The following is a 144,179-nucleotide window of genomic DNA, read 5'->3' as shown; positions in this document are numbered from 1 at the left end:
CCATTGGATATGCTTTGCATTGTCGATCAAGCATAAAACACCGTTTCTGCCTTTGTGTCATGCACAACCATATAAAAACACGGCCGTAGGTGTGTTATTCAAATAAGTACTTATCAGATGGGGGCTCCACATTGCACGCAAGTCCGTTTCAACTATGTTGAGGTACGTGCAAAGTATTGTCACCATCGGATATGCTTTGCATGGTCGATGATGTATTATACACCATTTTTTCCCTAGTGATATGGACATCCGTAAAAAAACACACCATTAGGTGTGTTATCTGACCAAGTACTTATCTGATGGGTGTGCCTCATTGAGAACATTTCAATACCAACTACATTGACATGTACGAAAAGTGTTGTGCCCATCGGATATCCTTTGCATGGTCGATCGAGCATTAAATACTATTTTTGCTCTAGTGTCATGCACATCCGTAAAAAAACACGCTGCTAGGTATGTTATCCGATCAAGCACTTATGGGATGGGCGTGCCACTTTGCATGTAAGTCAATTCCACCTAGTTAAAGGTGTGTGAAAAGTATTGTGCCCATCATTTGCATTGTCGATCAAGCATAAAACACCGTTTTTGCCTTAGTGTCATGCACAACCATGAAAAAACACGGTCCTAGGTGTGTTATTCAAATAAGTACTTATCGAATGGGGGATCCACTTTGAAGGCATGTCCGTTTCAACTACATTGAAGTGTGTGCAAAGTATTGTCACCATCAGATATGATTTACATGGTCGATCATGCATTATACACCGTTTTTTCCCGTAGTGGTATGCACATCCGCAAAAAAACACGCCGTTAGGTATGTTATCTGACCAAGTACTTCTCGGATGGGTGTGCCTCTTTGATAACATTTCAATACCACCTATGTTAAGGTGTATGAAAAGTATTGTGCCCATCGGATATGCTTTGCATGGTCGATCGAGCATTAAATACTATTTTTGCTCTAGTGTCATGCACATCCGTAAAAAAACACGCTGCTAGGTATGTTATCCAATAAAGCACTTATGGGATGGGCATGCCACTTTGCATGTAAGTCCATTCCACCTAGTTGAAGGTGTGTGCAAAGTATTGTGCCCATCGGATATGCTTTGCATTGTCGATCAAGCATAAAACACCGTTTTTGCCTTAGTGTCATGCACAACCATGAAAAAACACGGTCCTAAGTGTGTTAATCAAACAAGTACTTATCGGATGGGGGCTCCAGTTTGCACGCAAGTCCGTTTCAACTACGTTGAGGAGTGTGCAAACTATTGTCACCATCAGATATGCTTTGCATGGTCGATGATGTATTATACACCATTTTTTCCCTAGTGATATGCACATCTGCAAAAAAACACGCCCTTAGGTGTGTTATTTGACAAAGTACTTATCGGATGGGTGTGCTTCGTTGAGAACATTTCAATACCACCTAGGTTGAGGCATACAAAAAGTGTTGTGCCCATCGGATATCCTTTGCATGGTCGATTGAGCAGTAAATACTACTTTTGCTCTAGTGTCATGCAGATCCGTAAAAAAACACTTTGCTAGGTATGTTATCCGATCAAAAACTTATGGGATGGGCGTGCCACTTTGCATGTAAGTCAATTCCACCTAGTTGAAGGTGTGTGCAAATTATTGTGCCCATCGGATATGCTTTGCATTGTCGATCCAGCATAAAACACCATTTTTGCCTGTGTCATGCACAACCATGTAAAAACATGGTCCTAGGTGTGTTATTCAAACAAGTACTTATCGGATGGGGGCTCCACTTTGCACGCATGTCCGTTTCAACTAGCTTGAGGTGTGTGCAAAGTATTGTCACCATCAGATATGCTTTGCATGGTCGATTACGCATTATACAACATTTTTCCCGTAGTGGTATGCACATCCGCAAAAAAACATGTCCTTAGGTATGTTATCTGACCAAGTACTTATCGGATGGGTGTGCCTCTTTGAGAACATTTCAATACCACCTAGGTTAAGGTGTAGGAAAAGTATTGTGCCCATCGGATATGCTTTGCATGGTCGATCGAGCATTAAATACCATTTTTGCCTTAGTGTCATGCACATCCGTAAAAAAACACGCTGCTAGGTGTGTTATCCGATCAAGTACTTATGCGATGGGAATTACACTTTGCATGTAAGTCAATTCCACCTAGTTGAAGGTGTGTGAAAAGTATTGTGCCCATCGGATATGCTTTGCATTGTCGATCAAGCATAAAACACCGTTTCTGCCTTTGTGTCATGCACAACCATATAAAAACACGGCCGTAGGTGTGTTATTCAAATAAGTACTTATTGGATGGGGGCTCCACATTGCACGCAAGTCTGTTAGAACTATGTTGAGGTACGTGCAAAGTATGGTCACCATCTGATATGCTTTGCATGGTCGATCACGCATTATACACCATTTTTTCCCTAGTGATATGGACATCCGCAAAAAAACACGCCATTAGGTGTGTTATCTGACCAAGTACTTATCTGATGGGTGTGCCTCATTGACAACATTTATATACCACCTAGGTTGACATGTACAAAAAGTGCTGTGCCCATCGGATATCCTTTGCATGGTCGATCGAGCATTAAATACTATTTTTGCTCTAGTGTCATGCACATCCGTAAAAAAACACGCTGCTAGGTATGTTATCCGATCAAGGACTTATGGAATGGGCGTGCCACTTTGCATGTAAGGCAATTCCACCTAGTTAAAGGTGTGTGCAAAGTATTGTGCCCATCGGATATGCTTTGCATTGTCGATCAAGCATAAAACACCGTTTTTGCCTTAGTGTCATGCACAACCATGAAAAAACACGATCCTAGGTGTGTTATTCAAACAAGTACTTATCGGATGGGGGCTCCACTTTGCACGCATGTCCGTTTAAAATACATTGAGGTGTGTGCAAAGTATGGTCACCATCTGATATGCTTTGCATGGTCGATCACGCATTATACACCATTTTTTCCCTAGTGATATGGACATCCGCAAAAAAACACGCCATTAGGTGTGTTATCTGACCAAGTACTTATCTGATGGGTGTGCCTCATTGACAACATTCATATACCACCTAGGTTGACATGTACAAAAAGTGTTGTGCCCATCGGATATCCTTTGCATGGTCGATCGAGCATTAAATACTATTTTTGCTCTAGTGTCATGCACATCCGTAAAAAAACACGCTGCTAGCTATGTTATCCGATCAAGGACTTATGGAATGGGCGTGCCACTTTGCATGTAAGGCAATTCCACCTAGTTAAAGGTGTGTGCAAAGTATTGTGCCCATCGGATATGCTTTGCATTGTCGATCAAGCATAAAACACCGTTTTTGCCTTAGTGTCATGCACAACCATGAAAAAACACGGTCCTAGGTGTGTTATTCAAACAAGTACTTATCGGATGGGGGCTCCACTTTGCACGCATGTCCGTTTAAAATACATTGAGGTGTGTGCAAAGTATGGTCACCATCTGATATGCTTTGCATGGTCGATCACGCATTATACACCATTTTTTCCCTAGTGATATGGACATCCGCAAAAAAACACGCCATTAGGTGTGTTATCTGACCAAATACTTATCTGATGGGTGTGCCTCATTGACAAAATTCATATACCACCTAGGTTGACATGTACAAAAAGTGTTGTGCCCATCGGATATCCTTTGCATGGTCGATCGAGCATTAAATACTATTTTTGCTCTAGTGTCATGCACATCCGTAAAAAAACACGCTGCTAGGTATGTTATCCGATCAAGGACTTATGGAATGGGCGTGCCACTTTGCATGTAAGGCAATTCCACCTAGTTAAAGGTGTGTGCAAAGTATTGTGCCCATCGGATATGCTTTGCATTGTCGATCAAGCATAAAACACCGTTTTTGCCTTAGTGTCATGCACAACCATGAAAAAACACGGTCCTAGGTGTGTTATTCAAACAAGTACTTATCGGATGGGGGCTCCACTTTGCACGCATGTCCGTTTAAAATACATTGAGGTGTGTGCAAAGTATTGTCACCATCGGATATGATTTGCATGGTCGATCACGCATTATACACCGTTTTTTCCCGCAGTGGTATGCACATCCGCAAAAAAACACGCCCTTAGGTATGTTATCTGACCAAGTACTTATCGGATGGGTGTGCCTCTTTGATAACATTTCAATACCACTTATGTTGAGGTGTATGAAAAGTATTTTGCGCATCGGATATGCTTTGCATGGTCGATCGAGCATTAAATACTATTTTTGCTCTAGTGTCATGCACATCCGTAAAAAAACACGCTGCTAGGTGTGTTATCCGATCAAGCACTTATGCGATGGGAGTGCCACTTTGCATCTAAGTCAATTCCACCTAGTTGAAGGTGTGTGCAAAGTATTGTGCCCATTAGATATGCTTTGCATTGTCGATCAAGCATAAAACACCGTTTTTGCCTGTGTCATGCACAACCATATAAAAACACGGCCGTAGATGTGTTATTCAAATAAGTACTTATCAGATGGGGGATCCACTTTGCACGCAAGTCCGTTTCAACTACTTTGAGGAGCGTGCAAAGTATTATCACCATCGGATATGCTTTGCATGGTCGATGATGTATTATTTTTTCCCTAGTGATATGCACATCTGCAAAAAAACACGCCCTTAGGTGTGTTATCTGACCAAGTACTTATCAGATGGGTGTGCTTCGTTGAGACCAATACCACCTAGGTTGAGGCATACAAAAAGTGTTGTGCCCATCGGATATCCTTTGCATGGTCGATTGAGCATTAAATACTATTTTTGCTCTAGTGTCATGCAGATCCGTAAAAAAACACTTTGCTAGGTTTGTTATCCGATCAAAAACTTATGGGATGGGCGTGCCACTTTGCATGTAAGTCAATTACACCTATTTGAAGGTGTGTGCAAAGTATTGTGCCCATCGGATATGCTTTGCATTGTCGATCAAGCATAAAACACCGTTTTTGCCTGTGTCATGTACAATCATGTAAAAACATGGTCCTAGGTGTGTTATTCAAACAAGTACTTATCGGATGGGGGCTGCACTTTGCACACATGTCCGTTTCAACTAGGTTGAGGTGTGTGCAAAGTATTGTCACCATCGGATATGCTTTGCATGGTCGATTACGCATTATACAACGTTTTTCCCGTAGTGGTATGCACATCCGCAAAAAAACATGCCCTTAGGTATATTATCTGACCAAGTACTTATCGGATGGGTGTGCCTCTTTGAGAACATTTCAATACCACCTAGGTTAAGGTGTAGGAAAAGCATTGTGCCCATCGGATATGCTTTGCATGGTCGATCGAGCATTAAATACCATTTTTGCCTTAGTGTCATGCACATCCATAAAAAAACACACTACTAGGTGTGTTATCCGATCAAGTACTTATACGATGGGAATTACAGTTTGCATGTAAGTCAATTCAACCTAGTTGAAGGTTTGTGAAAAGTATTGTGCCCATCGGATATGCTTTGCATTGCCGATCAAGCATAAAACACCGTTTCTGCCTTTGTGTCATGCACAACCATATAAAAACACGGCCGTAGGTGTGTTATTCAAATAAGTACTTATCCGATGGGGGCTCCACATTGCACGCAAGTCCGTTTCAACTATGTTGAGGTACGTGCAAAGTATTGTCACCATCTGATATGCTTTGCATGGTCGATCACGCATTATACACCATTTTTTGCCTACTGATATGGACATCCGCAAAAAAACACGCCATTAGGTGTGTTATCTGACCAAGTACTTATCTGATGGGTGTGCCTCATCGAGAACATTTCAATACCACCTAGGTTGACGTGTACGAAAAGTGTTGTGCCCATCGGATATCCTTTGCATGGTCGATCGAGCATTAAATACTATTTTTGCTCTAGTGTCATGCACATCCGTAAAAAAACACGCTACTAGGTATGTTATCCGATCAAGCACTTATGGGATGGGCGTGCCACTTTGCATGTAAGTCAATTCCACCTAGTTAAAGGTGTGTGCAAAGTATTGTGCCCATCGGATATGCTTTGCATTGTCGATCAAGCATAAAACCCCGTTTTTGCCTGTGTCATGCACAACCATGAAAAAACACGGTCCTAGGTGTGTTATTCAAACAAGTACTTATCGGATGGGGGCTCCAGTTTGGACACATGTCCGTTTCAACTACATTGAGGTGTGTGCAAAGTATTGTCACCATCGGATATGATTTGCATGGTCGATCACGCATTATACACCATTTTTTCCCATAGTGGTATGCACATCCGCAAAAAAACACGCCCTTAGGTATGTTATCTGACCAAGTACTTATTGGATGGATGTGCCTCCTTGATAACATTTCAATACACCGAGGTTGAGGCGTATGAAAAGTGTTGTGCCCATCGGATATTCTTTGCATGGTCGATCGAGCATTAAATACTATTTTTGCTCTAGTGTCATGCACATCCGTAAAAAAACACGCTGCTAGGTATGTTATCCAATAAAGCACTTATGGGATGGGCATGCCACTTTGCATGTAAGTCCATTCCACCTAGTTGAAGGTGTGTGCAAAGTATTGTGCCCATCGGATATGCTTTGCATTGTCAATCAAGCATAAAACACCGTTTTTGCCTTAGTGTCATGCACAACCATGAAAAAACACGGTCCTAAGTGTGTTAATCAAACAAGTACTTATCGGATGGGGGCTCCAGTTTGCACGCAAGTCCGTTTCAACTAGGTTGAGATGCGTGCAAAGTATTGTCACCATCGGATATGCTCTGCATGGTCGATTACGCATTATTTTTCCCATAGTGATATGCACATCCGCAAAAAAACATGCCCTTAGGTATGTTATCTGACCAAGTACTTATCAGATGGGTGTGACTCTTTGAGAACATTTCAATATCACCTAGGTTAAGGTGTAGGAAAAGTATTGTGCCCATCGGATATGCTTTGCATGGTCGATCGAGCATTAAATACGATTTTTGCCTTAGTGTCATGCACATTCGTAAAAAAACACACTGCTAGGTGTGTTATCCGATCAAGTACTTATGCGATTGGAATGCCACTTTGCATGTAAGTCAATTCCACCTAGTTGCAGGTGTGTGCAAAGTATTGTTCCCATCGGATATGCTTTGCATGGTCGATCAAGCATAAAACTCCGTTTCTGCCTTTGTGTCATGCACAACCATATAAAAACACAGCCGTAGGTGTGTTATTCAAATAAGTACTTATCGGATGGGGGCTCCACTTTGCACCCAAGTCCGTTTCAACTATGTTGAGGTGCATGCAAAGTATTATCACAATCGGATATGCTTTACATGGTCGATCATGCATTATACACCATTTTTTCCCGAGTGATATGCACATCTGCAAAAAAACATGCCCTTAGGTGTGTTATTTGACCAAGTACTTATCTGATGGGTGTGTTTCTTTGAGAATATTCCAATACCACCTAGGTTGAGGTGTATGAAAAGTGTTGTGCCCATCGGATATCCTTTGCATGATCGATCGAGCAATAAATACTATTTTTACTCTAGTGTTATGCACATCCGTAAAAAAACACGCTGCTAGGTATGTTATCCAATCAAGCACTTATGGGATGGGAGTGCCACTTTGCATGTAAGTCAATTCCACCTAGGTGAAGGTGTGTGCAAAGTATTGTGCCTATTGGATATGCTTTGCATTGTCGATCAAGCATAAAACACCGTTTTTGCCTTAGTGTCATGCACAACCATGAAAAAACACGGTCCTAAGTGTGTTAATTAAACAAGTAGTTATTGGATGGGGACTCCGCTTTGCACGCAAGTCCGTTTCAACTACGTTGAGGTGCACGGAAAGTATTGTCACCGTCGGATATGCTTTGCATGGTCGATCACGCATTGTACACCATTTTTTCCCTAGTGATATGGACATCTAGAAAAAAACACGCCCTTAGGTGTGTTATGTGACCAAGTACTTATTGGATGGGTGTGCCTCTTTGAGAACATTTCAATACCATCTAGGTTGAGGCGTACAAAAAGTGTTGTGCCCATCAGATATCCTTTGCATGGTCGATCGAGCATTAAATACTATTTTTGCTCTAGTGTCATGCACATCCTTAAAAAAACATGCTGCTGGGTATGTTATCCAATCAAGCACTTTTGGGATTTGTGTGACTTCGGATCCAATTTCCTGCGATGATCATCATGTATGTGAGCATATGCTATGCAACCAAATATGCAGAGATTCCCAATGCGTGGCTTGTGTCTAGTGAATGCTTCATAAGGAGTCATAAATCTGTATCGGTTCGGTAGGAAGCTGATTAAGCAAGTAGTTAGCTGTAGCTATTGATTTTGCCCAATACTAATTCGGAAGATGCTTTTCACTAAGCATCGCTCTAGCACTGTCTGCTAAAGTCCCATTTTTCCTTTCAGCTCTTGCATTCTGCTGAGGAGTATCTGCACATGTGAATTGTCTTCGAATGCCATGATTTTTGCAAAAGTTCATGAATGCTGAAGACATGTATTCACCTCCTCTATCTGATCTCATGACCTTGATCTTTCTGCCTATTTGGTTTTCTACCATGGCTTTGAATTCTTGCAATTTGGAAAACACTTCAGATTTCTCTTTCAGAAAGTAGACCCAACAATATCTGCTATAGTCATCGATGAAGGTCAAGTAATAAAGTGAACCATTGATGATGTGGGTCTGGGCATAACCCCATACATCTGTATGTATCAAATCAAGAATACCTCGTGCACGAGAGGTACTTCTGACAAAGTTGGTTCGCTTTTGTTTGCCAAAGCAGCATGCTTCACAAACCTTTCCAAGAAACTGTAGCTTCGGAATCCCAATTGCCATATTCTAATTCTGTATAAGCGTCCTTCCTTGACACCTTTTGCTACTAGCTGACATCTTTTGGATTTGTCTCTGATAGTGCATTTATCACCATCGAAGATGACTTTGTAATTGTGTGCCGTCATTTGACCTACTGACAAAAGGTTCTTGCTGAGCTTTGGAACATAGAGCACATCTTTGACTAATCATTTTGTACCAGTGAAATCGTTCATAGGGATAACACCTGTCCCTTGAATTGGATTTGGTGTATTGTCTGTTGTGTAGATGACATTTTTCTGTCCTTCTAATGGCTTCATTTCTTGAACCATTCCTGATGATTTGTCATATGAGATGATGCACTGATGTCGATGTACCAAGGATTCTGTTCAACTTGGTCGACTTGATAGCTGAAATCCTCTTTGGGATTGAAATTAGTGTCTAGGTACACTGTATCAATTTGATGCAATTCCTCACTTGCAAGATGCATATCATATAGTAGCTTATGCAACCAAGCTACCTCACATGCAACCATTGCTGCACCCCTGTACTCTGCAAGGACAAAACAGCACCTATGGAAAACCTATGAGAGCACATGAACTTTGGTTTGTATGGATAACCAGGAACAATTTCTAGTTTAATCAAATTGTCTTGCATTTTTTATTAACTGGCTGAACAGGATTAGAGGAAAATTATAGAGACGATAAACCAGTTTAGAGCAGAGGTTGCCCTCTTTAATGCTGACCTCTCTGCAAAGTTGCTACACCTTGACTCCTCCAAGCTCCCTTGTGCACTGTCTTCAGTTATGTTTGGCTCATCATGAAGAAGCAAATTTACCTCATATTCGCTAACTCTTGACACCACTTCCAAAAGTGCATTGCTATTGGGGTTGCTTGCAGTTGTCCACAATTCTAATAGCATGTTTTCTTGTCTATTAGTTGTCTTCGCTTTCTTCAAAGAATCACTGATTCCAATGTCACCAAGATCTGAGGTGACCTCACACTCGCTAGCTCTTGACACCACTTCCAAAAATATATTGCCAATGAGGTTGCTTGTAGTTGTCCCCATTTCCAGTGGCATGTTCTCCTACATATTAATTCTCTCTCTCTCCTTCCTTGCATCATTCATTCCAACATCCTTATTGACCTCAAAGTTGCTCTCTCTTCATACCACTTCCAACAATGTATACATTTTGGCTGTCATGATTTAATTTGTAGTATTTGTCCCTCTCTCCTTCCATGCATCAATAATTCCTGTGAAGTATAATTCCAAGAAATGCATTTATTATATACAATGTAATTGTCATGGAATTATCCCTCTAAGAATATGGAGAATGGCACTAGCGCCATTCTCCCTATGAAGTAAAGCAAAATGTCACTTTTGACATAGAGAACTATACAAAGTACTATACCCTATCACCCCATCAATAAGGTTGTCAATGAAGCACTTAAAATGCAACAAAAAATGCATTGCAAATAACCTTTATCTTCTTCTCCACAACCTCATAAAAAGTGGTAGAGAAAATGCACTAGTATCATTAGAGAATGGCTCTAGTGCCACTGTCCAAATTTTGACAGATATGTGCAAATAAATTCAATTCAAACACTTTGGAAAAACAAACATTCTAATGCATTGTGTCCATATCACAAGAAATGAATATCAATTAAAAAGTGGTAGTGCTATATTTTTGAAATGGTTACTACTACTATTTTTGAGGTAGAATTGACATGCCATAGATCCCTTTACAATTCATCCAGAGACATAACAAGAAGAATATTAGCAATATCTTTGATAGCTATAGGAGGCAAGGGTCCCATTGGCTCACCATCATCTTTTGAATCATGTGGTGGTGGCGAAGTAGCACGTGCTTGCAGTGGCTTTTCAATTCCATACCAAAATCTGATCTTTGGATCATTTGTTAAAAGATCAGAACAAATGGACTCGACTTCTACGGCTTGTGCTTTTGTCATCACCAAGGACACCACTCTTCTTTCAGAGGATAATGCATGCCTTGTCACAACTCCTTTGGTGAAGAAGTCAAGTACAAATTGGTCATCCCTGCAAAAACATATGATGCTTTCTTTCATAATGTGTTCCTTGATGGGCTCCTATAATCCTTTGTTTCCTCCTCATCATCACTATCAACCATGATATTATCCTCAAGTATGTTGTAGGGCTTGGCAACTTGCAAGAGATGATAAAATCCGGCATATCCACCATTTGAGCTCAAGAATGTCAAAATGCCAAATGTTTTAGCCAAGCTCATTAGTGCCTCATCTTCTATGTGAATAACATACATGAATCTTTGACTCCAAATTGAACACTCATCAATGGCATTCTTAAGATTGGCCATCTTTGCCATATTAAAAAATGACAAAAGAACAAACTGTGATGGAGACAGTGTGGACTGCATTACACCTTTAATTAACTTCCCAAATGTAGCTTTATTGCAATCAATTGTTTTTACAAATCCTTGTGTAGTGTCAAGAACACACAAGTTGATTGCAAGTCCATTTGGAAAGTGTCGTGACAAAAACTCATCACCTTCAATTTCCATATTGACAAGAGAGACCATCCATGGAAAACACTTTTTTGACTTGACACTGTCATCATTTCTTGTTTCTATTAACCATTCAACATAGCTAATTGCTGCTAGTGGGAATTTAGGCACTGATCTGCCAACCTGTAGCTTTTCCTTTAGCCATGTCTCGCAAATTCCATGAAATATTTGAAAAGCAACGGAAGTAATACCAAAATACCCTACAAAATTATCCTATGTTCCAAAGGTGGGATTCGGATGTCATGAGGTGAATACTTTCATAAGCTCCTCTCTAAGTGCTTTATCTTGCTTCATTCCCAATGCCCTTTGAGCCATGTCGGTAACTTCCTTGTTGTCTTGCTTGGATTTTTTGATGAGTACAATGTCACCCGATTCTATCTCCCCTTGGATCTTTCTCACATTGTCATCATCCAATCCCAACAAGTGTCTCATATATGTTATCGTCAGTTGATGCGAGGTTGATGCCCTCTCTCCTACACTGATCTCAAAATTTGTCTATTTTTCATATATGTTGTCCTCATAGGTCACCATATGGGTGTCTTTGGTGGTGAAGTTGGCACCCATTAACACATTTGCAATCGACACAAAATGCTGAAAAGAATATCATAAATAGTACATACAATAGATGAGATCGAGTCAGACATCCATAGCATCCTTTCAAAATTGATGACAATCTTATTATTCTCACTTAAGAGAGAGTGGCACTAGTGCCATTCTCATGATTCTCTCTATGAAAAATGGCACTAGTACAACTCTCTCTTTTGTGAAATAACTAGATCCAATCTCCAAATAACCTGTAACTTGAATTGAAAAATATACTTAAAAATTTCATGAACAAATAGAGCAATAAAAAGAGAGGAATACTTACATCCCAATTTTGGTGATCTGAATGACCTTTCACAAGTCCTGGGGCCACGGCTTATTTGGTCATCCAAATGTAGTCCATTGGAACCTTAAATGCTGCAAGATGTCAATGTATGGCTGGTTCTTTAGAACTGTTTGAGCCTCCATGTTAGCCATCGATCATATCTTGTAGCTCACACTGACCAGATCATTGACAACAATGCGTGATTTTTTCCTTGTATAGAAGCTCTTCCTTGCAACAACAAACACTTCTCCTTGTGGTGCACTTTCCACAAAAAAATTTTGCTACAAGTATTGAGTGTTGTTGCAAGAATCCAATAATTGCATTCCCGCAATCTTTCTTTTTGTGCCTCATCATTGTGCATTGGAGTGTTTGAGTGCATGTGGAATGGCATGAGATATGCACATGTTGCCGGGTGTTTTGACATAGTAGCAAATTTGTGTACCAATTCATTGACATAGGAAAGAGTCAAGGTTATGTACACATATTGACTTGGTGCTTTATGGCAATTCACAACCGGAACCCACACCTCATACTCAAGAACAAACGGGAAATATTCTGCATAATCCATAAATCCTGACAAGCTAGTATCCTTCTTCTCAAATTTTTCAATTTTCTTTTGGATTGCTTTATAATCAATATTTTATATTGCTTTCTCATGCGGCACTATTCTATCTTCTATTCCAGACACATTTGGCTTGTCCCCGAGAGTGCTTGTATCCCCAGTCATATCTTTGTCGAACACCTTCTCTTTAGCCATTCTAGTGCTAGATAGTGGACTTGACTCTTTCTCCTTAGCCTTCCCTTTGATTTTTTCTTCAATTCTCTTGAGTTTCTTTGATCTCTTATTAGTCATGGCATTATCTTCCTTTAAAGTCTTTAACACTCTAGAAAAGGCATTCAAGATTTGAGTGTTGTTTAAATTCTCATGGTCAATGGTCCATCCCTTGGATTCCATTGAGTCATCCATATTGGATATCATCCTGGCATTGTCATAGCAAGTGGGATCCAAAAGATACACTATAGAACCATCAGGATGAACCTCAAGACAATCTATTTCTTGGACTTTAGCTTCCACTATCTCTTTAACCTCCCCCATATCTTCAAATGAAGTTTCTAGGAGATTAACAAAACAATGGATCTTCTTGAGCCGCTGCAGTTCACTACTGAATATGTCCAAGTACCATCCCTTTCCAGCAGAGATTCCATGAAAAGTTCTCACCTCTAAAACCTTTCTCCTTCCTTTAGCCATTCTTGCATGAGCAATTAGAGAGTTATATTTAAAGAAATATACTACTAATAATTAGAGATAAGAGAGAAAATAAAATCATTTTGGGGGAGATTTGAACTACTAATACTCTCTAGAATATGATTTTGAAATGGCTAATTCATTTGGTTGGTCTGCTTTCACCTTGTTTTTTGGTTGGTCATTGTTGCCAATCTACTTAATGTTGACTGAGATTGGCACAAGTGCCATTCTGTACAAACTCACATGCATGATTCTCTTTGTGACAAACACAAATGAGATTGGCACTAGTGCCATTTTGATAGAGAGTGACATTCTAATCCATGAGAGTTTGTGGATAGTGGCACTATGCCAATGTCTCAAGAATGTTATGCATAAATATTCCACATATGTTTCCATCTTCCCTAATAGCATGGCACTACTGCCAATCTACTTGACACTAACATACATATAGTATGAGAGTGGCACCACTACCATTCTGATAGAGAATTCCACCAATGCCATTCTGATAGAGAGTGCCATCCTGATAGAGAGTGCCATCCTTATAGATAGTGCTATCTTGATAGAGAGTGCCATCTTGATAAAGAGTGCTTTCCTGAAAAAGATTGCCAATGTATCAAAAATATAATGCATAAATGTTGCCACATCTGTTTCCATCCTCCTTGTTAGCATGGCATTACTGCCAATGTACTTAACATTGACATAGACATCGAATGAGAGTGGCAAACTAATCACAATTGTGATTGTGGAGATTGGCACCAGTGACATTCTCCACAAACTCTCATGGATTATGATGGCTCCCAGGGTCCAGTGACAAAATAAGAAGGAGGTACATGAATTGCAAGAGATTGGCACAAGTTGCATTCTGTATAAATTCACATGGAGAATTCTCTACAATCTAACACAAATGAGATTGGCACCAGTGCCATTCTCATCCATGAGAGTTTGTGGATAGTGGCAGTGTGCCAATCTCTCAAAAATGTAATGCATAAATGTCCCACATTTATTTCCATCTTCCCTATCAGCATGTCACTTCTACAATCTACTTGACACTGACATAAACATAGAAAGAGAGTGGCCCCAGTGCCATCTTGATAGAGAGTACTATCCTGATAGAGAGTGCCAATGTCTCAAAAATCTTATGCATTAATGTTCCCACATCTATTTCCATATTCTCTACCATTAGCATGGCACTACTGCCAATCTACTTAACACTGACATAGACATAGAATGAGAGTAGCACCAATGCCATTTTGATAGAGAATGCCATTTTGATAGAGAGTGCCATCTTGATAGACAGTGTCAATGTTCCACATATGTTTCCATCTTCCCTATCTACTGCCAATCTACTTGACGCTAACATAGACATAGAATGAGAGTGGCACCAGTGCCATTCTGATAGAGAGTGCCATCTTGATACAGAGTGTCAATGTTCCAAATCTATTTCCATCTTCCATAGAATGAGAGTGGCAAAATAATTGAGATTGTGGAGAATGGCACCAGTGCCAATCCCCACAAACTCTCATGGATTAGGGTGGCTCCTATGGTCCAAGGTAAATAAATTCCTATTCATCACATTATCAAATCTCAAGGTCTAGTAGTTATGATATAAATCCTAAAACAAAGGACTGGGCTAGTGACAAAATTAGAAGGAGGTACATGAATTGCATGAGATTGGCACAAGTGCCATTCTCTCATGGAGAATTACAATCTAACAAATTGGGAGGAAAATAGGAATATATATATGGACCCCTTAGAGTTAAGGTTAGGGTTTGTGTCCCATAACCCTTATGGTGCAATTCACACACACCATTCTCAACACCCCGTCTTCAATTGCATTGCATAAGAGCAGGGTGATCTACAAAATACAATTTTTGGATTTTTTGAATGTTGCATAACAGCAACAGAAATAAAGATCAGAAAAGATGCACAAGAGTGCAAAAAGAGCACAATGGAGAAGTATGTAGAAAGATGTACAACTTAGCATTCACTCCCCCCTCTTAAGATGCAAAGGCCAAGATGATGTCAAAAGTGTGCAAACTTATCAATCAAGGGAAAGTGGCTTGGTGAAGATGTTTGCGACTTGTTCTTGTGTGGGACAATGTATCAAGTCGATTTCTTCATTAGGAACTTTCTCATGAATGAAGTGATAATGCACTTCAATGTGTTTTGTTCTCGCATGAAACACTGGGTTCTTTGCCAGTTGAATGCTTCTCATATTATCTGAATAGAGCACAGTAGGGTCTCTAGAAAGTATCTCAATCTTTGAAAGAAGCCTTCTGAACAAAATTGCTTCACATGTTGCATTGGTGGATCCTCTATACTCTGCTTTCTGCTTTGGTGGAAGATAATGCCACTGTTGGTTGCTTCTTGCTTTGCCATGACAAAGCTGCAGAGCCAAGACTAAAGCAGTATCCATTGGTGGATCTTCTATCATTTACACTTCCTACCCAATCAGCATCTGTGTAACCATGGAAGTGTAAGTCAGATGACCTAGCATAATGTAGTCCATGATCCCATGTACCATGAAGGTATCTGAGTACTCTCTTTGCTACAAGGACATGAGTTTTCTTGGGATTCTACATGAATTAGCTAAGCACACCAACTTCATAGGATATGTTCGGCCTAGTGATAGTCAAATAGATCAAGCTGCCAATGAGTTGTCTGTACTGTAGAGGATCTGAAGCTGGAGAAGTGTCAAGTGGTGACAACTTGATATTGCATTCCATAGGAGTAGGGAGTGGCTTGCAGTCATGTAGATGAAACTGCTTAAGTATCTTTTGAGTGTACTTTCCCTGAGAAAGTGTGGTCCCTGTGTTATCTCTCCATATTTCTATACCAAGAAAATCATGGAGTTCTTCCATATCATTCATGTGAAACTCTTAGGTAAGCTGACTCTTTGTTTCTGAGATGAGATGTCCATTGGAGCCGGTGATGGTCAAGTCATCAACATAGAGTACTACAAGAAGGATGTCTTCTGTAGTATTTTTTATGTAAAGAGATGGATCTGAATTTGATGGCTAAAAACCAGATGTCAGAAAGTGACAATGAATCCTTGTATTCCATGCACGAGGAGCCGGTTTCAAACCATAAAGTGATTTCTACAACCTACAGACCTTCTTTTCCATCCCAGTAATAGGTGCTTAGTCAAGTGTGGAGGCCGTAAGGGAGCTTAGGCACTGGACTAGAGCTTGCAAGACGTCTCTTTGACTGGAGTTGCTGGCGAGTTCTTTCTCTCCATGAGGGAAATGCAAGTCATTGTAGAGGCTTGCTGAAGTCGGCTTGTTGGAGAAGCTACCAGTCGAACTTTGAGGCATTACTCCACCGAGAGGTCCTCCACGCCATGCCTGTGAACTAGCTACAGATTGATACTGCTTTGAGTGAGGGTCTAAGTGGCTGAGCCTGAGTCTAGCTATAGGTCATTGCTTTGGCTAGAACTCTCTCTATCTTCTAGTTAGGATCACTATCTCAAACATTCAAAATGAGCCGCATAATAAACCTTACAGAGAACTCTCAAGAAGACACAAAATGAACTTTCTTACCCAGTAACTTGAAGAACCAAAAAGAACTCTCTCAAGAATGATAGAAATCTCTCTCTCAAGCAAACAAAAAAACTCTCACATGAAGAAGAAGACCTCTATGAATGGAAATCTCTCTTGAAGGAAACTCTCTTACAATAGCTCTCAAACTCACAAAGTGGAGATGGAGGATGCTCACATGCGGAAGGCTTATTTCCTTGACAACATGCAAGGGCTTTGGAGCACCATAGGCTCTGATACCATGTTAACAGAAATGAGAGAGGGAGAGAGAGGAGTGCACACAAGATACTAATTGTACACTAACTATATTCCAAGGAAAATAGGAATATATACATGGACCCCTTAGGGTTAGGGTTAGGGTTTGTCCCATAACCCTTATGGTGCAATTTACACACACCATTCTCAACAGTGAGGAGAGTCTATGAGGAGATTTGCGATGCTAGCCCTAGTTATGCATGGCCTCCGGATTTAAAGACCGATTGTTTTCATGAAGCCAATGCCATAGTAGGCACTTTCGAGGACATATGCTCTCTCTAATGGTGTAATAGTCAAGTGATGGAAATTTAATTCCACAGAGACTTATGTGTTCTCTAAAATTGTAATAGCCAAGAAATGGAACTACAGTTCCACAAAGACTTTTCAGTTCTCTAATGTAATAGAGAAAGGGTCAAAATATACTTCTCTCTCTCTCTCTCTCTCTATCTATCTATCTATGTGTGTGTGTGTGTGTACTATTAGCCGGAAAAGAAATCAAGACAAGAGGCTAGAGGATAGGTATGGCGATGCTCAAGGGCCATAGAGGAATAGGGAACGTGAGGGGAGGAGCATTAACATGGGTGGGGAAAAGGGATTAAGAGGGGAGGGAAAGAAGAGAGAGACTATGGCACAAGGGGAGAGGGAGAGGGGAAAGAGGAGTATGTACATGGGTGGAGGAGGAATGTAGAGATGGAGACATCAAGGGAAGAGTATCATGCTTTATTTGAAAGGAAGGATGAGGGGGAAATATCAAAGTACTAGCTAGGTGGCTTTACAAGAATGAGCGTGTCCCATCAAGGAATAGCACCCTCCTTTTATAGCCAAGAGAGGGGGTCTCTCCCAATAAATGCATCCTCCCACATGCATGGCATGTGTGGAAGAGTCTCCCATGTGGGCTAGGTAGTTACGCACTCTCAATTGTGTGCGATAACGCTTGGCCACATTTTTCCACATATATCAACTCCCATATCCCAAGTCTATGATACTCCCTTGGTCTTTTCCCAATTTTATAATACATTCAAACATCTAGGAGGACAAGTGGAGGGTTGGCACAAGGAATCTTGCCACCTCATACTACTTTCCCCATTATTTAACTTGCACTCTTGGACTATCTATACACCCCACATGAGCCTATCCTACATGGAGGGAATAATCCAATATAATATCCATCTCCACCTATTTCATATTACTTCTCCCATGGACTTTGGGCCATATCTCACTAAATGCAGCCTAGGTGGAGTGGTGGCACATGGAGGAGCCATGCCACCTTACATTTTATAATATTACTACCATGGATTATGTATATCACACCTTATGGGTCCTCTTACGTGGAAGGGTGGCACATGGTCATGTCTTGCTACCTCAACCTTGGGCCCTATGCACACCATATTTTATAGTACTATTGCCACACATACAAACACACACACATATTAATGCCTTTTTCCTTAGACAAATTTGTCCATAACAATTCCCCCCCAAGGCAGGGAATGCACAGCATTTCCATGCCTGGGTCCATCACACACAAAGAAGGGCTTGAGGTAATGCTTGTTGATCACCTTCTTGCCATATGGCTCATGTAGCTCCCGAACTTATACAGACCCATTGCTATGTTCCTTGATGACTTTGTATGGACCGGTCCACAATGGAAGGAACTTCTTATCCATTTGGTTGTCCAATCTGTTATCAAAGCATAGCACAACATCCCCCTCAGCAAAGTGTCTTTCCCATCCCTTGCGAATCTTAGCATCCGAGCAGGCCTTTTGTCGATTCTTTTGAATCTCTATTCTCTGGAAATATCAAAGACCTACACTCCTCTCCATAATATCTGTAACTCCTGTATCAAAGGTGCCATGTACACATCCATATTTTTTGCCTTGTACTTTCCTGGCACAAGTAGTGCAAGCATGAGGTGTCCCTTTTTTATTGTTAGCCATGGTGGGATATTGTAATTCACCATGACTATGGGCCATGTCGACCAAGATGTTGAGCGTAACCCGAAAGGATTCACGCCGTCCATGGCTAGCCCAAGATGTAAGTTGCGTGGCTCCCTCGCAAAGTCCGGCCACTGATTATCTATGTGCTTCCAAGCTACACAATCTCTGCAGGAATCCTCAATGTGTCATAAGTGGACCGATGAGATGCATGCCATGTCATCAACTCCGCTATGGGTTTGCATCGGAACATGTGTTGTATTCTTGCAATGATGGGAAAGTGTCTCAAGACCTTTACCGGTATCCGTTCACCTTGCAAGTCATCTCTATATCATTGTTCCCCACACTTTGGACAACTAGCCAAATCTCCATGCTCACGATGAAAGAGAATACAATCATTACGGCAAGCATGGATGGTATCATAATCCATACCCACCATTGTTAGCATCTTTTTCGCTTCATCTCTTGATGCGGGCATGGTATTTGGTGCAGGAAACATCTTCTGGAGCAACCTATGACAATTCAAAACATACATAGGCTTCGAACAATGATGATTCGGTATACACTATCCAAATGATGATTCTCAAAACAAACAATATCCAAATAATGAGTCAAATTAATGCAAGAGCTAACCTCATTAAGGCCGAGACACTTGTATCCGACCACCCATACTTTACTTGTAGATTCAAGATTGAGAGACAAGCACGTAGTTTGGACATCCTAGCACCCTCGTACAATTGTGTTGATTGCAACTCTCACATTTTGACCTCAGACTCTGACATCACGTGTACATGGGATTTAGTGCCCCTAAAAATGGAATCCATCATGTCGACCATACCCTCGTCATCATCCGGGAGACTATAGTCTTGCTGAAAGTGAGAAGGTATATGCATACCCTCGTCACCCTCATCCTATTTTAAGATTTCGTGTAAATATAAGATCTTGTATTTCCTGGTATATACAATAAGACTGTGAACTTAAATAGCTTTGACTTACCGATGGTCCATCAACATGTGCAACACCAATGGTGGGTACTAGTTTCGGCTCCTCCCCATACATTCACAAGTGGCGCATGATAATATGACATTGATGTCGTACTTCTTGCTTGCAATGAGTGCAATGATAGTATAACCTCTCCGTAAGCCACTTCGTGCTCCTGGGCATTGGCGCATCATCAGATGAGCTTCCACTCGTCCCTTCCATATACATTTATAAAATCACAACATAAGCATGAAGAAGAGATATTTACAGTTATAAAATAGCATCTATGAGCTTCCCTTTATGCTACAACAAAAAGTGACTTAAACGTTGCTATATAGTGACGTTTTCCTCTGTTCCATCGCTATATAGCAATGTTTTTAATTAAAAACGTTGCTATATAGCGACGGATAAGCGTCGCTATATAGCAACGCTGTGGGTTGAAACCTGAGACTCCCGTTGCACGGCACTTTCTTTATCCCCTTCTCTAATCTCTCAAGTAAGCAAGGCAATCTCTCCTCTCGCCTATTTTCGATGACCTCCCACCTATTTTTGACAACCTCCCACTCTATTCTCCACTCCTCACCCTTCTCCTAGCTCTTGTACTCCCTCTCTACCCTTTTTCCTCTTTGGTTTCTTGAAAGGAAGTTCTTCAAGAGGTGAGTTTGTTTCAACAATGTAGGTTATTTGTTTGTTAGCTTTAGTTTTGTGAGTGCTTTTCCTTGTATTGCTAAACCTGTAAACTAGTTTTCCTGCTTGTTTTCAAAGGATTGAAACAAAAAACGAGATTTCAAGAAAGAAAGAAGACTCACCTCTTTTTTGTATTCTCTTTCTCCTTGTCTCCTCAATCTCCTCCTTTCCTTGTCTCCTCAATCTCCTCCTTTCAAGAAGTTACTTTTGTAATCTCCTCCTTCCTCTAACATCTTATTTGAAAAATGGGTTGTTTCCTCTTTTTTGTAGGGCCAGTCCACAACACCAAGTGGGAAGTACTATTTCAGGTAAGTGCTCCCTCTTTTTTCCATTTATTATTTTCGTTATTTGCATTGGCCTGCAGTGTAGGAACCCTCTCTTCCCCTCAATCTCTTTCCTTCTTCCCTCCTTCAATCTATTTCCTACTCTTTTTCCCTCTTTCCTTTTCGTCTTCTTCTCTCTTTATTTCCCTCTTTTTTCGTCTTTCCTTTCCCTCTTCTTCTCTCTCTCCCCCTTCTCTTAAGCATAAGAAAGTGAGACATATGCTCATGCTTATGCTTATGCATGAGCATAAGAGAAGTAGACATATGCTCATGCATAAGTATGAGCATATGTCTCTTTTTTCCCCCTTCTCTTATTCTCTCTTTCCCCCTTCTCTCTTTCCTTTCCCTCTTTCCTTTCCCTCTTATTCTCTATTTCCCCCTTCTCTCTTTCCCCCTTCTCTCTTTCCTTTCCCTCTTTCCTTTCCCTCTTATTCTCTATTTCCCCCTTCTCTTATGCTCATGCATAAGCATAAGCATGAGCTTATGCTTACGCTTAAGCATAAGCATGAGCATAAGAAAATGAGACATATGCTCATGCTTATGCTTATGCATGAGCATAAGAGAAGTAGACATATGCTCATGCATAAGCATGAGCATATGTATCTTTTTTCCCCCTTCTCTTATTCTCTCTTTCCCCCTCCTCTCCTTCTCTCCCTCTTTCCTCTTTTCCGATCTCTCCTTCTCTTTCCCTCTTCTTCTCTCTTTCCCCCTTCTCTTATGCTCATGCATAAACATAAGCATGAGCATAAGAATGCTTATGCTTATGCATGAGCATAAGAGAAGTAGACATATGCTCATGCATAAGCTCATATGAGCATATGTCTCTTTTTTCCTCTTTTCGCTTTCCCTCTTCTTCTCTCTTTCCTTTCCCTCTTTCCTTTCCCTCTTATTCTCTCTTTCCCCGTTCTCTTATGCTCATGCATAAGCATAAGCATGAGCATAAGAAAAGGAGACATATGCTCATGCTTATGCTTATGCATGAGCATAAGAGAAGTAGACATATGCTCATGCATAAGCACGAGCATATGTCTCTTTTTTCCCCCTTCTCTTATTCTCTCTTTCCCCCTTCTCTCTTTCCTTTCCCTCTTTCCTTTCCCTCTTATTCTCTATTTCCCCCTTCTCTTATGCTCATGCATAAGCATAAGCATGAGCTTATGCTTATGCTTATGCTTAAGCATAAGCATGAGCATAAGAAAATGAGACATATGCTCATGCTTATGCTTATGCATGAGCATAAGAGAAGTAGACATATGCTCATGCATAAGCATGAGCATATGTCTCTTTTCCCCCTTCTCTCTTTCTCTCCCTCTTTCCTCTTTTCCAATCTCTCCATCTCTTTCCCTCTTCTTCTCTCTTTCCCCCTTCTCTTATGCTCATGCATAAACATAAGCATGAGCATAAGAATGCTTATGCTTATGCATGAGCATAAGAGAAGTAGACATATGCTTATGCTTATCCTTCTCTTTCCCTCTTCTTCTCTCTTCCCCCCTTCTCTTATGCTCATGCATAAACATAAGCATGAGCATACTTATGCTTATCCTTCTCTTTCCCTCTTCTTCTCTCTTCCTCTTCTTCTCTTTTTCCCCCTTCTCTCTTTCTCTCTTTCCCCCTTCTCTCTTTCTCTCCCTCTCTTCTCTTCTTCCTCTTCTTCTCTCTTTCTCTCCCTCTTTCCTCTTTTCCAATCTCTCCTTCCTTTCCCTCTTCTTCTCTCTTCCCCCTTCTCTTATGCTTATGTTTAAGCATAAGCATGAGCATGAGCATAAGAAAAGAAGACATACGCTCATGCTTATGCTTATGCATGAGCATAAGAGAAGTAGACATATGCTCATGCATTTGCATGAGCATATGTCTCTTTTTTCCCCCTTCTCTTATTCGCTCTTTACCCCTTCTCTCTTTCTCTCCCTCTTTCCTCTTTTCCAATCTCTCCTTCCTTTCCCTCTTCTTCTCTCTTTCTTCCCCTCTTTTTCCCTCTTTCCTTTCCCTCTTCTTCTCTCTTTGCCCCTTCTCTTATGCTCATGCATAAACATAAGCATGAGCATAAGAATGCTTATGCTTATGCATGAGCATAAGAGATTCCTCTTCTCTTATGCTCTTCTCTCATTTTCCTCTTCTCTTTCCTCTTCTTCAGATTCCTCTTCTTCTCTTCCCTCTCATTTCCCTCTTCTCTTCTCTTCTTCTCTCTTTCCCCCTTCTCTTATGCTCATGCATAAACATAAGCATGAGCATAAGAATGCTTATGCTTATGCATGAGCATAAGAGAAGTAGACATATGCTCATGCATTCACATGAGCATATGTCTCTTTTTTCCCCCTTCTCTTATTCTCTCTTTCCCCCTTCTCTTATTCTCTCTTCTTTCTCTCTTCTTCCTCTTCTTCTCTCTTCTCCTCTCTTCCCCTCTCCTTTCCCTCTTCTTTCTCTCTTCTTTCTCTCTTCTTCCTCTTCTTCCTCTTCTTCCTCTTCCTTTCCCTTTTCTCTCCTCTTCTTTCCCTCTTTCCTTTCCCTCTTCTTCCTCTTCTCCTCCCCCTTCTCTTTTCCCTCTTCTGTCCCTCTTCTTCAGATTCCTCTTCCTCTTCTTCCTCTTCCTCTTCCTCTTCTTCCTCTTCTCTCCCTCTTTGCCTATGCCTATGCCTATGCCTATGCTTATGTTTGTTTTTTTGTTTTTTGTTTTCGTGTTTGTGTCTATGTTAGACATGGGATCACGTCGCTCATCCGACGAGTACAGATAGCCTTGCAGGAGGAGAGCTCACAATCTATATGCTCGAGAGGACTTTGATTCCTCTCAGGCAACTACCCCGAGGACTACCCCTGGTCCGACTCCTCTCGGACCTAGCACTATGACTACCCCTGGTCCGACTCCTCTTCCACATAGCACTGTGACTACCCCTCGGGGAACTCCTTTGCTAGTCGTGCATGGCTTAGTCGGGAGTCCCGATGAGTTTGTAGCATAGATGAGTGATGAGGAGGCAGCCAGATTCTTCTCTCTGCTATCTCAGAGGACCTCAACAATTCCCTCCCCTACACTGATAGCTGGATGTACTGCCCAGCTGTCCCCTCGTGCCCCTTCGACCGATGGGTCATCACTTGCGCATGCCTTTCGTAAGGGAAGGAAGAGTAGGAAGGGTAGCTTATGTTGTGCTGACTCGGGAGATGTAGATGAGTCAGCACACTCACGTTCTTATAGGTCTACACTTGGTCCAAAGACACAGTATCAGTCAGGTCCCTTTCCCTCTCCTACTCCCACTGCTACTCCTTGCTCCGGAAGTGCTCGCGCAGCTTTCACTCCTTCTGACTCTGCTACCATCAGTCCTCCTTACTCATCAAGGGATCTCTCCTATCAAAAGCTAGCTGCCGGAGAGATAATAGAAGATAGAAATGGCAAAGTAGTGATGGCCACCATGAGGCAGTTGATGAGCCATCACTTCAAGAGCAGCATTGCTACCGATTGGCGGTATCAAGATGGCCAAAAGAAGCAGGCGGTCATCGATGAGTTAAAACAAAAATACCTTAACCCCCCAAATTGAGAGTTTAATGAGGATTATATGCGAGAGCACATGGGTTTGGTCTTGAAGCATCGTAGATCAACCTTGCATACTTCCATCACAAAGGGGTTAGCTAAACCGAGCTGGACAGACAAAGCTGATTGGAAGTTCTTCAAGAAGCAAAATAGGGACCATCCCGAATTGTTCGAGGGTCAGAGGAGGGCTGCGAAGAGACGGCTGGACGTCGTAGGTACTTCGCACTTTGGTGCAGGCGGACGGTTGGCATTCGAGGTAACCATGGTAAGTCTACTTCTTCTCATTTAATGTATTGTTCTATTTGTTTTACTACGTATTACATGCACTTTAGCTAACTCTAACTCTCGTAAATTGGATCCACAGTAAGCTGCGATGGGTCATCTTCCTACAGATGCAGAGATGCGACATGCATTTCGAATAGGAACAAAGTCGTGGTTTATTGAGCAAGAGGCAACGGGAGCGATGGTCGATTGGGCTAAGGTGGCTGCTTGCATGGTATAAGTTTACTCCTACTTGTAATCTCACTTTTTAAATTGTTTTATTCTTTGAGTTCCAATCTTATTTTTGATTTATATGGTTCACTCTTAGGGTCAAAGCTCAAGCGTCCCATCATCGGAGGCAAGCGATCAACAGGGCTAGGGATCAGATGCATGTGACAAGGATGAGGGAGAAGACGCAGCTCATGAGGACCAAGGAACAGGCCAACGAGACAAGGACGATTCGGATTCGGATGAGTAGTTGTACTAGTAGTGGTAGTAGCATTTTCTTCGCCCTGTATGTCATTTTGTATATCCGCTCATTTGAGCAATTTTGTATCGCCCTTTCGAAAGGGTAATTTTGTAACAAACAATGTTGTATATGTCCGACATGTATATGTTTTTGTTGCTCGATCATTTCATTTGAGATAGTATACATCTTGGCCTAAAGGAAGATAGACTCCAGTACCCATCGGTAGCCTTCCCTAAGATGCATGTTTGCATGGTTACTCAATCACGATACTCTCCTTGTACTGCTAGCCCAAACTGCACCTCCAAAGTTGTGGCATCAGGGGTCGAGAAATCCTATGTTTCTCTATCCATAGGCAAGCAGATCCGATCATAAGTCAACTCTAGTTTCAAGGTGTTTGGCCCATCCAGCATGTCCACGCAATCACCTTGCTCTAGTTGCCTACATAGTTGCACTGTCTCAGGGTGCACGATAATTCAAGCCCAGTTGATGCTCAAAAAACTCCTTAGCCTTAGCAGGCTTAGCTAGCAATCAATTGTCTCTTCATTGTGACCTTGGACGGGTGTCACAATGTTGGTCAGCACTAGTGCCATGCCCATGAGTGTGGGAGAAGAAGGAGAGGTAGGAAGGAGGTGAGGGGAATGCTAGGGATGTGGAGGTGCAAAAAGCTAAAAATGTGGAGGTGTGAAAGGTAGGAATAAGCAACTGAGAGTGTGAGGAAGAAAATAGGAAAGCAAAAGTGTGAGAAACAAGTCGTGAACAAGGAGTATGAGCTGATGACTGGGCGTACTGGTGGGTAAATGCATGGCGGCTATTGTTGAACTCAAGATCCCATTAGTAGGTATGCACTTGTCACCACAAGGAGTGCATGATCCCACCATTGGATACTATATGCCTACCCCAATCCATGGAATGAGTGCTTCATGCATGACTGGGAATGGGAATTTAATATAGCCTTCATGATGATATCTTTGTAACCAGAATCCATTCACTGGAAATGGTATCACCCGCCCCTGCAAATCCTCCAAATAGAAGGAAGTCGATCCGTAATACTCAAAGATCCAAAAGGGACCCAACCACTGTGTCTTGAGCTTCCCCGGCATGCGGCCCATGCGAATGTTGAAGAGCAAGACCAGTTGCCACTTCTTTAAAAATTTCTTATTTGCTACTACTAGGTCTACTCGTCTCTTCCTTTGAGCTTAAACTATCTAGGTCAAGTAATAGCTCTCCATTATCTCTTCCTCCGACCTCTCTAGGACATGGAGTCAGAATCCATGGACTCCTACAAAAGCAACCTATCCTCAACTACAATGCGGAGGCTTGGCACAACATATTCCATCGGTGTAAAGCCTCCACCCGAGGCAGTCGATAGAGCAAGTGAGGAAAAGCGAGCAGGCCCAAAAAAGCGAGCGATCTTTTTTACAATTTCCTTATCGATGTACTCAACATAGCTTTGTGGAAACCACTATTTGGGAAGATTCTTGAAAATAAAACTTATCTTACTATGTGTAACTATACCAACATTGTGAATTATAGTCTACCTTAACTTCCAATTGGAGCCATACTCACATTATGCAACAATAGTATGTGGGTTTGAAAGAAACCGAATTTCCACTCCAAAGCATAGGATTCCATTACTGATGCAACAATTCTTTTGCATTTGAAATGGGTCTTATTATCACAACTCCTTCAATAATCAAAACAAATGCGTTGCTTGATATGTTTAACTTAGTAACATAAACATCACTTCATCCATATGCGGGGAAAAAAACTGTCTATAGACTTCATAGCATGGGATTGCATCAACACTTATATTGACATTCAAAATGGTTCTTCTTATTAAAAGTGTTATCAACCATGAAAGAAGTGAATGTTTAAAAATAGTTCACCCATATGTTGAAAAATCCAAGTGTCATTTATGACATTCAAAATTGTTCTTGCAACCATCCTGTAGTTCCTAGAGATTTTGCCCGTACTTCCAACCCCTTCCAACCCCTTTCCTTCAACCACTAAGAGGTACCTAATAGTTTTGTACAAAACTTGAGATATCATCACCTCCTAATACAAAATCATTATTACTATTTGTAGAACACTTGAGATATCATCACCTCTTAATACAAGACCATTCTTACTATTTGTAGAACACTTGAGAGATCATCACTCCTTCCCTTTAGCCACTACTAAGAGGTACCTAATACTTTTGTAGAACACTTGAACCATTATTACTATTTGTAGAACACTTGAGATATCATCACCTCCTAATACAAAACCATTCTTACAATTTGTAGAACACTTGAGATATCATCAGCTCTTAATACAAGACCATTCTTAGTATTTGTAGATCACTTTAGATATCATCACCTCTTAATACAAGACCATTCTTACTATTTGAGAGATTAATGGATTGAAGGTTCGAGGCTCATAGGAGACAAAGGAAGAGAGTCAGTTTCAACATGAGGACAATAAAACTAATTGGAATATTTTGACTTATGTATTATACCTTTTTGAAGACTATGAATTTAAGTCAGCTTCAACATTAGCATGATAAAACTAATTAGAATATTTTGACTTATGTATTATATATTTTTGAAGACTATGAATTTTAATGAGGAGAGGCACGCACACTACTTAGTAAATACACTAGTACTACTACTAGCCAAAGACTATTAAGCCTAGTAGCACCAGTGTAATTTTGAGCCTTGTGTCAGCCTTTCGATAATTTTCTTTCATTGTTAGTGCAATAGCAATTATTCCTTCTATCTAAAGAATCTTGCCAAATTTATTCAAAGCGATGATTTTGTAGTCTACAGCCCACTATCCTCTAACTCTCAAACATATATTAAATGTGAGCACCCATTTATCTTGTATCATCAACCCTGGACTATGCTGCGGCTACAGCTCATAGTGAACTACTGCAAGGATTTAAAAAGAACGAAAATGATTAGAATTGATAGGTCATTACTAGAACAAAAACAATCAAAATCAATAGGCTATTCAATGGCTCAAATCTACACCTCATATCTTTGGACTTGCATATCCAAATGGGGTCATGTCATATATCAAATCAAAAGGCAAGATCCAACTTAGATGGTTTTCATGTCCATTTTCTCCATCAACTAAAACTATATTAATCAAATAATGCTGTTTTATCAAATTTTTGTATACCCCCCCCAAAATCAAGACCCCCATTGCAAAGAAAGGTAAGGAACACAAGTGCTTGTTCTTATGCTCATGAGACAACAAAATGCATATATATATATATGTATATGTATATGTACACACACACACACGTATATATGTATGTATGTATGTATGTATATACATACATACATATGTATATATTGATGCATATATTGATGTATACATTCATGCATAGTAGTTTTGATTGATGAAAAAAATAGGCATGAAGACCATCTAAATTGGCTCTTGCCATTCAATTTGATATAGGACATGATCCCATTGGGATTTGTAAGTCCAAAGATATGGGGTCCTATTTTTAGGGCTTGAATTCTTGAAATAGGCAGCGTGCCAATGCGCTACCTATTTCATGCATTTAGGCCTTAAAAGTAAGACCTCATGTGGTCCTACATGGGGTCCTACTTTTGAGGCCTGAATGTATGAAATAGGCAACGTGTTGACACGCTGCCTATTTCAGGCATTCAAGCCCTAAAAGTAGGACCCCATATCTTTGGACTTACAAATCCAAATGGGGTCATGTCATACATCAAATCAAATGGCAAGAGCCAATTTAGATGGTTTTCATGCCTATTTTATCTATTTAATAAAACTATATGCATCAAATAATGTTGTTTATCAATTTTTGGCATACACCCCCCAAAACCAAGACCCCCATTGGAAAGAAAGGTAAGGAACACAAGTGCTTGTTCTTATGCTCGTGAGACATTAAAAAAGAGGCCTAGTATCCCAAAAATGGCAGTGCGTCAATGCACTATCATTTTTGGGCTACCAGGTCTCTTTTTTGTTGTCTCACGAGCATACATATGGGGGTTATTATACAATATAACTAAGCAAGAGTATTGAAGTAGTTCTACAATTTGGATGCATTAAGAGCATTCATATAGCAAGGAAGAATATAATAATTGAATACTTTTTTTTTTTCAATACATATTGCTAGGGAGGCTACCAAAAAGAGGTTCTACCCCTCATGCTATCTCTCGATACAGAATATGCGATTGCTTGATGCTTGGATTGTAGCTGGCAAGGTTGCGTGGGTGAAGCCACTATGTGCCTCAAGTGTTGGAAATTGATGTATGGCTCAAGTGTTAGAATTTGCAAATCATGGCCAAAATCAAGACCCCTTAGAGATTCCATGAGGACTATCATATCCACATTTTTTTCCTTTTAGTACTACACACATGTCACCTCTAGTTGAGGGAAAAACCATTCGTCATCATAGGCAGTAGGTTCATGGGACCCCATCCCATGATCCAAGGCATTATTCAAAGACAAAGTATTTCTGACCATTCCCAAATCGAGTTTGCCAATTCCTAATCTGATTGATTTCATTTACTAGACCTGCAATGCTTGCAAAGCCCTTGCTTAAGCTTGAATAAGTCTCTTGATTTTGGGGCTATAATGGTTGAAAATGGCTTAACGCGCTACCATTTTTGACCATTACACCCCCAAAATCAAGAGGCTCATTCAAGCTTCAGCAAGGGCTTTGCAGGTCTTGTTTTTGGGTGGTAGAAGCACGAAAATGATAGCGCATTAACGTGTTGCCATTCTTATGCTTCCCCTCTCCAAAAACAAGACCCCTAAGCTATTCATTGGAGACACCAAAATGAGGGGAAGGATGACGCGAGGAGTAGAGGAGCTAGTCAATGAGGAGTAGAGGAGCTGGCCAATGAGGGGAAGGACAACATGAGGAGTAGAGGAGCTGGCCAATGAGGGGAAGGACGGTCTTGGAATTGCCAACAGCAAGCATGATGCAAGGAAGTGAGAAGGAAAAGAAGCAAGGAGGTGAGGAAGCAAGGAGGCGAGGAGGCAAGAGGTAGTATTGAAGGGCAACAAGAGGGTGGAGGTGGGTGGAAGGAGTAAGCAGGAAAGGGAGGGATGGAGATTGTTTATAGGCAATTCTTGGATTAATGCTACAAATGCCATTTTTTTGTGTGTGTTTTGTAGCATGAAATTTTTATGGCATTTTTCTCTTAAAAAATACAACATTGTTGTGATTAATTACGCTACAAACAACTCAAGCCGTAAAGCACCATGGATTAGTACAACAATATACATCACGAATGGATGCATACACTCATATACATCACTGATGGATGCATACACTCATACTCACATCAATTTCCAATATTGTATTAGATGGACCCTTAGCATACATGTGTGCATAGAAGACCATTTCCTACATTGATCCCTGATTTCATAGTTAAAATATTCCCTTTCTCACATTCTAACATGTGAAGATTTAATGCACATGCATTATGGGCACATTATATTGCATTTTATGACTAACTTTTTTTACGAATGCATGATACTTGTATATGGTCAAAGAAGGTATATTATCATTTTTGAATGACAACGTTACTCTATGCTCCATTTTATACTATATTAGAAACTATGATCTCACTAGATATTACATAAATATATTGCTTCATTATATCCTATACTAAAAACTATTCTGACCCAAATACATAATGCCAATTGAGATTAGTACTTATGACAAGTGATGAAAACATTCTAATGGTATGAATGAGATCTTGTAAATTTTTGATATATAATATGGGTACTATGTTGATTGAGCTATGACCCTTTTCTAAGGGAATATTTTCAACTTAATTACTGAATACATACTTACAATGGTGACCTGATTTCCATCTATATGTATAATCAAGATTTACTTTGTGTTTAAAAAAAAGCTCCACCCCAAATGCCAACTTGAACGGTGTCAATCTGGTGGCTACTTTGGATGATGTGTAGTATGCCCAGACTATGGAAAGGAGCTTCTCATTCAAATCCATGTGATGACTATTCACCAGTAACCTGGTAATCCACTTGAACTACTTGTTTGAAGACTCCACTTGGCCATTCACTTGTGGGTAGTAAGATGATGATTTTTTGTGAATGACTATGTAGAAAGTTATCATTTCCTTCACCAATTGCAGCGCAAAATGATTCCCTCTATCACTCACCAACTCAATTGAATAGTTGAACTGGTAGAACACATCCTTGTATAAACACTTGGTTGTAGAGCGTGCAGTATTGTCTCATAGTGTCCAAGCTTCCACCCACTTGGTACAATAACTCTGGCTGCCAACACATAGCAATTTTGGGTTTGTGCAGCCGCAAGCTTGAAGGGACCCATGAAGTCCAATCCCCAATTTTGGGAAAGGGCCCAAAGGAAGCATTGGCTACATCAGCATGCGGTCCTGGTCTGAAGGCTTCCCCAACCATTGATATAGATGGCACCACAACGTGAAACAGTGAGCATCCTTTTGTAATGTCATCCACCACAACTTGTGCTGGGATCTTGGTCAATGTACCACCTTGAAATCATACTCCTGGAGTAGTAGCATCCATCTTTCCAGCTGTCAAATGATGTGGGGTCAATGAAGACCACATAGTTAGTATAGATAGAATGATTTAGGTGTTGAAAATCTAGGGCCAAAGGTGTAGGTATGATACTCTGCTCTGTTGATGAAGAGGCCCATAAGAATGACAAGGTATGGCAATCTGTCAAACCTATATGCTCAATTGTCATGAGCTGAAGGTCATCTAATATGTGCATGTCTAAACTTGTTGGCATGGAATGTAGCATCTATCAAAGGCTCAAGGTGGAGCCAACAGTATAAAGGCCTAGAAGCCTAGATTGTCACTGAAAAAACATAGTATGTCCCTAAGGCATACGAGGTGCTGAATGCTGATGGAGGGACTGATCTATAATCCTAGATCCAACCACTAATGTGCCTCGACTATGGACTGTATATAACAGCCATAAGTGCATGATGAAACACTGAGTCTCCCAAGGTTGTGCCATGGGTACTGAACCTGATGATGTCCATTTCTTTTGGATAGGACCACACTGATGCATAAGTATCCTCATGCTGACAAATGATCTACTGATCTAAAGTGGTGGTGATCATTAGAGGGTGGTGTAATATGGCGTGACTGAGCCGATACTAGAATGTCTTGAAGATTGATGTGCTGATTTGTATTAATAATAAAAAATATGTCCCAAGTATGCTCCGTGTCAGAGGTGAAGGCATCAATGATGGATGATGAAATGAAATCACCTAAAGAGCTAGATGCACTGTGGCATATATCTCCACATGCGGCTGGAGATATGAGTGCCTCATATTGATGACTTACCCATTGAAACACTACATGATGATAATTGAACTCTTGTTGAGTATCGATAGCATCTGTGGCAAAAGATGGAGTTGGATCCATGCATGAATGTGATGGTTGTACATCATTAGAATCAAACTATGCTGATGTCTAGATGAGACTGCCTCATGTTGTGAGGACTTACCATCAAGTGCGCCCCATGCTGAGGGCTTACTGAGACGTGTGCCTCATGATGAAGGCTTACCATGCATGATCAAAAACAACGAGCTAATCCATGCTAGCATGTGGAACATCTGCGTCTAATCACTCAAGACAAATGAGGCTTGAGTCGGCATCATACATTGGTACTTATCCTGTGGCCAATAAATGGTCAAAGTAGATTTTGTTTCCACTCATAGATCTTGTTCGAAGTCATGATTAGTGTATCATCAACTATGTGATGTGGATAACTCTATGCTGGAGACAGTTTGGTGCTCTATGCAAGAGGGTTACCTGTGTACTGATGAGAGTGTCTACCCATGAGATCACTATATGAGAGCTGCCACTGTGGGGCTTATGCTAAGTGGTCAAAACCAAGTCAAGTGATAATTGCATGTATGCCAAGGATCAATCCTATAAAATGATGGTGAAAACTGTGTCGAGAGGAGCCAAGAGGCTATGCAATGCTGATGTATGTGTGCAAGAAAACATGCCAAAAAATGGTCAACAATGTGTGACTTTAGATGGGTGGCATGTGTGTGTAAGATGTGCAACAATCCTGAACCCAAGAAGAAGATCACTCTGCCAAGTGTCACACTAAGTGATGAACCACCAAATGCTCAAAGATTGAGCTTGTCAGATAAATGAGTGTGTACACCGATGATAGAACCAAAGGGACTGAGGCTAGTGGGTAATGTGGAAACTTGGCTTGGTGGAGTTGGTGGATCTCCTCTATGGCAATGCTAGAGTATAGCTAGACTACACGTCAAAGTGAAATGTAGCAAATGAATCTTACCTTGATTCATTTTAAGTGCCGGGTACGTTGCAATGGATCAGAAGGTGGTTTCGATGATGTGAATTCAATGATTTTTACCCGTGGAAATGTCAAATGTGAAATCTAAGGTAACAAGTTTGTAGAGCACGAGTTCCAATCAAATTTTCTATTTGGATCGCTGCGAAATTCCTCTGGATCAAAAGATACGGCCCCAAGAAAGATAGGTAAAATTTGATCACAAGAGAGGGCAAAAATGATGATGGTGGCACAGTGATGATGTGGCACTATGGGTCACATGCTGATGAAGAACTAGGCCTGTGGAGAGGCAACTATGTCTAGAAGGGGACTGTGCCACATGGATTGCGGAGGTGGCCAATGGTGACTATGCAACTGATGAGGTGTCACTATTGAGGTGGTCAATGACATGGCACTACGTGCTGACATGGCATGCCTACATGGCATGATGATGTGGCCTAAGTCAGAGAGGTGATGTGGTAGTGACCCAGTGCTGATGTGCCATTGTATACATGGATGCTGATGTGGCAAGCTATTGTGATGATGTGGCATGCGGGTGAGTAGTGATGCTGTGCTAGGGGCCTTCTTGTTGATGTGCCAACTGATGTGGTAATATGCCAGGTGTCAGCTAGATCACCACACCTCAGTGTGTGGTGAGGTTGAGGATAAGAGTGATCCTCCCTCTTTGCCACATGTCACAATTGGAATCAAAAAAGATTCCATCAAAATCTTTAGAGATTATGACTTTGTGTGGAGCAAGGTCATGGTTATCCATTGTGGAGATGGTGTGGGAGTCACTACTCTCGTGAAGTGACTAGCTACAGACGTCGATTGAAGGTATGTTTTGCTATGTGGAGATTGTGTTACCTCATGGTAGACATTGCAAGTTGGACGGAGGTGTTGGCAACTCTTGGTGATGGAAGGCTGAATGTGTCATGAGCTATGTCGAGTCAGTGAAGGAGGTCGGGTGGAGAGTCATTTGAAGGCATTCTACTCAATTGAGAGCGAAGTGGAGCTTGTTTTATAGCAAATTGTAGAGGCCCGATCACTTTGGAGGCATGTTGTGCCTTGGCTATCGCTCGTGGTGCTAGAGGAGGCACAGTTGAGGAGGCTATGGTAGCTCATTGGAGTCGGTGGCTCATCCTTGTCAAGTTGCTATTGGAGTCCGGTGGTTCTGGAGCTTGGTTGCTAATGGCATTGAGTTTGGTTGAGCCATGACTGCTCATTGGAGTTGACATTGCTCATCATCGTGTTGAGAGAAGAGACATCTATGGAAGGGGTGTATGCAGAAGCCCCTTGAGTGCTAAAGTGTGGGCTTGTAGAGCTGTGAGCCCATAAAGCGCTATTGAGAGCCACTTGTTATAGATGTGTAGGAGATGAGTGTGGCACTGTAGCTACTCATTGAAGGAGTTAGGGTGAGTTGACTCAGAGGAGGGTACGCTTGTTGATGCAGTCATTGTGACAAAGCCATTATGGGAAGCTAGGAGGTCATGGTCGGCTTGTTGGTCAAGTGGCCTTTGTAGAAGTCACTGATGCTTGCTAATGAAGTAAGTCAAGCTATTGTTTGAGGAGTCGGCTAGGTCATTTGTTGCACCAAGGATGCCAATAAGGATTTTGGGTGATCAGAGCCCCCCCCAACCTGTATCCAAGAAGCTCCCCTCTCAAAGAGTTCATGACCTTAGTTACACATTGCATGAACATTAGAAGGAGCACTAGAATGCACTATTGCTGAAGAAGCTTCCTCTATTGTCAGTGAAGCTTGGAGCATCACTATGAATGTGATGTTGCCAAAGAAGCTGCTTCTATTTGCTTAGTCACTCCAATAGCAATTTGCTGAGGCTATCACTTAGGAGCTCATGTTTTAGTTGACATGTCTAGAACTTGTAGCTTGCTATAGAAGTCGAGTGTAGTTGGTAGCCTTGCTTTGCTAATAGATTTGTTTCTATTGTTGCTGCCTCACAAGGAAAATGAACCGAGAAGGAGCACCTTAAGAAATGAACCTCAACAACCATAGATATCCTTCTCCCTCACACATAAAATGAGCATAACTAAAGCTCCATAAAGCAGAATTGAAATCTTTTTTATTTGAAATGGAGATGGAGTAGAGCTCTACACGAAGAGCTAAAGAAATGAAGAAGGTGTTTCACAAATGAGCGCTTTGCTAAGAGACCATGCTCAACATCATGTGATTATGTGTGCATAGCACTAACACATATAGAGTGCTATAAAGGAAAGGGTTAGATGCCCTAACCCTAAGCCTAAATGGGTTTGTATATATTCTACATTTTCAATAAAATCTAGTGTACAGTTAGTCATTTGTGGTATGCTCTCTATGGCATAAAAATTGAGAGAGAAATGGGTGACCACAACCTTTGAAACAAGGACCAAAAGGAAGGTGACCTCATGCTATTGTATAGCATAAGAAACACCAAGTGTAAGGTAAAATATCAAGGAATGGGTTCATATCGAGTTATAGAAATAACACCTCAAGGGTCAAGCAAAATTGTGTCCCTCAATGATGTAGAAATTCATGGTTACATTAATGGTAGCAAGCTAAAGCACTACTATAGCCCATTAGCATTGCCAACGTTACAAGCCATACACCAAGAAAAAGAACTTAAAAAGAAGTCACTCGAATGAAGCAGCAAGTGATAGAAGTAGCTAGGGTGTGTTAGGTCAAAGAAAAAATTTTAGGGCTCATAACAAGTTGTAAAGCATCCCTAGAAGGGTTAAACCCCATATAAGATATTAAGATTGGCCACACAAGGGTACACACACATTTTCATTTATGTAGGGAAACCATATGCTCAGCTAATGCCTTCATCGATCCTGGTGCCAGCCACAACTTGATTTCATATGAGATGTGTACCTGACTCTTGAAATTTAAGATAACTGTTGAACCTATGCCTGTCATGGTACGTGCACTAAATGGAAAAACCTCGCCCTCTAGAGGTTGTATTGAAATTCTGTTATCAGTTTAATAACCATTGTGTGGCTAGTAGATTTTATGTTATGTGCCAATAGGTGCTATGAATGAACATGTTATCCTTGGTAGGACATGGTGTTGGGTAGTTAATTGCCAAATTGATTGGCAAAATTGTAGAGCAACTCTAACCAACGATGGTCACACCTCAATCATCAATTGATGAGGGGAAATCTAGTCTAGCATCCCCTATGGTACAAAAGGCCAACAAAAAACCCATGACCCTGACATCCCCAACAATAGCTTCCTCATGTACTACAGTCACGAGTTTGAACACAAATGCAGCCGTAGCTACTAAGGGCAACAAATCTACCACAGCTATAGTAAGTACACATAAAGGTAATAACTTCTACTAGCTCCCGAATGTCACAACCCTGACTTCATCTTCTATGACTATGCAAGGCTAGGGTGAGTATGCAGCTTCCCACCCCTATCCTACCTCCACAAAAGCTCTAGCTGCACAACTAGCAAAAGCCAATTCGAAAAAATTCAAGCCGACAAAAGATCAACAAAAGCACCACTATAGGTTGATACCCAAGCAATTTCTCGAGGCTTAAGGATTTTTACTAGGGTGACAACCTCATATTTGGTGACTAAGGCACACAAGTCTCCTGTTGGTGCCACACAATCCTCTACATCATCTATAGAAAAGGACACAGTTGTACCACAAGAACCTACCTCTAAAAATGAGGTAAACACGCAAGAATCTATTGATGGAACCTCACTGAAAAATAAGGACAAGTTACGACCAAGAGAAACTCCCTTGTACCCTCGTGTGATCATCCAAAAGAATCAACTACACGAACAGTTGTGGCTATTACACAAGAACATGTTCCTAAAATGGGGATAGAAACACAAGAACTTGTTTTGCTCAAAGGGAAGGGTGAGGCTCCCTGGGTTTTGAAGTGCCCTCCATCCAACTCATACTTGACTTCTACTTCAATATCAACAATAAACATAGTAGACGCACAGGAACTTGTTCCTTAAAAGGGAGAAAACCCACAAGAATCTGCCGTCATCTCTACACCACAAACATCAGAAGAAATCACCAATCCCCTTAAAAAAACCTTAGGGATGCAATGGATTCGGCAAGTTATGCTGAGCTTCAAACTATTCTATCATCAATTGAGGAAGGTTTTGGGTTGAAGAAATTTGATACCAACAAAATTGTGATACCATTTATGAATGCTTCAAAAATGGTCTTTACACGTGTATTGAGCAAGTATGCAACCTTAATATAGTCTAGGCACTCTAAGTCTTAAAGGTTCCAGTCTATCGTCTATGCACTTGGTTTAAGAGAGAATAGGGAGTCCACATCATAGAGGTGAAAATAAGATATGGTCAAGTCCACTTCATCTTTCAATGAAAGGGAGTCCTCACCATCCGTTAACACATAATCCATTCCACAAGGTTCAGTCCACCCCAACTAGGTGACTAGGGTCCATGCATCCACCTACTCTATTCACCAAGTCAGTCACTCACTAGCACGCAGACATATTCACATTGTAATACCTTCATTTTTCACTGTCGCATCAGCCACATCACTTCACATGCACTTGCACTCAATTAGGTGAAGTCCATGGCAGTGAGTCAGTTAGCCAGATTCCTCAATGGGGCCCACAAAACTGAGTCACTACTATAAGGATAACAGAGCAATTCATAATGCCAGGACTTACTTAGTCATGCTGCTATACAGCTAATGCAACAACACACAACCCACTACACTAGACTTAACACCACTTAGTCGCTGCTATATTAACACCACTCATTGCTTTAATGCTAATGCACGGACTCCTAATGTAGTGACACGCTATCATGCTAATGCCAATCGCTACTATAATAGTGCTCACCTGCTGATTTGGGTTATCCATAGTACACAAGTTGTGCAGTGTGCACATGTTATCCATAGTACACAAGTTATGTCAGAGTGTATATGCTCTTCATTGGTCATGTTCCACAAGTGGATGAACTTGGTAGTAGGATCAATGGTTCAAGTTTGGAAGAAGGTGTGGAATCCCATCCCCATCACCTCAACTCCCATATATTAGATGCAAGTCACCATATAGTCACACATAGATTTCCCCCATCCTCACATAAATCACTACTAGCGACCAAGCAACTCAGGGGGGTCACTCATCATATCTAACCCTATCACGTGAGTTCAACAGAAGGATATTTTTTATTTCTAAAATTTACACAAATAAATATACATAAGGGACTATTTAAAATACTTTTCAAAAAAATTTACAGATTTGTATAGAAAAGGGGTACATTTTATTAATGAAAATTTTACAGATAAGGGATTTTAGAAATATGCCTTGAACGCACGTGGTATAGAGGGTTTATACATAGTGATCCCCCCGAGCCAAGAAATCTAGCATTTCCAACTCTAGCAAATGAAACAAATAAATGCTTTATACGAAATGGAGGGATCTCAGGGGGTTCACCTCACAAAATTTTAGTATGCCAAGTGCATTCAAAAGGAGGGGTATTTTAATAGAACTTTTGCAAAAAATTTGATAGATTTACAATAACATGAGGGGTTTTCTTATTCAACTTTAGAAAAAAATCCATTTGTTCATAAGTAAAGAGGGATATCTTTATTGGGAAAAAAAAATTAGTTGAGGTACCCCTTGAACACACGTGATACCTAGGGTTTTTTAATAGTGCACCCCTTGAGGGAGGGATCTCAAGTACAAGAACTTGGGTTTATAGGATACAAAATTACTTCCATCGAAAGAGCAATATTCTTCTTTCAGGTTACAAATCAAGATTGTACAACCACTATCATCAACTCTCCTAGACCCGCACCTACCTCAAAGTTACAAGCTCAAATGGGCACTTATTTGAGGTGTCTTGAAATGGTGTCATGAGTAGTCACAAAGTGTAGAGAGTGTGTTGAAATTTGTGATAAAGGAGAAAATATAAGATAAGGTCACGATAGGGCTGAAAATAGGGGGGAGGAAGGGACTAGGGAGTGCACTATTGAAATACCATAGATACAACATGCATTCAAAGGGTATTTAAAAAATTATCTACCTCTAAAGTTTGCATGGATGGAAAGACCACTTTTTCTATATAAACTTATGGTTCTTTTTGAAAATTCAATTGAAATTCTCTAGATGTAAATACATTTTTGTAAATAAACATTAAACTTTTTTATTAAACAACCTCTCCATTTAAGTAAACATGGCATACTCACATAGATCTAGGTGAAGCCCTGGGAGGAAGGAGGCTAGAGAGGATGAAAAATGAACAAGTGTGGACAACTAAAGGAGCACCTAAGAGGGAGGAGTAATAGAGAGAGCAAACAAATAGGGGACGAGGAGTTAGGAGGAGGAGGGAACACATAGGGGGGAAATGGAAGGAGCACAGTGGTAGGAGGATGGAGATGCAGGAGCATGCAAGTTTGGAGAGGAAGGCAAAAGTAGAAGTGAGATGGGAGTCGAGGTGAGTGGAAGGAGGGATGTGCAGCAAGGACTCGAGGAGACAAGGGAGGGAGGAATGGATGGGAGCAACCAAATTTGAATATCAAATTTCAAAATTTGAAAGTCAAAGGGAGGAGTGTATGTTAGATATCTATGTTCCACTCTACACAGTGTAACTAGTGTAACTACACAGGAACCAGCTAACTCTACTTGTAAGCCCCCCATATGAGGAGAAGGCATTTGAGTAGCTTGGTTATTCAGTAGGTCTTGGTTTGGACACTAGATGGGGGCCATGTGTGGCCTGATGGTTGGACGGCTTTAGATAGAGTTGGCACACCGCCAACTAGGCTACATGCAAGTATAAGAAGGCATCCCATGACCAACCACATTGAGGGTAGACGGAGCATTTCTTGGGGCAACCCACTCTCAGGTTTCAGGGCCCGTTTGGAACCCTAGACACTACTACACACAGATCCTATTGCAATGTTTACATATCGATGTTTAGCGCCCGCTTAGCGTTAATCATCGGTATGAAAAGCGGGTTTCGTAAAGCGTCGCTATATAGCGACTCTTGCTAAAAGTTGCTATATAGCGACTATTATAAAGGTCGCTATATAGCGACTTTTAAGTGTCGCTATATAGGGACATTGATATACTATTTTATAGCGACGTTTTCCAGAGAGGTTTTTTTTTTATATAGGCCTTAAAAGTTAGTTTTTTCCAGTGACAAATTTTTTTAAATTTTCATACATGTTTAAGCTCATAGAGAATAAAAAAATGAGAGCATGTACATCAAGCCTTTGAAGCTCATATATTCATGTCCAAGTTTGAGATGAGAAAAATCAATTAAGAGCATTTACATCAACTGTTTCTTGAGCCAAGTCTAAGGTGCCAAACAAGTCTATCTCCAACTCTATACCAAGTTGATCTCCTATATCATCATCATACTCTACAATCGTACGTTCACCTAAAAGTATTTGATCATCTTCTTCAATAAAGTGTGGTGATTCTTGATGATTGTTGTCTTCTTCCTCAATATCATGATCTCCATCTTCCTCCCGTGCGATGTCATTATGCGCATCTTCCTCTTGGCTCATATGGTGATCTACATTTTCTTCGCTAAATTCATCAATTGGATCCGGAATTGGTAGTGGCATCTCCATATCCACATCTCGATCTTCAAAAATTTGCCTACTTCGTGGTGCAACTTGGATCACGTACCACCATCTTGGATAAGAAGGATCCGGATGAAAAACCACCTATATTGAAGATGGGTGCCAAATGTCGTCAATTAAATATATGAAATTATGCTCAAGTACATGTATCAATGGACTTTAAAAACAAAAGCTTTGATTAATTAAATCATTAGTATGCACCTACTCACAGTGCTCGAGAAGAACAAAAGTATCACTTTCATTGGTCCAATGTTTGGTGGAGTCTATTGCAAAGAGACCGCTACTATCTTTTCTCACTGTCGCATGGGGACCGTTGTAAATAGTTCTAAACCATTTTACATCAAGAATGAAAATACTAAATCGCCTGAAATCAACTTCATAGATGTCACGTATGGCTCCACAATAATCCAACTGTAAGGAGAGAAGATTGGTATCTGAAGCACTTGCTCGGCTATCTTGTGTGAAGTTAGCCATGACTCCACAATCATATGTGACTCTCTTTGAATCGATGCGTTCCACACGAAAATGTCGTCCATATGACCATAATGCACTGTACTTTTTGTACTGTAAAAGAGCATCATTAAAACAATGAAGATGCATCTATTTTATAGCATATATTGCCACAAATAATTACTTAATTACGTCAAGAGGTAAGAAACTTACATGCACCATACATCCAGATGATAACTCTCGCTCGTGCTCGTTTATTGTTTCTCCATCACGTTCGACTTTAGGTAGAGCCAGTTGTAGCCAATCAAGTGACATGTGAGTAGGGAGAAGAGCCAGATCCCGTGGATATGGTTGTGATCACCTATACATTACTCTGAATCTCGTCCTTACATTTATTCTTTCTGCTTTGGCCACTTCATATCTCTCAATCCACTTCTGCATCTCAAGGCTATTGAGGATACAAAACTTATTGAATTTCTGCATTTGCTCTTCGCTCATATTTCTTTCAATCCCTTTTCCTTGGGGAACCTCGCCAACGATGCGATCATCGTCCTTGTTATGCCAAGCTTGCGGCATATCAGGATCTATGGATGCAAGAAACTCTGTGATATATACTAATGACTCTTGCACAAGCCATCCCTTTGCCATGCTTGCTTCTGGTCTTGCTCTTTGTCTTACAAATCCCTTTAAATTTTTCATAAACCGCTCGAGAAAAAACATCCATCGACTATGAATGGTACCTGCTATAGCCACCTCATCAACTATGTGCACAAGCAAGTGGACTTGAGTTGTCATAATGCTCGAGGGAAAGTGATTCTCAAGCAAGCATACGGCTTCGATGGATTCCACCCTAACCTTCTCGATGCTCGATATGGAGATCTCTTTTTGAGATATCCACCTATTTCACATGTCCATGTAAGATATTTTCATAATCAGTCTACAAATTAATTAGCTTAAATTGAAGAAAATACATTCAATGCGATTTGATAGTAAGCATACCTCACAATACCACAGATCTTGAATATAGCATTTCTAACATCTTCTTGTAAACACCCTTTTATTGTAATTGGGAGGATGAACTATCAAAGCAACAATAAAGTCATGTCAACAATATAACATAATAATAATTACGCTAACGCATCATGATTATCGGTACACTAATTCTACTTAGAATACCTGTAAGACCTTATGACAATCATGGGACTTGAGCACACCAAGCTTATTGTCCTTTGAAAATGCTCCTTTCAAGCAATGCATGTACCCTGTTGGTGTTTGAAAAGAGGCAATGTCTGCCTTGACCGCTACCTCCTCCCTCGTAGAGAGGATCCACGTTGCTTTTGGGAGGACAACTTTTCCCGAAGCATGCACTTGGGGCCACAAACGAGACATCCTATTCATAGCACGCAAGTCTTCTCGCACTCCTCTCGAGTCCTTGGAACCAACCAAGTGTCCCAAATAGTAGCCCCCACATTCTTGAAGATATGCATGGGATCCAAGAGATGATTGATTTGTAAGTGACCTCAATAAGGAAGCTCGTGAAAGATCGATAGCCTCTTCATACTAGGAGGAGGTTCCTCTCCATTCGCCCTCCAAGCTTGAATCTAGTCACTTGCCTTCAAATATGATGGTGGTGGATCAAGCTGACCTCCACGTGCAAGATGGTCGAGCAGAAGGTATTGAGCATGACCTTCATAAACATTTTTCCTCATATGTTTGGAGTAGCGTGCAAGCGATTTCAGAGCCGGTCCACAAACAGGACAAGCATGGTACCCACTTGTAACAAGTCCTGCACGCGTGCATGAATGTGTTAGTACAAGACATGCGTGCGAAAGAGAGTCAAAAAAGCATAATCCCTCATTATACATGTAAAGACACAACCACGTACCTGCGCACTCTCCATATCCTGGGTAGTCATGCATGGTCCACATCAAGATACCCCTGACCAAAATATCATTGGTATGTCTAGGAGCTCTGGAAATATCAAAGACATGCACTCCTCTCCATAATATCTGTAACTCCTCTATCAAAGGTGCCATGTACACGTCCATGTTTTTTGCCTTGTACTTTCCTAGCACAAGTAGTGCAAGCATGAGGTATCCCATTTTTATTGTTAGCCATGGTGGGATATTGTAATTCACCACGACTATGGGCCATGTCGACCAAGATGTCGAGCGTAACCCAAAAGGATTCACGCCATCCATGGCTAGCCCAAGATATAAGTTGTGTGGCTCCCTTGCAAAGTCCGGCCACTGATTATCTATGTGCTTCCAAGCTGCACAATCTGCGGGAATCCTCAATGTGTCATCAGTGGACCGATGAGATGCATGCCATGTCATCAACTCCGCTATGGATTTGCATCGAAACATGTGTTGTATTCTTGCAATGATGGGAAAGTGTCTCAAGACCTTTACCGGTATCCGCTCACCCTGCAAGTCATCTCTATATCATTGTTCCCCACACTTTGGACAACTAGCCAAATCTCCATGCTCACGACGAAAGAGAATACAATCATTACAACAAGCATGGATGGTATCATAATCCATACCCACCATTGTTAGCATCTTTTTCGCTTCATCTCTTGATGCGAGCATGGTATTTGGTGCAGGCAACATCTTCTGGAGCAACCTATGACAATTCAAAACATACATAGGCTTCGAACAATGATGATTCGGTATACACTATCCAAATGATGATTCTCAAAACAAACAATATCCAAATAATGAGTCAAATTAATGCAAGAGCTAACCTCATTAAGGCCGAGACACTTGTATCCGACCACCCATACTTTACTTATAGATTCAAGATTGAGAGACAAGCACGTAGTTTAGACATCGTAGCACCCTCGTACAATTGTGTTGATTGCAACTCTCACATTTTGACCTCAAACTCTGACATCACGTGTACATGGGATGTAGTGCCCCTAAAAATGGAATCCATCATGTCGACCATACCCTCGTCATCATGCAGGAGACTATAGTCTTGCTGAAAGTGAGAAGGTATATGCATACCCTCGTCACCCTCCTCATCCTGTTTTAAGATTTCATGTAAATATAAGATCTTGTATTTCTTGGTATACAATAAGACTGCGAACTTAAATAGCTTTGACTTACCGATGGTCCATCAACACGTGCAACACCAACAGTGGGTACTGGTTCCAGCTCCTCCCCATACATCCGCAAGTGGTGCATGATAATACAATGTTGATGTCGTACTTCTCGCTTGCAATGAGTGCAATGATAGTATAACCTCTCCGTAAGCCACTTCGTGCTCCCGAGCATTGGCGCATCATCGGATGAGCTTCCACTCATCCCTTCCATCTACACTTATAAAATCACAACATAAGCATGAAGAAGAGATATTAACAGTTATAAAATAGCATCTATGAGCTTTTTTTCATGCTACAAAAAAAAAGTGACTGTAAGCGTCACTATATAGCGACCTTTTTGCTCTATTCCATCACTATATAGCGACGGTTTTAATTAAAAACGTCGCTATATAGCGACAGATAAGCATCGCCATATAGTGACGCTATGGGGTAAAACCCGAAACTCTCGACGCACGGCGCTTTCTTTATCCTCTTCTCTAATCTCTCAGCTAAGCAAGCCAATCTCTCCTCCCACCTATTTTTGATGACCTCCCACCCTCGGGGGGGTCACTATGTATAAACCCTCAATATCACCTGCGTTCAAGGCCTATTTGTAAAATCCCTTATTTGTAAATTTTCCATTAATAAAATGTACCCTTTTTCTATATAAATCTGAAAAATTTTCCCAAAACCAATTTAAAAACTCCCTTATGTAAATCTCTCTCTCTCTCTTTGAGCTAAGCCTTTTTGGGCACCCCCCCCTCCCCATTTTGTAGTTATCAACAAGTCGCTTCTTGGTTTTGTACCTTGTCTCATATTCCCTTGAGGTCTCTTGCAGACGTTAATGAAGCAATTTGCCTTGGCTTTCCACATGCTTGGACTCTTAGGTGAGTTTGTTTCAACAATGTAGGTTGTTTGTTTGTTAGCTTTAGTTTTGTGAGTGCTTCTCCTTGTATTGCTAAACCTGTAAACTAGTTTTCATGCTTGTTTTCAAAGGATTGAAACAAAAAACGATATTTTAAGAAAAAAAGAAGACTCACCTCTTTTTTCTGTATTTCTCTTCCTTCTCTTTCTCCTTGTCTCCTCAATCTCCTCCTTTCAAGAAGTTACTTTTGTAATCTCCTCCTTCCTCTAACATCTTATTTGAAAAAAATGGGTTGTTTTTTCTCTTTTGTAGGGCCAGTCCACAACACCGATCGGGACATACTATTTCAGGTAAGTGCTTCCTCTTTTTTCCATTTATTATTTTTGTTATTTGCATTGGCTTGCAGCTAGCGCCTTAAGTGCTAGCTACAGTGATGGGCGTGGGAACCCTCTCTTCCCCTCAAACTCTTTCCTTCTTCCCTCCTTCAATCTATTTCCTCCTCTTTTTCCCTCTTTCCTTTTCCTCTTCTTCTCTCTTTATTTCCCTCTTTTTCCCTCTTATTCTCTATTTCCCCCTTCTCTTATGCTCATGCATAAGCATAAGCATGAGCTTATGCTTATGCTTATGCTTATGCTTAAGCATAAGCATGAGCATAAGAAAATGAGACATATGCTCATGCTTATGCTTATGCATGAGCATAAGAGAAGTATACATATGCTCATGCATAAGCATGAGCATACGTCTCTTTTTTCCCCCTTCTCTTATTCTCTCTTTCCCCCTTCTCTCTTTCCTTTCCCTCTTATTCTCTATTTCCTCCTTCTCTTATGCTCATGCATAAGCATAAGCATGAGCTTATGCTTATGCTTATGCTTAAGCATAAGCATGAGCATAAGAAAATGAGACATATGCTCATGCTTATGCTTGTGCATGAGCATAAGAGAAGTAGACATATGCTCATGCATAAGCATGAGCATATGTCTCTTTTTTCCCCCTTCTCTTATTCTCTCTTTCCCCCTTCTCGTTTTCCTTTCCCATTTCCTTTCCCTCTTATTCTCTATTTCCCCCTTCTCTTATGCTCATGCATAAGCATAAGCATAAGCATGAGCTTATGCATAAGCATAAGCTCATGCTTATGCTTATGATTATGCTTAAGCATAAGCATGAGCATAAGAAAATCAGACATATGCTCATGCTTATGCTTATGCATGAGCATAAGCGAAAGTAGACATATGCTCATGCATAAGCATGAGCATATGTCTCTTTTTTCCCCCTTCTCTCATTCTCTCTTTCCCCCTTCTCTCTTTCCCCCTTCTCTCTTTCCTTTCCCTCTTTCCTTTTTCTCTTATTCTCTATTTCCCCCTTCTCTTATGCTCATGCGTAAGCATAAGCATGAGCATATGTCTCATTTTCTTATGCTTATGCTTATGCTTAAGCATAAGCATGAGCATAAGAAAATAAGACATATGCTCATGCTTATGCTTATGCATGAGCATAAGCGAAGTAGACATATGCTCATGCATAAGCATGAGCATATGCCTCTTTTTTCCCCCTTCTCTTATTCTCTCTTTCCCCCTTCTCGCTTTCCTTTTCCCTTTCCTTTCCCTCTTATTCTCTATTTTCCCCTTCTCTTATGCTCATGTATAAGCATAAGCATGAGCTTATGATGCTTATGCTTAAGCATAAGCATGCACATAAGAAAATGAGACATATGCTCATGCTTATGCTTATGCATGAGCATAAGCGAAGTAGACATATGCTCATGCATAAGCATGAGCATATGTCTCTTTTTTCCCCCTTCTCTCTTTCCTTTCCCCTTTCCTTTCCCTCTTATTCTCTATTTCCCCCTTCTCTTATGCTCATGCATAAGCATAAGCATGAGCTTATGCTTATGCTTATGCTTAAGCATAAGCATGAGCATAAGAAAATGAGACATATGCTCATGCTTATGCTTATGCATGAGCATAAGCGAAGTAGACATATGCTCATGAAATCGCTTATGCATGAGCATAAGTGAAGTAGACATATGATCATGCATAAGCATGAGCATATGTCTCTTTTTTCCCCCTTCTCTTATTCTCTCTTTCCCCCTTCTCGCTTTCCTTTCCCCTTTCCTTTCCCTCTTATTCTCTATTTCCCCCTTCTCTGATGCTCATGCATAAGCATAAGCATGAGCTTATGCTTATGCTTATGCTTAAGCATAAGCATGAGCATAAGAAAATGAGACATATGCTCATGCTTATGCTTATGCATGAGCATAAGTGAAGTAGACATATGCTCATGCATAAGCATGAGCATATGTCTCTTTTTTCCCCCTTCTCTCTTTCCTTTCCCTCTTTCCTTTCCCTCTTATTCTCTATTTCCCCCTTCTCTTATGCTCTTCTCTCATTTCCCTCTTCTCTTATGCTCTTCTCTTATGTTCTTTTTTCCCCCTTCTCTTCCTCTTATGCTCTTCTCTCATTTCCCTCTGCTCTTATGCTCTCTTCCTCTTCTTCTCTTCCTCTTCTTCTCTCTTTCCCCCTTCTCTTATGTTCATGCATAGACATAAGCATGAGCATAAGAATGCTTACGCTTATGCATGAGCATAAGAGATTCCTCTGCTCTTATGCTCTTCTCTCATTTCCCTCTTCTCTTCCCTCTTCTCTCCTCTTCTTTCCCTCTTTCCTTTCCCTCTTCTTCCTCTTCTCCTCCCCCTTCTCTTTGTTGAGATATCGAGCTCCACTCGCGATATGCCAAGGTGACTGTTGTGCATTTATGTCACCGACTTGTTAGCTGGAGATGCGGTTGGTACACCGCCCACGAATAATAGCTGGATGACAGCTATCCTTATCTACTCTAGTTTGTGGCTCAGTTAGTATGCCACCTTAGTTAGTTGAGTTTGGTTTGAGACCCACATATAGGGTTCTTCTATTTCTTTGTACTAGAGTTCTTTTGGCTTACACAACTAAGAAGAGGAAAACTGTTTTCAGCCTCCACCTTTGTGTGTATTCCCCCATTGTGCATCTGAGAAAGCCGCAAGTGAGACTCCTTCCCTCTCTCCCACTATCTTCACATGGTATCAGAGCCTTGTTCGTGGTAAGGAGCTCAAGAAAGCAAACCAAGTTCGCAGTGTCCTGGTAAGAGGACCAGTGTTGCTTTCCTTTTTCGAGTTTGGGAGCAAATCTCTGTAGGTAGCACAGCCGGAAGTGCAAGAGTGCACTGTCTCAGATTGATACGCCCCTCGCGGTGTGGCAAGAGGGCATTAAAGTGACTTTATTTTTCTGATTCGAGGTCATTTCGGGGCCCGTTTTCAAGGCAGAAGTTCTCTGCAGGCACTCAAAAAAAGGCCCTGTTTGGGCTGTGCGACCACTGTTCTGCAGGTCGGTGAAAAGTTGCCATAGAAATTGCATCGTATGCGTGTGCGCAGAGATATTGGGAGTTGCAGAATCATCCTTATTGCCTGTCGATGCAAAATCGTCACTAGGAAGTGACTGTGTGGTCAAAAACCACTTTCGTCAGGTTTGCAGATTTGCCCTTGTGAGGCAGAAGCTGTGTTTTTTGCAAGTGACAGAATATTTTGCGGTGTTCTATAATGGCATCTGATTCTCTTTCACAGATTGTCACTGAAAATCTTGACAAGAACAACTTCCAAGCATGGAAGTTTAGAATGACGAATTTCCTTATGGGAAAAGGCTATTGGGAGTTCATTACAGGAAATGAAGAAGAACTTGTTCTTCCTAATGTTCCCAATCAATAGGAAATGCAGGCATTTAAAGGATGGCATGAGAGAGCCGGAAAGTTATGTACTGGCTGTCTATCAGTATTTCGGACTCCATGATTATGCATATTCAGGATGCAAGTACGCCAAAGGAGGCATGGGATACTTTGGCAAAAATGTACAGCACAAATACACAAGCCAGGAAAATGCAACTCAAACAGGAGTTGCACAATGTGCAGAGAGAAAATTTGAGCATAAATGACTACCACATGAAAGTGAAGAAAATTGCAGATGCACTTACTTCCATTGGGTCGCCAGTGGAAGATGATGATCTAGTTTCTGTGACCTTGAATGGTCTAGGAAAGGATTATGCACAGTTCCGGACATCCATTGCCGTCCGTGAAAAATTTCCTGATTTTGAGGAGTTGATTGCTCTTCTAATTTTTGAAGAGCAGAGAAATGCTGGTGCATCTTCTTCAGGAGGAACTTCAAAAGAAACTGTCTTCTACTCAAATGTTGGCAGAGGTAGAGGCAGAGGTAGAGGAGGCCGATCTGCAGGCCGTGGTAGAAATTAGATTATGCAGCAAACTCAAGAAAACCAGTCCTATGCAGGAGGACGTGGTAACTCTAGAGGCAGGGGGAACCAAAGAGGCCGTGGTGGATGGCAGAGAGGCCAAAATGCAAATAGCAATGTTGAATGCTACTATTGTGGCAAAATGGGTCATATGGCTAAGGACTGCTATAAAAAGCAGAATGACATTATGAATGGAAAATTGCAGCAAGGCAATTATGCATCTTCTAATAGGCAGGGTGATGACAGAAATGAGCATCTATTTATGGTGCAGCATATGACCAATTCTGTGACAAGTGTAGAAGAACGAAATGATGTGTGGTATGTTGACTCAGGTGCGTCAAACCACATGATAGGTCATGCAAAATGGATGCAAGATGCAAGGAAAATGGAAAAGCCAGGATTTGTGGAGACTGGTGATGATACTGCACATCCTATTGTGCAGATTGGTAAAATTCCTTTGTCTATGCAGGATGGGAAAAAGAAATACCTGTCCGATGTATTTCATGTTTCGAACATCACCAAGAACCTGGTTTCTATTGGTCAAATGGTTGAGCAAGGCTTACAGGTTAGATTTAATCCTCATGGACGCTTTGTTGAGGATATGAAAAATAACGGTCGCTTGATAGCAAAAGGAAAGAAGAAGGGCAGGATGTTTACGTTGGATGCGGACATGCCTGAATTGAGTGCAGCAATGTTTGCACATGGGACCGGTGTAGTTGCAGATATTGATATCTGGCACAAATGCATTGGTCATGTTAATATACAGCGACTTAAATCAATGCAAGCCCAAAATATTGTTGCAGGATTGTCTAAATTCAAGGTTGCAGAAATGCACAAGGTTTGTGAAGCCTGTCAATTTGGGAAACAGTCAAGGAAACCTTTTCCTAGGCATGTTCAAGAGAGTAAAAAGCCATTGGAATTAATCCACTCTGATGTGTGGACTACTAAAGCTGCATCTATTGGAGGCTGTCACTACTTTGTCACATTTATTGATGACTTCAGTAGAAAACTTTGGGTGTATTTTATGAAAAAGAAAAGTGAAGTGTTTGGGCACTTCAAAGCTTTCAAAGCTATGGTTGAAAAAGAAACAGGCCTGCAAATAAAATGCCTAAGGTCAGATGGAGGGGGCAAGTACCTCTCAAATGAGTTTGCAAGGTTCTTGCAGGAGCATGGTATAAAGAAACAATATTCATGCAGTCATACCCCACAGACAAATGGAATTACAGAAAGGAAAAACAGGCATATTGGAGAGGTATCTCGGGCTATGCTAAATGAAAAAGATATACCAGATTATTATTGGGCTGAAGCAATTGCTACAGCAGTTTATATAATGAACAGGACTCCCACTACAACAATACATGGCATGACGCCAGAGGAGATGTATACTGGTAGGAAACTAGATATTTCTCATTTGAAAATTTTTGGTTGCATTGCCTATGTCCATGTGCTAGATGAGTTGAGGTCCAAGTTGGATCCAAAAGCTAAGAAGTGCATCTTTATTGGTTATTCTCTGCAGCAGAAAGGGTATAGATGCTATAACCCTTCTACACGAAAGTTCACAGTGAGCAGAGATGTTGTTTTTGATGAGATGAGCAGCTGGTATAAACCAGTAGATGCACAAAATGGTAATGTTGCATAGAATTCACAGCAACAATCACAAAATATTAGTGGACCTGGAGTGTCCTCTAGCAGTGGTTCACATACTTTGCCATGGACAGGCAGATTGAGATCAGGAGAATCTCCTCAAAGCAATGTAGAGAGTGGTATGTAGGTATCACGAAGAGGAAAAGAGAAGGTAGATCAGCCCATGTTTGATGTGAATGCAGGTCACTCTTATGTGGATAAGGAATCCAGTGGCTCAGAACAGAGCATTGATGATGAGTTGGGTATTCCTTCTATTGTTACACCTGGAGTAAGGAAGACCAGGGATGTTTTGAGAGCACCTAGAAGTGAGCCTATTTTGCGTAGGTCTACCAGGGTTAGGTATCCTGTGGATAGGCTGAAATATGATGGATTTACAGCCATTCACTATGCCTATATGGTCAAAGTGATACAGGAACCAGAACCCACTTCTTTTGAGCAAGCCATGGGAAATGAAAAATGGGAGAAAGCCATGGATGAAGAAATGGATGCCTTGGATGCAAATGCTACATGGGAATGTGAAGATAGTGGGAGAGAGGAAAGGAGTCTCACTTGTGGCTTTCTCACACGCACAATGGGGGAATACACACAAAGGTGGAGGCTGAAAACAGTTTTCCTCTTCTTAGTTGTGAAAGCCAAAAAGAACTCTAGTACAAAGAAATAGAAGAACCCTATATGTGGGTCTCAAACCAAACTCAACTAACTAAGGTGGCCTACTAACTGAGCCACGAACTAGTGTAGATAAGGATAGCTGTCATCCAGCTATTATTCGTGGGCGGTGTACCAACCGCATCTCCAGCTAACAAGTCGGTGACATAAGTACACAACGGTCACCCTGGCATATCGCGAGTGGAGCTCGATATCTCAACACTCCCCCTCGAGCTCAATCCCAATTCCTGCACACCAAGCAGGTCTCTGAATTTGCGTAGCTTCTCTACGCCCAATGCTTTCGTGAATATGTCAGCTACCTGATCCTCTGTGCTAACATAAACTAGATCAATAAGACCTAGTAAAATCTTCTCCCGCACATAGTGATAATGCACCTCAATGTGCTTTGTTCTAGCATGAAAGACTGGGTTATTTGCCAAGTGTATACTGCTCATGTTGTCACAATAAATGACAACTGGCCCATCTGTAGACTGATGCATATCATAGAGTAGCTTATGCAACCAAGCTACCTCACATGCAGCCATTGCTGCACCCCTGTACTCAGCCTCTGTGCTTGACAAGGCAACTGTAGGCTGTTTCTTGCTGCTCCAAGTGACTGCAGCACTCCCAAAAGAGAACACATATCCACTGGTAGATCGTCTATCAGAAATACTACCAGCCCAATCAGCATCAGTGTATCCATGCAACTGTATCTGAACCATAGCCTCATAAAATAGTCCATACTGCAATGTGGACTTCACATACCTGAGTATGCGTCTAGCCGCATCCAAATGTGGTTTCCTTGGAGCCTGCATAAACTGACTTACCAACCCAACAGCATAGCTCAAATCTAGCCTGGTAATAGTCATGTAAATCAAACTTCCTACTATGCATCTGTACATAGTAGGGTCTTCCAGAAGCTCACCTGCATTTGCGCTCAGCTTCACATTCTGCTCCAAAGGAACTGAAATAGGCTTACAGCATGTCATCCCATATTTGGACACCATGTCCAATCCATACTGCCTCTGCAAGAGCTGTATCCCACTTGGTGATCTAATCACCTCAATGCCCAAGAAATAACGCAGCTCTCCCAAATCCTTCATATCAAACTTCGGCCTCAATAGCATTTTCACATGAAGGATATCTTCATCACTATCACCTGTGATGATCAAATCATCAACATAAATGACCAACAGCATAATCCCTTTCTCTGTTTTTCTCACATAGAGTGAGAAATCTGCCTTGGAAATCTGAAAGCCAATAGTGACAAGATATTGTCCTATCTTGTCAGACCATGCTCTAGGTGCTTGGCTTCAAGCCATACAAGGCTTTCTTCAACCTGCAAACAAACTCAGGATGAATAGCATGAACATAACCTGCTGGCTGCTCCATAAAGACCTCTTCTTGCAAATCACCATGCAAGAAGGCATTCTTTACATCCATCTGATTTAAAGACCATCCCTTTGATGCAGCCATAGCAATGGCTGCTCTTACGGTTGCCATCCTTGCAACCGGGCTGAAAGTTTCTTCATAATCAATGCCATATGTCTGTGCATACCCCTTGACAACTAATCTTGCCTTGTATCTATTCACAGAACCATCTGCATTGTCCTTGATCTTATAAACCCACTTACAGCCAATTGCATTCTTGTCTTTAGGCAAAGGCACCAATTCCCATGTAGCATTTGCATCCAAGGCATCCATTTCTTCATCCATGGCTTTCTCCCATTTTTCATTTCCCATGGCTTGCTCAAAAGAAGTGGGTTCTGGTTCTTGTATCACTTTGACCATATAGGCATAGTGAACGGCTGTAAATCCATTATATTTCAGCCTATCCACAGGATACCTGACCATGGTAGACCTGCGCAAAATAGGCTCACTTCCAGGTGCTCTCGAAACATCCCTGGTCTTCCTTACTCCAGGTGTAACAACAGAAGGAATACCCAACTCATCATCAATGCTTTGTTCTGAGCCACTGGATTCACCATCCACACAAGAGTGACCTGCATTCACATCAAACATGGGCTGATCTACCTTCTCTTTTCCTTTTTGTGATACCTGCGTACCACTCTCTGCATTGCTTTGAGGGGATTCTCCTGATCTCAATCTGCCTGTTCATGGTGAAGTATGTGAACCACTGGTAGAGGACACTCCAGGTCCACTGATATTTTGTGATTGCTGCTGTGAGATTTGTGTAGCATTACCATTTTGTGCATCTACATCAATAATTACATTCACTGGTTTATACTAGCTGCTTATCTCATCAAAAACAACATCTCTGCTCACTGTGAACTTATGTGTAGAAGGGTTATAACATCTATACCCTTTCTGCTGCAGAGAATAACCAATAAAGATGCACTTCTCAGCTTTTGGATCCAACTTGGACCTCAACTCATCTGGCACATGGACATAGGCAATGCAACCAAAAATTTTCAAATGAGAAATATCTGGTTTCCTACCAGTATACATCTCCTCTGGCGTCATGCCATGTATTGCTGCAGTGGGAGTCCTGTTCATTATATAAACTGCTGTAGCAACTGCTTCAGCCCAATAATAATCTGGTAGATCTTTTTCATTTAGCATAGCCCGTGATACCTCTCCAATATGCCTGTTTTTCCTTTCTCCAATTCCATTTTGCTGTGGGGTATGACTGCATGAATATTGCTACTTTATACCATGCTCCTGCAAGAACCTTGCAAACTCATTTGAGAGGTACTCTCCCCGTCCATCTGACCTTAGGCATTTTATTTGCAGGCCTGTTTCTTTTTCAACCATAGCTTTGAAAGCTTTGAAGTGCCCAAACACTTCACTTTTCTTTTTCATAAAATACACCCAAAGTTTTCTGCTGAAGTCATCAATAAATGTGACAAAATAGTGACAGCCTCCAATAGATGCAGCTTTTGTAGTCCACACATCAGAGTGGATTAATTCCAATGGCTTTTTACTCTCTTGAACATGCCTAGGAAAAGGTTTCCTTACCTGTTTCCCAAATTGACAGGCTTCACAAACCTTGTGCATTTCTGCAACCTTGAATTTAGGCAATCCTGCAACAATATTTTGGGCTTGCATTGATTTAAGTCGCTGTATATTAACATGACCAATGCGTTTGTGGCAGATATCAATATCTGCAACTACACCGGTCCCATGTGCAAACATTGCTGCACTCAATTCAGGCATGTCTGCATCCAACGTAAACATCTTGCCCTTCTTCTTTCCTTTTGCTATCAAGCGACCGTTATTTTTCATATCCTGAACAAAGCATCCATGAGGATTAAATCTAACCTGCAAGCCCTGCTCAACCATTTGACCAACAAAAACTAGGTTCTTGGTGATGTTCGGGACATGAAATACATCAGACAAGTATTTCTTTTTCCCATCCTGCATAGACAAAGGAATTTTGCCAATCTGCACAATAGGATGTGCAGTATCATCACCAATCTCCACAAATCCTGGTTTTTCCATTTTTCTTGCATCCTGCATCCATTCAGCATGACCTGTCATGTGGTTTGATGCACCCGAGTCAACATACCACACATCATTGCTTTCTTCTGCACTTGTTACAGAAATTGTCATATGCTGCACCATAAACAAATGCTCATTTCTGTCATCACCCTGTCTACTAGAGGATGCATAATTGCCTTGCTGCAATTTTCCATTCATAATGTCATTCTGCTTTTTATAGCAGTCCTTAGCCATATGACCCATTTTGCCACAATAGTAGCATTCAACATTGCTGTTTGCATTTTGGCCTCTCTGCCATCCACCACGGCCTCTTTGGCTCCCCCTGCCTCTAGGATTACCACGTCCTCCTGCATAGGACTGGTTTTCTTGTGTTTGCTGCATATTCTGATTTCTACCACGGCCTACAGATCGGCCTCCTCTACCTCTACCTCTACCTCTGCCAGCATTTGAGTAGAAGACAGTTTCTTTTGAAGTTCCTGCTGAAGAAGATGCACCACCATTTCTCTGCTCTTCGGAAATTAGAAGAGCAATCAACTCCTCAAAATCAGGAAATTTTTCACGGACGGCAATGGATGTCCGGAACTGTGCATAATCCTTTCCTAGACCATTCAAGGTCACAGAGACCAAATCGTCATCATCCACTGGTGACCCAATGGAAGCAAGTGCATCTGCAATTTTCTTCACTTTCATGTGGTAGTCATTTATGCTCATATTTTCTCTCTGCACATTGTGCAGCTCCTGCTTGAGCGCTGCATTTTCCTGGCTTGCGTATTTGTGCTGTACATTTTTGCCAAAGTATCCCATGCCTCCTTTGGTGTACTTGCATCCTGAATACGCACAATCATGGAGTCCGAAATACTGATAGACAGCCAGTACATAACTTTCCTGGCTCTCTCATGCCATCCTTTGAATGCCTGCATTTCCTGTTGATTGGGAACATTAGAAAGAACAGGTTCTTCTTGATTTCTTGTAATGAACTCCCAATAGCCTTTTCCCATCAAGAAATTCATCATTCTAAACTTCCATGCCTGGAAGTTGTTCTTGTCAAGCTTTTCAGCGACAATCTGTGAAAGAGAATCAGATGCCATTACAGAACACTCAAAGTATTCTATCACTGCAAAAAAACACAGCTTTTGCCTCACATGGGCAGATCTGCAAAACTGACGAAAGTGGTATTTCACCACACAGTCACTTCCTAGTGACGATTTTGCATCAACAGGCAACAAGCATGAATCTGCAACTCCCAATATCTCTGCACAAATGCATACGATGCAATTTCTGCGGCAACTTTTCACCGACCCGCAGAACAGTGGTCGCACAACAAAAACAAGGCCTTTTTCTGAGTGCCTGCGGAGAACTTCCGTCTCCAAAACGGGCCCCGAAATGACCTCGAATCAGAAAAATAACGTCACGCCACACCGCAAAGGGCGTCTCAATCTGAGACAGTGCACTCTTGCACTTCTGGCTGTGCTACCTGCAGAGATTTGCTCCCAAACTCGAAATAGGAAAGCAACACTGGTCCTCTTACCAGGACACCACGAACTTGGCTTGCTTTCTTGAGCTCCTTACCACGAACAAGGCTCTGATACCATGTGAAGATAGTGGGAGAGAGGGAAGGAGTCTCACTTGTGGCTTTCTCACATGCACAATGGGGGAATACACACAAAGGTGGAGGCTGAAAACAGTTTTCCTCTTCTTAGTTGTGAAAGCCAAAAAGAACTCTAGTACAAAGAAATAGAAGAACCCTATATGTGGGTCTCAAACCAAACTCAACTAACTAAGGTGGCATACTAACTGAGCCACGAACTAGTGTAGATAAGGATAGCTGTCATCCAGCTATTATTCATGGGCGGTGTACCAACCGCATCTCGAGTTAACAAGTCAGTGACATAAGTACACAACGGTCACCCTGGCATATCGCGAGTGGAGCTCGATATCTCAACAGGGAATTGGTGCCTTTGCCTAAAGAAAAGAATGCAATTGACTGTAAGTGGGTTTATAAGATCAAGCACAATGCAGATGGTTCTATGAATAGATACAAGGCAAGATTAGTTGTCAAGGGGTATGCACAGACATATGGCATTGATTATGAAGAAACTTTCAGTCCGGTTGCAAGGATGGCAACCGTAATAGCAGCCATTGCTATGGCTGCATCAAAGGGATGGTCTTTACATCAGATGGATGTAAAGAATGCCTTCTTGCATGGTGATTTGCAAGAAGAGGTCTTTATGGAGCAGCCAGCAGGTTATGTTCATGCTATTCATCCTGAGTTTGTTTGCAGGTTGAAGAAAGCCTTGTATGGCTTGAAGTAAGCACCTAGAGCATGGTCTGACAAGATAGGACAGTATCTTGTCACTATTGGCTTTCAGATTTCCAAGACAGATTTCTCACTCTATGTGAGAAAAACAGAGAAAGGGATTATGCTGTTGGTCATTTATGTTGATGATTTGATCATCACAGGTGATAGTGATGAAGATATCCTTCATGTGAAAATGCTATTGAGGCAGAAGTTTGAGATGAAGGATTTGGGAGAGCTGCGTTACTTCTTGGGCATTGAGGTGATTAGATCACCAAGTGGGATACAGCTCTTGCAGAGGCAGTATGGATTGGACATGCTGTCCAAATATGGGATGACAGGCTGTAAGCCTATTTCAGTTCCTTTGGAGCAGAATGTGAAGCTGAGCACATATGCAGGTGAGCTTCTGGAAGACCCTACTATGTACAGACGCATAGTAAGAAGTTTGATTTATATGACTATTACCAGGCCAGATCTAAGCTATGATGTTGGATTGGTAAGTCAGTTTATGCAGGCTCCAAGGAAACCACATTTGGATGCGGCTAGATGCATACTCAGGTATGTGAAGTCCACATTGCAGTATGGACTATTTTATGAGGCTGGGGTTCAGATACAGTTGCATGGATACACTGATGCTGATTGGGCTGGTAGTATTTCTGATAGACGATCTTCCAGTGGATATGTGTTCTCTTTTGGGAGTGCTGCAGTCACTTGGAGCAGCCAGAAACAACAGCCTACAGTTGCCTTGTCGAGCACAAAGGCTAAGTACAGGGGTGCAGCAATGGCTGCATGTGAGGTAGCCTAGTTGCATAAGCTACTCTATGATATGCATCAGTCTACAGATGGGCCAGTTGTCATTTATTGTGACAACATGAGCAGTATACACTTGGCAAATAACCCAGTCTATCATGCTAGAACAAAGCACATTGAGGTGCATTATCACTATGTGCGGGAGAAGGTTTTACTAGGTCTTATTGATCTAGTTTATGTCAGCATAGAGGATTAGGTAGCTGACATATTCATGAAGGCATTAGGCGCAGAGAAGCTGCGCAAGTTCAGAGACCTGCTTGGTGTGCAAGAATTGGGATTGAGCTCGAGGGGGAGTGTTGAGATATCGAGCTCCACTCGCGATATGCCAGGGTGACTGTTGTGCATTTATGTCACCGACTTGTTATAGCTGGAGATGCGGTTGGTACACCGCCCATGAATAATAGCTGGATGACAGCTATCCTTATCTACTCTAGTTTGTGGCTCAGTTAGTATGCCACCTTAGTTAGTTGAGTTTGGTTTGAGACCCACATATAGGGTTCTTCTATTTCTTTGTACTAGAGTTCTTTTGGCTTACACAACTAAGAAGAGGAAAATTGTTTTCAGCCTCCACCTTTGTGTGTATTCCCCCATTGTGCATCTGAGAAAGCTGCAAGTGAGACTCCTTCCCTCTCTCCCACTATCTTCACACTCTTTTCCCTCTTCTCTCCCTCTTCTTCAGATTCCTCTTCCTCTTCTTCCTCTTCCTCTTCCTCTTCTTCCTCTTCTTTCCCTGTTTGCCTATGCCTATGCCTATGCTTATGTTTCCTTTTTTGTTTTTTGTTTTTGTGTTTGTATCTATGTTAGACATGGGATCACGTCGCTCATCGGATGAGTACGGACAGCCTCGCAGGAGAAGAGCTCATGATCTTTATGCTCCAGAGAACTTTGATTCTCTCAGGCGACTACCCCGAGGACCCCCGACTCCTCTTGGACCTAGCACTACGACTACCCCTGGTCTGACTCCTCTTCCACGTAGCACTGCGACTACCCCTCGGGGAACTCCTTTGCTAGCCGTGCATGGCTTTGTCGAGAGTCCCGACGAGTTTGTAGCACAGATGAGAGATGAGGAGGCAGCGAGATTCTTCTCTCTGCTATCTCAGAGGACCTCAGCAATTCCCTCCCCTACACCGACGGGTGGACGTACTACCCAGCCGTCCCCTCGTGCCCCTTCGATCGAGGGGTCATCACCTGCGCATGCCTCTCATAAGGGAAGGAAGAGTAGGAAGGGCAGCTTATGTTGTGCTGACTCGGGAGATGTAGACGAGTCAACACACTCACATTCCTACAGTCTCAATCATCTTTTATCTCTCTAATCTTAATATACACTTGGTGTTGAAATCCAACATCTTGATGCATAACTGGACTCCATTAGACGTGGGTAAAACTGGAGAGTTCTCATCCTTTCTCTACTGAGCCGATAGAGACCAACAATCTCTCTAGACTCTCTAACCTCAGAACAGTAGGTGTCGAAATCCAAGGCCTTGATGTATAACTGGTCCTCCCTCAATGAAGATGAAAATAGAGTCGGATTAGAGAGTTCTCATCTTTTTTCTACTAAGCCCATAGTAAGTGATATTTTCTCTCTCTCGCTACCCCTCCGTACCCCCTCACTGCCCCCTCTGCTTCTTTTTTTCTTCCTCTCTCTCAAGCTCCCTCACTGCCCCCTCCACTGCTACCCCCTCTGCCGCCCCTTCCACTGCTACCCCCTTTGCTACCCCTCGTTGCTCCCTCCGCTGCCCCCTCCACTACCCCTCGTTGCTCCTTTCGCTACCCCTCCGTACCCCCTCTGCTACCCCTCACTCCTCCCTTTGCTACCCCTCCGTACCCCCTTGCTACCCCCTCTGCTACCCGTTGCTACCCCCTGCTATCCCCTCGCTACCCCTCTCTCCCCCCCGCTACACCTCTGCTACCCCTCGCTACCCCCTCCACTACCCCCCCGGTACCCCCCTTGCTACCCCTCCATACCCCCTCACTACCCTCCGCTACCCCTCGCTCAACCCACCCCCCCGTTTTTTTTTTTAAAGAAAAAAGAAGGGGTCGGAGTTGTGAACAGGTGTTCTCTGACTTCCTGCAACCCCTTCTTTGCCTACTGCTGCCTCCCCCATAGTGAAGGGAATAGGGGGATGAGGACAGGAGACTAGGCGAGAGACCCTTCGGTCCAAATTTGCATACGTGTGGAGATGGGGAAGGGGAACGGTGACAAGGCGAAAACACAAAAGCAACTCAATCTTGAGGACTTCAACAAATGCAGCAACTAGAGCGGTTTGACAGTGGATAGCACCACAGCCTAGAAGAAAGGGGCCCACCCAAAGCCCATGCTACTCACCACATCCTTGACCTCTATGGTTACCACCACTATTTCACCACCATCATCCGCCTCATCATCTATGCCACCTCTCTTCTTCCCCTCTCCTACATCATCATCACAGGTCTCCTCTCTAGTAGCCTCACCACTGGCCCCACTGGCCACGGCTCCATAGTACTTTCCCCTTGTATCACCTCTACCTCTCAGTCAGCCACCCTTCATCACCTCATCGGCCTAGCTACTCCTACATACCACTCCCCCACATAGATCATGCTGTCCCCACCCTCAGTACAACCTCAGCAGCCCGCCTTCATTCCAACCCCTCTCGAGATCCAGTTCCCACCTAGACTAGGACATTCTAGGCCCCCACTAGATGCTTGGGACTCCCTATTGGCTGAGATACATAGCATCCGGGCCCGTCAAGCAGAGCTGACGCCTCGGGGGGGTCACTATGTATAAACCCTCTATATCACGTGCGTTCAAGGCCTATATTTAAAGTCCCTTATCTGTAAAAAATTTCATTAATAAAATGTACCCCTTTTTTATACAAATCTGTAAATTTTTTCCAAAACTATTTTAAATAGTCCCTTATGTATATTTATTTCTGTAAATTTTAGATATTAAAAAAATCCTTCTGTTGAACTCACGTGATAGGGTTACATATGATGAGTGACCCCCCCGAGGCTGACGCATCATACCCAGGAGCAGCAGGCCCGCATTATACACGAGCAGGGCACCCTTATCTAGGGACTCAGGCACAACATCACACAGCTTTGAGAGGAGCTCCAGACCCTCAGAGTAGCGCCTGGAGGGACCCCAATCACAGAGATGTGAAGAGAGTGGGAGAGAGGTAAGGAGTCTCACTTGCAGCTTTCTTACATACACAATGGGGGAATATGCACAAAAGTGGAGGCTGAAAATAGTTTTCCTCTTCTTAGTTGTGAAAGCCAAAAGAACTCTCTCTTCATACAAAAGGAATAGATGAACCCTATATGTGGGTCTCAAACCAAACTCAGCTAACCTAGGTGGCATACTAACTGAGCCACTAACTAGCTATCATCTAGCTATTATTCATGGGCAGTGTACCAACCGCATCTGCAGCTAACAAGTCGGTGACATAAATGCACAACGGTCACCTTGGCATATCACGAGTGGAGCTCAATATCTCAACACTTACCCTCGAGCTCAATCCCAATTCCTGCACACCAAGTAGGTCTCTGAACTTGCACAGTTTCTCTGCATCCCAATGCCTTCGTGAATATGTCAGCTAACTGATCCTTTGTGCTGACATAAACTAGATCAATAAAACCTACTAGAACCTTCTCCCGCACATAGTGATAATGCACCTCAATGTGCTTTGTTCTAGCATGATAGACTGGGTTATTTGCCAAGTGTATACTGCTCATGTTGTCACAATAAATGACAACTGGCCCATTTGTAGATCGATGCATATCATAAAGCAGCTTATGCAACCAAGTTGCCTCACATGCAACCATTGCTACACCCCTATACTCAGCCTCTATGCTCGACAAGGCAACTGTAGGTTGTTTCTTGCTTCTCCAAGTGACTACAGCACTCCCAAAAGAGACCACATATCCACTAATAGATCGTCTATCAGAAATACTATCAACCCAATCATCATCAGTGTATCCATGCAACTGTATCTGAACCCCAGTCTCATAAAATAGTCCATACTGCAATGTGGACTTCACATACCTCAATATGTGTCTAACCACATCCAAATGCGGTTTCCTTGGAGCCTACGTAAACTGACTTACCAACCCAGCAACATAGCTCAAATCTAGCCTGGTAATGGTCATATAAATCAAACTTCCTACTATGCGTCTGTACATAGTACAGTCTTCCAGAAGCTCACCTGCATCTACGCTCAACTTCACATTCTGCTCCAAAGGAACTGAAAACAGGCTTATAGCCTATCATCCCATATTTGGACAGCATGTCCAATCCATATTACCTCTGCAAGAGCCATATCCCACTTGTGGATCTAATCACCTCAATGCCCAAGAAATAATGCAGCTCTCCCAAATCCTTCATCTCAAACTTCTGCTTCAATAGCATTTTCACATGAAGGATATCTTCATCACTATCACCTGTGATGATCAAATCATCAACATAAATGACAAGCAGCATGACAAGCAGCATAATACCTGTCTCTGTTTTTCTCACATAAAGTGAGAAATCTACCTTGGAAATCTGAAAGCCAATAATGACAAGATACTATCCTATCTTGTCAGACCATGCTCTGGGTGCTTACTTTAAGCCATACAAGGCTTTCTTCAACCTGCAAACAAACTCAGGATGAACAGCATGCACATAACCTGGTGGCTACTCCATATAGACCTCTTCTTGCAAATCACCATGCAAGAAAGCATTATTTACATCCATCTGATGTAAAGACCATCCCTTTGATGCAGCCATAGCAATGACTGCTCTTACGGTTGCCATCCTTGCAACCGGACTGAATCAATGCCATGTGTCTGTGCATACCCCTTGACAACTAATCTTGCCTTGTATCTGATCACAGAACCATCTGCATTGTGCTTCACCTTATAAACCCACTTGCAGCCAATTGCATTCTTGTCTTTAGGCAAAGGCACCAATTCCCATGTAGCATTTCCAAGGCATCCATTTCTTCATCCATGGCTTTCCCCCATTTTTCTTTTCCCACGGCTTGCTCAAAAGAAGTGGGTTCTGGTTCTTGTATCACTTTGACCATATAGGCATAGTGAATGGCTATAAATCCATCATATTTCAGCCTATGCATAGGATACTTAACTCTGGTAGACTTGTGCAAAATAGTCTCACTACCAGGTGCTCTCAAAACATACCTTGTCTTCCTTACTCCAAGTATAACAACAGAAGGAATACCCAACTCATCATCAAGGCTCTGTTCTGAGCCACTGGATTCACCATCCACATAAGAGTGACCTGCATTCACATCAACCATGGGCTGATGTACTTTCTCTTTTCTCTTTCGTGATACTTGCATACCACTATCTGCATTGCTTTGACGAGATTCTCCTCATCTCAATCTACTTGTCCATGATGAAGTATGTGAACCATTGCTAGAGGATACTATAGGTCCACTAATATTTTGTGATTGCTGCTGTGAATTCTGTGCAGCATTACCATTTTGTGCATATACATCATCAATCACATTTATTGGTTTATACCAACAGCTCATCTCATAAAAAACATCTCTGCTCACTGTAAACTTACGAGTAGAAGGGTTATAGCATCTATACCCTTTCTGTTGCAGAGAATAATCAATAAAGATGCACTTCTCAGCTTTTGGATCCAACTTGGATCTCAACTCATCTGGCACATGAACATAGGCAATGCAACCAAAAACTTTCAAATGAGAAATATCTGGTTTCCTACCAGTATACCTCTCCTCTGGTGTCATGTCATGTATTGTTATAGTGGGAGTCATGTTCATTATGTAGACTGCTGTAGCAACTGCGTCAGCCCAATAATAATATGGCAAGTCTTTTTCGTTGAGCATGGCACGAGATACCTCTCCAATATGCCTGTTTTTCCTTTCTGCAAGTCCATTCTGTTGTGGGGTATGACTGCATGAATATTGCTGCTTTATGCCATGCTACTATAGGAACCTTGCAAACTCATTTGAGAGGTACTCTCCCCCTCCATCTGACCTTAGACATTTTAGTTGCAGGCCTATTTCTTTTCCAACCATAGCTTTAAAAGCTTTGAAATGCCCAAACACTTTACTTTTCTTTTTCATAAAATACACCCAAACTTTTCTGCTGTAGTAATTAATAAAAGTGACAATATAAAGACAGCCTCCAATAGATGCAGCTTTAGCAGTCCACAGATCAGAGTGGATTAATTCCAATGGCCTCTTTCTCTCTTGAACATGTCTAGGAAATGGTTTCTTTGCCTATTTTCCAAATCGACAAGCTTCACATACCTTATGCATTTTTGCAACCTTGAACTTAGGCAATCCTACAACAATATTTTGGGCCTGCATTAATTTAAGTTGCTGTACATTAACATGATCAATGCGTTTATGCCAGATATCAATATCTGCAACTACACCGGTCCCATGTGCAAACATTGCTGCACTCAATTCAGACATGTCTACATCCAACGTAAACATCATGCCCTTCTTTTTCCCTTTTGCTATCAAGCGACCTTTATTTTTCATAAAAGCATCCATGAGGATTAAATTTGACCTACAAGCCCTGCTCAACCATTTGACCAATAGAAACCAGGTTCTTGGTGATATTCGAGACATGAAATACATCAAATAGGTATTTCTTTTTCCCATCCTGCATAGACAAAGGAATTTTACCAATCTGCACAACAATAGGATGTGCAGTATCATCAACAGTCTCCACAAATCCTGGACTTTCCATTTTCCTTGCATCCTGCATCCATTCTGCATGACCTGTCATGTGGTTTGACACACCTGAGTCAACATACCACACATCATTGCTTTCTTTTGCACTTGTCACAGAATTGGTCATGTGCTGCACCATAAACAAATGCTCATTTCTGTCATCACCCTATCTACTAGAGGATGCATAATTGCCTTGCTGCAATTTTCCATTCATGATGTCATTCTGCTTTTTGTAGCAGTCTTTATCCATATGACCCATTTTACCACAGTAGTAGCATTCAACATTGTTGTTTGCATTTTGGCCTCTCTGCCATCCACCACGACCTCTTTGGCTCCCCCTACCTCTAAAGTTACCACGTCGTCCTCCATAGGACTGGTTTTCTTGAATTTGCTGCATATTTTGATTTCTGCCATGGCCTCCAGATCGACTTGCTCTACTTCTGCCTCTACCTCTTCTAGCATTTGAGTAGAAGACAGTTTCTTTTGAAGTTTCTCCTGAAAAAGATGCACCACCTTACTCTTCAGAAATTAGAAGAGCAATCAACTCCTTTAAAATCAAGAAAATTCTCATGGACGGCAATGGATGTCCAAAACTGTACATAATCCTTTCCTAGACCATTCAAGGTCACATTAACTAAATCATCATCTTCCACTGGCGACCCAATAGAAGCAAGTGCATCTACAATCTTCTTCACCTTCATGTGGTAGTCATTGATGCTCATATTTTTTTTTTTTTCTCTCTGCACATTATGCAACTCCTGCTTGAGCTGCATTTTCTTGGCTTGCGTATTTGTGCTATACATTTTTGTCAAAGTATCCCACGCCTCTTTCGGTGTGCTTGCATCCTGAATATGCAAAATTATAGAATCTCAAATACTGATAGACAGCCAGTACATAACTTTTCTGGCCCTCTCATGCCAGACTTTAAATGCCTGCAACTTCTGTTGATTGGGAACATTAGGAATAATTGGTTCTAGTTTAGCTCCAGTAATGAACTCCTAATAGCCTTTTCCCTTAAGGAAATTCGTCATTCTCAACTTCCATGCTAGAAAGTTGTTCTTGTCAAGATTTTCAGTGACTATCTATGAAAGAGCATCAGACACCATTACACAACACTACAAAAATATTCTCTCACTGCAAAAAACACAACTTCTGCCTCACAAGGGCAAATCTGCAAACCTGACGAAAGTGGTATTTGACCACACAGTCACTTCCTAGTGACGATTTTGCATCAACAGGCAATAAGAATGATTCTGTCACTCCCAATATCTCTGCACACAAGCATATGATGCAATTTCTGCAGCAACTTTTCACCGATCTGCAGAATAGTGGTCGCATAACAAAAACAGGGCACTTTCATGAGTGCCTGCGAAAAACTTTTGCCACTAAAACGGGCCCTGAAATGGCCTCGAATCAAAAAAATAATGTCACCAAGGGGCTTCGCCCTCTCTCGCAGCATATACTACCCTCTCGCCACACCGCAAAGGGCATCCCAATCTGAGACAGTGCACTCTTGCACTTTTCGGCTGTGCTACTTGCAGAGATTTGCTCCCAAACTCGAAAAAGGAAAGCAACACTGATCCTCTTACCAAGACACCGTGAACTTGGTTTTCTTTCTTGAGCTCCTTACCATGAATTGAGCTCTAATACCATGTGAAGAGAGTGGGAGGGAGGTAAGGAGTCTCACTTGCAGCTTTCTCACATACAGAATGGGGGAATACGCACAAAAGTGGAGGCTGAAAACAGTTTTCCTCTTCTTAGTTATGAAAGCCAAAAGAACTCTCTCTTCATACAAAAGGAATAGATGAACCCTATATGTGGGTCTCAAACTAAACTCAGCTAACCTAGGTGGCATACTAACTGAGCCACTAACTAGAGTACATAAAGATAGCTGTCATCCAGCTATTATTCATGGGCGGTGTACCAACCGCATCTGCAGCTAACAAGTCAGTGACATAAATGCACAACGGTCACCTTGGCATATCACGAGTGGACCTCGATATCTCAACAAGAGATAGAGGCACAGATAGCCACGATACATATTTTCAGGTGCCTAGTGTACTACAAGATCCACGGTCGCTACCACTGCCTCTTCAGAGACAGCTCTGGGCTCCTTTTCAGATTCCTCACCTACCTAGATCAGAGATGCCTCACGGCCTTCATTCACGAGGGGGTCCGACACAGAGCACTTACTCAGGCGATGAAGCTTGGCCACATCATCAGACACCTCTCAGAGCAGGATCACAGAGTTCTTCCCATCGAGTGACATTGATCGTCCAATCTCTAGCCGCAGACGTGACAAAGACCCCAACCCGACGATCACAGCCCGACACACGAGACATCGAGGGGACACACAGATCACTCTGGGGGACCTCTCGTCATTGTTTAGACCTGGGATACGTCCCACGAGAGTCACGGTGGCTCTGGTCTTGTGTCGAGCCTCGTCCAGGAGACCGAGACGCACAGTACCCCTTGAGGGGTGCCAACATCCCATCACCGACTATGCATTGGCCAGGGCGACATGACATACGAAGGATTCCAGTCCTTTTATTTTCATTGTTACATCTAGATGTATTTGATTATGTATGATCAGACTTAGGATTCAGCATGGGTGATGATGCTCGTTTCAGTAGCTCCACCCTTACTGTGATTTGTATCAGGTTTTCTTTCAGTCTCATAGACCCATCGGTCTTTCGAAGACTCTAATAAAATTTCTTTCTTTTCTTTCTTTCTAAAACATGAATTCGAACTTTCCAAGAAGTGTCCCATGAGTGCCTTGATGATGGTATTACTGTCACAACTACTAAATATTCTAATAGACTCAATCTACAAGCAGAGCTATCCTGCTAATTTTGACTTAGGAATCATTTGGTGCATTCAAAGTCAACAAATATCTTGCCCTCGTTGTCTTGAGTTCTACAATCATTGCCGTGTCCGTTCCATTATTAAAAGTCCTAGCTTCTTGGCAACACTTATGACTAGTTAGGGGCATCATGTAAGCTACAGGTATCCCCTATCTCCAAGCCCGAGAGGCTTTTTCCGGCACTACATTTATACAAAGATGTTATTACTCACTAATGAAAGCCTCTCATCTTATTTTTAAACTACGGATTATCATTTCATCTTCCTAACTATCCTTTTATACGTAGGGCTAACCCTCTACACAAACTTTGGATTATATTTCTCGTCATGAAGGTGGTCCACTTGGAGTCCTTGTATGAGAGGGCAACATTATGGAGCATCTAAAATAAAGAGGCCCCGGACTCCAAAGAATTGACTCATTATATAGTGGCCAACTGTGAGGATAAATATGAAAAATCATACTGCTACTCCAAAGCCTTAAGGTAGAAGCACTTGTATTTTGATTGACTCATACAGATATCTGACTTGGTAACCCTCTCTCATGGGTCTCAAACATCTTCTCTATGGAAAACATGGCCTCCCATTTCCCCCAAAACATGCTTCTACATTTCTTGAGATAGAGTACCTCGACCCTTACAATACCACCAGTTTAACATTGGTCCCCTCCCTAATGCCATAGATAGTGCACCCTATTTGGGCCACTTATTTCCTTGCTTCATGCACTTGCCTCACAAACCTTTCTTGTCCTCTACTTCATCCATGAATTATAAAGTCAACCCATCTGGCTAGTCTTGAACTAAATGATCAGAGTCCGCCCTTTAATGCATCCCGTACGTCCCAAGCTTTCTCTATTTGAGAGAGAACAAAAGCATGCAGAAGAAGTGTGAAGTGCCAATAAGACTAGGTTAAATTGAATCCTATATCAATAGTCCCAATGAAATGTTGAACTACGATCATACGCAAAACACAACAACATGGCCGTTAACGAAGTAGCAGCAAGTGCCTGTAGCAACGTGAAAGATCGAGAACATATCCTGGCAAAACTGTAAGAGGCCTGGAAAGTGAAGGACATCATTATCGACTTCAGATGCAGGACAGCCTGAAGGAACGTAGACAAAGAATTGTAGACTCGGGCAGAGCTCCTTTACTCACAAGAAGAAGTAGATATCACGTCAAGGTAGCTTGTTGTGACTTTGAGATGGGCATCGAGAGAAAGTTCAACTGTGGCACATATCCATCATCCTTGGCAACTCGACTCAACCTCTTTAACTTGATATGGATCTGATTAGTTTCCATAAGATCTTGACTCTCCACAATGAACTCATGTAGCATCTTGTTAACCTCAACCCAGGCCATCCCAGGTTTCTTCCATGCCCCTAAACATCTTCTCCAGTCTTGTATTGTATCAGCTTTCTCCCAAATCTCACCATCAGCGTAGATGCTGCTCATCAGGACATAGCCAGCAGCATCACCAGGATCTAATCTCAACAGTTCTTCAAAGCATCGCCCACCTAGTTCCATGTTTCCGTGTGTTCTGCAACCAGAGAGCAAAGACATCCACGGGGTAAAACCAGGTGACATTGGCATGGTTTTGAGTAAATCTTCAGCTGTACTTAAACACCCTGCACGGCCCAGAAGGTCAACCATGCAGCTATAGTGCTCAATTCTTGGTGAAATGCCATGTTCTGCTCTCATTGATATGAAATACTTATGGCCATCATCCAAAAGGCCAGCCTGACTGCAAGCATTGAGAATACTAGTAAATATGACATCATTGGGCTGAAAGCCTTGCTGCTGCATATCCTTGAGACATTGTCTCACTAGCCTACAGTTACCATGTTGGGCATATCCTGCAATCATTGCACCCCATGACACCATATTTTGATCTGGCAAATTTACAAAAACTGTGTGAGCATCTTCAAGGCTTCCGCAGTTGCCATACATATCAATAAGTGCAGTCCCTAGTGCCACATCTTTTTCAAGCCTGGATGCGAATATGTGGCCATGTGTGAGCTTGCCCTGCCCTAATGCTCCTATACTGGCACAGGCTTTCAGAATGCACAGAATTACAACTTTACCTGGCTTTACGCCCTCCTGTAGCATATTATCAAAAAGCTCAAAGGCAGGAAAACTGTGACCATGCTGCACATATCCGGAAATCATTGCACCCCATGATACTGAATCTCGAGCCAGCAATCGATCAAATACTCGACGTGCCTCCTCTAGGCTCCCACACCTAGCATACATGTCAACGAGGGTGTTTCCTACGACCGCATCTGATTGGAATCCAAAACGGTTACTCTCATCATGTAACAGCCTGCCCTGCGCTATGGCTCCTATGCTACCACATGCTTTCAAAACACATGAAAATACAAATTTATCTGGAGACATTCCATCCTGCTTCATCCACTCAAACAATTCCAAAGCAAGGAGATTGTGACCATGCTGGACATAGCCTGCGATCATTGCACCCCAAGTTACAACGTTTCGATTTGGTAATTCATTGAATACTTCCCAAGCCTCACCTAAGCTACTGCATTTGGCATACATGTCTATGAGTGTGCTCCCGATGACCACATTTGACTCAAGTCCACTTTGAGTGATCCATTCATGGATCATCCTGCCCTGTACTATGGCTCCGATGCTCCCACATGCTTTCAAAATGCATGAAAAACTAAAACTACTTGGCTGGATACCCTCTGGTTGCATTCTTTCAAAAAGTTCAAGGGCAGCAAGACCATGCCCATGCTCAACAAATCCTGCAATTAGTGCACCCCATGTCACTACATTTCGATCTGGTAGGTAATCAAACACCCTAAGTGCTTCCTCTAACCTCCCACATTTGGCATACATATCAACAATGGTGCTCCCAATGACAACATCCAATTGAAACCCATTTCTAATGACTTGCTCATGCATCACCCTGCCTTGCAGCAAGGCTCCTACGCTACTACAAGCTTTCAAAATACACGAAAACGTAATTCCATTTGCTTTCATGCCCACCTGCTGCATTTCATCATACAGGTGAAGGGCCCTTTCGCTGTCTCCTAGCTTGACATGTGCAAAAATGATTGTATTCCATGTATATACACTTGGACTTAAAATCTTGCAAAACACTTTGTTTGCTTCATTCAAGCTCCCACATAAAGCAAACAGACGGATAAGATGGTCCCCTAGAAAGGCATCCGATTCAAGCCCACAAGTGGCCATTAGGTAATGCACATGCCTGCCAGCTGCTACATCTTTCTTTATGGCACATTCATGTAAGAGACCTAAAATGAACTCCCTCAATTTAGGGATTCTTTGCTGTTGCGTTAGTTTCACAGCCTGAAGTGCCTCATCAGACCAGAATTTCTTGCACATTTGTTTCAAATCTCCAATGGGCTCAAAACTTCCTAAAGAAGACAAACCAAACACAATAGAGAAGTCAGATTCATGCAACAAAGTGGACTAACCTGCAAACCAGGAAAATTAAAAACCTGGGTATGCCACACTCATCATGCAGTACGGTGAATCAAAGCCTAAGGTTAATTACCCACACGACTCCAACCCATCAGCTCCATCATGCAAAGTAGGGATTATTGATTATGAAAACTCAATCAAATTCATCAGCAAAGAATAGCTGCAGCCCATAACAGCAGGTACAGCAGGTACGCAAGGTCAGCAGTATGAGCAGGTACAGGCTGATGTCAGTCTGTATGGTGGCTTGTGTCAGCAGAACAGGCAGGCAACAACCCATCAGAGGCTGCCACATGGTTGTACGGCAGGCAGGACAGCAGGAGAAGTACTGGTCAGGTTGGGGCTGTCTGAAACAGTAGGGTCGGCCAGACTGGGTCAGTCTAACATGTTGGATGCTCTATGCTACTTGATCTACCTATCAAATAAGGATACCATAGCCGTTGATTGCTTTATTTTCTTATTGAACGAAGCTTGGCTACTATGGGTTACCGAAGTATACTTTACCATAGCCAACTATGCTTGACAAACAATGACCTCAATATCAAACGCTCCTAAGGTCAATGAAGGACGATCCCTCTAGCTCTAGCCCAATCGACTATGCTCATCGCAATGGGGATCTGTGATCGGGGGATGGTGACAAGGTTTGACACTATCCTGTGTTAAGCACTATGACATGGTTTGAGAGGTAGATAGAGGGTGAGGGATTTTTCAACATGATTTCACGTTTCTCTCCTGCATTGCTTCTCCCTTTCTTTAGCTTGAGGTCAGTCAACCAGGTTCATTTTGGAGATGGTCTCGCCTCTCCTTCATCATCCTCAAGATGGATCACTTCATCAAATTTCATCAGCCTTCTTTCTATGAGATGAACTCTCATGTCTAGCTCCCTCCTCATTCACGAGTATGCCCCATAAGCAACTATCTTTGATTTAGAGAGGTGCACTAGCTTCTCGTTTTTAAGTCTTTCATAAATGACCATTTTCAAGACTCTATAGAAGGTGCATATGTATGAGACCATTGAAATTGCTTTTGCCTCCCCATCTTTTACTGATTTTTTACTACATGTAGCTTCAAATACATCTTCTCTACAATGTTACCAAATGGGTTTGTCACTATATTCTCATTCAACTTCCAATCTCCCCATGCTTGAAACAAGCCGTCCCTACTATTGATTGTCTCATGTAGTGCAACATAATCAATAGTGTATTATCCAAGACCTCGAGCATAGGTAGGTTAAGGATAGAGTAAAACCCATCCATTGGATGCCTAAAACGAGTGACATGGAGAGGCATGAAATGTAGTAATCTATCCCCTTCCACTATACATGAGCCTCTTTATGCTTGTATTGATGAGCCATCTCCAAAACATCAGCCTCTTTAATGAGTGATCTGCAAAACATCAGCCTTTATCTTTGGTGGTAGTCAAAAGTGAGAAGTACAACAATGCTCTCTCCTTTAATACTCCATTGATCTTTCTATTTTGACCACTATAAGAAGATGTGGGAATGAAATCACTAGCCCATCCTTGCTCTAGAATGTTGATGGTGATTGTGCCATTGATTCAATGTAGAGAAAGTGGGTGATGGGATCCTAGAAGTAGGAAGGAGAGAAGGTGAGAGAGTAAATAGATGGTGAAAGAGTAGGACCACTTGAAGAAATATACAAGAGAGTTTGGATCGCTCCCTTGTGACATTTCACCTATGGGGACAATAAAAAATGTGACACTCCTAGATCCTATTGGGTATATGATCAATTTTGTGGCATCTGTGCGCTCGTCCTTGATCAACTCAAGAGTTGACTTTGAGTTAAGGGTTGTAATTTTGGATTTAGATTTGGTAATTTTCAATCAATCATAGATCCTCATGATTTAGCATACCAACCTTGGTTACTGGAATGTATTTGTGGACCTATCTCAACTTTTGGAAATTCTTGGAAATCATGCCCTTTTCGCATCTACATGGCTTTTTTAGATTTCTCAAGATGAGATTGAGTGCTCAATCTTTGATTTCTTCCTATGTGACAACATCAACTTTTTCTATTGATACTTTATGATGACCTTTGACCATGTGTTCCACTTCTCAAACCTTTTGAGAAGTTTGGGCTTAAAGTGTCATCAAAAGCATGCATGAGTTTGAGATCTTCCAAAACCCTTATTGTGAGATCCTTTTCTCTATATTTCATGTTTTTGGGCTTTTATGTGTAGATATAAGATGTTAAAGGGTGCTTCTCTACACTTGCATAACAAGAAGTGAAAAAAATAGGCCACTTACTAGGTGGCATTTTCCTTGTGGAGCAATTGTTCACAAAGTGACTAAAATCTTGGTTTTTATCCCAAAAAAATCATGAGAGGTTCATTCAAACCTTTTGATAAAGTAGGCATTTGCATATCTTTCCAATGCATATATTTGAGTTGGTAGATTATAATGTAAGTTTAGAAATTATGGGGATTATTAGCTCAAGCCCACTTTATGAGCTTGGATGCTCTTTTCTCCTTGAAAACCTTGATTTTCCCTTCAATTGTTTTGTAGATGTGTAGATGCCCGAGATATGTCCATGAATGGCTTGTTTGATGCATAAGAAGAGGCAAATAGGGCATGAGTCACTGTTGGCAAGTGATTTGAGTGAATTTTTTTACTCATCACTCTAGCTTAAAATATCAGAGTGGAAGGAAGAAAAGAAGACCATAGCAAAGATAATCCAAGAGCTAGAAAAGATACACATTAGCCAAAATCTTGCAGACATGTTGACTAAGGTGGTAACCAGAGAGAAGTTGATCTGTTGCTCAATTTCAATTGGTCTTCAAGAATGAGAAACAATATGAGAGATAGCCAGATCCAAAGAATTTTAGTGAGTGTAGTGACAGTGGAGTTACTATGATCAGCCTCAAAGTGGGAGATTATTGTATGTGGAGCCTAGTCTTTTTTTTTCGTGGGAGGTTGTTTTTAGGCGTTTTTTGGACCCAAGCATGTTTATATGCATTCTATGAAGGCGGGGGTAGGGGAGGCAACACACCCCTACTACTATCATTCGGGGTTCCAAGGGGGGTCAACAATAGCTAGTATACCCCCCTTGACGGGGACTTAGGGGCAACAACCTCAAAGCAAAAAATACATGAAAATTAGTGCATGAATGATGTGTTCAAAATTGTAAAATAAGGGTGTGGCTCATATAGCATGAGAGGAGTTGATATCCTACTTGTATCTTGTATCTTCTTGCTTGTTGGACAAGAAAATCATTGGAATGGTTGTTTCTTCGTGGATGTATCTCACACTGGGTGAACCACGTTTATTGGCATCTCTCTTTCTCTTCCAGTTCGTGTGCTTTTTGTATTGTGTATTTTACACATTCCTCTTCTCGCATTGTTGCTCCGTTATCCCTAACAGAATGAAGTACGATACCAATGTTGTTAGGGAGACCGTGGTTTAAGGGTGCAAATGTGCTTCATGGCTAGGGCGACAAAGTCCCCACCATCACCCAAGAAGGCAACAGAGTATGTATACCAATGGTAAGAGAACAATCAACAAGGAATGCAAACCATAATGTCTAGAGGTAAAAGAGGATTATGTGCCAAACATCGAGGAGAACGCAGCCAGCTAAAGAACCACATGCATGGTTTTTTCCAAAGGCTTCATAAACAAAGAGGAAGGCCAACAAGAAGTTGAAGAGAAACCCACCAGACAAATAAGTGTCCAAATCACTGAAGGATAGGCAATTCAATAAATCAATGTGGGGACAAGTGAAGAATTGAAGGTTATCTAGATCGACGAAGTGCTTCTAGGCAAGTTCCTCACTTCAACCAAAGTACTCTTCAAAGAGTATCAATATGTATTTGCCTAGGAGTACAAAGAACTAAAAGAGGTGCCACCTAACCTCAACCAACACCAAATCCCTCTAATTCTTGATGCAAAACCCATTGATAGTAGTGGTACTGAATGAACCTCAACTTTGTAAAGTAGGTGAAGGACAAAATACATCAACTGCTCAAGGAAAGATTTATTTACCAAGTTGTCCAAAGTGGTTGTCTATTCTCAATCACCATCATGCCCAAGAAGAATGGTAAACTTTAGGTTTGCTTCAACTACTAAAAATGACTCAATTGGCAAACCATCAAAGACCCATTTCCACTTCCATTCATGGACCCTTCATGGACAATGACGCTGAGGGAGCCTGTCATGGGCCTGTCATATATAGAATATATAGCCCACCGGCATTTTTTATTATCCCAACGTGTGCAGGCTTTCAAGTTTTCCCACTAGGCCCAGTGGGAAAAGCATATTTCCTATCACCCGATGGGATTTTACCAGATCCCGACGAGGTTTTTGTAGGTTATCAGGTTACTGTAAACCGGCTTGTTACCAAGCTCTTAATTACGTGATGATGTGAAGTTGTTATTAACACACGTTATTAACTTAAAAATGGCCAGTAATTACGTAACTACTTAAACCCTGCTCAGAAGTGCTGGCCACCATGAGGCGGTTGATGAGCCACCACTTCAAGAGCAGCATAGCTACTGACTGGAGGTACCAGGATGATAAAAAGAAGAAGACAGTCACCGATGAATTGAAAAGACAATACCCTAGCCCCCCAAATGGGGAGTTCAATGACAATTACATGCGAGAACACATGTGTTTTGTCTTGAAGCATCGTAGGTCAACCTTGCGAACTTCCATCACAAAGGGGAAGGCTAAACCCACTTGGGCAGACAAAGCTGACTGGAAGTTTTTGAAGAAGGAGTACAGGGACCATCCTGAAAAGTTCAAGAGTTAGAGGAGGGCTGTGAGGAGACCATTAGACACCGTAGGTGCTTCGCACTTTGTGCATGCCGACAGTTGGCGTTTGAGGCATAGGTGGTAAGTCTACTTCTTCTCATTTAATTTATTGTTCTATTTGTTTTATTACATATTGCATGCACTTTATCTAACTCTCGTCAATCGGGCCCATAGCAAGCTACGATGGTGTTGAGGACCCAAGATGGGTGGGGGTAGAGGAATATTTTGAGCCCCGTACTGCCCTTGGTTGGTAGGGGGGCTCACGGCTAAATTTGACGTGACACAAAAAAAAGACAAAAAAACAAAATGTGGATTTAAGCTTAATTTAGGGTCGTTGAATTAAAGCTAATTCAGCACCACTTTGAATTAGCTAAGGAATTGCTAGTTGACTCTAGTTGACTTCTAGTTTTCTTGCCCCAAGTGATCACTCATCTTGTACCTTCCTGAGCTCTGGAAGAGTGCTTATAGTAGTGAAGCCTGACCTATCTAAAGATAGTGCCTCGAACATCTTTGCTAGTCACTAACCCATATTTTCCTCTAGTGGATCATGAATGTCAACACACTCTATGTATTGACTTGCTTAGCAAATATCTCAAGCTCAAAGGATTCCATGACTTTCGACGAAGAAATGATCCAAAACCCAAATCTCAAGGCCTTTATCGCTCCCAACTTTACAACGGTTTGACCCCAATCCCCTAGCCATCCACTAACACATTACAAATTAGGCAGATCTTCTCCAACATGATGGGGAGGTTTGCTGACAACGACATGGTAAACCCATTTGTAAGGGAAACTAGACTGCTAGTGGATGTAGAGGGCCCATTGTCATTAATTGTGCCAAAAGCTTTGTGGAGTGCCCCAATACCTACCATACCAGCAGGAAGCTCTATGGCATCTCATGTACACTTTTATGAGAAAGGACCATATCTTTGAGCCAAGGATGCAAAATGTTTAGTGACCACACAATCCTACGGCATGTAGGTGAATGAACAATGAAATCGAGGGAGGACACATTACCCAAAATGTTGGCTTCCAAACCCTTATTGTATCCAACTTGGGGAAGAAACTTAGAATGTACTCCTTATCTGGTATCTACTCCCTATAGACTGGTTCCCAACTTAGGTATGCCTATGCCTAGACCACCACCAACTGTAGTTGATAAAACCAAACCCACTTCGTATGCTAGTCCTAGATCCTAGTGGTTAGGAACCACCAAATCCCACCTTTTTTGACCCCCAACCTTTTCTAATCCACCCCTAGTGCAACCTATTCACGAGACAATTCCCTCCCCATTATTAAATCCTCATGTGCCACAAATGGTGCGTACGGATGAAGCCATGAGGATCCTAGTGCAAGCACTAGGATGCGCGGCCATGCCACCAACCTTCATGGAAAGAGATGTCAACTCCTCAAGGAGTAAGCCAGTCATCAGTGTCTCCAAACTCATCAATTAACTATTAGGTGAAGGAGACCCAGTGTCTCACGTGGAGAGATTTGAGAAAATTTGTGAAACCTTTGGGGATATTGGAGACCTGGATAAGGTCAATTCCTTTGTACTAAGCCTCGATGGCAAGGTATTTCAATGGTATAGGGCTCTAAACCCTGAGGATTAAATTAATTGGGACATGATATGAAGATCATTGATAGTGGGTTTTGTCCCTAGTGGTCCCAAATGGAACTTTATTAACCAATTATACGAAGTCAAGAAGAAGGAAATTGAGTCCCTTTGTGATTACATTGCTTGGATTAAGCACCTGAATTCATGGTGCAAGCCACATGAAAGGATGAGTGATGCACAACTCTTGCCATTCTTCCTCATATGTTGTGGGACTCCAAGCTCTAATGACCATCTCTTTGCCATCCCACATTATTTGATCTTTGTAGTAAGGTTGCTATATGCTTAGGTGACAATATGAAGGAGAATTTACAAGGAGATAAGTCACAAGTGACTTCATAAAAGTGTCCCAAATTGTTAAAATCACTAGTGTAGGTGAAGCCAAGGAGACAACCCCATTGTGGAAATATGAAAGAGTTGGCTACTAACTTTTTGAATCAGCTAAGCCAACAACTAAAGGGAGGATTGGAAAATGAAGGCTCCATCAATCCTTACCTATTTCCAAGCCAAGATTACATGTAGACCTATGGCATATCCATAGAGAATCATCCCACCAATGAGTGCCCTCACCTTAGGGCTAGGCCAACACTCTATTTTGCCCATTGTGCACAATGGGGAAATCTTGAGACCTCATAGTGCCCCTATCCTATGGTCATCCTTCAGCTGATGTACCAAAACAGGTTGCCCCCGACCTTGATAACAACACGTAATCCATCCAACCAAGGACAACTGGCCATTCAATGTCCATGATTATTTAGATAATTTATCAGAGCTTAATCACTTCCCATATCCCATGATTCCTTTCCCAATTTAGATTGCAATTCAATTTTCCCCATTTCGCATTGTGAAATTTCACTTTAGCTATTTAGGGATAGGGTTGATCGGTAAGTACTAGTGTAGGCACTAGTGTAAATGAATGCCTAGACATGCAATCTGAGTTTTGAGTTGACTACATAATTCAACAACATTGAATTAGGTCTAATTCAGCAATGTTGAATTAATTCAATGATGTAAGAAAAATCTTGAATTAAATATTTTGCTTTTATCTTTGTATTCCTTAAACAAGTAGGGGAGGTAGCAAGCTAAGGGTGTCCACTTCCGGACCACTTTCGGGTGAGTGTGACACCCGCTCGAGTGAAAATACAAAGGTTTTGCTTCGGTCTCCAATACCTCGATCGAGGTATAAGCTCCAATGAAAATCACACACGAGCACAACCGAGCCAAGCCAATACCTCGACCGACGTACTGCGCTTTTTCACCGGACCGAGCCTCTACCTCTATCGAGGCTTGCTGGCAAGCCAGCTATACATGCCACATCTACCTCGTTCGAGGTATCGTGGCAATACAGCTCAACCTCGATCGAGGTCAGGTGGCATGTCCAGCATACCTCGATCGAGGTATGTGCCATCCGACAGGGCAGCCAACAGGGCGGATGACATACCTCGATCGAGGTATGCTGGACACATGACTTGGCATCCCGCTTCTACCAACATACCACGATTGTGGCATGGCAATACCTCGATCGAGGTAGATGTACCGAGATGTATGGGCATGTCAAGAATACCTCGATCGAGGTATCGTGGCATGCCAATACCTCGATCGAGGTAGATGTGCCGAGATGTATGGGCATGTCAAGAATACCTCGATCGAGGTAGCTAAACCCTAATTTTTCTTATAAAAGGAGAGCGACCCCCCTCATTCCGCATACCTCGATCGAGCTCCTCCTCATCCACCGATTTCGGATTTGCGGGACTTCGACGGAATTGCGCGAGCAACGGAGAGCCACCAACGGACATCGACGGAGATGGACGGAGCCGGAGCGGGAGAGTCCAGGTAGGGTTTTTTTTAATGTAGCGTTTTCTTTTTGGTAGAATTTGATTAAATTTTAGTTTATAAGAAAAATTATAAAATGCATTTTAATGTTTTTCTGAAATTTATGAATTACGAGATTTTTTATTTAAAATGTGAAAATTAAATTTTTTTTTAAAAATAGAGCTTTTTTTAGTAAATAAAAAAACGTTCATATTAATAATTATAAAATATTTATAAATTTGAAATGCATTTGTAAATTTATTTTTTTTAGTTTTTAAATTACGACATTTATAATTTAAAATGTGAAAATTTTAAATTTAAAAAACGTTTAATGAGGCATTTTTTATTCAAAATGTGAAAATGTTCAATATTTCTGTTTTTTTAATGTAGCATTTTCTTTTTGGTAGAATTTGATTAAATTTTAGTTTATAAGAAAAATTATAAAATGCATTTTAATGTTTTTCTGAAATTTATGAATTACGAGATTTTTTATTTAAAATGTGAAAATTAATTTTTTTTAAAAAATAGAGCTTTTTTTAGTAAATAAAAAAACGTTCATATTAATAATTATAAAATATTTATAAATTTGAAATGCATTTGTAAAATTTTTTTTTAATTTTTAAATTACGACATTTATAATTTAAAATGTGAAAATTTTTAATTTAAAAAATGTTTAATGAGGCATTTTTTATTCAAAATGTGAAAATGTTCAATATTTCTGTTTTTTTTATGTAGCATTTTCTTTTTGGTAGAATTTAATTAAATTTTAGGTTAAAAGAAAAATTATAAAAAATTTCTAAATTTCAAATGCAATATAATGTTTTTTTGAAATTTATGAATTATGATATTTTTTATTTAAAATGTGAAAATGAAAATTTTTTTTTAAATGGTGGCACGTTTAATGTGCCCTGTATGCTTTGCTGACATTGATGTGGCGACATACAGAGGACTGGGCATGGATGATCTATATCCTGGTCATCGTTAGGCTGTTGATCCATTCGCCCGTGTAGTCTTGACAGAGCACTACAGGGAGGAGGCACAGAGAGCGTTGCTGATGCAGGAGGGTGCTGATACATCGGTGGTTGCATCATGCGTTCCACGACGCTTTTTGTACGGTGATTTCATGCCAGGTGACGAGGCACGACCGGAGGAGGCACGCCGGATTGAGCGAGAGGCAGAGCTGCAGACATCATTGTAGCAGTGGGTGGAGCAGCAGCTAGGGCGGGGCTGAGACCAGCGTCTTTCACATGTAGAGACGATTACTCGCGCTGGATTTGAGGCACGAGTATTCGCAGATGCACGGCTATGGGAGCTGAGACGCGCGTACATAGAGGAGGCGAGGGAGGCAGAGATGGCAGCAGTGGCACGTGCAGCATGCCCTCCTCTTCATCAGGATGAGGCTGGCCCATCTCATGCAGGTGATGAGGCTGGCCCATCTGAGCCGGCTTTGCCTGAGGGCACATAGCGGACGGTTGGGCAGCGGGTCATACGGGAGCCACGTCAGCGTTCCACTAGAGGATCATATGTAGAGTTATCAGATTCGGATTCAGATTGATTGTTTAGGCTTCACACGTTTCTTGTATAGGGATGCACTTTTGCAGCATGATGATGATGATGTATAGATTCATTTTGGTACTTTCATGATATTGTTCCCACTTTTATGATGTATGAGCATTTTCGTACTTTCATGATGTTCTTCACACTTTGTTTATCTCAGTTTATCTCAGTTTATAGTTTGTTTAATACATAAGGTATTTAAAAAAGAATGCCATGTGAAGTAATTGTAAACATTAAACATTAATTGTAAACATTAAACATTAAACATATCAAAATTCATCTTTTTTTGGATGAAAATTTTATTTTGCTGATAAAAGTTTTTCATTTTTTAAACAAAAATTTTATTCTATTCATGTTTGTCAATAAAGTGTGTTTCAAAATCCAAATTTTCATCAATTTTTCAAAAAGACAACTATTGTCATATTCATGCTTCCAAATCTAGCCTTTTTAAACTAAAATCTATATTTTCAAAAAGGCTGGAGCTCTCAATCAAACCAACATGACGAAATAGAGTAAAATGATAAATTGTAGTGAGATTGTAGTAATCATGATTGTTTACGGTTTGATCTTTTTAATCGTTGGGTTTCTATCTAAATCTAGAGACATGTTTGCTTTGAATAGACCTCTTTTATGGTCGTGGACTCCATATATGCCTTCCCATCTTAATATCAAAATATGTTGAAATTCAACCATTTGATAAACTAATTTGTATAAAAAGAAAATTACTTTTTTTAGACAATGCCATAGCCCAATGTAAAATTGTTTCATCAAATGAAATTAGATATTAAAGTAACATCAATTTTACCAACTTTCAATTTATGCTATTTACAAAAAGTATTCTAGAAATGTATATTCGTACAAAACTTATCCATGACTCCGAGGGCAATGTTGTTACCTATGTGTAAATCAATTGATAAAAAATTCTTTCAACACCAATGAACTTGAGGGAATGTGTGATCTAGAGATACTTAAACAACATGACAAAAGGAAAAAATTCGAGAAATCACCAATGTGTGGACATGCTTAGTTTGTAGGGTGTAGAAATTCTTGTATATGAATTTGATATGGGCACTTGCATAGAAAACAATTGGTATTTCAAAGAAAAAGCTCTAGCAACTCTCTTAGTTGAATGAAGCAGTTTCTTCTCCTTTGCAATTTGTCATGTTTTTTAAATTAAAGGAGAGAATACTTTTTGCAAATGATAATACTAGACATTTTTAGGTTCTGCAATAAAATATAAGTAATATTTTATGCATTCTTTTTTCACAATTCTAGTTTTTTTATATTATCGACATGAAGCGTATATTTTGTCCCTACAATTTTTAAAAAATATAAATTTTTTGGGGATTTTTTTCAAAAATGGAGTTAGACTTGTCCTTTGCATGATTTTGCTGTTATTTATTATGACTCAGTGTTTAATTTGTCTCTTATTGTTAACAATACTTGTGCTAATTGGTGATCAAAGAAAACAAGACCTAATTATTTGTCATATTCGAACCACAATCACATGTGCCTTCCAAATCACAATCGCATATGCCTTCCAAGTTTCTAAGGACTATTTCAATTTCCTTAATATGACATTTGCCAATGCACCAATCTAATTATTATGCATGTATAAAAGATAATGAACATAAAGAAGAGAAATCAACACAATTGGCAATTAATGCATGTATATGGGAATACAAGGAAGGTGTGGCATGCTAGCCCACCATTTTATTTCACTATTTTCTTTTGCATTTAGTGGTTTATGTACAAGAGAAAGGATTGGCGATTGGTATAAGGAAAAGTGTTGGTATTTGGTTTATGTAAAAAGAAAGGGTTGTTGTGGCTATGCACCAAAAAAATATACACATATTAACAATCCCACTTCTCCCTCTTAAACTCTACTCATGTATGGGAGTACAAGGAAGGTGTGACATGTTATACTTCACCCAATCCGTATCATGCACAATCTTCTTTACTACATGTGAGATTTTGGATGTCTCAAATGATAGCAACATGGGGAACTGGGTTGGGATTTTTGAAAGACCATCATGGAGGAGGGATTCCATTTAGAATCTATTTGAAAAAAAAGAACCAAATACACACATATAAAACACACATTACAAATCATATCAGGGCACTCATTCAAGATATGTTAAAGAATTCATGGTACAAACAAGCTACATTCACATTCACTTCTATTTAACAAGTCATATATATCGCACAAGAATTATATTCCTAAAAAGATAATTCTAGGAAACTTTAATGCATCCACTCTCCTTTATTCCACAATCTGCGTCAATCACATGATGGACAAATTGATGTAATGGGGTGTACCTAGGGGTACAAGGTTTGTATGGGTGTGTGTCTCACCACATGGTTTGTATGGGTGTGTGTTGCAGACCAAATCTTGCATGGATGTACGTCTAGGGTAGCCTAAGAGGCGTGTGAAGTTTCGTCCCCAACAGGGTTTAGGATTTAGGGTTCAGGGTTTAGGGTTTAGGGTTTAGTCGTGCTAGTAGGGATTGCTTCTACGTGGTGCAAACCAAATCAATTGGAGACCAAATCTTGCGTGGATGTACGTCTAGGCTAGCCTAAGAGGCATGTGAAGTTTCGTCCCCAACAGGGTTTAGGATTTAGGGTCCAGGGTTTAGGGTTTAGGGTTTAGTCGTGCTAGTAGGGATTGCTTCTACGTGGCACAAACCAAATCAGTTGGAGACCAAATCTTGCGTGGATGTACGTCTAGGGTAGCCTAAGAGGCGTGCGAAGTTTCGTCCCCAACAGGGTCTAGGATTTAGGGTTCAGGGTTTAGGGTTTAGGGTTTAGGGTTTAGTTGTGCTAGTAGGGATTGCTTCTACGTGGCGCAAACCAAATCAGTTAGAGACCAAATCTTGCGTGGATGTACGTCTAGGGTAGCCTAAGAGGCGTGTGAAATTTCGTCCCCAACAGGGTTTAGGATTTAGGGTCCAGGGTTTAGGGTTTAGGGTTTAGGGTTTAGTCGTGCTAGGAGGGATTGCTTCTACATGGCGCAAACCAAATCAGTTGGAGACCAAATCTTGCGTGGATGTACGTCTAGGGTAGCCTAAGAGGCGTGTGAAGTTTCGTCCCCAACAGGGTTTAGGATTTAGGGTCCAGGGTTTAGGGTTTAGGGTTTAGGGTTTAGTCGTGCTAGTAGGGATTACTTCTACGTGGCGCAAACCAAATCAGTTGGAGACCAAATCTTGCGTGGATGTACGTCTAGGGTATCCTAAGAGGCGTGTGAAGTTTCGTGCCCAACAGGGTTTAGGATTTAGGGTTCAGGGTTTAGGGTTTAGGGTTTAGTCGTGCTAGTAGGGATTGTAAAAATGTATGCATTTGTCCTTCCACGTGGCGCATACCAAATCAGTTGGAGACCAAATCTTGCATGGATGTACTTCTAGGGTAGCCTAAGAGGCGTGTGAAGTTTCGTCCCCAACAGATAAGTCCACGTGCGTATTTCATTAGTACGTGCGCCATTTTTCATACGTAGTTGTGCTAGTAGGGATTGTAAAAATGTACGCAACTGTCCTTCCATGTGGTGCATACCAAATCAGTTGGGCACCAAATCTTGCGTGGATGTACGTCTACGGTAGCCTAAGAGTCATGCGAAGTTTCATTCCCAACAAATAAGTCCACACGCGTATTTTGTTAGTACATGCGCCATAGCTCATACGTAGTCATGCTAGTAGGGATTGTAAAAATGTACGCATTGTACCTTCCACGTGGCGCATACCAAGTCAATTCAGACCAAATCTTGCGTGGATATACGTCTACGGTAGCCTAAGAGCCGTGCAAAGTTTAATCTCCAACAGATAAGTCCACATGCATATTTGGTTAGTACATGCGCCATTTTTCACACGTAGTCGTGCTAGTAGGGATTGTAAAAATGTACGCATTATACCTTCCACGTGGCGCATACCAAATAAGTTGGAGACCAAATCTTGCGTGGATGTATGTCTAGGGTGGCCTAAGAGTCATGCGAAGTTTCATTCCCAATAGATAAGTCCACATGCGTATTTCGTTAGTACATGCGCCATAGCTCATACGTAGTCGTGCTAGTAGGGATTGTAAAAATGTACACAACTGTCCTTCCATGTGGCGCATACCAAATCAGTTGGGCACCAAATCTTGCGTGGATGTACGTCTACGGTAGCCTAAGAGCCGTGCAAAGTTTAATCTCCAACAGATAAGTCCACATGCATATTTGGTTAGTACGTGCGCCATTTTTCACACGTAGTCGTGCTAGTAGGGATTGTAAAAATGTACGCATTATACCTTCCACGTGGCGCATACCAAAGAAGTTGGAGACCAAATCTTGCGTGGATGTATGTCTAGGGTGGCCTAAGAGTCGTGCGAAGTTTCATTCCCAACAGATAAGTCCACACGTGCATTTCGTTAGTACATGCGCCATAGCTCATACGTAGTCACGAGTGCTAGTAGGGATTGTAAAAATGTACGCATTGTACCTTCCACGTGGTGCATACCAAATCAATTCAGACCAAATCTTGCGTGGATGTATGTCTAGGGTGGCCTAAGAGTCGTGCGAAGTTTCATCCCCAACAAGCAAGTCCACACGCGTATTTCGTTAGTACCTGCGCGAATTTTCTTAGTCACGTTTTTAAAATGTCCTAAAGCACAAAACAAATTACAACATTACTACTAATAAACAATTTTTTGTATTACAAACACAACAAATCCCATTGAGAAGACATCGGACATCATGTTAAAAATAGAATCTAATACAATGATGTGTATGAACGTGTATACAGCCATCATAGTGAAATACAAAATATGAGTCCATGAAAATTACAATGGTACGGTCACAAGTGAGCCTATACATATCGAATACAAAAAAGTGTAATCAACTACTGATACCCAATAAAAATCAATCTGATCAACTGATGATCCCAAAAAATATGATATGTAATGTGCTACTCCTCAGGATCAGCTCTCATGCCAATAGTTGCAAGTATGCTCTCATGATCCGCCACTGCAAGGCACCATCGTGGAGTGGATGTCGCCTTGCGAGTGCGAACACGACTCAAAGTAATCTTGATTCCAACAACAAGATGAGAATACATGTATGCCTCCTGATCCGCCATGTACTCCTGGAACTCAATATAGCGACCACGCCTCTGTATCTGCTGAAAATAGTGGCCACCTATGATCATGCTATGAGCATTGAAGTGCATCCCATGCCCATCCACTGTATCCTCATTTAGCACACTCTTCAGCATAGAGCATCGCAACAAGTAATAATCCACACCCTCCGCCCTCCGAAGCAATAACCGCGAAGATATCACCAATACGCAAAATATCTGTAAGCTGGTCATAATCTCTAGACGAACTGAATCCCGCATCCTGATCATCATGTATCTCCTCCCAAGGCTGGAAGGGAGAAAGCACTCGCTGTACCCATGGATCGGCCCATGGTATCATGGAGCACCCTCCCCAATCATCATCAATGCATGCAGAGCAAAAACATGCAAACCGTCGAGAAAAGATCGCGGGGTGAGACTCACCTACGCTCCTGATGGAATGGAAATCAAGAGTGCCAGGCACAGAACGACAATCAAAAGGCCTCGACCGATCAAGACTCCCAATGTCCACGCACCAAAAATACCGACTCACCACCCTATCGTCACGCGACTGAAACGAGGACGTAGCACTAGTGGATAAGTGCTGGCTGCACCACCGCACCACATCATGTGCATCCTTGAAGCGATCGGCACTGTGACGCAACTGGTATCGACGCAAAGCACGCTTCACGCAAGCACCTACACCATCGTGCTCTCCCTTACCGTGCCCTGTCTCGAAGTAGCTCCATGTAATTGAAATGCCTATCTCACGGTGCCATCTGCAGAACCAATAAAACTATCTAGCGGATTTGAACTGACCACCGCAACTGTCTGACCAGATCCAGCGCCGCTGCCATGTGACACCATGATCCCTCAAAAAACTATCATGCAAAGTGAAGCAATGCTACACAAAATGGGCATCATGTGATCGATCATCACTAATGTAGAAGTGATACTCTCGCACAATGATGCGTGAGTCCATGGTGCTATCAATGCCATCCACATGCTCTCCACATGAGCCTGTGCATGACGATATAATGTGCACAAATATAGCAACCTGCAATATGGCATTGAAAAAAAATATGACTATTGAAATAATTCAATATAATGAGGTGGGGAAAAAATCAATACTCAATCACACGTCACATGTTCGGAGAAATAATACTCCGATTGGATCTCATGCTGTGGTGCAAAGGTGTAATTCTCCGCAAAGTCCACCACTGAGACAACCACCCCTATAGGAAATGTCCTCAAACATGCACGAAACTGACGATCCTCCCATTTCGCAGTGTGCGAGTGGCGTATGTAGCGGTACAGCTTCCCTCAAAAACAGTCAATGAATACAACACGTGGTGTCTCCTTCCCCACAAGCTGCAACCTCCTCCACTGTGCACCACCATCTAATGTCAAGGTACAGTACTCATACTGCTGCCAACGAACCATCTGCACATCACAAGTATCGAGCTCTAGAGGCTCTCTTGCGCTCACGAGCCTTCCGCTTGCGCTCCTCGTCAATGAGATTTGGGGGGGGGTTCCTACATCTTTCACGTCTACTAGCTCTACGGCTTTGAGAACCCATTCTCAATGAAAGTAGGATGGAAGGTGTGACAAAGTGATGAGGAGGCAAGAATGGCTAAGAATGGGTGAAATGAACCAAAACGTGGTGTCTTATAGAGAGCCTCAACTCATCCACTAGATTGCTCTTAGATTGCTCTTCATTATTATTGGTGGAGAGGTGCTAAGATTGATACTAATTGGCTTAGTTTTGGTGGAGAGGTCTGCTATGCCCAGAGCCCCGATCATATACCTTGATCAGACCTTATACCTCGATCGAGGTATTCAGTGCATTACGCATGTATGTATGAACCTCGATCGAGGTATCTCTAGGTGTCCTCGGTCACATACCTCGAACGAGGTATTGTATGCCTCACCCAGGTTATATACCTCGATCGAGGTATTGTATGCCTCGCACATCGTCATGTGTATACATCTGGCTGATGTGGCACCATGCATGGTCATGATGTGGTAATATAGTCTCTTCCTGCATGGTCATGATGTGGTACTGGGCCTCTTCGATGACATTGAAAGGTGATGTGGCATGATGAGTTGGCATTCATGAGGTGGTAGATTGACATGGCAAATTGAGGTGGAGGGATTGGTGACGTGGCAAGGTTGAGGAGGTATGCCAAGGTGGCATTGTGTGATCACATGGCTGATGATGTGGAATGATGAGGTGGCACATGTAGCAGCACGTGTGGCAATGTAAGGTGACATGGCAAGGAGTGATGTCACATCTGCTTGATGAGATGGCACCACGTGGTCTAACTACGTGGCATGGTTTTGATGACTCAGCCTTCCACATGGGCAGCATGCAGACTCCAAAGGCTTGCCACTAGGGTTGGTGATGCTCCTAGCCTACCTCACCAAGCCTAATACCAAGCCTACCTTGTCTTGGTATTAGGCTTGGGTGGCCCTTTTTCCCCCACAAAAGGGAGATTTAACTGTTGGAGGCCATATCGTACGTTTCCCTTACTCAAATTTAACCAAAAATTTTTCCTCTTATTCATCATGCAGAGGACTAAAAATATTGACATTTTTGAAATGTTTGGTTATGTTTGAGAATTACTAGATTTATTTTTAATATTCTTTGTTGATCCTCTAAGGAGTAAAAGTAAAAATTAAACTTCAATCTTCCTAAATCTAACCGTTGGATTTGGGATTTGATGATTCAACCACACACCCTTATGTGCCTACTAACCTTCCACCAAATTGGATTTGCTTAATTATTCAAAATACTAAAAAAATGTGGTGTGCTACTAAAATGCATGTATTTTATGACTTTATTTATTATAAATAATTATTTATAATTAGATAAATCATTCAAAAAATTACCAATAAATCAAGTTAAGCTCTACATAATGCAAAGAGACCACTTACAAAGTTTCAATAACATTTAATCTAAAATGAGTGAGAAATTTAGAATTTAATATGACACTCTTTGTTCGTGACAAACGTGTGACCACCCTGGAACCATGCCGTGTGACACAAAGAAATTTTTTGTGTGTGCATCGAATTTTCGATCAGACTATACGATTGTGTGCACAATAGCAAGTGTGATGTTGTGTCAGAAGACTTCAAAGACTAGATCCATAGGGAAGTAGGTGAGATTTGCATTTTTGTGTGCTAAAAAGCTTGTTTTTCCACCTCCTAAGGATTGGGGAGTGAACAAAAAGTGGACACCCTTAGCTTGCTACCACCCGTAGTTAATGTGCTGGCACCTGTCAGGTGATAACTAATTCAATGATGCTAAAATAAGAGCAAATTTTGCAACACTAAGTTAACTCAGCACCCAGATGTTGAATGAGCTCCATCTCTGTGTGGTGCCTTGAGAAGCATCGCCAATGGAATTTTGGGGATTTGGGGCAAATTTTGAGAGTTTCTTCTGATTTTTAGCTTGGGGGGGTGCTATCCTACCTAATACAAGAAAGAAACAACATAAATGGATAGTTTTGGATGGTTTTCAAGAATGGTATTGTTTGTTATTCCAAATATTTTGAATATCTTCCAAAATGTGGATCATGTTTCCTTGAAATTTGAACACACACAAGGCTCAGCAATACCACAAACCACCTTTTTCTAACATTTGACACCTAGGACAACACAAAAAGCAACTAGAAAACCCTCAAGATCACTTCCTCTCCCTTCCTCACTCACTTTTCCACTTTCTCCTTTTTGATACTCCAAAAATGAGTGATCTTTCATTAAGCTATACTCTACTATATGGTGACTAATGGGAAAATAATGGGAGAAGAACATGCAAGCAAAAGCATACCTTGAACTCCTTGACAAATGTTTCCAAAAAAGTGTAGTTTTAGGGTGACTCAAATGCCATGGGGATATTTAAGGAATGTTGATGGAGCCTTGTATTCCAAGATACTCTTTGTGGGAGCTATCCAAGGTGACTCTGCAATGTAGTCAAATCTCACCCCTGGGGTAGCGAGGCTGAGTCTCTCATCTCATGCAGGTCACTTCTAATGGGCAGATGAATGCTTTGCCAACCTCCCTCAGAATCCCATCTCGAGTTTGGAAATCGCTCTAGCTCGCATGGTAATGCAATTGGTTCAGATAGTCTTCCTATCTAACTGCGTACTAATATATTCTTTCTGAGCATGCGCCAACACAACAACACAAAGCAACTATAGATGCGCTTGGTAGACGCGCAAAATAGCAGGCGCGTCTATAGGCATTGCTCTAGTAGAGAAATTACGGGCGCGTCTATAGGCGCGGCTAAACACTCGTCTATTTACGCGTAAATCACCGCGTTTATTTGCGCGTTAGATCTGAGAAAATACGGGCCCGTCTAACATCCCGTTTATTAGCGCGTCTATTTGCGCGTGTATTTGCGCGTTTATTTGCACGTTTACACTGAGACTCAGACGCGCATTTAGACGCATAAATAGACGCGCTCCAGAGAATATAGAAAGTGAGATTTTGGTGTACATCATTGCTTTCCAAACATTGCCCATGATTACCAAAGCACATAATTTTTTGCAAGCCCACATATACAAGAATTAAGGGAAATATGAAGAGAATGAAACAATATGTAAAATAGTTTTGCCAATATCAATTGTGGGGCTACGGTTCAATCTCATCCTCAATGAGATCAACCCTTGCCAAACTATCTACTTCAAATACATTCAACCCACTACTACTTGTGCCACTCATGTGCTCATCGAAATCAAGATCTCCAATGGTAGGCTCGTCCTCACAGGTAATGCCGGCCTCAATATCTATATCTCCTATCTCATGATCATCCTCCGCTCTTGTATCACGGTCATCATCATGTCCATGGCCATGATCATCCTCCATACGCTCCATATTAGTAAATGTACTATACATCACTTTGGAACGTGGCATAATAGGTATGACATGCCACCACCTATTATTATCCACCATTGGTTGATAGACAACCTAATTCAAACACAAATACAATCATGTTACTTTTCTTGCATCAAATATTTAAAAGCGAGTATTTTTATGTGTGTGCACAGTACCTGTTCACATTGTTGCGGTAGTACTAGTGTGTCCTTCCTACTTTGCCAAAACTTTGTGGAGTCAATAGTTACAAAGCCACTTGCATGGCATTTGATTGTTGCATTAGGGCCTCTTTCCACCACATCCTTAAACCACTTTACATCCAAAACATACACAAAGAAGCGTCAAAAGTCAAGCATAATGATATCTTGGATTATGCCACAATAATCATCCATGGCTCCATTGGCTCCCTCAAAGCTAGCAATGACGCCGCAATCTTGTGTGTTTCTCTTATCATCAATCCGTTGTGTTCGAAAATGCTTGCCCTCACACCATATAGCATTGAACATAGTGCACTACACCAAGAAAAAATCAATTAAATAAGCAATCTAAATTATAAAAACCTCCTAACTTATGCATAACATTCTATATACCGACCTTGCTCATGCATCCGCTAGCATACTCCCATTCTTCCATTGTGATATGCATCCCCTCGTCTTTCTCTGCTTTCTCCATTTCATCAAGTAGCCAATCCACATGAATATCCTTTGGAAGTGCTCTTAGACGCTGAGGGTATGGAACACGAGATCCGTGGTGTGTACGAAAGAGGGCCCTTTCTTCTTGTCTTCTTGCCTTTGCATCCTCGTATCTTGTCACCCATCTTTTCATCACATCACTATTAAGCACGCAAAAGAGGTTGATACTATTACGCAACTCCATGTCTATTACTTTGTTGCGTCCTTTTCCTTGAGGCACAATAGAGGTCATCCTTAGGTCTTCATCATCTCTCCATAGTCGTGGGAGAGAGCTATCCACATCAACAAGAAACTCAGAAATATATACAAGTGACTCTTGTAACAACCAACCCTCGGCCATGCTACCTTCGGGTCTTGCTTTTTGTCTCACGAAGCCCTTCAACGTCTTCATGAAGCACTCGAGGAAGAACAACCATCGTGCATGTATAGTACCGCATGTAGCAATCTCATCCACCAAATGTACTATGAGATGTAGTTGGCTTGTGAGAATAGAACGTGGAAATGTCTCCTCCACTAAACAAACCGCCTCCACTGACATAACTTGAGCATTCTCAAGCGTGGTGGGATCTATTTCCTTTGAGCTCACATACCTCACAAGCTCGCCCATCTTGTAAATACAATCTTTCACGTCCTTTGATGCACTACGTGAAATGCTAGTAGGTAGTACGAACTGAACCCGCGAGGAGGTGGTTGATTAGTTGCTTATAGCTATTCACTCACAAATTTGAAAGGAAAAAGATATTATGCATATAAAATACTTACTGAGCATCTTGTGCCAATCATGAGATTTCAAGCCATATAATTGCTCTACACCTCTTTTCTTTCTCTTTGTAAAGGCTCCCTTCAAACACCTCATGCATCTAGTGGGAGTACGAATTGTAGTAATAGCGCGCTTCACCGTCGCCATCTCTAGCTTTGATAACATCCACGGTGCACGAGGTAAAAAAACACGCCCATTTGGTCTCTCTTGAGGCCAAGCTTCACGCATCCTCCCTGTGGTACGTAGATCCTCCCTTATGCCTGCCGAATCTCGTGTCCCATTCAAATGCTCCCAAATGGTAGATGCCACATTCTTGAAGATATGCATGGGATCGAGCAGGTGATTGATCTTGAGGTGGGACCAATATGGTAAACGATAAAAGATGGAGTATCTAAATAAAATAAAGTGTTAGCGTGCAATCTTCACTTTCAACCAATATAGCCAATCTTTACTTCCAGCCAATAGTTACAAATCCTTACCGTCTCATGCCAAGTGGTGGAGGAGTCGTGGAACCATCCCAAATTCTCATCCAATCTCCTGCGGTGAGTGATTGTGGGAGGACTTCATTCCAAGGGGCAACATATCTAGGATGATCAGGTGGGAGAAATCGATGGTGATTCTCATAGATGACCTTATTCAATGCGTCTGCCCATGAGGCAACTAGCGAAGGACCACAAACAGGACATGCATGGTAACCTGATGTAGTGAGACCTGAAACAATAGATGCAATTAAGAGTGGAAGGTGGGTTTAGGGTGCCACGTCCTTTGCCTATTCATAATTAAAAAATGCAATGCTTACCTGAACACTCGCCATAGCCTAGGAAGTCATGCATTGTCCACATCAAGACTGCTTTGCAGTTGAAGTCTCGTGACGAGGGAGGCCTCCTCACATCATGCACCTCGATACCTCTCCAAAGTATCTCTAGCTCATCAATCAAAGGCTCCAAATAAACATCAGTGTTTTTGACTTTATGTTTCCCTGGAATTAGAAGGGACAGCATGACATGTCCTTTCTTAATAGCCATAGAGGGTGGAAGATTGTAATTCACCAATACCACTGGCCATACACTGTAAGACGTGCTTTTGAGACCAAATGGGTTCACACCGTCCATACCCAATCCAAGTCTCAAGCTCCTAGGTTCTTCCTTGAAGCTGGCCATGTGTCTACAATATGCTTCCATGCAGGAGAGTCCGCGGGAGTTCTCCACTTGCCATCGGTTGATTGATGGGAGGAATGCCATGACATGAGCTCTGCAAAATAGATTTGCACTTGAACATATGTTGGATGCGAGGGATTATGGGAAAATGTCGCAATACCTTACGAGGCACGTCCAAGGTTTTGAGATCTGCTCTATATCTTGCCTCTCCACAAGTAGGACACTCTCTTGCATCCTTATGTAGTCCACGAAACAAAACGCAATCGTTGACACATGCATGGATGCGCTTATAATCTAATCCTCCAAGAGAGGTCACATGTTTCCTTGCCATATCTCTTGAGGTCGGTAATTTATTCTCCCTTGGAAGCATTTTACACAATAGCCTACACGTGAAGACCATAAATGAGGAAAAGCATTCGAGTAATTGACCCACTAGCATAATTCACCATGTTTGCAAAATCGACTTTAAAGCTTACTTGAGTAATGCATTCAAACTTGCATTGCTCCATCCATAGATGGTTTGCAAGTTTAGTAACTCAAGGGAGGCACGTAGAATAGAGAATGTGCACCCCTCAAACAGTGGAGTCGATGCTGCGGTAAAAAGATCATCCTACTCCATGCTATTATCCCTCCCTTGATGGACATATAAATCCCGCACCATATCATCAAACACCTCCTCCTCCACGGCTTCATGAGGTAATGGTGGAGGGCTACTATCACCATCACTCCATGCATCCGTAACGGTCCCTCCTGAAGATCCCACCTCATATCGCCGACGCTTCGCCTCCTCACAACGGGCATAGGGTAACATGTGCGGGTGTGGCACTGCATCCTGTATCAAATTAAAACGGGATCATTATAACTCAAACATATGAACACCCATAGGTATCTCAATCAACCTTAACTTACAAACCCTTACCCTGTTTACGGTCACATCCCATTCTCCATACTTTGAGATATGATTGAGCGTAATCCTGCGTGCTTGATACATGTTTCCTCGACATCGATCACACAGACATTTGATTTTTTGCTCCAACCACATTTCGCGATGGTGGATACGGAGGGATTCATCCTCACTGGAGCTGCTTGTTGAAGATGGGGACATCCTACAAACAAACAACCCACCAAATTTGCTCTTCTTCAAATGCTTAACTTAAAAACTCTGTGTTGCATCTATCGCCGCGTCTATCGTCACGTCTAATGTCGCGTCTAATTGCGCGTCTAAACACGCGTCTACTCTGTGTATTTAAACGCGCCTGTAGACGCGCTAATAAACGTGACTATAGATGCATCTACTCTGTGTATTCAGACGCGACTATAGACGTGCTAATAGACGCGACTTTTAAACCTGCTTTTCGGCGCGCCGCTCGCTTTGCTTTTCTTTTGACTACTTAAACTTCGTGAGCGGCTTTCTTCCTTCTTTATTAGCAGTTCTATAGATTCGAAGCTTAAGAGAGAGCCTCCCATACACAGTTCCAAGCTTTCACTCAAGACAAAGGTACCGTACCTACACTTGCTTCCAAGCCTAAAGAAGAGGAGGAGTACGAACAAGGAGAAGAAACAAGTTTGGAAAAGAAAGATCCTTCCATACCTTTTTCCAAGTAAGTCCTTTTGAAGTTGTTCTTGCTTGCTCTTTCCAGTTTTGTACTTTCTCGCATCCACGAAACGCAGCATCTAGGTATGAGCAACACGTTCTTTTGTCGGGCGAAACGTCCTTTTTGACTTTTTAGTATTCTCGCCTGTCGGAGCGCGTGTATACAGGCGTCTATGGGCGCGTCTAAACGCGCGTCTACAGGCGCGTCTATTTGCGCGTCTGGCTTGTTACAGACATGCACAGACGCGTATGTAGACACTCACACAGACGCTCTGTTAAATGGAGTTTTAAACGAATTGTTAGACGCGGTTTTAGACGCGCTGTTAGATGGATGTTTAGACGGATTGTTAGACGCGCTATTAGACGCGCTTGTAAATGCACTGTTAGACGGATTGCTGGACGAACTGTTAGATGCGATTTTACTTGAATTGTTAAACGCTCTGTTAGACGCGTCTATAGATGCGCAGATTAGACGGGTCTATAGACACGCTCTGACAGAGCCTCTTTTTTTTTCCCCTTTCTTCTCAGCTCCCAAAGTAATAGATTTGTTTCCTTTTTTCCAGTTTAACATGTGGGGAGGAAGTGCTTCTAGCTCACCTGATCCACGGGAATCGATATGGAAGGATTTATATAACATTTTAAGGCACCCTCCTAGTCCTGCGGAGTTATATGGGTACATGACGGGTACCCTTAACACTCCCTAGGAGTCGGCACTATAGACTCCGAGCCACCCCACACCAGCTGAGATCACCCCAGCGGAATCCGCACAGCCGTCTTATGCCCCGTCTTATGCCCCTTCCCCCGTACCGTCTTATGCCCCTTCCCCCATGCCGTCTTATGTCCCTTCTGCCATCCCGTCTTATGCCCCTTCCCCCATGCCGTCAGGAGGTCCTTCTGTCTTGGCGAGCCGTCGACGTACTCCCCAGCCGTCGAGACTCGGTTCTCCAGCTACGAGTGGTCAGCATAGTCCCGTGCAGTCCCCAGCTACGAGTGGCCAGCGTACGAGCTCGACACGACAGGGTAGCAGGCGTAGTAGCAGGGAGAGCGGTGGCGGATGCATGGCACCGTGCTTTGGGCCATGTGGCGGTGAGGAGGAGGATGATTTGGATGATTTAGACGTGCCTCTGGGTGATGGTACGATTTATTATGACATCACTCAGACAGGAGGCATCTTGATGGATGCGCGGGGGAAGGACATCATGGCCTTCATGCGCTCTGTAATTGCTAACAATTACAGAGATTGTTTTATCCACTATAAAGACCACCCAAAGAGGTTGGCTGATGAGACCCTCGCTACTGTTCGCTCTAGGTATCCTAACCCCCCCAATCGCCAGTTCACAGATAAATGGGGGAAGTCAAAGATTGTTACGATACTTAGCAATAAAAGATCTTCCCTTAAGAGGCAGGCACTCTAAGCGGAGCTTGCCAGACTTGAGGCAGGTCAACCTCCAAGGGGCCCGCCCCACACCGCTCACAAGCGTGAGTGGAAGAAGGCCATGAAGTTAGCGAGGGAGGAGCCCAGTCTGCAGCATGTGGAGGCACGGAGGATCCAGATGGAGGAATATGGGAGCGCGCATTTTGGAGCAGGGGGTGTTGAATCATGGGAGGCCCAATTTGTAAGTATCGATCTCAAATTATATTGCTTATGTAGTTTATTAGGAGGTTGGTTGTTTCTTTGTACTAATCCCTCCACAAAGTGTATCGCGCTCATGCAGCTTGAGATCGTGGGCAGATACCCTACTCTAGTGGAGACAGCCTACCACCGCCCTCGGGGGGGTCACTATGTATAAACCCTCTATACCACGTGCGTTCAAGGCATATTTCTAAAATCCCTTATCTTTAAATTTTTCATTAATAAAATGTACCCCTTTTCTATACAAATCTGTAAATTTTTTCCAAAATTATTTTAAATAGTCCCTTATGTATATTTATTTCTGTAAATTTTAGAAATAAAAAATATCCTTTTGTTGAACTCACATGATAGGGTTACATATGATGAGTGACCCCCCCGAGCCACCACCACCATCGCAAAGGAGATACATGGAGGCACTTCTATGATGACGGGTTGATTACTGAGGAGCAGTATACCCGAGCTACTGGACAGGCCCCCGAGGTATTTGAAAGTAATTAAATAATGCCAAAATTATAAGTAAAGATTTGATTTTTCATACATTGATATATGTTATCCCTTGTTTACAGGCCCGTGCACAAGATGACGAGGAAGACGAGGAAGGAGGCGCAGAAGGGAGCGCAAAAGGGAGCGTGGAAGGGAGTGAGGACCTGGAGAACATAGATTAGTCATAGAAGTAGTGCTAGCTACTCTTTTTTGTACTTAAAGCCACTGGCTTGGCTTTGTGCCTCTTGTATATAGACTCCTCTTATTTTTTGTACTTGAAGCCACATGACATGGCTTAGCTTCCTTATTTTTTGTACTTGAAGCCACATGACGTGGCTTAGCTTCGTGCTATATGTATATACAAGCACTTTTTTTAGCTTTCAATTTTATTGCGATTTAAAGTTGTAATATTTTATTTGGAATTCTAATTAAAATGCGGCTGGCTGTAAGAATTGAATTACAGAATGTGGATATGGGATTCTTGTAACTATATAGCATACACAACATACACACTATTCTGTAAAATTTAATAAAAAAAAAAGGCGCGTCTATCAGTGCGTTTAAAAACGCGTTTATTTTCGCGTCTGTCTGTTCGTTTTGCGTTTATACATGCGTCTATAAAAGCGTTTATAAGCGTGTCTATCTACGCGTCTTTGTACGTGTCTATACGCGCGTAAGTCTGATATATAGACGTGCAATTAGACGCGGGTCTCCAGACGCGCAAATAGACGCGCCCGTAAGCTTTTATTTTAGTTCATGAAATGCGTCTGTGCACACGTCTATGGGTGCTTTGTCTTGTTGTGCAAACATTGGCTAAGTCACAAATTAGCTGGATTACTCCCTAAATACACTTGACTTTCCATTTGCCAAAACTCAAACACATCCGCAAGCTATTATAGTTGTCCATAGTCACTCGAAGATATTTCTTATAGTATGTTACGATGCCAAGTAACTGCCTTAGTTCGTTACTTGACAACATGAATCTCTAAATGTATCACTCTCAGAGTTGTTGCAAGTGTGAATCCTCATGAGAAGGGAGGGGAGAAGGCAGAGGAAATTGGGGAGGGTATGGGAAGCATGAGGCAAGAGAAGGGGAAAGGGGATGAGAGGCGCATCTATTTTTTTCATACTTTTATGAAAAGACATGCCATATGGGAACGATACATCAAATAAGAAAAATATTGAGCCGATGGTGTTTATTTCATATTTTTGGATTCAAATTCATGCCATGATGCTCCAAATACTAGCTCAATTTACGAAATCAAAGACCTTAAAACAAAAAGAAGAATCGTAAGACAACACATTTTGTCATACTGATTCTATCAGGAGGAGTCACTACAAGGCGCAAGCCATTTTTTGATGAAAATACCAACCTTTTTTACACTAAAAAGTTTTTTTTAATGGGCACAAAGGTCGTTATTTATGTTGCTATTAACATCAAGAAATAGTAGTAGTACTAGTTAGTAGTAGTATTAGTAGTAGTTTGTATATACTTTGGCATGTATATGCTTTTGTATGTCAGCTCGTTTGAGAGATTTTGTATCACCCTTTTAGAAAGGGAAATTTTGTAAGAAACAAGGTTGTATATCTTTGGCATGTATATGCTTCTGTCTCTCGGCTCATTTGATGGATCACTCCTATGAATCAGGTGATAATCAAGCAAATGCCTAGTGATTGGGAAGATCTAGAACACACCCTCTTATTGAAGGAAATGGAATAATGGAGGCTTAATTTTGTATCCTGACTACAAAGGAGAAAGAAACGGTCAAGATGGATATCAGATGAAACAATGAAGGGAATGGAGATGTCAAGGTGGGGCCACCATGGTGGTTGGCCTAAATTTTGATTAATTCAAGGCGGCAATACTATCTTAAATGGAAATGAGTGATTAGAGGTGATTAGGCTTCATGATTTATGTGCATGGTGATTATTGGCACCTTCCAACGTCTAGCTAAGATTCCACCGAGGTGGTGTCTAAAATTACTAGCCACGTCTGTGGTAGCTGCTAAGATTCCACCGAGATGACAGTTTATTACCAACCACCACAGTGGCCCATAATTACTCATCTGCCAATTACCACCACCACAGAGCCAATTACCACCACCAGGATTGCATGATCAGTAGAGTGTAATTAGTTACCAGTCACCAGGGGCTTGCATGCTTAGTAGAGTGTATGGAAATGAGTGATTAGAGGTGATTAGGCTTCATGATTAATGTTTTGGTAATTACTACCACATTCCCACCGATGTTTACAAACGGTGGTGGTGGCTCCAAAGTGGAATCTAAGATTACTAGCCATGTCGTCTATGGTGGTGGCTAAGATTCCATCGAGCTAGTGGTTAATTACCAGCCACCGCATTGGTCTACAATTACTCAGCTGCTGCTGCCAGTTACCACCACCAGGCTTGCATGATCAGTAGAGTGCAGTTAATTACTAATCACACTAGGCTTTCATGCTCAGTATAGTGTAGCTAGTTACCACATTTTATTACCAGTTAATTACTAGGTTGGTGGTGTCTTCTTCATGATGGGTTCATGATTACATGCCATGTAGTAATTAATTTCCACTACTGTGAGTCTGGGGGTGGCGCCTAAAATTCCACTAGGCTGGTAGCTAATTACGAACCATTGTGGTGCCTACAATTAAAATGGCTCATGATTAAAGTTGGAGGGCACCCTCCTTGGATTTTGATTAATTAAAGTGGTGGTTTAAAACGGCTCATGATTATTTGGATGGCACACTAAGCCTCTAGGTGAAAAGGGAGAAGAAGAAGATGATCCCGAGTGGCTCAAACTTTGATTAATACAAGGTCCCTAGCATTTGACATTTGGCTACTTTACTTTAAAAAGGCTCATGATTATTTGTATGGCACCCTCCTCGGGATTTTGATTAATTAAGGAGGTAGTTTAAAATGGCTCATGATTATTTGGATGGCACACCGGGTTTCCGACTGAAAAGGAAGAAGAAGAAGATGATAACCATGGCTTGAACTTTGATTAATATAAATTCCATGGCATTTGGGATTTGGCTACTTTTCTCAAATATGGATCATGATTATTTGGATGGAGCCCTCCTTGGATTTGGATTGATTAAGGTGGTAGTCTAATATGCCTCCAGTCACCACGATGGCTCAAACTTTGTAAGATATAAGTTCTATGGTATTTGGAATTTGACATTTGGCTACTTTGCTCTCATCCTTCCCTGCTCTGCTACTTTGCTCGATGTACCCTCCATATTTCTTTTGCCCTTGCTCTACTTTGCTCCATGCTCCCTCCTCCAACTCTCATCCACTAAGCTTCTCCCCTAATCATCTGTTCCTCTACTCACCCACTCTTTTCACCATGCCTGTTACTACTATCACCCCTCGATGCAACATGATCCCAATCTTGTCTTCCTTGTCATATAAGGTCATTTTGTTGCACTCGTTAGAACTTGAAATGCTCACTCTTGTGGAATCTCTTCGTTCCATTGGTTGACTCCTCCCACATAGCCATATCACCACCTTGGATGGCATGCACACCTCTGGACTCTATATGATGTAATCTTTTGGCCTCTAAGGCTCTTAGCAATATTTTGGCTTGCTAGATGTAATCTTTTGGTCTCTAAGTCTCTCAGCAATTGCTAAGTTTTTAGAAATGTAATATCTTTTGTTCAATTTGAGGCTCTCATTATAAAGTGTTATTAATTTTTTATAAACCACTTAGAGTGATTATGCTCACTAGATTTAATTTTTTGGCCTCTAAGGCTCTCAGCAATTGCTGAGTTTTCATATATGTGAGATCTTCTATTCAATTTTTGCTCTCATTATAAATTGTTGTTAATTTTTATATAATCTATTATTGGATGTAGATGTAATATATTTTGCTTGTTTTTTACTTGATGAATTGTAGTTGATTATCTAGATGGCATCATCGAGCCTCAAGTCAATGCGGTGGCTCGGAATACTTTTTCCCTCATTTAGGATTTATTGCAACAAGGACTAAAATAGCAGTAAAGTAGGACTACACTTTCCTTGGTTTAGGACCAAAATAGTGCCAAAATAGCTCCAATAACCCAATGAGGTGGTTGCATGGAGATACACCTAGAGAAATACAATTAAAATTTTAGAAAATGTAATTGATTATATGGACCTTGAGGGGTCCCCTCTAGGAGCAAGGGACATATCGACATGTATTATACAATATCCAGGTTGCCATTGGATAGATATCGCATGTTAATATGGCCCTTTCCCTTACAGAGGACCCCTCAAGGGCCATATCAACAATTACATTTTCCTTGGTTGTACAAGAAAATACATTTTCCTTGGTGCACTAATATATAACTCCAAGAACCAATACGGTGGGTCATAGATCTCCTTTTGTTTGCCAACATGGTTGTCATCATAGATCTCCTTTTATAATAAGTAGAAATAGGTAAGTCCATAACTCCAAGAACCAGCATGATGGTCACTTCAAGCCAGCCTTAAATTTTCTTGATCTGCATGGGCGCATTGCCTGGTGACAAGTGGTAAAGCTACTACAAAATATTGGGTGATGACAGATGGTCAGGCTAGACTGCGCTATGCGAAGCAAGGTAGAGCTACTGTGTGTGGAGCTCTACGATGTTCAAAATGATAGATTGTGTCTCATTATTATGCCAAGAACCAATAAGATGGTCACTCCAAGGCAACCTTGAATTTTCATGATCCACATGGGAGCATTGCCTGGTGACAGGTGGCAAAGCTATAGCAAAAGACTACATGATGACAGGTGGTCAGGCTAGAGATTGCATCGCACGAAGCAGTGCATAGATGCACGATGGAGTCTATGCTACACAAAGTAGGGTAGAGTTGCCATGTGTTGAGCTCTGCCATGTTCAAAAAATATAGATTGTGTCTCATTATTATGCCAATGTGACATCATGATGTCAGGAAAATTTTCAGCGAGAGCACGAGTTCACCCAGATTCAAAATTTCACCCAAGATTGCATCACGTTGCGGTTTCCCGAAAATAGTTTTGTGATTGGTTACACCTAAGCTAATGTTGAATCTCTAGTACTACCTCTCCTTATCGCATCAAATTGGTTGACAACACTAGGGTAAAGACCTTGGGAGTTGTGAAGAATCTAGAAGTGGATGTATGTAGAAATTCTGCACCAATTACTTTTTAGGTGATCCCTACCAAGCCAGATGCATGCACCTATCCATTGATTATGGAAAGTCCTTGGCTATGCAAGGTGAAAGCTATTCAAAAGTGTGATGCTGGGGAATTGATTTTGTAGGGAAATGAGAAGAAGGCATGCTACAACATCAGAAGCCACAAAAAGAAAGTTGTCAAGGAGGTGACTTCAACATCATAAAGTTTGAGCTCTGACTTAACCGATGAAGAAGAAGAGGCAGGGTATTTGACTTAAGCAATCAAGAAGCTCGCTTTGACTTAATCGACAAAGAAGAAGAGACAGGGTATAGCTCCAAGGAGTCCAACTCAGAGGGTGAGGTGGAAGGATTGGCCTTTGGTCTTTGTCTTGGTGCTAATCGAGAGAAGGTAGAAGTAGCAAGATGGTGGTACAAGAGGATCCTATAGAGACACTCCACATGGAGGATGTGGAACACACTAAACCATGCCAATGCAATGAAAATCTTCTTGGTGACTCTCTATGAAGTAATGAGAAGGTCTAATACTTGGATATGTTAGATAACTTCCCATATCTCGTTGCAACAAACTATTCATAGGTTTGACCAGCCTTGCTTGTGGAGCACAAGATTGAGTTAGACCTAGAAAGCAAGCCAATTGTGCAATGCTTAAGAGAGTAACATAGCTACTTGAGGCTGGATTCTCGCTGGATTCATCTTTCCTATTGATGATTCAGAATGGATATATCTTGTAGTTGTCACACCAAAGAAAGGAAATAAGTGGTAGGTTTGTGTGGACTTTTGTTCTTTGAATGCATGCACCAAGAGGGATCATTTTCCTTTACCTTCCAAGATGAAATACTAGAACAAGTACTAGGGGATGAGATGTATTCTATATGTGATGGATATTCTGGGTGCTTTCAAATTTGAATTCGAGAGGAAGATCAAAAGAAGACGTCATTTCTCACACCTTGGGGGAGTGATGCCTTTTGGGTTGACCAATGCACCAGCTACATTTCAAAGGTTCATGAGTCAAGAGCTTTAGCCTTACTTGGGAAAGTTGATAAGGGTGTTTTTGGATGATTTCTCCATTTATTCTCATCGCATGGATAACATGGAGAAGTTAAAGATGGCCTTAGCCAGGATTGATGAAGAAAAAAGGTGTCTAAATCCTAGCAAGTAACATTTGGATCAAGAAAAAGTAGCTTTGTTGGGGCATATTGTGTCAGAAGAAGACTTGCAAATGGACCCTGTCAAGGTTGAAGCAATCATCTTATTGCCAAGTCCTGATAGTGTGACTAGTGTTCATAGAATTCTAGGAAAAAGCAAGTATTATCAATGCTTTTGTGATGATTTTACAGATATAGTGCATCCAATAAATTTGTTGACAAGAAAAGGAGTTTCTTTCCAATGGGGTGTGGAGCAACATGAGTCTTTTCAACAACATAAAGAGGCCATGAGTATGGGCCCAATATTGAAGCCCCTTGATTGTGGTCCCAAGAATTTTTTGTAAATCCAAGTGTATCTTTGCATTCAATTGTTGGCGCTATATTGCTACAAAAAGGAATGGTAGGTAGAATACAACCCATCTATTATGCTAGCCAATAGATTATGGAGGTGGAAACAAGGTATGAAGAAATGGAGCAACAAGCTTTCTCTTTGGTAAACATTTTCAATCAAAAAGATTCACTCCTATTTATTCCCTTGACCCTTTTTCTTCCTTACATCTTAGTCTATATTAGCATATCTAGTTCGTAAAGCCTAATCTTGGGGAGAGATTTGAAAAAAGGTTGTCAGAGCTTTAGGAGTTCTCTTTGTCTTTTGTCAACTGAAAATACCACCTCGGGGGGGTCGCTCATTATATGTAACCCTATCACGTGAGTTCAACAGAAGGATGTTTTTAATATCTAAATTTAACAAAAGTTAATTTACATAAGGGAGTATTTAAAACAAATTTCAAAAAAATTGACAGCATTTTATTAATGAAAAATTTACAGATAAGGGATTTTAGAAATATTCCTTGAATGCACGTGATATAGAGGGTTAATACATAGTGACCCCCCCGAGAATACCACTATCGCAAATTTGTCTTTTGTCACTGGCCACTAGGTCCACTATGGCAGATTTGCTCACAAGATGGAAGGATCTAGGAGAAGGGAAAAAATGTAAGGAGGATGTTAATGATGAAAGGGAAACATCACCAACAACTATTGTTTTGTATTTTGATGGGTCTTTTAGTCCTTCACTACTACAACATTGAGTGAGGGGGATGGTCTTGATTAATTATAAAGGTCAAGAGGTATGGGCAAGAGGACAAGAGCTTCCAGGTATCACAACTAATAATGCACCTAAGTATAATGCTTTTGAAACGTAAATACAATTCAAACACATACCAAGAGTATAATGCTTGGTGTGGCTCGTGATCCCACACCAAGAGTATTTATAATATTTCAATAAGCACATGAGCCATGGATACAAAGTCACGTATTCATCTCTTAATCATCCCTTTTCCATACATTTCTCTTGAGCATCCTTTTACCTTACTTTTCTCTATGTCACTCCTTTTCTCACGTACTCATCCAAATTTACATGTCAAAAGTGGAAGGCTTTTAAGGACTCTCCCTTATCCAAAAAATTTTGACCCTTGGCCATTTAATACATCACATAGCACTAGCACAAAACCATGACATTTAGCCTTTTTTCCCTCGAGCGTGTTTACTCCCATCCATCCATGTCATCCCCTGTACTCAATAAATCAATCTACCATTAGTCAAACATTTAGCGCAATGATATACATCATATGATTAGCCAATCATGCTAAGTAATGGTCTTTACAAATGAAAATCCATTAATGTGAGTATTTCTAAATGGCATCACCCATGATACTTATGAATGGCACACGTTTAGTTAGGTGTCCCTAGCTAAACCCAAGTATTACATAGAACCCCTGCCATGTCGGATGCGATCCTATAAATACTTTATGTCATTTTCAACAAGATCTTTTAGAGATGTATCATGAATGGTCCGATCATTTTGCTTTAGCGAGCACAACAAGGAGAATTCTTAATGCAGTTACTTTTGGCCATGAAAGAATAGCCTTCACTAATTGTTGCCCTCTCCATTGATACGATTTGACTCAGATGCTCAACCAAGGCTCCATGAGCACAAACAGGCTCCAGCTTCTCCATGCCTCAAGCAAAGATACTCGGTGCAGCTAGCCCGACAACGCAATGAACAACACTGCAACAATGAGAATACTTCCATCAATGAAATCTCTCAGAAATTCCATCAGGATCTGCTCAATTTTGTCCCACCTTATCCACATCTGTCATCCTCTCTTAGGGTTACCACACACCTCAAGTGTGGTCACATCTTCTTCAATAATTTCTTAGTTCAAAAGGGTGATCCGAGGTGGTGGAGAGGTGGTGGGGGGTGTGGGCCTAGAACCGGTGGTAGCAATGGTAGATTTTGGGCCTTGTATTGCCCTTGATTGTTTGGCAAGAGGGATGAGGGAGGGGCTCCTTGTATAGCATGCTGACCTTGATTGATTGATTGGGTTAGTTGGGTGGGGTGGTTAAGGTTAGGGGTTTCCTTTTCTCGTACATCAGTAGGCTTGTCCCCAAATCTAGTGCCATGGCCACAATAAGTTGACGGCCTCACCCTTATGAATGGGCACTCATTTGTAGGGTGGTTACCTATGCATGACCTGCACTACACATTGTCCCTTCTAGGAAACAAGTGAGGAGTGTTGGGACCTTCTCTTACTAATCCTCCTCCCTTGAGTTGTAGGGCCACTCTATTTAAGATATTGGTGGTCACCTCATCTATGCTTTCCCCCTTGGGCATACGGGTTGTCTCCTTGGACTCCCCTGGGCTAGTTGCCTTACTAGCATGAGACACTTCTGAAGAAGCAATGGGGGACTTTACAAATTGATCCTTCTCCTTCATATTATCATCCAGGAGTACAATGATCTTGTTGCACAACTTGAATAATGTGGGGTTCAAGGTGATCAGATGGTTATGAAATTTTGCATCCCTCAACCCAAGAAGGAGTCGAGGTAGGATACATTTGTCACTCATTCTCTCATGAGGCTTTGTCAAGGCCATTTGATATTACATCTCTATCAAGAAATTTCCAACCCATTTGGCAGGTAGATCTCTATCTAGCATGCTTGACATTATGTGATGCCTATTCAATTCACATGTCTACTCTAGTGGCATTTACATAATATAAGATTGCATGATCCAATGCCTAATCAATTGGATTGATTTGGTAGCTTAGAAAGTTGAGAACAATTAAACCCACTAGGCTTGCATGATGGGATAACATGAGAACAAGCCAAGTTAGCTGAGGCTCAGGCCAAGAGATAGAATACGAGGAACCCAATAGGGACCAAGAATCATCAAAACACAATTAGGTTCCCTAACACTGAGGATCTCGTGAAAAACCCAGTATGCAAATCAAAACATACCATATTCAAAGAGCAATCAAAGGGGGTGGAGCTCATAGAGGTCCATGGAAGATGTTAGATCTTGAAGAGGTCCAAGGAAGACATTGTAACTTTCAAAGATATGAGGAAGAAGGTGGATCTTACATCAACCAGAGGAAGTGTTTGGGGAGGTTGGGTAGGCGAGGGTGGTTGTGCAGGTAAGGGTCGGGAGGAAATGGAAGAGGATGGAGCTCTCACAGAGAAGATGGAGCTTGCATGGATTAGTTATAGACCAAGTTGGGGGTGGGAAGAACCATGTTTTAGCTTTTAAAAACATCATTAATGATTTTAAAAATGACTGCATACTAAATAGTCTAAAATACAAACATGATTGATTTCAAATCTGAGGAGACGAGGTGTTTACCTCCTCAAAAAGTTGGGATAATAATTTGGCCCTTCCTAAGGTATTCAACTAGTTCTCTTTCAAACTCACATTCTTTTGTTTGACTAAGTCTATAGGGTAATTTATAAATAGGGGTAGATATAGGAATTATGTCTGTTTCATGATCTACATCTCACTCAAGAGGTAAACCATCAGGCAAGTCACTCGAAAAAACATCATTAAATTCAACCATTAAATACTTAAATGAAGATTCATACGTTTTAATCACATCAAGAGAAAATTTATTCTTTTCAAATGTAGCAGAAATAAAATAACCAATAAAAGAAAGTTCACAAAGATATACCTCACATTGTTATTGTTGTAGAATTCTTTCCAATTCCATCAAACAAATAAGAGAGTTGGAACATCATGTTCAACTTAATTTGGAAGATTCTACCATATTTTTCAAACATAATGGAGTTAATTGAATAACTCCACTATAAGCTATGCCCAAGACTATACAACCACTCTCGACCAAGCACAACATATGTTTGATAAAGTGCATAATTTGGAAATCCAAGGTATCCTGATAACCTTGGATATCCACCTCTACACCATGAATCATGGTGTCCCAAACCTTTTTATCGCCACTCTAACAAACCACATATTTATGGGCAATTGGGCTCTCTTGCAATTTCAATTTCTTAACTAGCGAATAGTTTAAGAAATTATGTGTTGCACTATCATCAAATATCATTCTCACTCTTTGCCCCTTAATGTGTCCATGCATCCTCATTAAATCATGAGGACCAAAGGTAGGCTACCACATTGCCAATGATAGACATCAAATGTGGGTGCTATCCTCATGATAAACCTGTACCTCAATATACTTTTTGGTACCATTAAGCGGCAACAAGTGCACCGCGTGTACTTATTTTTGTGGAGGCTTGTTTGAGGATTTAGGTCCCACCTATTTTTTAAAGGCCAGTTCCAAGAAGCATGATCTCTGTCCAAACATTTGAAGAAAATATTTTCTCTCTTGGCCCTTTCATAATCCTCTTTCTTTAGGAGAGCATATTTTTGTGTTTGAGGCTTCTTAGGTAGTGCCTGAGAAGCCTCCTTCTTAAAGTGTCCCTTCCTTTTAAAATTGGGAAATGTATTGAAATTAGAAACAAAACTCGTTTGTTCTGAAGTTCCAACTTTGGATTTTCCCATCATGTCATTGTATATTTGGGCATACTTAATTGCTTCTTCAAAGGTCTTGGGAGAGTTTCTTCTCACCTTCACCTTATAGGTGTCTTTTAGACCTCTTAGGAAACCCCTTATCTTTTGGAATTCATCAATCCATTTTTGCTTAAAAACTACCTCCGTATAGTTCACTATGTGCTAAACTAGAGTGTTCTTACACATGCTACAATTGTCCAAACCTCCCATGCTCTTTCTAGCTCATTTTCAAGGAAAAAATTCTTTTAAGAAAGCTTGTTCAAATTCAGCACAATACCTAGGAATTCTATCATTTTCCCTGAGGCTCATCCACCATTTATAAGCCTTATTCCAAGGGAAATACTTGCTTCCACATCTTGATTTTTAGGAGAGGTATTCTAGAGTCGATGGAAGTATTGCTATTTTTGCAAAAATGTACTAATTGCATCCTTGTTGTGTTGTTTTTCTTCCCCATTGAAAATTTTTGGTTTCAATTCCTTATGCTTGAGGTTTCTTTAAGTTGAGAGGTTAACCTCTCAACTTGATTAGGAGGAGTCGGTGATTGCACCATAGGAGTTACCGATTGAGAATCGCATAACTTAGAGATGGCTTCAGTTAGAGTTTTGAATGTATCATTAATTGTCCTGAACTATTTTTCTAGATTTTGTGTTTGAGTTTCAAGTTTAATGAATTCCAAAATCACCATAATCAACATCCTCCATTTCCATCGTATCCTCTTGAATTTCCTTATGTGCTTCCTCATGTGTTTCCTCTTCAACTATGCTTCTTCTTTTGTAGCCCTTTCTTCTCTATCCTTGATCTCTCCTCTCTTTCTAGACTTGTCATTTAAAAAATGAGAATCTTCCAGAAAATATAAAGCAAAAGGCTTTATCGAGAGAAAATATGATGGCCACTTCCTTGCTATTTGCTTGAGGAACTTGTATATATTTTTGAAGTCGATGCACTTTTCTTTGATTCTTAATCTCGCCTTTTGATTTCATCTTTCACTTTACTTGATTTCAAACCCCTTCACTCAAACTTTTATGGTCTTCTTTGAATTTGGAGAGGTTTAAAAAGAAAGAGCTTTTGAAAGGAAAATAGATTTTTTTATAAGGCCTTTCAAAGGAGGAGGACTTTGGAGGACTTTAACCTTGGAAATGAGAAGGATATATATATTTTTGGATGATGTGGCTTTTTTTATAAGGTCCTAGAACCTTTGGATGACATGGATACCTTCTATAATTCTTGGTATTTTCTTCGACGGGCGTCGAATTTGTATCTTTTTACAGGTTGCTTCGGCATAGATTAGAAGAGTTCCTTCTCTGCTCTATGCCTTAAACATCAAGGTAATCTCTCGAATCGGTGTGAAAATGGTGTAGGTCAATGGTATCGCATGATCTGTGGACTTCTTCTCCCTGTCAGAATTTGGATATCACTGGTCACTAGGGGTCTAGTGATATCCAAATTCTGATAGGGATAAGAAGTCACTGGGGACTTGAGGTTGAGTATCGCATGATTTGTGGACTTCTTCTCCCTGTCAAAACTCAGATATCACTAGACCCGCAGTGACTAGTGATATCCAAATTCTGATAGGGAGAAGAAGTCCACAGATCATGTGATACCATCGACCTGCACCATTTGCCATAGATTAGAAGAGTTCCTTCTCTGATCTATGCCTCAAATGTCAAGGTTATCTCTGGAAGTGGTGCGCAAATGGTGTAGGTTGATGGTATCACATGATTTGTGTACTTCTTCTCCCTAACAAAATTTGGATATCACTAGTTGTCACTGGGGTCTTGAGTCTGAGTCTTGAGAGGAGGGAAATGATGGAAAGCAACCCCTCCATCATTTCCCTCCTCTCAAGACTCATACTTCCTCTGATCATTGCTACAACAATGATTCAAACTTGTAGAGCTATCTATGGATTGGAAGCAACTAGTTCCCTCCCCAAGTGCTCAGTCGTGAGCTACAATGAAGGAAAGATGGCACTTGAGCAATACTATACATAGCGAACTCATGCATTCCTATTGTTGTTGCTTCTAGCCCTGACATGGCCAGATAAATCCTTCAAACCCATGAGCGTGCCTTTGCTTCTTGGTTTGCAACATCAATTGCCAAGTTATCTCTCTTTGATTGCACAGATATTGCCTTTTCTCCTTATGGCCCTTACTAGAAATTGGTACATCAATTTCGTGCTACATGTCTGTTTAGAAATGATAGAGGCCTCTAGGCCTTTGTGATAGACATCAATGTCAGAGTAGTGAGTTTGAGAGGAGTAGCCATCCGTTCATATTATCTAACTTAAATCCTTTACTAGTTAACGTGACTAATGATGACACCTTATTGTCACCTCAGTGGGGATTGGCATGAGAGCTCATCTGTCCACATCCAAGATTACTCAAGTTTTGTGAAAATATTCGTGGCCAAAGATGGAGTTGGAATAGCACTGTGATGTTCCTGCAGCTACAATTCTTGGTGAATTGTTTATGACTGCCTCTGATACCAATGTTACCTCCCTATTTGAAGAGGGCTACTAGTTCGTGTTCCACCCCGTGGATTCTGAGGAGAGCTCCATTGAAGACATTATAACTAATGGTTCCTATTTTACTATTTGTATACATTCTCCCTACCCTCATACTATGTGATCTTCCCAACCTCTTCCTTTGATTCATGCAATCTCCACCCTCTTCCTCTGACCTTGGCGAGCTCCACCCTCTCCATCTGACCTTGGCAAGCTCCACCCTCTTCCATGGTGTTACCTCCCTATCTGAAGAGGGATGCTAGTTCATGTTCCACCCCACCACGGATTTTGTGGAGAGCTCCCTTTCTAGATTTCTTCTTTCTTCTTGTGATTTCTTTTCATGTGGCCTCCTTCTGATAGTGAAACTCCCCATCCAGAATCATCCCCCATGCCCAATGCATGCGTGTGGACCTCCTTGACTACCAAGTGTCCTTCAAAGGAACTTAGTCTTATAACCCTTCTTGGCACCCCACTATAATACCAAGCCTACATATTCCTAGGCATTAGTTCTTATGTCCACAATTTCATTTCCAAGCCCTCTTAGTCTCCCACTTTCTTATAGCCATGTTGTGATCCTTCTCTTATTATGGTTGATGTAACACATGGCCTCCCACCCTCACATGCATGACCTACCCAATCTCTTCCTTTGTTCCATGTAAGATTTACCCTCTTCCTCTTACCTCTATTAGCTCCATCCTCTTCCTCAAACTCTGCGAGCTCCACCATATTTGATCATTCTTGGTGGAGAAGAGAGAGAAGAGAGAGAGAGAGAGAGAGAGAGAGAGAGAGAGAGAGAGAGAGAGAGAGAGATTGAGATTTTTGTTTGTCTCATCTTTGATTCTTGATAGGAAGTCTGCACCAAATGGTCATGACCTTAATAGGCAGTCCTTGATAGGAAGTATGCACCAAAATGTGACATCCCAGGTGTATGGATTATTTTCTCTTGAAGTAGCAACATCCACTTGATCGGCCTCGGTGTCATGATTGTCTTATTAATTAGATACAAAAGTGCTTGATGTATGTCTACCTAAAGATATTCAAATTTCTATTGTAGACTAAGAAGTCATCCAAGAATATTGTGAGAAAGTTGTCAATGTAGTCTTGGAATGTCTCCACAGTGAAGCGTTGAAATGTCATCGACATGTTTTTCAATCCGAATGCTAGCACAAATGATGACATAAAGGCAAATGCTGAGAGGATCGAGCCTTAGCAATTTGTGAGTTTTTTTTCTGCGAGTTTTCAACCTTACAAATATATAGCTTGTGGCTAGCTATACATTTTCCCTAAATATAATCTACCCTTATTCAGCTCTTTAGCTCAATAATTAGCAAGATTTCATAAATATGTATTGTGACTCCTACATTAATTATTTCCAAACCATAGTAGGACATGTCAAAAGCAATATACTTGCAAAGAAGAATTCTACAGCACTACTTGACACCACATTATTGGCTTGCACATCATGGGCCTACACCTCCTTTGTTCAATGCATCCACGTCCTCTTGGCTCATGTTAGTTCCATTGTCAACTAGCCATTGTTGAAGTGGCACTTTGGATGGATTCACATCATGGGCCTACACCTCCTTTGTTCAATGCATCAACTTTCTCTTGGCTCATGTTAGTTCCATTGTCAACTGGCCATTGTTGAAGTGGCACTATGGGTGGGTTCACAATGTTCTTGTTTGGTTGCCATGTATGAGTCACATCGTCAAGGCAAAACCATATGAATTACATTGTCTCACCCTCCACTATAATCCCACTTTCCAAAGAATCATGGGGCCTTAATGTTCTCCATTGCATTACCCAAGGGGATAGCTTCCCACATTTTTTCTTGCCACCGCTTGTGCCCATGCATATGACTTTACTACCACTAGGAATGCACCTAGTTTCCTAGAATGTTTTGTGAATCTTCCTTTTCACCATAGATTGTACTAGCGGGACATGATTCCTTAGCATTTCAAATCTCCGAGCATGCCAATGTCCAATTCTAGAGCCGTTTCCATGTTTACGTATTGAGTGTCTAGTCTATGTGAAATCCTTAGAGAAGCCTTAAGGTAGACTGGTCTTTTTCTCCCTATGGTGATCTCATCTCCATACAACCCTTTTTTTTGGCATGCAAGAAAGCTTTGGCAACAACATCATGAACAATTTTTACAAAATTAATCCTTGTTTTGTAACTACATTAGGTTTTCCAGAGACCACTCACTGTTCCAAGTTTCTACAAGCTCTGTCCCATCCCAATATGCCTACACTTTATGTAAGATGCATAATGGGAACTTTGTAGAATTGAACCAATGATCTCACCAACACAAGCTTCATATAGTCCTATCTAAACATGGTTTGACATAACAGCCAACCAACTCCCATGTTTGGATTCAAACATGTTTAAAGTAGGCATGTTTGCATGCTCTTCTTCTCCCAAGTTCTGCAAAAAAAAATAAATTCCCATCTCTGGTCAAGAGAAATTTGCATGGTAGCTGATTTCAAACATAGCTAAGCTTCAGGATATGTAGTGCTTGAGTTGATATTGACAGCATTCATATATAATCTCCAATGATAATATCTCACATGCCACCATGATAGCTAGCTATCCAAGGCAGACAACTCTTGGGGATATGCGACACCACTTTGCCAGAAGGCTTAAAATCATGCTAATATTATATTTTGCCTTTGCATCTTCTTCATGTTCTACATTTCCCCATGCTTTGGTGTGGTTGCCAGCATGCATTCAAAGACTCTATTGCTCCAATTTTATCCCCCCCCCCTTCCATAAACGTAGTTCTATATGCCTATCTCTCTATACATCGTTTGGTATGCTTTATTAAAATATATTTTAAAAATGAAACAAGCACCTTATTTCCCTACCCACCAGTGGTGTAGATTGATCTTTTTCATAAACTTGTTGCATTGTATTCCAATTTGCCATGGCCTCATCTTCCATGAAACCATGGAACTAAACATCCATCACACACTGATTTCTTATCACAAGGTTTAATGTTTCCTCAAAATTTTGTCTACACCATTGCATCTTCTAAGTTGATTTCACAAATGGCTACCATCTATGAACTTTGAATGTTGTAGCAATAAAAAGTATATAGTTAACATTCAAATGAAAGAAGGGTATTCAATTTGCATACCTTGGGTCACACACATGTGCTGCCATTGTAGACCAACCATGCACCCTTCACACATGCTCAAAGCACACCCACGAATGTTGCAAATCCCCTTCTTTTTGTCTATCAAACCGTCTATAAACGCGTCTATATACGCGTCTGTCTATTCGAAGAGCATCTATTTGTGCATCTATAAAAGCATCTATAAGACCGTTTATAAATGCGTGTACACGTGTTTAATGATGCGTCTGTTTGTTTTTAAAATTTTCTAGTAGAGCATCTATTTACGCGTCTATATGCACGTCTATACGCACGTCTGTCTACTATATAGATGCGCCATTAGATGTGGGTCTCTAGATGCATAAATAGACGTGCAAATAGACGTGCCCATAAGTTTTCTTTTTAGTTGAGTAAACGTGTTTGTGTGCGCATCTGTAGGTGCTTTGTCTTGTTGTGAAAGCATGGGAAATGTAGAGACTCTATTGATCCCTAAGTAGTTATTTTATGCATCCATAACAGAACTTGGGGCTATTGTAAGGCATGGGTGATAGTATTATTACGATCTAAACTTTAGGTAGCAGACTCTTGAAAGCACACAATCTCAGGGGGGTCACTATGTATAAACCCTCTATATCACGTGCATTTAAGGCCTATTTCTAAAATCCTTTATCTGTAAATTTTTCATTAATAAAAGGTACCCCTTTTCTATATAAATCTGTAAATTTTTTCCAAAACTATTTTAAATAGTCCCTTATGTATATTTATTTCTGTAACTTTTTGAAATAAAAAATATCCTTCTATTGAACTCACGTGATAGGGTTACATATGATGAGTGAGCCCCCCAAGCAGACAATACTAAGTCCATGGGCTTTCACAATGAGTTGTTTTCTTTAATTTATACCCACACACCACTCCCATGTCTCCCCTTTTACTTTTCAAAATTATTTTATTTCATTGTAGGGAGATGATCAACCTAGAGACTCACCTTCCTAGGTTTCACAAGTATGTGGGCATGAATGAGACATAACCAGCCACCTTTCCTTTATATATAGCTTCCTGCAAACCTTGGTACCTCCTTTATCTATACCTTCCCTCAAACCTTAATTCTAGTGGGACGTGCGGTACCCTATTTGTTGGTGGAATCTATGTAAATGTCCTTTTTTCCATGAGATAAGAAGGACATTAAACCATCTAATGTACTAGAGGTTAAAGTCTTAACATTGCAACTTCTATAAATCACCATTGGAGGTGTGGAGCCGAGAACCCTATGGCCCTGCTTTTAATGAAGCTTTTAACAAATCTTTTAACAAAAGGAAGAAGATGGATAGCAAGAAGAGTAAGCCGTTTTAAAGTTATTTAAAAGAAGAGTGATGAAGCCGTTGCAACCGTGTAGAACTGCGCTGGAGGCTCAATGACCTCCTTCACAAAGTCATCTCGAACAAATACAAACTAAAAACATGGAAAGCCTTTGAACGAACCATCTCCCACATTTGGTCAAAAAGGCTCTAGGCCGAACCATAGAAGCAATCTAACAACCGATAGAGTCGAGTAGGTGATGGTGGACGTCAAAACTACGAAGTGATTGATGTACGCGGCTGCAATAGATGATAGCCCTTCTTGCCAGGGTTACTGTGTGGTTTGGTTTCTTCTCTTGCCGTGTCGCCTACTCTTTCTAATAGCAGTTCCAGGAGACGTTTGCAAAATACACTCCGGCAGTGCAATGGCATACCGCGCCTTGTCGTCGCAATAGGAATAGTATAGATGGTTGGTTCTTACCCATTTTAGCGCAGCTTGCTGATCAGAGCTCAGAGATAATAGGTCGGCCGACTTGACCGGATTCATGTTTTCTAAGCCTTTGCATTGATCTGCCTGCTCGGTTGCACATCCTTCCAGCTTCAAGTTTTTGAAAGTGGCAAAGAAGGGGGCATAGCTGTAGTCTACTGGATACTTGCCGCCGTCCGTTGCCCATTGAGACCCATCCCACATGGTGGCGTACAAAGCCATTGGTTTAGACGGGTAATCGCCACCCACAGCCTCAGTCTTTTTCATCTCTCTAATAGGTATATGATCGACCATGAATCTGACACAAGAAAGATCGATGCAAGATCAGCTTTCTTCTAATCAGTGATTCCTGTTCTTCGTAAACAAGACCGCCATTCGCGGATCAGATAAACCTTTGTATTAGCTGCTTAAGAATTGGAATGAAAATTCTACATCCTGCCAGAATAAAAGTCACAAGCACACAATCAGAGTATGGTTCTCTGACACTGCTGATCCAATTCCTCGACTAACAACAGCAGCGAACGGTTAGCATATTGGATTGGTAAAGCGAGCATACACTATGTGCTGGTGGTTCCAGAGAATACTGTAGTCATGAAAATCCTCCGTAGGATCAAACCAAAAACTGAATCTCTCCTCGCGACCTCTGGTTACACTTCCATTCCCATAGATGTTTGTCTGCATTCTCCAGGGTTTTCCCTTAACGTTTCCCAAAAACTCAAAGTCTAGCTCGTCATGGTTATCGGGAAATACACCACCGTTTGATGCCTGAGAATCAGAAATTACAAGAGCTCCTCGTATGTGTTGACACAATTGACAAAACATAAGAAAATTAAGGAAGTTTTGCTAATTAAGCTCTGAACATACGTAGAAAGCTAGAACTATCCCTGCTGTGTAATCCGCTGGAAGTTTGATTAATGCGCTGTAGAACCCATAAAGATAGCTGCCTTGAGAAACGAATCCGGAACCTGATCGCAGGTTAAACATTGAAGTTTTCAAGGCTAAGAAAAAAGAATAGGCAATACGACAACGGAAAGCTCGAAGTTGCTAGCAATAACATAAGCTCTAAAAAATTTGGAGCGGCACGCAATTAGCGCAGGGTTATTAAAGGTGCCAGGGGGGCTAACCTCCAGATTGTTTGTCGAGTCTGAGCCGAACTGTGCTGCCGTCCGCTGTGATGTTAGGCTCGCCCCAGAGGACGGAGTAAGCATCCTCAAAAGAAAGAGATGGGAAGCGGCTACTGATCGGGGGAAGGGGAGGGATGTGGGCTGAGGCGAAGGGAGGGGAGAGGGACAGAAATGGAAAGAGGAGGGAGGAAAAGAAGGCAAAGAGGGTAAGGAAAGCAGGAGTGGACATGGCCGGATGCTGGAGGAGATCGATGAAATGGAGGAGATGAAGGCTCACATGGAAAGGGCAAAATATGGAAGACGGTAGTCGGCCCTCAAACCCTAATTAATGTGCACGTACTATCATGCTTTCATCTCCCATGCAAATCGGACGGCTTGAATTCAAACCACCATTTCCCCCATCATTAGGGAGTATACCACCCAAGCTCTCCAAGCGGGGATATTTAGGCCAGTTCAGACGCACCTCAAGCCTTGAAGGAATTGGCTTCAACACATGTAGGCCGAAGCCAGCAGAATAATAAGTGGCATACCCTTATAATGCAAGCAAATTGGAATTGGCCATGTGGTTATGTAATTTGTCTTGTACCTAAAGGCTGGGCCCCCTACCCTTGCTGTTTTGCGATTGGAGGTGCAAACACGGGAGATGTATAGGCTTCTTGATCCTGGAAGTCCTCTTATGTGCAATGCTTTCATGACTTGCAATTCCAACCAATCATTTTATGCCAGATCAATCTTGGTCCCTTTGCTTTCGCTTAGTTTAGAACCAATCTTGAATTCTAGTCCTTCTACTGTAGACCTCTCAAGTGTAGAGGTCAAGTCTGTACCTTAGAGCTCTCATTTTCCCGTTGGAACTTGGAAAGGTCTAAGCAGTCACAATTATGCTTGGAGAGAGGCTAGGAATGCCCATTTGCTAAAGTGGCATCTAGAAATACAGTCGCTCATCATTTTCAGCCTTCCCTAAGGCCTTGGATGCCTCGAGAAAAGCATGAGATTGCATTTTATAAGAAAATGACTTGCAACTACTATTTTCTTATGCAATAAACGTGTGGCTCATGCCTTCCTCTAATGCATCATACTCTCATCAATCGATTTTCCATGCTTGAGCCATTGCATTACATGTAAGGGATGGAAAGGAATTTCCTATGAGGAAGGTTCCAAATAAATGATGAGTGACCTATAGCAATCTATTTTGATGTTCCCAACCAAAATTACGAGTCAGGTTCACTTATGTGAATTGCCTAATGGAGGTAAATAGAAACATTTTCTAGCATTTGAATCATATGAGATTGGAAAGGGATTTTTACAAGGGAGAAATAGATGATGATCAACCCTAGAGAACCCATGTGACCATAATTTGTTACCCCATGGAAGTGTAGAGCCATCTTGCCTTCCATTGTTTAGCCTTGTGGTTCCATTCTAGTGGAGAAAAGTTAAAATAGACTAACCAAGTTGGCCATGAATGGTGGGCCAATCATAAGAAAAGTTCCCATGAAGCCTCTTTGCCAGGAGGATCAATGAAGGGACTCCTTTGCAATTGCTTTTTGTCCACCATGGGCATGGCCTCGAGGGGGTCACTCATAAATATGTAAGTCTAGCATGTGGGTTCAACAGAAGGAGTTTTTTTAAATGCCTTTTTACACCTTTTTAACATACAAAAGGATATCATATAAAGGGGGTATTCATAGATTAAATATAAAAAGGGTGTGTTTTATTCATGATATATTTAGAGATAAGGAGTTTTACAAATAGGCCTTAAACGCATGTGATACATAGAGTTCCTAGATAGTGAGCCCCCTGAGGGCGTGGCCACCACTACTTTAGCGAACTTCTCCAAAGTAGGGGGTCCAAGCATACAACTCCCCTAAAGTAGTGGTAGGTGTTGTCGTTCCATCTCTCTCAGTTTAAGCTTCCAAGGTGTTGATCACCTACAGTCATGTCCTCAGGGGGGTCACTATGTATAAACCCTCTATATCACGTGCATTCAAGGCCTATATTTAAAATCCCTTATCTGTAAATCTTTTCATTAATAAAATGTACCCCTTTTCTATACAAATCTGTAAATTTTTTCCAAAACTATTTTATATAGTCCCTTATGTATATTTATTTCTGTAAATTTTAGAAATAAAAAATATCCTTCTGTTGAACTCACGTGATAGGGTTACATATGATGAGTGACCCCCAGGAGGTCATGTCATTGCTTGTTCTAGCATTTGTGTTCACAAATGTAGCATAGGTCCTTGGGTCGTATTCCACTGAGAGGTGTAGGCTAAAGTGTGGAAGGTAGTAGCTCTAGTGTGTGCTTAGGTGAAAAATAGGGAATAATCACAACAATTGGTAGAGGGCCCCAGTTGACACAAGAACCAAACCAAGCACCAAGCAACTAGGCACCCTAGTTGGACCAATGAGTAGCTAAGCACCAAGTGGTAGATCTTTGGGCAACAAGGACATGCAACAGGTGGTGGTGACCAATGAGAGTTAGTGTTCTAGGTAGGTTCTCGCGGAGTAGGAATTTACCACGTCTGTTGCTTGAACCAACTGGTAGATGGGGACCAGTCTATAAAATTATTGTATAAAAGGCAAATCTGAGTGAGCCCAAAATTCTATTGTGAGGAGTGAGTAGCATACCTCAAGTCTAGGCAAGAGTGTTGAGATATCGAGCTCCAATGATATGCCAGGGTGACCGTTGTGCATTTATGTCACCGACTTGTTAGCTGTAGATGCGGTTGGTACGCGGTTGGTACACCGCCCATGAATAATAGCTAGATGACAGCTATCCTTATGTACTCTAGTTCGTGGCTCAGTTAGTATGCCACCTTAGTTAGCTGAGTTTGGCTTGAGACCCACATATAGGGTTCTTCTATTTCTTTGTACTAGAGTTCTTTTGGCTTTCACAACTAAGAAGAGGAAAACTGTTTTCAGCCTTCACCTTTGTGTGTATTCCCCCATTGTGTATGTGAGAAAACCGCAAGTGAGACTCCTTCCTTCTCTCCCACTATCTTCACATGGTATCAAAGCCTGGTCGTGTTAAGGAGCTCAAGAAAGCAAACCAAGTTCGTGGTGTCCTGGTAAGAGGACCAGTGTTGCTTTCCTTTTTCGAGTTTGGGAGCAAATCTCTACAGGTAGCACAGTCGGAAAGTGCAAGAGTGCATTGTCTAAGATTGAGACGCCCTTCGTAGTGTGGCAAGAGGACAGTATATGCTGCGGGCATGGGCAAAGCCCTCAGTGACTTTATTTTTCTGATTCGAGGCCATTTCGGGACCCGTTTTGGAGGCAGAAGTTCTCTGCAAGCACCGAGAAAAAGGCCCTATTTTTGCTGTGCGACCACTGTTTTGCAGGTCAGTGAAAGGTTGCCATAAAAATTGCATCATATGCCTATGCACGGAGATATTGGGAGTACAGAATCATCCTTATTGCCTGTTGATGCAAAATCGTCACTAGGAAGTGATTGTGTGGTCAAATACCACTTTCATCAGTTTTGTAGATTTGCCCTTGTGAGATAGAAGCTATGTTTTTTGTAGTGACAGAATATTTTGTAGTGTTCTGTAATGGCGTCTGATTCTCTTTGACAGATTGTCACTAAAAGGCTTGACAAGAACAACTTCCAAGCATGGAAGTTTAGAATAACGAATTTCCTTATGGGAAAAGGCTATTGGGAGTTCATTACAGGAAGTGAAGAAGAACCAGTTCTTCCTAATGTTCCCAATCAATAGGAAATGCAGGCATTTAAAGGATGGCATGAGAGAGCCATAAAAGCTATGTATTGGCTATCTATTAGTATTTCAGATTCTATGATTGTGCATATTCAGGATGCAAGTACGCCAAAGGAGGCATGGGATACTTTGGCAAAAATGTACAGCACAAATACGCAAGCCAGGAAAATGCAGCTCAAGCAGGAGTTGCACAATGTGCAGAGAGAAAATATGAGCATCAATGACTACCACATGAAGGTGAAGATAATTACAGATGCACTTGCTTCCACTGGGTCGCCAATGGAAGATGATGATTTAGTTTCTGTGACCTTGAATGGTCTAGGAAAGGATTATGCACAGTTCCGGACATCCACTGCCATCCGTGAAAAATTTCTTGATTTTGAGGAGTTGATTGCTCTCCTAATTTCTGGGGAGCACAGAAATGGTGGTGCATCTTCTTCAGGAGGAACTTCAAAAGAAACTATCTTCTACTCAAATGCTGGAAGAGTAGAGGAGGCCGATCTGGAGGCTGTGGTAGAAATTAGAATATGCAGCAAACTCAAGAAAACCAATCCTATGGAGGAGGACGTGGTAACTCTAGAGGGAAGGGGAGCCAAAGAGGTCGTGGTGGATGGCAGAGAGGCCAAAATACAAACAGCAATGTTAAATGCTACTACTATGGTAAAATGGGTCATATGGCTAAAGACTGCTATAAAAAGCAGAATGACATGATGAATGGAAAATTGCAGCAAGGGAATTATGCATCTTCTTGTAGACAGGGTGATGACAGAAATGAGCATCTGTTTATGGTGCAGCACATGACCAATTCTGTGACAAGTGCAGAAGAAAGCAATGATGTGTGGTATGTTGATTCAGGTGCATCAAACCACATGACAGGTCATGCAAAATGGATGCAGGATGCAAGGAAAATGGAAAGACTAGGATTTGTGGAGACTGGTGATGATACTGCACATCCAATTGTGCAGATTGGTAAAATTCCTTTGTCTATGCAGGATGGGAAAAAGAAATACCTATCTGATGTATTTCATGTCCCGAATATCACCAAGAACCTGGTTTTTGTTGGTCAAATGGTTGAGCAGGGCTTGCAGGTCAGATTTAATCCTCATGGATGCTTTGTTGAGGATATGAAAAATAAAGGTTGCTTGATAGCAAAAGGAAAGAAGAAGGGCAGGATGTTTATGTTGGATGCGGACATGGCTGAATTGAGTGCAGCAATGTTTGCACATGGGACCGGTGTAGTTGCAGCTTTTAATATCTGGCATAAACGCATTGGTCATGTTAATGTAGAACAACTTAAATCAATGCAGGCCCAAAATATTGTTGTAGGATTGCCTAAATTCAAGGTTGCAGAAATGCATAAGTTATGTGAAGCCTGTCGGAAACCATTTCCTAGACATGTTCAAGAGAGTAAGAAGCCTTTGGAATTAATCCACTCTGATGTGTGGACTACTATAATCCACTCTGATGTGTGGACTACTAAAGCTGCATCTATTGAAGGCTATCATTATTTTGTCACTTTTATTGATGACTACAGCAGAAAAGTTTGGGTGTATTTTATGAAAAAGAAAAGTGAAGTGTGTGGGCATTTCAAAGCTTTTAAAGCTATGGTTGAAAGAGAAACATGCCTACAAATAAAATGCCTAAGGTCAGATGGAGGGGGAGAGTACCTCTCAAATGAGTTTGCAAGGATCCTGCAGGAGCATTGCATAAAGCAGCAATATTTATGCAGTCATACCCCACAGCAAAATGGACTTGCAGAAAGGAAAAGCAAGCATATTGGAGAGGTATCTCGGGCCATGCTAAATAAAAAAGACCTACCAGATTATTATTGGGCTGAAGCAGTTGCTACAGCAATTTACATAATGAACAGGACTGCCACTGTAGTAATACATGGCATGACGCCAGAGGAGATGTATACTAGTAGGAAACCAGATATTTCTCATTTGAAAAATTTTGGTTGCATTGCCTATGTTCATGTGCCAGATGAGTTGAGGTCCAAGTTGGATCCAAAAGCTGAGAAGTGCATCTTTATTGGTTATTCTCTGCAGCAGAAAGGGTATAAATGCTATAACCCTTCTACTCATAAGTTTATAGTGAGTACAGATGTTGTTTTTGATGAGATGAGTAGCTGGTATAAACCAGTAAATGTGATTGATGATGTAGATGCACAAAATGGTAATGCTGCACAGAATTCACAGCAACAATCACAAAATATTAGTGGACCTGGAGTGTCCTCTAGTAGTGGTTCACATACTTTGCCATGGACAGGCAGATTGAGATCAGGAGAATCTCCTCAAAGCAATGCAGATAGTGGTATGCAGGTATCACGAAAAGGAAAAGAGAAGGTAGATCAGCCCATGTTTGATGTGAATGCAGGTCACTCTTATGTGGATGGTGAATCCAGTGGCTTAGAACAGAGCATTGATGATGAGTTGGGTATTCCTTCTATTGTTACACCTGGAGTAAGGAAGACCAAGGATGTTTTGAGAGCACGTGGAAGTGAGCCTATTTTGCGCAGGTCTACCAGAGCTAGGTATCCTGTGGATAGGCTGAAATATGATGGATTTACAGCCATTCACTATGCCTATATGGTCAAAGTGATACTTTTGAGCAAGCCATGGGAAAAGAAAAATGGGAGAAAGCCATGGATGAAGAAATGGATGCCTTGGAAGCAAATGCTACATGGGAATTGGTGCCTTTGCCTAAAGACAAGAATGCAATTGGGTGTAAGTGGGTTTATAAGGTGGATACAATGAAGATGGTTCTATGAATAGATAAAGGCAAGATTAGCTGTCAAGGGGTATGCACAGACATATGGCATTGATTATGAAGAAACATTCAGTCCGATTGCAAGGATGCAACCGTAAGAGCAGTCATTACTATGGCTGCATCAAAGGGATGGTCTTTCCATCAGATGGATGTAAAGAATGCCTTCTTGCATGGTGATTTGCAAGAAGAGGTCTTTATGGAGTAGCCACCAGGTTATGTTCATGCTGTTCATCCTAAGTTTGTTTGTAGGTTGAAGAAAGCCTTGTATGGCTTGAAGCAAGCACCTAGAGCATGGTCTGACAAGATAGGATAGTATCTTGTCACTATTGGCTTTCAGATTTCCAAGGCAAATTTCTCACTTTATGTGAGAAAAACAGAGAAAGGTATTATGTTGCTTGTCATTTATGTTGATGATTTGATCATCACAGGTGATAGTGATGAAGATATCCTTCATGTGAAAATGTTATTAAAGCAGAAGTTTGAGATGAAGGATTTAGGAGAGCTGCGTTATTTCTTGGGCATTGAGGTGATTAGATCACCAAGTGGGATACGGCTCTTGCAGAGGCAGTATGGATTAGATATGGTGTCCAAATATGGGATGACAGGTTGTAAGCCTATTTCAGTTCCTTTGGAGCAGAATGTGAAGCTGAGTGCAGATGCAGGTAAGCTTCTGGAAGAGCCTACTATGTATAGACGCATAGTAGGAAGTTTGATTTATATGACTATTACCAAGCAACATTTGAGCTATGCTATTGGATTGGTAAGTCAGTTTATGGAGGCTCCAAGGAAACCGCATTTGGATGCAGCTAGACGCATACTCAGGTATGTGAAGTCCACATTGCAGTATGGACTATTTTATGAGACTGGGGTTCAGATATAGTTGCGTGGATACACTGATGCTGATTGGGCTGGTAGTATTTCTGATAGACGATCTACCAGTGGATATGTGTTCTCTTTTGGGAGTGCCGCAGTCACTTGGAGCAGCAGGAAACAGCCTACAGTTGCCTTGTCAAGCACAGAGGCTGAGTACAGGGGTGTAGCAATGGCTGCATGTGAGGTATCTTGGTTGCATAAGCTACTTTATGATATGCATCAGTCTACAGATGGGCTAGTTGTCATTTATTATGACAACATGAGCAGTATACACTTGGCAAATAACCCAGTCTATCATGCTTGAACGAAGCACATTGAGGTGCATTATCACTATGTGCAAGACAAGGTTTCACTAGGTCTTATTGATCTAGTTTATGTTAGCACAAAGGATCAGGTAGCTGACATATTCACGAAGGCATTGGGCGCAGAGAAGCTGTGCAAGTTCAGAGACCTGCTTGGTGTGCAGGAATTGGGATTGAGCTTGAGGGGGAGTGTTGAGATATCGAGCTCCACTCGTGATATGCGAGGGTGACCATTGTGCATTTATGTTACCGACTTGTTAGCTACAGATGCAATTGGTACATCACCCATGAATAATAGCTGGATGACAGCATCCTTATGTACTCTAGTTCATTGCTCAATTAGTATGCCACCTTAGTTAGCTAAGTTTGGTTTGAGACCCACATATAGGATTCTTTTATTTCTTTGTACTAGAGTTCTTTTGGCTTTCACAACTAAGAAGAGGAAAAGTGTTTTCAGCCTCCACCTTTGTGTGTATTCCCCCATTGTGTATGTGAGAAAGCCGGAAGTGAGACTCCTTCCTTCTCTCCCATTATCTTCACAAAGAGTCTTTGAAGCCCCTGGCTTTTTCTATTGGCCAAGGCCCTTTTGAATTAATGCAAGTACTTTGTAATTTAGTTTTTTACTTGGATACTTGTTTTGTTAATTTAGTCCACTCGTCTCCATATGGACTTAATGCAATTTTGCAACCAAGCATCAGTCGGAGTTTTTGTGACCAGTTTTACTTGAGGAGTGAAAGAGAGGGCATCTTCCAACCAAGTATTGTGCACGCACAGCACAAGCACTAGGCACCAGGTAACTTGAGGGGTGAGTGGAACCAAGCATAAACATTTGGAAATCTTGCTGGGGATATAAGTGTTGAAAGGTTTGAGTGGGAAAATTGAGTGGATTAAGTATAGTAGTCTAGCTCCAAGTGCATAGACAAAGTACCAAGAAATACTTTATGTTAACCAGAGTGACGAGTTATGGCAATTTGTTGGTCAAGCATATTATTTTAGAAAAGATCTCTCCAAGAAACCTATTTGAAAACTAGTGTCTAGACTTAGGAGTTCTCCCAAGTAACCCTTCGTATCATTTAGGCAATCAAAGATGTTTAATATACGTGTAGAAAGAAGACAATGATATGTGGCCAAGTGAGAGGAATACATGTGCCGAGGCTACAAAGGGTGGTAATATTTAGGGAAATAGAGAGGCTGCAATGAATTTCAAACTAGGTATGGATGAGTGGAAAATTCATGAGGTGTAGCTGCAAACTCCCAAAAGTGGCCTAGACAACCTAGAAAAAGTATCGGTTATGGTCTTAGAGGAGCGAGTTTTGATTACTACACGGATCTACCAGGAGTGAACTGATTAGGTCGAGGCATCTATGAGGACATGAAGTCTTTTACCAAGAACCAACCTTCAAATAGTGGATGGAGGATTCTGAGCAGTCATCTACAAAAAGTCTCCTTATTGAAGAACTCAAAGAGCCCACACTCTAGCCAAATAGAAGACTTGGCACCGTGTATATAAGGGGGGCATCTAGAACCAGGACGAGCTTCTAACAATCAGATTTTTGACCAGGACATGGGCCATGGTCATTGCAGAGCCAGTCAAGAACCATCTCAAGGTGGAGTATCTAGACCAAGTACTACAAGCCTTTCTATACCAACAAGAAGTCCTACCACATCCAAGAAAAGTACTCCAAGACCTACTATACCAAGCCCTCGACATCAAGCACCAAGCCCCATTCCCCCTCAAGTGTTGAGCATGGTGTAAATTGCACCAAACCTCTAGGGCATAGGAGCAAACCATAACCCTAACCCTAAGGGGTTCACACATCTCTATCTTCAAGTTATGTTCAATGCAAATGAGTGTATAGGTAGCTATATCATGTGCACTCCTCTCTCTCTCCCTCTCTCACTTCTGCTATCATGGTATCAGAGTCGATGGTGCTCCCACTCCTTTCATGAGTGTCAAGCTCTCCTTCTGTGAGGCATCTTCCATTGAGAGAGATTTCCATGAGACAGAGCAGAAGCCCTTGTTCGTTCAAGGCATAAGCCTAACAAAATATGATGAGGGGAGAGGAGAAGAGTGGAGATGAGGAGAGAGGGTAAAGCTAGAGAGCACACCACAAATGACTAACTGTTGAGATATCGAGCTCCACTCGTGATATGCCAGGGTGACCATTGTGCATTTATGTCACCGACTTGTTAGGTGCAAATGCGGTTGGTACACCTCCCATGAATAATAGCTGGATGACATCTATCTTTATGTACTCTAGTTAGTGGCTCAGTTAGTATGCCACCTTAGTTAGCTGAGTTTGGTTTGAGACCCACATATAGGGTTCACCTATTCTTTTGTACTTAGAGTTCTTTTGGCTTTCACAACTAAGAAGAGGAAAACTATTTTCAGCCTCCACCTTTGTGTATATTCCCCCATTATGTATGTGAGAAAGCTGCAAGTGAGACTCCTTCCTTCTCTCCCACTCTCTTGACATGGTATCAGAGCTCAGTTCATGGTAAGGAGCTCAAGAAAGCAAACCAAGTTTGCGGTGTCCTAGTAAGAGGATCATTGTTACTTTCCTTATTTTTCGAGTTTGGGAGCAAATCTCTATAGGTAGCACAGACGGAAAGTGCAAGAGTGAAGTGTCCCAGATTGGGATGCCCTTTGTAGTGTGGTGAGAGGGCAGTATATGCTACGGCCCATTTCGGGGCCCATTTTGGTGTCGGAAGTTTTCCGCAGGCACTCACGAAAGTGCCTTGTTTTTGCTGTTTGACTACTGTTCTATAGGTCGGTGAAAAGTTATCATAGAAATTACATTGTATGCCTGTGCACAGAGATATTGGGAGTGACAGAATCATTCCTACTACCTATTGATGTATAATCATCACTAGGAAGTGACTGTGTGGTCAAATACCACTCTCGTTAGTTTTGCAGGTTTGCCCTTGTGAGGCACAAGTTGTGTTTTTTTTTGCAGTCACAAAATATTTTGCAATGTTCTGTAATGGTGTCTGATGCTCTTTCACAGATTGTCACTGAAAAGCTTGATAAGAACAACTTCCAAGCATGGAAGTTTAGAATGACAACTGTGTACATACGCATAGTAGGAAGTTTGATTTATATGACTATTACCAAGCTAGATTTGAGCTATGCTGTTGGTTTGGTAAGTCAGTTTATGCAGGCTCCAAGGAAACCGCATTTGGATGCGGCTAGACTTATACTGAGGTATGTGAATTCCGCATTGTAGTATGGACTATTTTATGAGACTGGGGTTTAGATACAGTTGCATGGATACACTAATGCTGATTGGGCTGGTAGTATTTCTAATAGACTATCTACCAGTGGATATGTGTTCTCTTTTGGGAGTGTTGCAGTCACTTGGAGCAGCAAGAAATAGCCTATAGTTGCCTTGTCAAGCACAGAGGCTGAGTACATGGGTGCAGCAATGGCTGCATGTGAGGCAGCTTGGTTGCATAAGCTACTAATTTATGATATGCATGAGTCTACAGATGGGCCAGTTATCATTTATTGTGACAACATGAGCAGTATACACTTGGCAAATAACCTAGTCTATCATGATATAACAAAGAACATTGAGCTGCATTATCACTATGTGCGGGAGAAGGTTCTAGTAGGTTTTATTGATCTAGTTCATGTCAGCATAGAGGACCAGGTAGCTGACATATTCACAAAGGCATTGGGTGCAGAGAAGCTGCACAAGTTGAGAGACCTGCTTGGTGTGCAGGAATTGGGATTGAGCTTGAGGGGGAGTGTTGAGATATCGATCTCCACTCATGATATGCCAGGGTGACCGTTGTGCATTTATGTCATAGACTTGTTAGCTGCAGATGCAGTTGGTACATCGCCCATGAATAATAGCTAGATGACAACTATCTTTATGTACTCTAGTTAGTGGCGTAGTTAGTATGCCACCTTAGTTAGTTGAGTTTGGTTTGAGACCCACATATAGGGTTCACCTATTCTTTTGTACTTAGAGTTCTTTTGGCTTTTACAACTAAGAAGAGGAAAACTGTTTTCAGCCTCCACCTTTGTGTATATTCCCCCATTGTGTATGTGAGAAAGATGCAAGTGAGACTCCTTTTTCTCTCCCACTCTCTTCACACTAACTGTACACTAGATTTAGTTGAAAATGTAGAATAAATACAATCCCATTTAGGGTTAGGGTTAGGGAATCTAACCCTTTCCTTTATAGCACTCTATACGTGTTAGTGCTATGCACATGTAATCACATGATGTTGAGCGTGGTCTATCAACACCTCGGGGGGGTCACTATGTATAAACCCTCTATATCACGTGCGTTCAAGGCCTATATTTAAAGTCCCTTATCTGTAAAAAATTTCATGAATAAAATGTACCCCTTTTCTATACAAATCTGTAAATTTTTTCCAAAATTATTTTAAATAGTCCCTTATGTATATTTATTTCTGTAAATTTTAGAAATTAAAAAAATCCTTCTGTTGAACTCACGTGATAGGGTTACATATGATGAGTGACCCCCCCGAGATCAACACCTTCCCTCAAGATCAACATGATACTAATGAACGTCAGGTTTTAGGTAATGTGATAATGTGAAACCGTATGTGAGCATAGGGACTAGCTCTGAGTAGGAACTAGTAGAGAATTTTGGGCAGGGCCTAGATTGGCAACTTGGAGAAATTCAAATTGTCTCCTCTATGAAGATCTAGTCTACTCTAATATAGATTTATACCAACCGTCGATTGAAGAAAAGAACTGCAAATAATTTCTTTTTCTTTGATTATTTTTATGTGCTAGTTTAGATGCGTTGATGTAGAGGCTAATGTGCATGTAGGAAGTGGATTTGTCGGTCAGTCTCAAAAGTGAGTGATACTTGCACCTAAATGTGTGTGTGATGTGATGAGCGTGTAGAGCATAAAAAATCGAGTGATTTTCCTTTTTGGAGTGCCCTCAAATTCTTCCTGGATCAAGAGATATGGCTTGATCTAGGTGGAGGGGCAAAAAAGGCATATTAGTGATGAAGTGGCACTCAAGGTCACATGCACAATGGAGCAGTGTGCTGATGTGGTAGGCAGGTGCACATGCAGAGTGCTAAGTGTGCCTGTAGAGGGGTCAAAGTGCTTGGTTGGGGACCTTGGGGGGGTCACTCATCATATGTAACCCTAGCACGTGAGTTCAATAGAAGGACATTTTTAATATCTAAATTTTACAAAAGTTAATTTACATAAGGGAGTATTTAAAAAAAATTTGAAAAAAATTTACAAATTTGTATAGAAAAAGGGTACATTTTATTAATGAAAAATTTACAGATAAGGGATTTTAGAAATAGGTCTTGAATGCATGTGATATAGAGGGTTTGTACATAGTGACCCCCCCGAGTTGGGGATAGTGCCACATGGTAGTGATGATGTGGCACTATTAATTGGACAGGGTGACATGGTAGTTGATTGGTCAACCCAAATGACATGGCACTTTGACTTGGTCAATGGATGACATGGTAGCTGAGATCATCTTGATGATGTGGATGTTGATTGTGTCTACTGAGTTGGTAGATGACATGGCACCAGACTAGCCACTGATGATGTGGCAATGTGGATAGGGTGCCACATGGATGAATGATGACCAAGGTGTGGCTAACGTTGAGGATAGGGTTGCCACATGTCCGAAGTCCAGTGAAGAAAAAATCTTCAAAGGTGCCATCGGAATCTAAAGACTTTGTTGATGGATCTTCTCCTCTGGTGTCGCTTGGATGCGTGGCTTGGAGAGGGTGCTAGAGATAGGAGCTCTGTGGAGAGCAAGTCTCCACCTCTGATGTAGACAATTAGATTTGGAGGAGACGCTGGCTGGTTGAGGTAAGCATCTTGGGTTGTAGAGGTTGTTGGGCTGGAGAGGCCTACTGCAAAAATCATGTGGCTGGAGCATGTGCAGGAGCATGTAGGAGGTCGTTGGATGAAGGTAAGGCTAGAGGTGGTTGAAGGTACGTTGATAGAGGTTGGATGGCCAGTGAAGCTTTGTAGGCTATCGGCATGGAGAAGTCGACGGGGAACACCACAAATGGAAATCTGCAACCCTAGCAGCTTGCTTCTTGCTTGGATCACTGGAGATGGTAACTAAGAAAGTGCAGGTGGATAGTGATGATTCTATCGGTGAATCTGACCATAACGGAGTCTTGGGGAGGACTTCTCTCCACACTCTTAGCTTGAATCCATGCTACCTCTACTCCATCACAAGTCTCTACTTTTTCGATTTACTGCTCTTGCTATGTAATTAAAATATCTACTCATCGTTGCCTTCAAGAGCTTGATTCAAGAACTGCCTACAATCAACACTGCCTTTTGAAGTTTACTACTGTGGCTGTTCAAGGTCCACAAAGTTGCTGACTATCCAATGATTCAACACTGCAGAACAACTAAGAAGGTTGGCCTTTTCTACACTGTCATTGTACGTGCACTGCTTTGGAATGTCGTTGTTGCTGACTCTTGCTGAAGATCCAATCCGTGATGTTATTTAACGTGAGATCTACCCGACTTGCTTGTGTTGCCTGTGAAGATACTTAACATTGATGGCCAATCGTCTATGAGCTCCTGCTGCTCTCCAAAGAGGGCGGACTCGCGAGCTATGGCTCTGATCTTTGGTTGGAAGTCCAGGAAGTTGTAGGAGCTATAGAGCCATGTAGGTAGACGGCTTTGCAATTGCTGCTAGAGGCACCTTAGATCCCAAAGTTCTCGAAGCTGGTAACTAGAACCTCTTGTCAGAAAACTGTTCTCTCTCAAAAAGTATTCTTTCTCACAATAGAAATATTCCAAAGGATAAAGAAGACTCTCCCTATTTCTCTCTCTATTGCTCTCAATGAAGACTCTCAGTCTATCTCAGAATGGAAATCTTTCAATCTCTAATGGATGAAAATTCTCTCAAATGAATGGATGAAATTTTTCTCTCTACGGAAGTGAATTGGATGAACTCAAGATCACTCAAGAGAACTCTCAATCTCTTGATCACTCTCACTCTCTCAAGGATCAATGCCTCAGTGGAAGGCAAGGGAGCCTTGATACCATGACAAAATATGAAAAGGGGAGAGGAGAAGAGTGGAGATGAGAAGAGAGGGCACATCTATATACCACCCTCAATCTGATTTCATCAAGCTTTTCAAGCTCAATTGACCTTTCAAGGATTTTCTTGTTAGATATTTGATCTCTAACAACAAATTAAAGGCTTGGCACAATAAACTCCATCAACATAACTACCTCTACCCGAAATGCTAGGCTAAAGTGTGTGCATTTTGTAGCAACCTTGTATGCCATTCAATATGCCCATAGTGTTGTTGTGGTGAGTTTGTGCTCCGAGTCATTGTGATTGCTGGCTTTGACTGTGCATGTCATAGTGTCACACAAGATCTTATTTGAGCTTTGGCTTGACCATTTGCTTGAGGGTAATAGGTTGTGGATTTCTATTGCACAACGAGGAACTCACTCATCAATATACGAATCGTGTCATTTATAAAGTGTGTCCCTCTGTCACCCACAATTTCAAGTGGAAGGTCAAAGGAGGATATTACATTCTCATATAGGAGCTTAGCGGTTGTTATTGCATCTAATTTCCTTGTAAGTTGTCCCTTGGCCTACCCACTTAGTGAAATAGTCTATGGCCACTATAATGTAACGGGACTAGGTTCATTTTGCAGTTGGTCTAATTGGACCTACAAATTCTATCCCCCACTTTCTAAAGGCATATAATACTAGTTGTAAGGTATGGAGACTTGTTAGTAGGGATAACAGTGCTTGATGAACTCAGTTGCATATGCGAAGGGCACTAGCCACCATAATTTGGCTTGCAATACCTTATGAGCTATAAGCTCTACCTAAATGAGATTTGTTTGGAATTTCCACAAATTCATATTCTTGGACATAGCGGTGTATAATGCCATCTTTCCCTATCCGGTGAAGTTGTTCAGCTATATTAATTGATATAGGGTTGCATCCTTGATCAATTTTCTGGCCCTATTTTTGTTGAGTGCCTTGTCCTGAGGGAATCCATTCACTAAGAAGTGTCGGATCTCCTGTGCCCATTCAGAGTCTGAATAATTTCTTTCCACACTAGTGAGCATACAACTTGCATAATACACTAGCTAATACCAACTTTTCCATCATTTTTGCATCAAAACTATGCCGATTGCAATATCCAACACATCCACAAACACATGAGTTTCATAGAAAGAGAAGGCCTAGGAATGATCTACTCCTTGGGAAAATTTCAGCATTACTTATTGGAAAACAAGATTGTGTTCCATGTAGATCATCAAACACTATTGTACTTGGTAAATAAGCCACAACCAATGGGATAGGTTACATCAATAGAGGTTGAACTTAGGAGAAGTAGCCTCAGAAGACATTTCGGATGATGTATTGGATCCAAATCTATTTGACGTGTGATAACAGAATTTAGTTTTTGACAGATGGGTTTTTCCTAAAGGAAATGTCCTTGGATCAGAGAAAGAGGATGGCATTGAAGACATGAAAATTTTAAGTAATTTTTGTGTGTTGTCTCGATGATGACTCACGTGACGTGGGGATGTTGAAGGAATGCCATTGGAGCCTCCACTCCAAGCTACTTCCTTGTGAGAGCAATGCAAGCATAGGCCATCCACTTGTGTCACACGCAAGCAGCTTCCAAATTGTTGCAATGTACTTCAAAGAGAGAAAAAGGGAAGGGGGAGAAGGGAGAATAGTAGGGAGATGGGAGGGAGAAGCAGACGGGAGACAGGAGGGAGAAGGACAAGGGAAGAGGAGAGTGAAGGGGGATGGAGTGGCAAACACAAAGGCACTACGAGGGAGACAAGATAACACCCAAACACACTCTTGAAAGAGAAGAGGGAGCTTGCATTCCCAACTTATGCATACAACAATAAAGACCAAAGTCAACCCGTCTTTTATACATGTCATCTTTTGAAGGGAGGGCCAAACCTTTTACTTTTAGCACTCTCCCTTTCTTTACATTAAACGGCTCTTGGGCCCATAGGGTGCCAAGGCGTATTTCTATCCTTTCCATCTCTTCCTACTGTCAGAAATAGCACTTGTGTTAACCATATAAGAGCGCTTGGGACAAAAGCCTGGAATTCAGAGGTGCTCCTAATCGGCTCCCAAATAGCGGTTGTGTTAGGCTCACACCTCCAAGCCCTAAGTTATTTGGGGCTCAAACCCCCTATATGAGGCTCAAAACTTGGAGTCGCAAGGCCGATCGCTACTTGTGGCTTGACTCCCATGAGGCACTTAATCGTACTAGCCACATTTTGTCGCAAATGAAGCCTAATCTCCTCTAATCATTGATTACCCTGCATTTGATGGCCGTACTCTGTGGATGTTAACATGCCCCCTTTCTTGTTGATGAGCCACCCTCAACCGTGCTCGAGGAGGTGTGTGGAGAGGACTGTTTGGAGGATTGTGTAGAGGTCCAACTGGCATGGAGTTAGTTGAGTTATGTACGAGCAGTACTTCCAAAAGTGGGTGGTGTGCATATCCTTGTATGTGCGAATGTGGTGGTCATGGAGATTGTGGATGCAGAGGTAGAGGCAGAGATATTGAAACTATGCAAGACCAATGTGGGTTGAAGACAACCTGATTGGTCAGATTGTGGAGGCAATCGTCAATGGGGTGACTATGGGTGGGAGGTCACAGAGGAGTAAGAAGAGGAGGTGGTTGAAGTGGACCGCTACTATGATGGCGGGGTCAAGTACCGAGCCGTATATGTCATTGAATGATTGGAGGTGGGGACACAAAATGCCTCCTGAGTCATTTCTTTGGGAAAGTTGTACTTTTTGGAAAATTGTACAACATATTAGGGTCCTGCTGCTGGAGCTCTCAAAATTTTGCCCAAATCCATTGTCGTTCCATTGGCATGTACAAGGGGTGGATCCCAGCGATCGATGTGGGCATTGCAATAGTACTACCAAACTGCTCCATTTTGAGAAAGGGAATGTGCCAGCAATGCTGTAGGCCAGCATCGATATCGGTCTATGGGACTGGATCATCGGGGGCGAGGTGGTATCGTCTGCTCATGCACTTTGTATGGGCGCATCACAAGTCATAAAAAGACTGGGTGATGAACTGCATGAGGGGGCGTGCCTCCAAAATTTCATAGAGGTGGAGGTGGGAACCTTTGAGTTGGCGCTTCCAATGGTGCAAAAGTGCACTATCGGGCAGTTCTTGGAATGACTGCAAGTCGAGGTGGCACTGTACATTTTCAAGTGTGAAGAGAGTGCGAGAGAAGTAAGGAGTCTCACTTGCAGCTTTCTCACATACACAATGGGGGAATACACACAAAGGTGGAGGCTGAAAACAACTTTTATCTTCTTAGTTGTGAAGGCCAAAAGAACTCTCTCTCGATACAAAAGGAATAGATGAACCCTATATGTGGGTCTCAAAACAAACTCAGCTAACCTAGGTGGCATACTAATTGAGCCACTAACTAGAGTACATAAAGATAGTTGTCATCTGGCTATTATTCATGGGCGGTGTACCAACCGCATTTACAGCTAACAAGTCAGTGACATAAATGCACAATGGTCACCCTGGCATATCATGAGTGGAGCTCAATATCTCAACACTCCCCCTCGAGCTCAGTCCCAATTCCTGCACACCAAGTAGGTCTCTGAACTTGTGTAGCTTCTCTGTGCCCAATGCCTTCATGAATATGTCAGCTACCTGATCCTTTGTGCGGACATAAACTAGATCAATAAGACCTACCAGAACCTTCTCCCACACATAGTGATAATGCACCTCAATGTGCTTTGTTCTAGCATGATAGACTGGGTTATTTGCCAAGTGTATACTACTCATGTTGTCACAATAAATGACAACTGGCCCATCTGTAGACTGATGCATATCATAAAGTAGCTTATGCAACCAAGCTACCTCACATGCAGCCATTGCTGCACCCCTATACTCAGCCTGTATGCTCGACAAGCAATTGTAGGCTATTTCTTGCTGCTCCAAGTGACTGTAGCACTCCCAAAAGAGAACACTTATACACTGGTAGATTGTCTATCAGAAATACTACCAACCCAATCAACATCAGTGTATCCATGCAACTATATTTGAACCCCAGTCTCAGAAAATAGTCCATACTGCAATGTGGACTTCACATACCTCAGTATGCGTCTAGCCACATCCAAATGCGATTTCCTTGGAGCCTGAATAAAGTGACTTACCAACCCAACAGCATAGCTCAAATTTGGCCTGGTAATAGTCATATAAATCAAACTTCCTACTATGCGTCTGTACATAGTAGGGTCTTCTAGAAGCTCACTTGCATGTGCGCTCAACTTCACATTCTACTCCAAAGGAACTGGAATACGTTTACAGCTTGTCATCCCATATTTGGACAACATGTCCAATCCATACTGCCTCTGCAATGGCCATATCCCACTTGTGGATCTAATCACCTCAATGCCCAAGAAGTAACGCAACTCTCCCAAATCCGTCATCTCAAACTTTTGCTTCAATAGCATTTTCACATGAAGGATATCTTCATCAATATCACCTCAGATTTTCCTTTGTAGTTGGTTAGTATGACTTTTTTGAAATTGAGATTAGCATTAAATTTTATGCTAGTCCTAACTATAACCCTTTGTAAGTTGTTAATGGGCATTAAAGGTGTCCTTTCTTTAGTACTACTTGAACTACTGTTCCTTTAATTAAAACATGGACATTTGGCCATTTTTGAAAGTAGTTGTTGATGGGGAGTAAAGGTCCTCTTTCTTTAGTACTACCTCAATAATTAATCTTCCTTTAATTAAAGAAAGGCTAGGTTTTTCCACCTTATTATGGCTGCATGTTAATATTCAACTCGAGAGTCAAAATGGAAGATGAAGTCATCCTTCTCAAATAGGTTTTCATTGCTTACAATCACTGTACTATCAAAATATTTATACAAAATGGTGAGGAAATTGTTAACAAAGTACAAGACCATCCTAGTCATAAAAGGAAAAGTACAAGACCATACTAGTCCATAAAAGGAAAAGTTGGCATCTCCTTAAGCCACCTATGCATATTGAAATCCTTGTATTCTTTATGATCCAAGGGTTCTAGATCCCTTGCTATTTAAACACTACATTTTTTTCTTTGGGGCCCATTTTTTTCTTTGGGTGCCAATTAACTAGATAAAAACTACATTTTTTCCTTTTGGGTGCCAATTATTCTTTTCTGTAAGACTTTAGCTCATTAATTTTATCAGTTACATGCCCAAATAGGTGAAGGACAAATTGATGTAATGGGATCTAGGTCCTAAGGTCTAAGGTTGTGAGTGTGTGGACACATGGTGTGCATAGATAGGAGTCAATAGGTGTAATTGAGTGAATCTAGGTGTGTGGTGTGTGATTGAGAGAATCATGGAACTGATTAAGAGATTTGTGGATCTAGATGCTCTACTAAGCTTACATGTGATGTCACTATTGGATGTAACTGGAGCCTATATATTGGGCCTGTCTCTCTTGAATAAACTCTCTATTTTGCCTCACTTGTTGAATTCTCTTTGCAACTCCAACATGTGGTATCAGAGCATTGATTCACTCTCCTTGAGACCTCCTTAAGTGCCATGTCATCATCTTCTCCACCATAAAGTTTTTGAAGCTTTTCTTCTCCTTCTTCCCACAAAATTTCCAAGTGCTTGTTCTCCTTCATTTATGAACCATTGCACCTACCCTTTCAGTTGTAGTTTCCCCTAGTTAGGGCACACTTCCAACTGGGAGGAATCAAAGAAATAAGGTGTCTATAGCCCGTGCTGCTCCTCGATCCATTCTATGCCATTTCTTCAAATTCAACTTGCTGGAGCTACCATTTCAAAAATGGTCTAAGATGCACTTAGATGACCCTATGGGCTACTTGTTGGTGAATTTTGTGGGCAAATGTTCAAGGGAATGAGGAGAAACTACAAAAAACCAGTTGGGTTTTTGAAGAAGACATGGTTTTTGGAGGTGGAGAAGATGGTGTTGCCCCTGCAGGTGTGAAGCTTCATTTGGTCTGAAACTTGCACTGAGTCTTCTACTTCCAAGTGCCATTAATTGCACAACTAATTCCCTCTAGTTGATGCTTTTTGGAGTGAGGTAGCAATTCTCCAAGGTTCCTCTATTTTCTACAAGCATTTCTAAACTATTTTTGAAGTTTGATGCTACACTAAATGCTAAGGTGATGCTTGAGGAGTTAAAGTAAAAATCAAAGATTTAGATATTCCTTTTTTAGTTCTAAGAATGATCTTTGAAGTTTAGTTGAATGCATTTTTCATCTTTTATGTTGAGAATTGAGGTTATGATACTTTGAAGTAGATTTTAAGTCATACTATCTTGTTGACTAGTTGATGGATTGACCATGACAAGAGCTTACATGAAGAAACAATATATCATAACTTGCATGATGATTTCCAATGGACATGATTGGAACAAAGGTTTCAAGTACAACCATTTTGATTCTTATTTTGAAGATGCCTTAGTTATGGTTTCAGTATCTTTCATGATTTATGAAATGTACTTGCATTTGACTATACCTTGCCATATAATCATAACTGCCTCTTGTACAAGAGTAGACACTACCCTTGCATGACAAGTGGTAAGACACTCTTCAATCCATATGATTCACAAAATTTTTTTAATGCTTGGACACTCAAAGAAGGTGAAGGACTACAAGGATCTTGTATTGCAAAATATGGACAAGATACATTAAAGAGTGTGGAGAAGGACAAAAATCAAAGGAGTTACAAGATTGGCTACACCAAGAACCTCTCTACTGACAATGAACCCCACACTATGGTATAGCTTGGAAGAGAAGGAGGAAAAGGACAAGATATGCCATCAAAGGGGAGTATTTCCCCACATCTTCAAATTAAGAATATTTTATGTGTGTGGTCAATAAGGGTTCTCTATCTTGGGAGTCCCCCTCAAATGATTGTTAGTCTTATGTGTTCCCTTGTTGGATCTAAGGGTATTCCCATGCATAGTCATTTTCTATCTCCCAATTGTAAACCAACAAACCAAAGTCAGAGTGAGAACATGTTGGGATGAGGATGGCCAAATGAGTCTACTGTTGTTGATGCAACTAGAGTGAGTACCACGTTGTGGATCATGTGTGTTGCCACTAGAGGTGGGCAAGTCATGAAGTTTCCATGGACTACTATTAGGGCTGAGGTCATCAATTTGTGGGGGGGGGATGACAAATTGATGTAATGGGATCTAGGTCCTAAGGTCTAAGGTTGTGAGTGTGTGAACACATGGTGTGCCTAGATAGGTGTCAGTAGGTGTGATTCAGTGAATCTAGGTGTGTGGTGTGTGATTGAGAGAATCATGGAACTGATTGATAGATTTGTGGATCTAGATGCTCTACTGAGCTCACATGTGATGTCACTACTGGATGTAACTGATGCCTATATATTGGGCCTGTCTCTTTTGAATAAACTCTCTCTTTTGTCTCACTTGCTGAATCCTTTTTGCAGCTCCAACAATAGGATTTTCTCAAAGATGTATGATGACTTACTTGACATGATGATGCCTCCTTCTTTGATCAGGAAAGCTTGCCAAATGGAATTCTAGTATCTAGGATGGCTATATTTTGAAAGAGTTTTCATCTTGTACAAACTTTCTTTATAATACATCTCATGTTTTTCTTAACCAAGAATAGAAACTCACTTCTGAAATTGTATTCTTGTGCGGTGACTCACGTGTCATGGGGATCTTGAAGGAATGCCAATGGAGCCTCCCGTTGCACATGGGAGGAAGGGAGATAAGGGAGGGGGAAAGGGAGATGGGGAGGGAGAGGGGATGGGAAGAATGAGGAAAGAGAAGGGGAGGGGAGATGAGAGGCAATCACAAAAGGCAAGAAGTAAAAGAACACAAGACACCACTCTTGGAAAAGGAGAGAGCTTATATTTCTCAAAACTTGCATCTAGCAACTAAAGACTAAACTTTGACTTTTTAGGCCGACTCTTATGCTCTCACTCCTCTTCCTACCTTTCCTACTATCAAACTTTTTAGGCCAACCCTATGCCCTCACTCCTCTTTCTCCCTTTCCTAGTATCTTATTTCTAGTATTACATTTCTTTTGGGCCGGTATGGCTCCAAGGAAGCTTCTAAAAAGATTCATAAGTGCATTTATGTGTAGTCTAGTGATGACTCACCTATCATGGGGATCTTGGAAGAATGCCATTGGAGCCTCCACTCCCAATAAACTCCTCATGAAAGCAAGAAGTCTCACTCAAAAGAGAATGAAGAGAATGAGAGAACTTGTATTCCAAAAGTTGCATGTACACAATGAGGACCAAAGTCAAAGTTATGGCCTTTTACACCACCTTTTGAAGGGAGGGCTAACCCTTGTACTGTCATTTACCTCTCTCACTCTCTAATTACAAGCACTTGGTCCCATGCGACTCCAAGGCAGATAGCAGATTACCTTCCTCATCCCCTTTCCTACTTCTTTGTGCTTACATGAATTGTTAACCATGGAGGTTAAGATGCCCCCCTTCTACTTCACAATCTATCCCTGGATTGTTCTTGTGCATAATTTTAGCCTTAAGGGTATTGTTCATGACTTAGTGAAGGGCAAAGTCATGTGGGAGATGCGGAAAAATGAGTGGACAGGCTTCCAGAATTGAGTCTTGAACATATCTTCAAAGTTATGTATGTAGTGACCATGAGGTTTTGGACACGTATATATAATCACATAACTTGAGGAAATAGAGTCCCCTTATTTAACATCCTCTCCTAGAGACCGACAAACAATCCCGCTTAGCTAAACAAGCACCTAAGAGCCCACTCAACTCTACGTCAAGTAAAATCAAAGCCATTGATGATTCTCCTTTGTCGGTGGCTTATGTCAGAATGTTCCTGATAAGTAGTCAAAAAAAATGCACATTTGCCATGACTACTGGATCTGGGACCAAGGCAAAGGTGGTATTTAATTCTTCCATCTGAGCAGCCACCAGTGCAAAAGATGGTCCCACTTCTAAAAATTCAAATTTGGGGAATGAAAATACAATGTTGGGATTGGTTGCATGCATCTTCTCAAAATGTGGCCAACTCTAGCAGCATTGTAGAGCCATATATGATGGGGCTATCTGCTGTTCAAGGCCAACTGAGACAATAAGTTCTCCAAAATGCCTCGTGCTTCAAAAAAGCTATCTGTCATTGTGGCTGTAGGCTGGCTTTTGCAGCTATTTTTGGGACCTGAGTGTAATTTGTCCTTATATATCTTCCCCTTATCATTGGTAAGTCAAAACATCGAGCGACTATGTTCAAGCGATGATCATGAGGAGCTTTGTGAAAAACTATAGTAGCAATCAATTTTTACTTATTGATCACCTTATGACCATGATGCTTACTAATTATGGATCACCTTCGTATGACCATACATCTCTAGGATGGAGGGAGGAAACTAAGGATCCACAAACTCTATCTGAGAAAAATCGATGATCATAAGAAAATATAGAGGTTGATAAGGTTTTTCTTTGATGAAACAAAGATAAGTACAAAAAATTCTCAAAGCTAGAGCATTTTGATAGTCTAACATGAGAAATGACTCCATTCACATCATTCCAATCGTTTTGACTACAAACATGACCATATTTAGAGCCATATTGCCCAAGTTATGGCCAAAATAAAAATGGTAATGGCACAAGAAAATTTTGACATATTTTGTCTTGCACATAACCTAAGACTTTCTTCCACTCCTTCCTTGAGTCTTGAAAAAGCTTTGCCAAACATTACTTTTTGAAATTGTTGTTTGTGTGTAAGACAATTAATTACTCACAATATTATGGCTAGGACAACCATGTAAAAGTAAGTAGTGCATGCTACTTTTGAACATAAACCATTATACTAGAGTGTCAAAATTTACAAAAGTCCTTGCTCGAATGCAGTCGCTTGATTTCTAGTAATCCTCATCATTCTATTATGCTCCCAATGCCATTTCTTGAAGCTCCTCTGAATGAGTTTGGTGAGGGCCCACACTTCTATCATGTATTTTTAGTTAAGGTGGAAGATCAAGAGCTTACCCTTCCATCTATTAGTATCAAAAGCATCCTTGATGGTGCAGAAGGATGTTATGGCCTCATACCAAGTGTCATAGTCGGGACTTGTCTCCTATGATTGGTCCTTCTATTTGTGTGGGTGCTCAATCACCTCCTCCTATCCTTCCTCCTCAAAAGGGACTTCTAGGTCCAAGAAGATCATGAGCTTAAGAATTTTGTACCATGTACTAGTACCCATGTTCTCTGGACCACCATCCTCGTAGTTGTAAGACACATTCAGCATCCTCATGGCCATACACTTGCAAGCATTGTTCTAGGATCTGTGGGTTGCAAGGTAGGTTCTGTAGGGCATTAGGCTTTCCTGAGCAATTCTTTTGCCCTTGACTGGGACTTTTACTTCCTCTTCCTCTTTTTACCGCCTCTAGATTCAGGAATAGCGACGTGAATCAGGTGTCCTGTCCAAGCTAGATATAGATAACATCCAGATTTTTTCAAATATGGCGGCGACCGAGTAAACAAGTGTGTGAGAATCCCTCGTATTACCTCCTTATCAGGAATCAACGTAGATCAAGCATGGGACTCTCATAGGAGAAAATTGAGGAGTCTTGGAGTACTCTAATCCACACCATGAAGTTATAGACATTTGGGTGGTAGTAGAGAGTAAGAATGTTTTTATCATCTTGGAGGACAATGTCCTCATGAAAATAGGAAATGGCTATTAGGGGATGGGCAAGATAATTAGTGTGGCAGAGTAGGGTCTCTAAGTCATGGGCTATAAGTGGGTTTCAAAATTGATGTCATGCTAGAGCGCAACCACAAAAATGCTGTGAAAAAAGTAATTCATGGTGTCTTCAATTGTTTGGCTTGTGAGGCAAAGTGAGGATGCACGAATTGACCTATTTAGTAGCCGCTTGTTGAGGTTGTTGGTGTCTTGTTGTGGAGGAGCACAAGATCTGGCCATTTGCAGATCTACCTAGAGGTTGACTATCTGTTGCTACCTTTGTTGAATGATTGCATGCAGACACTCTAGAATCAGTTGTGCCTACTAGACCACCCTTGCCTCTAGGGCTTTCTTTTCCTCCTATGCCCTTATGTCTGTTCTTGGTCCACCATGGCTTTGCACTAGAGAGAATTGTACTTGACTTGAATAGTGTCAATTATGGACCATTCTGTGGCCAAGACCTCTTGTGTCTATAGGTGCTCCATCTCTACAACCTTTAGTGCATTGGCTTCAACCCAGGCCTTTCTACCTTCTCATTTTGCAAGGCAGCCTCTATGACTTGGAGTTTGTTGTGGGCTTGGGTTGCACAATAAGACTTTGTTGAGTTGTGTACTCCTATCCTTGGGCTAGGATTTGCCATGTAGCCACCACCATGGCAATAAGGGATTCCATAAAAACTATATCCTTTTTGTGTAGCTTGATTGTCCTCATACATAAGCTTGGAGTAGCCCTCTATTGTAGTGTATGTGTTGGAGATATAGTGCTCCATTCTTATAGGTACTAAATCGGTGAGTTGGATGTGGCTACTTTTGTCCTTGGCCCTATGTTAGCTACTTAGGTGCACATTCTTGGAAGTTGGATATGTTCTTGAGTTGGACCAAGGGGAGTATTCCCACCGGGCTCCCAGGCCATATTGATGATGTCTTCCCCTTCTTGGATTGGCCTTAATAGGCGGCATTCTTGTTGAATTTTCTTAGCAACCTCTGCCTCTTTCTTTTGTGCTTCTTCCTCTTATTGTCTTCTTAGGTCATCATGGTGTTGTTGTAGAAGAGCATCTTGCTCTCTTTTTTGCTTTTCCTCTGTTGCTTCCACTACTTGATGGCTTATCTGCTTGTCTCTCCTTTTCTTGGTCGATGGCTTGGTGGGAGTTGACCTTCTATAGCTGGAGTCGTTAGCAATGCATAATTTTCAGACGCATCCACGTACCTTGTCGAAATTGCATCATTGGAGAGGTGGTGGATTATGGGCATGAGAAACATGGGATTTTTTATATTTTCCCTTGAAGTATGTACACATATTTAAATTTCCCTATAAATGT

General features: G+C 41.4%; 2 protein-coding genes across 2 annotated transcripts; both read right to left on the bottom strand.

The window, feature by feature from the left end:
• Nucleotides 1-69,417: 69,417 nt before the first annotated feature.
• Nucleotides 69,418-112,212, bottom strand: LOC147890526 (pentatricopeptide repeat-containing protein At1g06140, mitochondrial-like). The gene is made up of 2 exons (XM_087390314.1): nucleotides 112,167-112,212; nucleotides 69,418-71,751 (listed from the first exon to the last, which is right to left on the bottom strand). Exons 1-2 carry the CDS (start codon nucleotides 112,210-112,212, stop codon nucleotides 69,524-69,526), a joined length of 2,274 nt encoding a protein of 757 aa, XP_087246440.1. The 3' UTR covers nucleotides 69,418-69,523.
• A 4,013-nt stretch (nucleotides 112,213-116,225) lies between these two features.
• On the bottom strand, nucleotides 116,226-117,734 carry LOC147890525 (putative xyloglucan endotransglucosylase/hydrolase protein 28). The gene is made up of 4 exons (XM_087390312.1): nucleotides 117,506-117,734; nucleotides 117,246-117,346; nucleotides 116,938-117,146; nucleotides 116,226-116,679 (listed from the first exon to the last, which is right to left on the bottom strand). Exons 1-4 carry the CDS (start codon nucleotides 117,732-117,734, stop codon nucleotides 116,226-116,228), a joined length of 993 nt encoding a protein of 330 aa, XP_087246438.1.
• Between the last annotated feature and the right edge of the window lie 26,445 nt (nucleotides 117,735-144,179).

The sequence above is a fragment of the Dipteris shenzhenensis genome, chromosome 19, assembly GCF_047967505.1.
Source record: "Dipteris shenzhenensis isolate YYH24624 ecotype China chromosome 19, Dip_SZ_1.0, whole genome shotgun sequence".
Classification (NCBI taxonomy): domain Eukaryota; kingdom Viridiplantae; phylum Streptophyta; class Polypodiopsida; order Gleicheniales; family Dipteridaceae; genus Dipteris; species Dipteris shenzhenensis.
The sequence above is the reverse complement of the archived record's forward strand: the minus strand, read 5'-3'. Positions and strand labels throughout refer to the sequence as shown.

Excerpts from the sequence above, each read along its gene's own strand:
- LOC147890526 (XM_087390314.1), bottom strand. The coding sequence starts at position 112,212 with ATGGTGGAGCTCGCAGAGTTTGAGGAAGAGGATGGAGCTAATAGAG. Across the intron at positions 71,752-112,166 it reads AGAGGATGGAGCTAATAGAG|GAAGTTTTGAGCCCATTGGA; the intron begins GTAAGAGGAAGA and ends TGTCTTCTTTAG.
- LOC147890525 (XM_087390312.1), bottom strand. The coding sequence starts at position 117,734 with ATGTCCACTCCTGCTTTCCTTACCCTCTTTGCCTTCTTTTCCTCCCTC. Across the intron at positions 117,347-117,505 it reads ACTCGACAAACAATCTGGAG|GTTCCGGATTCGTTTCTCAA; the intron begins GTTAGCCCCCCT and ends ACCTGCGATCAG. Across the intron at positions 117,147-117,245 it reads GGATAGTTCTAGCTTTCTAC|GCATCAAACGGTGGTGTATT; the intron begins GTATGTTCAGAG and ends TCTGATTCTCAG.